The sequence below is a fragment of the Podarcis pityusensis genome, assembly GCF_964106645.2.
Source record: "Podarcis pityusensis genome assembly, chromosome: 6".
In the NCBI taxonomy this organism is placed as follows: domain Eukaryota; kingdom Metazoa; phylum Chordata; class Lepidosauria; order Squamata; family Lacertidae; genus Podarcis; species Podarcis pityusensis.
In genome coordinates, this window is record NC_138030.1 from 19,159,592 (window position 1) to 19,303,770 (window position 144,179).

General features: G+C 43.3%; 2 protein-coding genes across 5 annotated transcripts in view; one reads left to right on the forward strand and one right to left on the reverse strand.

Moving 5' to 3' along the window:
* Positions 1-207: 207 nt before the first annotated feature.
* Positions 208-57,036, reverse strand: SLC9A8 (solute carrier family 9 member A8). Of its 3 annotated transcripts, none has more exons than XM_081011233.1 (16): positions 56,990-57,036; positions 46,773-46,951; positions 42,817-42,897; positions 31,662-31,720; positions 27,975-28,058; positions 26,783-26,884; positions 21,955-21,989; positions 20,542-20,685; positions 19,631-19,769; positions 17,398-17,503; positions 12,650-12,766; positions 9,948-10,030; positions 7,416-7,527; positions 3,547-3,767; positions 1,560-1,706; positions 208-852 (listed from the first exon to the last, which is right to left on the reverse strand). In XM_081011233.1, the coding sequence occupies exons 1-16, from the start codon at positions 57,019-57,021 to the stop codon at positions 745-747; spliced, it is 1,749 nt and encodes a 582-aa protein (XP_080867359.1). In that variant the 5' UTR covers positions 57,022-57,036; the 3' UTR covers positions 208-744. The 3 variants fall into 3 exon arrangements, with proteins under 3 accessions (XP_080867359.1, XP_080867360.1, XP_080867361.1); XM_081011234.1 differs by lacking the exon at positions 56,990-57,036 and adding an exon at positions 56,832-56,950; XM_081011235.1 differs by lacking the exon at positions 12,650-12,766.
* Positions 57,037-94,652: 37,616 nt separating this feature from the next.
* The window catches only part of B4GALT5 (beta-1,4-galactosyltransferase 5), a 51,412-nt gene continuing 1,885 nt past the window's right edge, over positions 94,653-144,179 (forward strand). Inside the window, exons 1-9 of one of the 2 annotated variants that reach the window (XM_081011457.1) lie at positions 94,653-94,683; positions 130,223-130,357; positions 134,047-134,160; positions 135,473-135,597; positions 136,666-136,782; positions 138,570-138,757; positions 138,951-139,073; positions 139,744-139,845; positions 143,044-144,179. The exon at positions 143,044-144,179 is cut by the window's right edge and continues 1,885 nt beyond it. In XM_081011457.1, the coding sequence (XP_080867583.1) occupies positions 94,668-94,683; positions 130,223-130,357; positions 134,047-134,160; positions 135,473-135,597; positions 136,666-136,782; positions 138,570-138,757; positions 138,951-139,073; positions 139,744-139,845; positions 143,044-143,191 (1,068 nt within the window). In that variant the 5' untranslated portion in view covers positions 94,653-94,667 and the 3' untranslated portion in view covers positions 143,192-144,179. Of the gene's footprint in view, positions 94,684-95,758; positions 96,201-130,222; positions 130,358-134,046; positions 134,161-135,472; positions 135,598-136,665; positions 136,783-138,569; positions 138,758-138,950; positions 139,074-139,743; positions 139,846-143,043 lie in introns of those variants that run through there. The other variant, XM_081011456.1, reaches the window with a different exon arrangement.

Here is a 144,179-nt window from a genome sequence, read left to right on the forward strand (position 1 = left end):
CGCCCTAGGACCTTATGGTGAAGAAAGGAAAGGAATGAATAATACACATGTTCTCAAGTTGCTGTTGAGAGAGAGAGAGCTGGGGATTAAATTCAAGCAAAGTTCTACATCACAACTGCAGGGAGGGTGAAGTGTGAGTGAAGTAAAGGAGCAGGGTCAGGCCATTTCAATCTCAGAAATAAGAAAACAGCTCAACATCTTCTGAAATACCAGAGACAATGAGGTTTTAATTAGGTGCTTTTCTTCATGCACAGTAACAGTCTTCTGGTACCATTCTTACGCCACACCCCTACCCCATAATATACTAACAGAGCAAATATAAAGATGGACCTGAAATAATAATTTAACTTGCTCACCCCACTGACAGAAGTTCACAGTATTATTCATCATTCATTCCCACCACGAGTCAGTGTATTTGACAAAGTATAGGATAAAGTGCATTACGGGTTGTTTTTTTTGACACAGTCCTACGAAATCTCTCTAATGTACAATCATAATGGGTACAGCCCATTTTCTCATTATTCCAAAGTAGATGGTGCTTGCTGTTCAAGGATTCGACATAACTCCCAGAGACATTTGGCATTAGAGATCGTCTTTCGTTTCAAACTATGGTGCAACCTTTTCTTGGGAAAGGAGTTTCCGGGTGGCACTCTTACAAAGATGTATACTGAGTACACTCTGCACAGCTCAAGTACTGTCATAAATCTAATTTTTGGTGTCATTGACGCAAGGGACTCCACCCTGTCACAGTAACTCCTGCTCGTCGTCTTCAGAACCGGAGGGCCCTTGTCGCACTTCTTCGTACCATTTGTTGGTGAGGGTTTTCATCTGTATGCGTCCGTGATGTAAGTCCTAAGGCAAAGGAACATTGCAACCGCTTAAGACAGCATTTCTATCTTTCCCTGTGTTGGAAGAACAGCCTGTGGCTGAGAAGTGCGAGTTTTGAACGTGTGGGTTCTGAACAAAGCAGGCACTGAATCTAAACCAATTATGAAAGATTTCTTTGTATGCTACAAAATGTTGCTGTAGCTCATCCAACCACGCTGTGAAAAAGGGAGCGTAGTGGCAACATTCACACAGAATAAAGAAACTTTGCAGGTGGAAGGAGTTTCCCTGCCAGGGTCTGTCTCAGCCTGGGGAATGCCCTTTCTCTCCTGAATCCCACACCTAGCTTCTCTCTCCAGGGAGGCCTGAACGGCACCAATGCTGTCACTGTTTCAGCACCAAGCAAATATAGGTTTGTTTGTTTTTGTTTGGTGCTACCTAGATGCCTAAGAAACAATGATTGAATGTTTTTACACTAATAGTGTTTTTAATAAGTTGGGTGTGTGTTTTTACAGTATCACTATATATTTTTCTTCTAAACTGCTTCAGAACATTGCTGTGCGAAGTGATTCCTAAGAATGTGCTGGATCAGGCCAATGGCTCATCTAGTTCAGCGTTACAGCTGCCAACCAGATGCCAGTGGAAAGCCTGCAAGGTGGACATGAGCTCAACAGCACTCTGCCCACCTGCAATTCCCAGCAAATGGTATTCAGAGGCACAATGGTCAAACCCACCTCTTGTGTGAGCCGCCTAGTGAAGAAAGGATTCAAGTATTTAACATCGAGCCACATAAATCCTTTGAGGTCCTGGCGCTTTAAGTAGTGGGCTTCATACTCTTCCTCGGTGAGTTCGGACAAGTGTTCAGATTCAATGGTGTTACCCTGGAGAGATCAGAGAAGGGAAATGAAACATCAGAATCCCAAACCATTGTTTCCTCGGTCACTTCTTAGCCTTTCCCATTCACATACTTCACTGAAGCCAATCAATACTCCCGACAGAAAGCAGCAATATAAATAATAACGATCGTTTGGGTAATGAAATGCCAATTTCCAGCAGACCATTTCAAGAATGTGGGTTCAGAGGAGGCTAAAATTGCCATGGCATTCGTCAGTCCTGTTCTGATACTGCTGATGGTTATGGCTGTGCCAAACACATGGAGAAGGAAAGCAGCAAGCGCACCTGCTAGGGACCTAGTATAGTATTTATCCAGGAAGGCCGCTTGCCTCTTTCGTGAATGAAGCCTCTAACTGAGCTTTGCCCAGTCTGGATTTGCACGAGTAGTATCAAAGTAGATGGATGGTCAAGAAAGCCACTTCCGCCTGCAGAAGGAGGTGGTGTTGTGGGCTTCACGCCCACACCGTGCGCGCGGCGGCTGGCTCTCAGCCTCCACATGATTGAGGGAATCCCCAGCCGTGTCATCCCCTGAACAGCCAATCAGCTGGCTCAGGGGCGTGGCCTGCCCTATTTAACACAGGCCGGCCGGAGGGCGAAACCCCCTGAGCCTGAGGTCCATGCACATGCCACTAAACTGTGGCTTAGCACAACATGTAAACTAGGCTTTTAAGTGTCTTCGATGGGAGATAATGACGTTGGAGTCACCAGTGTTTTAAGGGCCGTGGGTGCATTCGGATTTTTGAGTGAGTGATGTGGGAGCTACCTGCTATACCTGGTTCTCTCCCCCTGCCCTGGATCAGCTCCCTGCTCCCCCCTGCACACAAGAGAAAGAAAGCATACATGTGCATGTGTGTGTGAGCGCTCTTTCTCACACACTGCTCACTTTTCAACGGATCTGGGTGAAAGTCAGATCAGGTAGAATGAACCTGGGCCTTGAAAAGCACATGGAGATGAAAGAGAAGTGGGGAAAGGACCAGTCTTCCAAATTCCTGCTTCAGTTCTAGGTGCTTTTCAGGGGAGAACAAGGTAAGCATCCTCAAGCACTGCATGATCAAGTGGGGCTGTGAGTTGGAGTGGAAAGGTGAGTTCAGAGGCTTTAGGGGCACTAGAGGAAGACTTCAAGGGCATCTCACCCATGGGAACCACATTGGAATGCCCTGTTTGACACAACACCTGGATATGGTGCAACAGACACGTAAGGCTTTATGTTCCAGTACAACTCATTTTCTCAGTAAAGCACTGGCCTGTTCTGAACACTTTGCTACCTGCTCTGTACATTGCAGAACAACAGCTTGGGTACAGCCAACTGTTTCACAGTACTTCTGGTTTGGCAAGAGAGTGGACGTAAGCAAACTTTACTCTTTGGGGAACTCTCTCTGCCTTTCTCTGAACAGAGCCGTGCATATCCCCATTTTGAACAGCTTGCCAGTGATTTACAGCTGCCGCTTAATGGCGGAGAGGAACACCACTGTCTCCCTGAGTGATGTGTGACTCACTATCTATGTGTTATTATCATCCACTTATATGTGACTCAGTCCACCCAGTGCTATCATGACTGCATTTCAGCAGAAATGCTATTTCACTTAAAGGAAATAACTTGCCATTAAACTTCAAGTTGTGAGTGGTATTACAAACTGGAAAAGGGCTCTGTCAAGCCCAGGATTAAAGGGCAGAGATGTTCCATGCAGAACATTCAGGAGGCCATCAACTCCTTGGCCTGAAGGTCTGGCCTTTCCTTTAATTCGCATACAGTGACAGAAGCGGTCAGAGAGTTTGGCGAAAGTGAAGGATCCGCCCCGCTTAAGCCTGGAAGGAAAAGGAGCTCACCATTTTTTCTGTCTTGCTGAGGTTAATGTCCTTCTTGTTCTTTCGCCGGGCTTTGGAGTCTTCAATGTCGATCAGTCTGATTAAGGGCATGGTCCCTCCTCCCAGTAACAAGATGGTGAACAGCACAATGATGATTGTCGTGGTGCCAATGAGCTGCCGCTTCTCTATCGGCTCCAAGCCCAAATGGAGGCTCAAGGCATATGGGATGGCCCCACGCAAGCCTAGATGAGCAGAGGGAAAGCCCGCAAAATAAGGAATGCAATTTCTTTACCAATAGGCAGGCTTCTTAAGCTACACAAACAATTTGGTTGTTTTGCTTGTCGCTTTTAGATTGGGCACATCCCATGCCCGGCACCCTGGTTTCATCTACTGCAGCCCACAGACTTTTGACAAGGCTGCATTTGTCATCCCTTGTTACCCTTCACCCTGTTGGGGAAAAGGTTGCAGCTCAGTGGTAACATGTTTTTGCATGCAGGAGGTCTCGGGTTCAATCCCAGGCATCTCCAGACAGGCCTAGGAGGACCCCTGGCTGAAGCCCTGAGGAGCTGCTGCGAGTCAGTGCAGACATAACTGATTTACATGGACCATTGGTATAGGACAGCTTGCTATGTTCCTAGTGTCTCCTTCACAAAATGTTGGACATTTGAGTTGCCTTATGCTAAGGTCACTGGCACATCCAGCCCAGTATTGCCTACTCTGACTGGCAGTAACGCTGCCCGGAGGTCTCTGTTGGGTTTGGAACTTAACAGGTTAAGAAGTTCCCATGATGCCTCAACATTCTGACGTCAGCTTTAGAAGCTGGGAGGAGTCTGGGAGGAGTTTCGTTTACTCTGTTCCTCTCTGGTTCTCTGAGGGAAGAGGTCGCAGTTCGTCATGGCTGCGGTGAGCCCAGGAGATTCCTGGGGAATGTCGGAATAAAGAACTGAAATGGACAAACCTGGTCTCTGTGTGTGTTTGTCTGAAGCTAAGTGAAGCTACGTGACAGTTTTCGCTGCTGTGTTCAACTCTGCTGAGGCGTGACTGGAGAGCTACTGGAGACGGAGCTGAGTGGCGCAGCTCGGAGGAAGCGCGCCGGGCATAAAGAGCTAATTGGGGACCGTAAATCAATTAGCGGGGTCACGCCAATAAATCAATCCAACAGGTTATGGGTGCTTAATCACCGATCGTAAAAACTGTCACAGGAACGCTTTGAGGCTGCCGGAATGCGTTTGAAGTCTGCGGTCTGAAGCAGAGACGCTGGCAGGAGTTTTTGCCTGTTGCTAAGAGGCAAAAGGAGGAGCTGCGGAGCTGAAGAGCAGCTGGAAAATCGTTTCCCGACGGATGGGTGCCGGAGGAGCTTGTAATCTGTGAGTACAGCTTGGGGCCCCTTGGGAGAACGGAAGACAATGGCAGGCAGCCAGGTCTTGGAGGACATTGCGTTTGAAATGCTCACTCTAAGAAGTTGGGCAAGGGCGTAAAGTCAGCAAGGGCTGCCTGGGATGTGCTGTGAAGCTTCAGCAGGAGGCCAGAGCCCTGGAGAAAGTATTGAGAAAAGCCTAGAGATGGCTGCAGCCCCTGTTCCTGATGTTTTAGCCTCAAGGAGTGCTAGTGAGCAGATCGGGGGGGCGAAGGATTCCAAAGGCAAGTGTAAAGGCTTGTCCACTGTGCGTGCTGGAGTGGAATGTCAACAAAGCAGGTTCCCAGAAAGCCGCAGTGGGAGCCAGGCCAGAGGGGGCGGAGCTGGCAAGGAGTGCTTTTCCGGAAGAAGGAGAAGGAGGCCGGCTGGGAGGAGCCCCGGGCAGTGTTTTTCCACTGGAGTTCGTCGTTGCTGCCCATGGAGAGCGGAGACAGCTGGGCAGGAAGGTCCCAAGGTCAACCAGCTGAGTTCCCATGGGAATCAGTCTCGGAGAGGAGGCCAGCGTGGGAACGCAAGGGAAAGACGTGGCTCAGACGCTGGGGAGGGTTGTTTTCTTATCACTGCTTCTATGGCAACTGTGAAGAACAACTCCAGCCAGGACACGGTGACGCGCTGGGTTTTGAATACTGCTGTTGGTCAGCACCTGCTAAGCGAGCCTGCTGGCGAAATGCGGAACTGCAGGGCTGTTTCAACAGGACACAACTGTGATGTTAGCAGACGGAATGAGAAAGTCGGTTTCTGCTGTGGCTAACATGTCTTTTTCTCCTTTACAGGAGGAGCAAGAGGTCTACGTTGTGCCGGGACTGAATTGTTGTTTGTTATCTGTATCAGCTCTAATGAAGCAGGGATACAAAATTAGCTTTGAAAATGACACCTGTTCCATTTTCAGAGGGGGGAAACAAGTGGCCAACGTGAAAAGGGGGCAGAACAATCTCTTTGTTCTGGAGTCACCTCTGGAGGGTGGTGGGAATGCTGGAAAAGCACAGGCGCAGTGTGCTAAGGTTCCCAGTCATGTGCAAAAGCTGCACAGGTGCACAAAAGGGTACAAACTCCGGAAATGTGGGAGGTCCCTAGGGTGCAGGGCATGCAAGGGTGCACAGGTACATGGTTTTCCCGGGTTTGGGAGGGTAGCCAAAGAGCCCTTTGAGCTCTTTGAGGCAGGTGGTCCAAAGGTTCAGGAAATGATCTTCTGTGGATATGATCCTGCAACCAATGGGTGGAAGTTTGCATACCCAGAGGGTGATCAAACCAAGCTGCTGGTCAGTAAGCAGGCTGAGTTCTGTGAACAGGATGGGTGTTCAAGACTCAGGGATAGTCCTGATTTTCTCTCAGAATGTCTGTCTGATTCTGAGGAGGAAAGGGAGGCAGGGTTCAGAACCCGGTGATGGGGACCAGGTCCAAGATCAGGGTTCAGGGCAGGTCTGGGCATCTCCAAAGGTTGTGAAAGGAGTGTCCAGGTGTGAGGCTTCATCTCCGGTTAGCGTAATGGAGAAAGCTCACAAACAGGGTGTCAAGTCAGAGGGGGAAGGATCTGACGGAGAAGACACAACTGCTGGCCCAAATGGGTCAGTAGGGTATCAGGTCACAAGTGCGTGGAAAAGTGTCGCACAGTGTGATTCTGGGAGTGTTGAAGGGGTTCAACAGGTGCCTGGGAAAGATGCCGGGAAGGGGCACAAGGCAAAGGGAAAGGTGTTGAACTCAAAAAGGTCTTGTCAGAATGGTTCGGCAAGAGGGGGTGTTGGGTTTGGAACTTAACAGGTTAAGAAGTTCCCATGATGCCTCAACATTCTGACGTCAGCTTTAGAAGCTGGGAGGAGTCTGGGAGGAGTTTCGTTTACTCTGTTCCTCTCTGGTTCTCTGAGGGAAGAGGTCGCAGTTCGTCATGGCTGCGGTGAGCCCAGGAGATTCCTGGGGAATGTCGGAATAAAGAACTGAAATGGACAAACCTGGTCTCTGTGTGTGTTTGTCTGAAGCTAAGTGAAGCTACGTGACAGTTTTCGCTGCTGTGTTCAACTCTGCTGAGGCGTGACTGGAGAGCTACTGGAGACGGAGCTGAGTGGCGCAGCTCGGAGGAAGCGCGCCGGGCATAAAGAGCTAATTGGGGACCGTAAATCAATTAGCGGGGTCACGCCAATAAATCAATCCAACAGTCTCCACCTGGAGGTTTTTCCCCATCACCTCCTACCTGGCTCCATAAACACAGTATCCACACAGCAACCTTCTACCTGGCCATTCCACTGGAGATGCCTCAGCCAGAGAACTTCGGCATGCAAAACTTGTGCTTTGCTGCAGGCTGATGCAGGGCAGTTAAATTAGTAGCATACAAAAATAAATAAATGGAAACTGTAAACTCCTCAGGGCAGGGACCTGTCTTTTTGCTTGCATTGCTCCATAAACGTTGATCAGTAGTACAATATGAAGAAATAACTAGGATTTTTTTTAAAAAAAGTATCAAGTAAGCCAAAATACTTACCACTAAACCACATGATGAACATCATTTTTGGGGTGATCTTGTGATCGCGGAAGAAATTGAGCAGGTAGGAGAGGGGGAAAATATTGACAGCTCTGCCAAAAAGCACAAGCACCTGTCAAAAGGCAAGCAAATTAGCCACTGGGCAAGGGGAAGCATTCTTTCAGGCACATCAGAGCAGTCCAAATTGTAAGTGGCTAGTGAGGACGCTCCTCAGATCAGCTGATAATCAAGAGTCACAAATAAGTCACTATACACCAGCTCTTCTGCCAGGGGTTAGTATCCAAGGAAGTGATTCCACCGGAAAAAGGATTTCTATTTTGCACAACTCCCCCTTCCTCTCCTGTCCCTGCGTATGCCCCATGCCCTCCCCAAATCTGCTCAAAAGGGTCAGGGGGAAACACAGAACAGATTTAGGGGCTGTGCGGGAAGAGGAAGAATTGCATCCATGGAAATAAGAAGCTCACTGCCCCAAATAAAGGGATAATGAAAACTATTCCTTTAAAAAGGGGAGTGGGGTGTAGCTCATGATATAGGTTACAATAATGTGTGTGACGTATGTAAAATATTAGATGTATTTTTTTTTATTTCTCAGTTATACCCCATCAAAAGACAACCTTCCCATATGGTCCTAAAAGTAGGTATATATATTCTTGTGTATTTGCGCGCGTACACACACAAACTTATCTGTGGAACGGTCTCCCTTGGGAGGTGGTGGACTCTCCTTCCTTGGAGGTTTTTAAGCAGAGTTTGGATGGCCATCTGTCATGGATGCTTTAGCTGAGATTCCTGCATGGCAGGGGGTTAGACTAGATGACCCCGGGGTCCCTTCCAACTCTACAATTCGAAGATCATTCATATGCTCCTCCCCCTGGCAATTCCCTGTTCAACAGTGACAGAATAACACTCCCTGCTAGCAGCAGTCCCTGCTGTAGACTATTCTCTTTAGACTGCCCACTGAAAGCGGGGAGGGGAATCCATCATTCTGACACTCTTAACTATTTCTGACTATGAGACAGTGCAAGCAGCCAATAATCTCCACGTTTACTTGGAAATAAAGCAGCTCTAAATAAAGAGAGACACTTCCAAGGAAATATGCAAGGGAGCAGAGTGCATATTAAGTAATCACGACTATATATTGTCAGAGCTTAGGCAAGAGCTATGGGTTTTTTGCACAACCACTGCATAACAACATGTCGTGTTCTGAGATGTGCACCTTTTGTTTCGAAAGAGAAGCAAATGCCTAGCTCCCAAGGCCTCCAGAGAGCGAAATGGGCAGAGGCAGTACCTCTCCAAGGTAGCCATCACTGCTTTGTCGTGCTTGTGAGCTTATTATGGAGGCACCCAGCAGGCCAATGCTGGAAACAAGATGCGGGACTGGACAAGTCACAATGTCTTGCCCTTGCTGGGTGCCTGATTGCAGGGGATTTGTGCAAGGCAGGAATGTCCAAGGCTGTTCCAAGGTCCAATTCCAGGCAAGTTATTTGCTCCAATAAGGGCTCGGGGGGAAAAGCAAACCAAGGGGCAGCGCAAGGTCCATGCCCCAGGAAGCCGAGGGTCAATGAAGGGCTCAGGAAAAAGGCAAACTGAGGGGCTGTTCAGGTAAGCAGTGCGTCAAGATCAGGGACAAGATATAGTGCTAGTAGCAATGTGCTGTTCACGCTGCTCTCCCAGCCTCGTAGTGAGGCTCTTAACCCAGAGCCCCACCCTGGCTCCTGCTGCAGCCTCTTAGAGGTTGGTAAAAGAGCAGCGGCGTGTGGTGAATTTTTCCGTAGGGGAACAGTTAGGGCCAGAGGTATCAGCTTGTGAGGGTAGAAGACATAGCTCCATCCAAATCCTCCCCCCTCCCCGAAGAGTAAATTGCAGGTTTCTGTTAGTCTGCTAAATTCTATTCTGACAAATAGCAGTTCCATAAACTGAGGGGCCTTCAGATTATGGAACTCCCGCTCCACGGAAGTGAGGGCGGCCTCGACCAAACAAACCTTTAAGCGGACTTCAAAAACCTGTTCGTCAATCTGATCTATTCACAGAGCTCTGCTAACTCAAGAGCACAGCCACTAAAAGTCGATGAGATTTCATTAGGGCGGACATTTCTAAATTATAAGAAAATCCCACAACTCCAGAGTGTGATTGTTAGTTTACTTAACTTTCTCAATCACCCCGTTCTTGAGACCTGCATTTCTGAACTTTTCACATATACCCAGATAAATATACTACAAAGAGAATATATGCCAAAATCACAGACCCTTGAGAATTTTGACCAAGATAGAACTTTTGAAAAGCTCTGTCTCAGGCTTTTGACATGGTGCCCCTAAGTGCAGTCACCAAGAATGCTTTGCCATTATTCCTATTTTGCAAAAGAGAACCTTTTTTAAAAAACCAAAACAAAACACAATGGCTATTCAGTGGGTTCATAACTCATCAGAAAATAGAACCATTAAAATTTGGGGGTTCTTTGAAACAGCACCAAAGGAGCTCAACACAACACCTCTCTTAAAAAAAGTATGACTGTTTATCCCTTAAGAAAGTACTTACTATGCACCAGATGACAAAGGACATTTCAAACTTGTGAGGGAAGCTAAATATTGATAGGCCTAGAAATGCAAAAACGCATGTTTCTGAAAGAGAAAAAACAGAGATGAACAGTCAACCAGGCTGGATAATGCAAAACCACATGCATGACCCTTTGATGCTGCAGTTTATTAGTAGCACTGAATTACTGTGGCCTGAACGGTGTGGGGAATTCTTAAAAGGACAACTTAATACGTATGCAGCTGCATAAATGAACAGGCAGCTGGAATAGTGTTGTAAAGAGAAATGGAAAGAAGCATTCATGACACCCTGATATTTTCTATTTTCTTCTTAAAGGCTAGTGCCTTCCTAGAAGAGGAAACAGGGAGTAGGAGTTTCCTCTTCTGCTTCCTTTGCAGAAAGCTCTAAAATTGGGCTGTATCTCCTTTTATGTTCTTAAGTTGGGGGAGCATACATTGAACTGGTGAACAAAAGCAACAGCAACCCACCCCACCTAATAATTAAAGACCTTGTATGTGTATGCTACCTGTATGAAAACCGTGAGAGAGAGCAGGGACACAGCAGAGAAACAGATGAGAGCAAATGGATTATACTTTGGATGCACAAAGAGCCTTACATTAACCTAGCAGTTCGAAATCACGTCAAAGTGCAAGTAGATAAATAGGTACCACTCCGGCGGGAAGGTAAACGGCATTTCCGTACGCTGCTCTGGTTCGTCAGAAGCGGCTTAGTCATGCTGGCCACATGACCCGGAAGCTGTACGCCGGCTCCCTCGGCCAGTAAAGCGAGATAAGCGCCGCAACCCCAGAGTCGGCCACGACTGGACCTAATGGTCAGGGGTCCCTTTACCTTTAACTAGTTTATCAGGAGTAGACAACTGCATGTGCTTAGAATTAATTAATGTGTTTAGCAATTAACAATGTTGGACTAGGACCAGTGAGAAGAGGGCTCAGCCATGAAGCTCACTAGTTGACCTCAGGCCAATCATTTGTCTCTCAGACTAACCTACCTCGCAGGGTTATTGTGAGGATAAAATAAGGAGCAGGAGGAGAACAGTGTGCACCACCCAGAGCTCCTTGGATGAAAAGTATGACATAAATGTGATGGTGATAATAACAATAATGTAATCCCCACTTAAAATGACAGACAAAAATAGCTAAAATAAGGCAATATCAGAAAGGATGGGCTATGCAGAGAATACTTTTTTAGTCACTTTATATTCTTTTGTATTCATTTGTTACCAGGTCCCCCCCCCAAAAAAAAGTTTCTTTATATCCAAAAGCTTTTAACAGCAATGTAGGCATGTTGCATCTCCTAAATCTAAAAATAGCCTAGAGGGGGAAAGGAGTCAAAGAGATCTATTTTGTTATCAATCTTGTGGCAAGTCTTAGCCAGAGCCCGGAGGATGAGGGAGAGAAAAAGATTTACTGCACATTTTATCTTGTTTGGCAGTAAAGGTGACTTTAGACTGCTTGGCAGACTCCGTATTAGTAAGTCGGAAATGTGTGGAAGAGATACTCCCCTGGCTACAGGAACATTTCTCTCTCTGCCTATAATTCATGTCTCTGAATGGCTTTAAACGGTGGTTAGATGAATTCAGATGTGATCGTTCTGGCAGCGGCTGCTACCCAAGGTATCTTAAGTGTCCAGGTTCACAGGCAGGGGAGGCTGAGGGACAACAGCAGAGGCGAGACATCACCTCCATGCTGGCTTTCCCAGAAACATCTGGATATCCAGTGATGTCCAAGACATTGAACTAGATCAGGGATGGAGAATCTGTGACTCTTCAGATGTTACTGGACTCTGACTCCCATCATTCCTAGTCATGCTGGTGGGGGCTGATGGGAGTTGGAGTCCAACAACATCTGGAGGGCCGCAGGTTCACATCCCTTAGATCCAGTGAGACTCTTATGATAACTTGAAACCACTGCTACTTGCTCAAGGTGGGGCACAGGGTTTTCTTCCTTGCCATTTGATCCTAACAACAAGCCTGTGAGGTAGGTTAGGATGAGAGACTGTGAGTGACTTGTTCAAGGCCACCCCTTGAGCTTCATGGCTGAGTGTGGATTTGAACCCTGGCCTCTCGAGTCCTAGTCCAGCACTCCACCCACTAGGCCACACTGCCTCTCACGCATCATGCTGTGCAGAATAACTCCTAACCACACTGCCCTGAGCTCCATGGCAGGATACAAATGTGAGAAACAATTCCCTGGTCAGGGTTTTTTAATGTCTGATGCTCTATTGAGTTTCAGTTTGTTGGAAGCTGTCCAGTGGCTGGGGCAACTCAGTCAGATGGGCAGCATATAAATGATTAATAATAATAATAATAATAATACAGTCATACCTTGGATCCCAAACGCTTTGGTACTCAGACGTTTTGGCTTCCGAACGCCGCAAACCCGGAAGTGAGTGCTCTGGTTTGTGAACGTTCTTTGGAAGCCAAACGTCTGAAGGGGCTTCCGTGGCTTCCGAATGGCTGCAGGAGCTTCCTGCAGCCAATGAGAAGCCACGCTTTGGTTTCCGAACATTTTGGAAGTCAAACGGACTTCCAGAATGGATTCCATTTGACTTCCAATGCACGACTGTAATAATAATGGCAAGCCAGTCTATAGCTACATGAGAGCTACATGAGTGTCTGGATAATCAGGAATTGTTTGAATAGCTGAAGTTCAGATTAAGGAGACCAAGAAGAAGACAGCATATACCACACATGAAAGCAACGGTCCTCAGTGTCTGCTGCATTAGGATCTGTGTAACCGGCGAGAGGTTATGGTGAGTGTAGTGAGACATCACGATGCCAGAGAACAAGATAGCCATGATACCTGGAGAAACAACAGCACAAATCAGATAAATATTATTTCACGTATCAATGCATAACCTTACAAATCTCCCTCAGCTCTTGCTCATCCCAGACCAATTAGCAAAACATCAACACTGCTCTGTGATGCAGAAAACGGAATGGGGAAAATAAATCAGGAAGTGAGCCCTACTCCACCTTTGGGTGTAAGTTGTTGCATCGACATTGTACAATTAGTTTGGCCAGCTGCCAAAGGCGCCTCAATCATCTGGTTCAACCTGGGCAAACATAGCCAAACTTGTCACTGTCAGGCTTAAAGGACATTTTTATGAGCTCTAAAAGCACAGAAGCTCCTATATATGCAAGGGCTTCCTTATTCTTTTCAAAACTGGAGACAGCTCGGAGGATGGATGCTGATGTTTAGGCATCTTTGAGATTAATGGGAGGCAGTCCCTGCTTATGACGGAGCCTCAGGTTTGTGCTGAAGCTCCTAAAGCACTTTGGATCGGGCTACCGAGCTGCATCACCGTATGAGAGGCTGAATCCACATGTTTTCTGCCTTAGGGTTAGAAGAGCTATAAATCAAAACATCTACAGGCCAGGAAACAGCACCATCTGTCCTTCCACAGCATGCGCTGCCCAGATTTCAGGGGGGGAAGCTTACAAGAAACCAAGAAGGAAATAAAATATTTTCTGGGATAGCAGATAACACTGGACTACATACAGTCTGTGAATATACTGCTTTCATCATCAACAATATTCTCACCCTTCAATGCAGTTAGTAAGCCAGCTCAGGGGGTGGGAGGGGCGGAATCTGAAGTGGTCCCTTCAAGATGAGCACATTTATTGTGGCACAAGGTTTCCTGGGTGAAAGCCCACTGAAACTCAGAAAGCACTATTAACTTGGTACTTTCTTTAGCAAAAGCAGTTTAAAGGACTGGTGAGGTTTGGCTACAAGTTGGTTGAGCTGGAATGGAAAAGAATATGGCTCAGAGCAAGTTACTTTGAGCATTATAGCCTTGCCGGTCAGCAAAATTGGTTAGAGCATGGGGCTGATAATGCCAAGGTCACAGGTTTGATCCCCATATGGGTGCATTTTCTGGCATTGCAGGGGGTTGGACTAGATGATCCATAGGGTCCCTTCCAGCTCTGATTCTATGTACGTATATATGTATGTAGTTTGGGACTTTGAGTCAAGGTTGGAGTCTACTATAATTACAGAAGCCCAAATTTTTTTGAGTTGATGCTTCTTAGTAACTTAGTTTTGAGAGACTATTTTTTTTAATATTTCAATTTTTAAAACAAAATTTATATAAGATTTACTGCATAACTTGTGATTTATCAAACTAAAGGCATCTTGCCAACTATTCAGCAGGTGAGCTCATTCAAGCTTCTACGGAACTGATTTTTTAAATTTATTTTTTCAAGCAGACAGAAAAGTGGGTTGAACGTAGCTAAAGCCATGATTCTTTGGCATCCCCCCCCCAACTGTGACTGTGGTCTCAGAGGCCATCTGAAAGTACACCGAAGATCCTGAACTATGGTTTTAAAGCTAAGCCCATTGATTCAAAGTCCCTGTGTACTTTCTATGTATTCACAGAGCTGGAAGAAGCAGGCTGAGATATTTTCCAGTAGGGAAATCACCGCATGTACCATCCACAAAAGTGAGATCACACATGACACGTCACCAAACTCCACCTAGACAGCATTTGCCCAGGTCTGAGGAATTTCACTCAGATGTGCAAGTGCTTGCACAAAGGAAATGAAAAACTTCCTATGCAATCAGGACTGGGCTACAGGCACAAAAAGGGGCCAAGCCCCTGCAGCATTAGAACACAGATAGTGATCTGATAGTAGCTGACAGGCTCAGTAAACCTCAGTGTTTCCATAATCCCTTGGCTGATTTTTTTAAAATGCTCAGTTACGTAATAACTCAATTTGCCCAATGTAATTCCTAACACTTCATTAAGTGTTTATTAAATCGCTGAATGGGCTCCAAATTTCTAATTATTAATAGTTCCACGGTTTCCCAGATTTCATCTGGGATGCACTGCTACAGAAGGGTAAACATGGGATCATCGGGGTCGCCTTAGGATGGGGAGGTTTTTAAAGAAGGCTGATCGCCGAAGAATTGATGCTTCTGAATTATGGTGCTGGAGGAGACTCTTGAGAGTCCCATGGACTGCAAGAAGATCAAAACTATCCATTCGGAAGGAAATCAGCCCTGAGTGCTCACTGGAAGGACAGATTATGAAGCTTAGGCTCCAGTACTTTGGCCACCTCATGAGAAGAGAAGACTCCCTGGAAAAGACCCTGATGTTGAGAAAGATGGAGGGCACAAGGAGAAGGGTACGACAGAGGATGAGATGGTTGGACAGTGTTCTTGAAGCTACCAGCATGAGTTTGACCAAACTGCGGGAGGCAGTGGAAGACAGGAGTGCCTGGCGTGCTCTGGTCCATGGGGTCACGAAGAGTCAGACACGACTAAATGACTAAACAACAACAACAGAATGGGGAAGAGCTTGAAAATCCACTCTACATTCTATGTGCCAATACACAAGTGTTGCCATCGTAAGTGAAATGGAAGTGGCCATCAAAAGAGCTGCTTCATGTCTGCCTTAGATGAATTAGATTCACTGTGTAAGCTGTTAGCAGTCGTCCATCATGCCTCCTATGGAATCATAAAGGAACAACCAGAAAGGGAAGGAATAGGGCACCTCTTACATGTAAAGCAAGATGGATTTCAAGCTCTGATGCTTGAGATGAATGGCAGGCAGGCTTAGATGGAACAGACACATCAGAGAGCCACCATGGTGCAGAGGTTAGAGCGTTAGACTAGGATGTGGGCAACCGGGGTTCGAATCCCCACTCAGACATGAAGCTCCCTGGGTGAGCCTGGGCCAGTCATTGTCTCTCAGCCTAGCCTACCTCACAGGGCTGTTGAGAGGACAGAACAGAGAAAGAATTGTATGTGCCATCTTTGAGCTTCTTGGAGGAAAGATGGAAAGAAATGTAATAATAAGAACTATAAAACTTGTGGCAAATCAAATGGGAGTTTTCTTAAGTATTTGCAGAAAGAATGAGGGAGAATGTTTCAAATTCTGTATGCAGAAACCACCACTATTTGACTGTAATCTTTCATACCCACCCACCTGTGAATATAATAAATGCAAATGGACTTATGTCAAGTCACAACCCCCCAGATGCTTTAGAGGAGCACTTAGGCTCCTTACATTACGTTTCATGGTGATTAAACATGCATTTCCTTCCAAGTCTTAATTCAAGATCCCTTATTTGGTGGCGGGGGTAGGGGTGGGGAGGAGAGTAGGAATGATGTTAAAAACAGGAGATTGTGTTCCAAGTTCCATTATATCAGACTCTGGAAAGGGACCTGGGTTTCCTGAAGCACCCTTGTTGGTGCTAATGTAGCATTAGCCTTGGGACTAATGTAACCACACGGGTTACATTATGAGCAAAAAGTGTTGGAACTGACTACAAAGCAGGCTTAGATCCATCAATAAGGAGGGAACTTCCTCTTCTCTTCCTATAGACATGACTAAGTTCAACCAATAACTTTATTTATACAGTGGTACCTCAGGTTAAGTACTTAATTCATTCCGGAGGTCCGTTCTTAACCTGAAACTGTTCTTAACCTGAAGCACCACTTTAGCTAATGGGGCCTCCTGCTGCCGCTGCGCCGCTGGAGCACGATTTCTGTTCTCATCCTGAAGCAAAGTTCTTAACCTGAAGCACTATTTCTGGGTTAACGGAGTCTGTAACCTGAAGTGTATGTAACCTGAAGCGTATGTAAGCTGAGGTACCACTGTACAGTGGTACCTCGGGATGCAAACGGGATCCGTTCTGGAGCCCTGTTCGCATCCAGAAGCAAACCTAACTAGCGACAGCACGTCTGCGCACGCGCGTGTCGCTTTTCACCGCTTCTGCGCATGACGTCACTTTGAGCATCTGCGCATGTGGCGAAACCCGGAAGTAACGCGCTCCGTTACTTCTGGGTTGCCACGCAGCACAACTCAAACACGCTCAACATGAAGCATATTCAACCCAAGGTATGACTGTACTACCTGAGTATCAACTTCATACGACGCATGGCTCTTGTACAGCTGTTCTTTCTTCTACCTAGAATGTACAGCCTGAGTACACATCCCACCTTGTTCCTTCCCCTGGGTAAAAGTAACTCAGACCAACACCAGGTTTATATGCATTGGGGATTTAAACCCACTATCCATCCCCTCTCTTTCAGTCTCAGACTGGAGGTTGGGTTCCAGGATACAAATAAACCAAGCATTAGTTTTGGTTAGGTAATACCTTCTACCCTGAGCTACTGGGGTAGAACAAAAGCATGCACTGATCTGAAACAGTGCATTTCCCACATTGTGGAGTTTCTCTACAAAATGTACTAGAGCTCAAGCAACCTCCAGAAGTAGCAGAAGAGCTTTTTATTTGGATGCAACATAGCGGACGCAGAGTCTACTGAAGACTCTGTAGCACAAATTTGGCGCATGAGCTCTACAGCCTTTGCAGAAAATTGTGGACAAGAAATATGTCAAAGAAGCAGAAAGTTCTGACGATCCCAACAGACTGTATATCTTTTTGACAATCTGAAGAGGCCTTGGGCTTATTCGTTTTGCAATTTACCTGAGAGAGAAATGCCTTCTGCAAGTCCGTAGGGAAGATAAGCAAAGATGATCATCATTCCAAACTCCAGGGAAGGAGTTTTCCGTAAATCAATATGCTTCAGCACGTTAATATCAAAGAGTTAAGCAAAATAAAAGAAAGATACGGGAGCAGGAAAATTGGATAAATACAAAAACAGTTCTTTTTTGACCAGAGGAGAACAAGAGGGCTGGTGGTGGAGGTCCCATAGTGAACCAATATATAGGAACCATGAGATATACCCTGTGCAAAGCAGAGGTCTGGTATTCTTCTCTGCATGCTGTATAGTGCAGCGGCAGGCAATGTTGTACACTCCAGATATCCAAGTCCCATCAGCCCCAGCAAACATGACCAATGATCATGGATGGTGGGAGTTGTAATCCAACACCATCTGGAGGGCACCACATAGGCTATGCCTGATATAGTTTCAAGTAGAACAATAGATGGTGTTTTCCTGCCATGTGGTGATGCTCTGTCGGAAGAATCGAATTTTAAAGGCTCCAACAAGCAGGGCAGGCCCACTCTGCATACAAATGCCTGGTTTGCACAACACACTAGGCCAAATCATGGTCTATCAACGTTGCAGAACTGTCCTGGCTCCTGGAGTGGAGCTTGCAGCCACTTTGCTCCTCACTGGTCCTTTTTGATGCCACGTGGCACTAAGCCAAGGTTTGCCCTAGCATGTTGTCCAAACTGGGACAAGTGGCTGGCTAAGCTCTCTCCTCATTCGCCACAAGGTGAAAGCAAGGATTTGTCCATTAATTTCAGTGGATCTACTGTGAATATGACTTAGTAGGATATCCCCCTGTATTTTTCACCTTGCAAACTACACTGGAATCAGTTTAGGGAAGGACAGTATAATAAATGCTTTACCTAAATAAATAAAATTATTAGAAAGCCTGTGACCCAGAAACATGCATTTTTCATCCAAATCATTCAGCTGTATGATGGTAACAAATAATGTAAGTTGCCTTTTGCCTTAACACATTATTATGCTCCAGAGCTAAGGTTCTACTTTTTTGAAATGGAAAAATTTAATAGAAGGGAAACTGAACTACTCGCCTCCTCATTTTTGTTCTTCAGTTCTCAGCTGTCAATGATCAAAAGATGAAAAGGTCATCTTCCCACCAACCCAGCTCAACCACAAAGGTTCAATTTAACAAAATAACCCCATTCAGTGTTTGCATTAGGAATGACATGAAAAAGACCATTTGGCTAAAGTTTGCTTTTTTATTAAAAAAAATCTATTATTTACATTAAAAATATACTCTGCCTTTGAAATATACATGCACTGCACTATTTTGAAATCGCCAGCTTGTTTTCCATTTTTTTTCCTCCAGAAATCTTTTGAAGCTGCTTAACTGGTGTTGAATTACATACCACCTGCACTTCCCTGACTTTGCAAGATGAAGTCAGTTGGAGATGAAGTCAAGCACCATTAAAAACGCAAGACTATGTCAGCACAAAGGAGACACAATCTCTGCAACCCTAGATGCGGCTCTAGTGGAGGGACTCTGGAGTTCAAGCTAGTATGGAAAGCCAATTCAGTTTTACATAAATCCTTAATGAATGAGAATGATGGCCCAACAAGCGGTATATACGTTTGGGGCTATGATGCACAATTAATCTTTCTCTTTTTCTTCCCCTCCCCCCTCCTCCTCCCCCCTCCCCAAGAGTTGAAGGACAACTTACTAAGCATTGAATCATATGAAGCTATAGTGGGAGGGGAGGAATTTCCCCAAATTGGGCAGAAGAATTTCCCCAAATTGGGCAGAAGTCGGGCAGAATCCCTAATCTGCTTATGGGATGTTTTATACATATGAAAACTGGAGCATATGCTAACAAAAATGACCCATTACTGAAAATGGAATTACTGCATTAGGACTAGCACAGCAAACAATCAGCATATTTATACCCCTCTATTAGTATGTGTGATGAGCTATTATACAGTAGCTTATGCCTTAATGAGAGCTGCATAGAAATGCAACGGTTTAATGCGATCCAAAATCACTGCCCACTGGCACTGCTACAATTAAAAACGAAATGGAAGAGAGGGAACAGAATGCCAACAAAAAGGCTTTTGAGGTTTTTGGGTTTTGTTTTGTTTTTTAAAAAAAGATAATCTCCGTATGAAACATGACCGAGGGTCATTATTAAAATGGAAAGGCATTCTGCTTTATGCATCTGCTTTACTTTACCTAAAAGCAAAGGATATTACTGCAGAAATAAGGCCGGTTAGAGTTCCCAGCGCTGCGGAACCAAAGAACATCTTCAGAAAGTAACCCAAGGCCTGCAGAAAAGTTTGCCATCCACTCACATCTGACGTATGTTCTCTTGTCAAGCCTTCTGCTGTGCTGGGAACAATTAAAAAAAAAAGGACAAGGAAAGAGGCTACATATTTGAATCTTATGACTTGCAAGCTCCGCACCATTAAAAAAAAACCTCATCAACCTCTATTTCTTTGTTGAAACTGCTCTTAAAATGCTTTTACTGTGATATAACAAGTAGAATGTCAAGAGGCATTAAATCAAGTGCTGATGCAATCCCCCCCAGGGGGAAACGCAACTCTACTGAAAAAACAACAATAATCTGGAAGTCTAGCTTCGCTTTGTGTGATGCTCTTAAGCAATGGTACAAAATAAGCCAGGAAGATGCCTGCTGCAGCAAAATAGATGGGAATATGTCTAAGCAAAGAGGAGATGCACTTTTTAAGACTAAACCCACCAGCAGAAGGCCCAGACACACACACACTCTCTCTCTTTCTGTGTGTGTGTGTGTTACAATGCTGGATAGATCCTGCCTCCTTGGAAAATATTATCTACGAAAAAAGAAGGTGCTCTTTCCTTTGATCAACAAGGCAGGTGAGAATGTGGGAGGGAAGCATTCTGTGTGTAAGCAGGGATCAAAGGGAAAAGGCAGATCAGGACATTGGAGGTGAATAAAACTGGAAGGCTGAGACCCTTGGGATTATAAACAAAGCATCAGGTCATAAAGCTAAGTACACTTAGGGAATAGGGCTATTTCATATGTTATCTGGAGGCAAAGGGGGGGTCTGACAGCAAAATGCTGCAGCCAAAAATCACAACTCCCTGACAAGCAAAGAGGAACATTATGGCATGTACTTACTTTGTTAACACAATTGAGACAGCATCGTTGAGAATACTTTCCCCAAAGACCAACATGTTAAGCACAGGATCCACATTGAGAGCATTAAAGATAGCAATGGTAGCTACTGGATCGACAGCGGAGATCAGGGAGCCAAAAGCAAAGCTGTACAAAAAGGAAAAAACAAAAGTGTTAGCATTGTTTTCAAACTATTTAACGCTACTGTACATGTAATAATAAGCATCGCTGAGCAGTCCTGGGATGCATCAATGGATTAAAAAAAAAAAAATCAGTTTTAACAGGAGTGACTTTTCACACTGGAAGACAACAGCTACCAAAAACTATGTGGCAATATCCTTTTCAAAATCCTTTTGATCAATCTGTTAAGTGAAATAAACTATTACCAAATCAAATGTGTGTGTCTGTGTGTCACTTTGAACTGATTCCCACCATGCTACTAATTCAAAATGAAGGTTGTGAGCATCCTGGAGCAACCCAGTCAGATGGGTGGGGTACTACTACTACTACTACTACTACTAATAATGTTTAAGTTTTAAAGAACAGGGCACTGTTAACAAAGAAAGAAGCAGCTGGGAAAGTTCTGCTACCCATTAACTGGCCAACTCTGAGTGAAAACCAGCAGGCATTATCTCGCCAGTGATCATCATAAGCTGAGAAATCATTTACACCTGCTTTTCAGATTTCTCAGCAGTTGCACTTCTGCTTTTGCAAGTACATATTTTTGATCAAACGTCCGTCATATTTAGCAGTAGTGGCTTGTACCCCCGGGAGGGTAGGGCAGAAGGCAAGGAGACCAACAGCAGGTGCAGCCTGAGGCAATGGCAGGCATAGCCAACTAATTCTAGTTTTGTCTCCACCCTCCTCTCTACTGAGATCTACAAGCATAACACAGAGTTTAAGAAGGAAGAAGTTGATAGGCAGTCCTGCTCCTTGGATTGGTTGTAGGTATGAAGGCATGCAAGTGGGGGCTGGTTGAGGGTAGATCCCCCTTTCCCTAAGGGAGCAGTATTTGCAATGGTTACCCATGCCATTTCTCTTTAGACACAAAGCATCACTATTAAGTGATGCTTAATAACAAGCCAACTGAAACGTTATAATTAATACAGAACAAAGTGGTGCAGATGAAACTAAGGTGACTTCTTATCCACAATTAATAGACTGGAAGGGCTCGGTACAGAATTGTGTCCTCCTTCTCCTGCATCTCCTGCCCTCCCTGGCACAAATTTCCACATTAGCCATAGCTGAGAACTGAATCAGCATGGAATGAGCTGTGGTTGCAGGCAGTTGGGTTCCCACCTTTCGAGGATCTGCCAACCACTCTTCAAATAAGTACCAATTTCATCAAGAGGTATCATTTTGGAGAATCTCTTGCACAAATAATAGATAATGACACAGATTCTGCCAAAAACTTACCTGTCAGTCATGTTGAGCTTATAAATAACGTCAGCCTAGAGGGGGGAAAGCAACGAAAACAGAAAAAAGACTTTTAAAAAATTAACTTTTGTGCTTTTAAAAAACTTGTATTTTTGTGCCATGAAAGAAGCATGCGTCCTAGAAAATTCTGACAAATGAGAACACTTACAGTTGCAGCTCATACATCCTAATTAATTTATATACTGCCATAGTGTGAAAAGCAGATTCTGTAAAAGACTGAGAACACTGAAGACTAGATAACTATTTGGCATTACAGGTTATCAGAATCTTAATTTACTGTTCAGAGAAGCATAAGGAAGCAGCACAGCTTGCTACAGCAATTTTGTTTAAAAAATGAACCAAAACAGGATCAGGTATAGTATTAGACAGTACAGTAATCCCACAACATGCGTCTATAGCTAAAATCGTCAAAACACACTGGGTTTAATAGCAGGTGGGATTGACAAAGTCCCTTTTCCTGGACACCTGCCTCCTTTCCGCCCTGTTTAATTTTTAATTTTTTCCAATGCATAAAAGTTAAATGCTAATGAATGTGTCATGGGCTGGTTGGATTCAGAGGAATTGTGGGGGGAACCAGCTAGGGAATCCCCAAGGGAAGAAGACTCAGAGCCTGGGGTGTGGTGGTGGGATGAAGACAAGTGGTCAGAGGGAGAAGAGGGAGAAGCCTGGGGGGAGGAGGTGTCGGAAGATGAACAGGTAACAGGGCTTAGTGAACAGGAAGAGTGTGTGGCAGAGAGAAATCCAGAATCATAAGCTGAAGCAGGAGAGGAGGAAGGCCAAGATGTAGAGATGAGTCAGGCTAGTGAGGAAGCGTGGGGGTCTCTTCCTCTTGCTGTGATCAGCTCTGCTTCCCATTGATCCCCCAGGACCAGTAGAGGCATGAAGTGAGAAGAGCAAAGATAGGCATGCCGGCACAGTCTCAGATTGCCTGGGGACAACCCTGGAGAGGAGACTTAGGCAGCTGTGGGAAGATGGGGACCTTTAGTCTCTGCAACTGCTTCAGAAGAGCAAGGCCTACTGAAGGGACTTGCTGTGCTCATTAGACCTGGCACTGCTGTGTCGATCCTATTTTTCTAATAAAGAGTTAACTTCACCTACTCTGTGTGATTTACAGCTGGTTCGCTTCTGGCAAAGTGTTATTTTGACACCTAGAGAAGGGTTGGTGGAACATTTCCAACTTAAAAGCTATATTTCCTCTTGGCTAACCTTCTGAAGAAGGATGCAGATGGTGCTGTGGGTTAAACCACAGAGCCTAGGACTTGCCGATCAGAAGGTCAGCAGTTTGAATCCCCGTGATGGGGTGAGCTCCCATTGCTCGGCCCCTGCTCCTGCCAACCTAGCAGTTCGAAAGCACGTCAAAGTGCAAGTAGATAAATAGGTACCGCTCCAGTGGGAAGGTAAACGACATTTCCGTGCGCTGCTATGGTTCGCCAGAACTATAGTCATGCTGGCCACATGACCCAGAAGCTGTACGCCGGCTCCCTCAGCCAATAAAGCGAGATGAGCACTGCAACCCCAGAGTCAGCCACAACTGGACCTAATGGTCAGGGGTCCCTTTACCTTCACCTTTAAGCTTCTGAGGGCTGCATGCCTATGGTGGGAGGATCCAGAGGCAAGAAGTGGGTGGAGCCAAGGGTGTGACAGAAGTTAACCATGAAAGTGCCGGGGGGGGGGGGGGAGGAGAAGACAGGCAGACAAACCCTCCATCTAGGCAAACAGGAGAATTATGCAACATTCAAGTACACATTATTGAGGTGGACACAGAGCAGGGCCAAGGGGGCCTGGCATGAGTAGAGTCCAAAGAGCTGGATACAGAAGCCTGGAAGGATGCATTTGGCCCCTGGGCCTGAGGTTTCCCATCCCTTCCCTAGAGCACATTGCACAAAATAAGAGGGCCACAGAAGGCTATATACTGCCATCATGCTTAACAGAAAATAGAATAAAATGTAGTATGACACAGAATCATAGAACTGTAGAGTTGGAAGGGATCCCAAGGGTCATCTAGTCCAAGCCCCTGCATTGCAGGAATCACAGCTAACATAAAATGCACCAGAGTGGGACGCTAACAGAAATAAATGGATCATAGAAGCCTATGGAGAATGAGACGGTCAAGAGATGCTTTACTGAGGTGAATCAGAAGACCACAGAAGGACTGACCCCCCGCTGACTACAACGAATGATAAATTGCAGGGTGCGGAAATGGGCGCTGGTGGTTTTCTTGGCACATTTGGAATCAAACTGGGCAAGACATAAGAAATCTATTAATAGATATCCTGGTATTTCCTTAAAAGGGAAGAGGAGTAGCAGCTACTGAGGGCAGGAGGGAGATTAGGGTAATAGCACTGAGGGAAGGGGCTGAAGCGTTTTGTCTACACAGTTTTCCTAAAATAAATCCTCTCTCCTGAAACTGCTATTTGCCCCATTGGGAAACATGTCTGGGTAAATGCAAGACTTAAACTTGGTATGGGACAATGAATGCGACAATGCTGTGATTGGTGAAGGGGCTCAAATGAGGAGACTAAGCTATCCACTTAGGTTACACAACACTTTTAATGAGGGACGGGGGAAGATCCGAATTAATTAAAATATATCTGCAAGGCAACAGTAAAGAGCACATTAGCTTGCAGAAGCATGAGTCGTAAGCAGAACAAGCAAATTACTTGCTCATACTTTGCAATGTTCATAATATAAGCAAGCTCTTATACAAGAAACAGATCTGAAGGGCAAAAGCAAGGAAGATGTATGACCACTTGAAAAAGCTGAGACAATGGCCTGGTTCTCCTGCAATATTAAATCGTGGTTAAAATAAGCTATGCCACTGAAATCACAAGCACTATGCTCCTTCTCCACTCCTACTGGGAAAGAAGTCGTGGTCTGGCTTGTGTTACCCGAACCTTGTTTCACTCAAACTACGAGTGCTAAGTGGCTTCCCTTGTGGTCTGTTTGGGATGAAACAAACCATAATCAGAAAAAAGAATAAGCCAGATCATGCAGAGGCAGATTTAGGGGAGTGCAAAACCCGTTCAGTCGCACTGGGTGCAAAGCCTCAGGGGCACCGCAACTATGAGTTAGATTGGAGCATGAGAGGAGAGGCAGAGGGCGCTGAATTTTGTACAGCTGGTTCTTCCTGCATAAGTGCATAACCTTGCATCAGTCCCAACTGAAATTTATTTTGTTAGCTTTGGCTTACAATTGTAAATTTATAGTCATTTCATTGCAATGATTGGTTTTATTCAAGGTGTAAAATACCACATTTTTATCTTTACGGTTGTAACAGTATTTTATACATTGCCCTGGGTGCCGAAATGGCAGAAACGATATTATGATTATTATTTTTTGGCAAACACAACATGAAAGTGATATGAAAAGTTGACTTACAATGGCTCCCTTGCAAAGACTGCTGGACACATTGCAAAGTCTCTCTCTTTCTCCTCTGTGAACAATGGCCCTCTGGGATACCGTAGTCTAGGGCAGGGTTGACTTAACCATGATGCTAGGTAAGAATTCAGTCCCTGCTGCGGTGTAATTAATTACCAGGAGTTCCCCGTGTGAAAAATTTGCTTTCTTTCCCCTTGCACTGGGATTTATTAAAAGTCTCTGCAGTTCAGAATACAGTAGCTGCTTAAAGTAGCATAAGGCAAAGGAGCAACAACTGGGTGGTATACAACATTAGTCATACTCAGTGAAATCAATAGACTTAGGTCCACTGATTTCAGTGGGCCTACTCTGAGTATAACTATCATCAGTTATCACCAGCTGTTTCTTCCTCATGTAAAATACCAACATGGTCAGCATGAAAAGCTGAATACAGTGGTACCTCGGGTTACAAACTTAATTCGTTCCATAAGTCCATTCTTAACCCAAAGCGTTCTTAACCTGAGGCACACATTCCCTACATAGGCCTCCTGCGGCCCTGGAAGTGGATTGCATTCGTATCCCGGGGCAAAGTTCGCAACCCGGGACACCTACTCCCAGGTTTGTTGAGTTCATAACCCGAAGCGTTCGTAAGCAAGACTGTTCGTAACCCGAGGTACCACTGTACCTGTAATGTGTAAGATGGAGATGATAACTTGTTGAGGGTGCTTCTGATCAGTCAGTAGAGCATGAAACTCTTCATCTCGGGGTTGTGGGTTCGAGTCCCACATTGGGCAAAAGATTCCTGCATTACAGGGGGTTGGACTAGATGACTCTCATGGTCCCTTCCAATTCTATAATCCTATAATTCTATGAATGCCCAGGTGGGGGGTGGGGTTTGAGAGGAAAAGGAAGGGAATATTCTAATATGCCATCAAGTTACTCTAAAATTTCTGTATGCACACACCTATGAAATTTATCTTTAAAAAAAGAATTTTTTTAAAAAAAGAATTTCCTCAGCACTTCTGGATATTTCTCCCTTGCTTTTTGCCCCGGTGGGAAGGTAGTTCTCTCGTTTCTGAATCCCTCATGTCATTCAGCTTGGCCCTATTCCTAGATCAACATCACCAAAGACACTTTGATCCTGGTACGATGCAACATTCAGTCCAAGAGGGAATGTGGATTTCTGAAGGTTGCGTCTGACATTACACTGTTCTGCTTGACAAATCAGCCAGAGTAACAGCCCAACCCTGCACCCCGAATGTCATCACAGCCAAACACTATGCTGACCCAAGTCTGCTTGCTAGTTGTGTGTCTGAGATGCCAATCTTTCCAGCGCCACAAAGTCTCGTGTCTTCAGGCATTTCTTTCCACAATCCTGTATGTGGATTGCCCTTAGCAGAGGCCCAATATTTCACACCACAACAAACAGCATACACTCAGGCAACCTCACCTGACCCAAGAAGTAAATTCCTCCACCGACAATGAAAGCCGAAATTGCTGTCCCAATCACAGAAAACAGTGTGATGGAGCCGATGTTCTGAAAGAAGTTGCCCTAAAAACAGGTGGAGGGGAGGAACAAACAATAGTGAGTTTAGAGAGGACTTAAATCTGGGTGAGGAATCATCTGGGTTCAGATCCGGAACCTGGAAGCTCAGCCTCTGAACGCATGAAGTAATCATAAAGAATAATGTACTGGAGAAGCACAGAATGTGTTTGCCCATGAGTAAGTAAACAGAGCTCAGCCATGCATGGCTAGGGTTAGCAGACAGGGCTTTCAGAACCTGGGGCGCTGACTTCTAGGAAGGCCTAGCATCTCATGTTCTTAGAAGCTAATTGCAAAGTGCAGACATTTTTTCATTCTATTAGAGCAAACAAAGAACCAAGTGCTTTCACAGCTGTTTGGTTTTAAAGCTGCTGGGGCACTTACATGCCCCACCCTGATGAGAGCAATCAGTGTGCAGAAACAAGGCTTTCTCCAAGATGAAATAGATCACTGGCTGGCGGAACAGATTGTTGCCACCCACCTCGCCCAACAAACTGCCTGTGTAGCTGATGGAAGGAGGTACAATCTTGGCGCTTCCCTTCCTCAGATCAGTACTGATATGATTATTAAATGCATTTGAGCCAGATGAACCAAGACTAAGGTACTCTCTTTCCCCTACTTCAGGAAGCACTCTGGAATTCTGCCCTGTTGGAATCTTTCTTTAGTGGATCTAGTGGAATCTTGTGGACCGCAATGCTGGTATTGGGCATGGAGATAGTCAGGCCTTGCAACAAAGGACTGAACTAGAACGCTCTTTGGTTTTGACTTTTTTTTATCAAGGCATAAGTAATGAAGGCATGGTAATGAAAGATACAAGCCTCAATATTAGGATCACCCAAGTTCTTCTCTTAAGGGCTGGTTCAAACATGTATGAATGGCCCATCACATCATTGAGGTACCATGATGAGAAATTAACATTCTGCCTTTCCCAAGAGTTTCCAGCACTTTAGTAGCTAAGTGATGTGTGAGCCAACCCTCAGATACACTTGACATAAAATGATGACATTTTAGTGAATATCTCCTGTCAACTCCAATGTAGCTGTAATCACAGCACTGCCCAAAACACAAACATAGCTACAAAGGATCTACGATTTCTCACCTTGTGTAATGAATACCCAGATTCAAATATAATTGGTGGAAGTAAAAGAAGAAAAAACATATTTGGGCGAAACATTTCTTCTTCCTGTAAAATACAGTAGACAAAAAAGATATATGAGAAGGAAATTTCAAAATTTGTAATTAAAAGGATAGCACATCTGGAACAAACAAACCCAACTCCAGCTTTTTTGAAGCGTCTACCAAAATGGGAATATTTTAAGAAACAAATACACTAGGAAAGGAATTTTATATTAATCTACCTCAAAACCCACCGTAAAGGGGGCTTTAGGACAGCAAACATCCTCAGGATTACCTTTAAATTGCCTTTCATTCATCTGCTGAAAAAAGGAAGCACAATTTGAATTGCTACATCCAAATAAATAGCGAGGGAAAGCGAGCCTACTGTGCCGCAAAAAACTACATTTCACTATAGGAAATACTGAAGCATTCTTATCTTTGGCTTTCAGAATCAGAAATGCAATCAGTAATAAGTGGAACTTTAATATGGATGTGGAACTGTGATGGGTTCTATCACTGATTGTCACAGATGCACGCTATCTACATTGACAAAGGTGGCTTCCATACTATGGAAAGTCCTCCTTCCACAGTGTGGAGGCCACAACAGGTGCAGAAATTCCAGGCAGAGATGAGATACAGGAAATACATTGTTCTTGTAGCTCAGCATCTGCACTGGTTCCTTATAGATAGTAAGCATGTTTCAAAAGGCTTGCTTTGACCAAGAAGTCTTAAATGCCACGTTTTACAATCCACAGGTACCACCCCTTTCCTAAAGCCCAGTCATGACACATACCATCAGCTGGGAATACTCTTAATGGCATTTTATTGGTGAACTATAATGGACTATAAAGCAGCATGGTCACTTCTTGGTCCAGAGCTAAGAGATTTCCCTTTCTCTGACAAACACTAAAGAAAGAGTGTACATTCTGACCCGTTAGATTATATCTGATCTTTACTGAGCATCTGTTTGTGGGGATATTATGTAACAATGAACGTTCATCCTGATTTGCTTGCAGGGTGTTCATATGTCTTCCCTTTCATCATCCATTCATCCCACACTGTTCAAAATTTCTCCATCACCTTCCTAACCGCAAAAAGTCGATTTCTTATCTCAAGTGGATTTGTAGTGCTAGAGTGACAGAGTACTTTAATCCACTTTAATTGTTCCAGCTTTATGTGCCTGAACCACCACCCGCCACACAAAATAGCGGAGGCACCCTAAACAACTCTCTGAGGCTGCATGACCCAAGCAACAGATTCACACTCATTCTTCAGGGGCCATAGAGGTCAGTTAGTAGCAATAGATACTTCCCAGGCTGCTTCCCCTTTTTCTGCCCAAACCCACTAAGGGAAACAGCTACATAAAACACACAATTCAGTCCTCAAGTGTTTTCAGCGTTGGCTCACTAGCCCAAACAGGTAACCTAGGCACAGGTGGAGATCCCATCAGGGAGAAAGGCAATAGCAAAGGAACTAGTCAATAGAGAGGGGTCAAAAAGGAAGTCAAGAACAAGAGTCAGGTAGATACTCCATAGCTAAAATGAAGGACAAGATAGTGGCTCTAGGGCAGAGTGGGGAATCAGGGAGGGTGTAGTAAGATGTTTTGAAACTCAGAATTGTGGCTCCAGGTCAAATCCTCAAATACTAAGTTATTCAGTGATCCACAAAGCTACACAGGAAGGACTAACAGCTGCTTTTTCCTCCAAATATTGCAAATCTCTGATATTAATATAATTGATGGAGCTTAAAAGCTCACATATTGTGGGTGTTGGGGAAAAAGCTTAACTCAGACAAATTGGTTTTAAACAGTCATTTGCCACACTTTTTGTTTTTTAAATGCTGCAAGCTGACATCAGCAAAACCATTTTGTCAATTTCTCATGGCTTTCTCCTGCATTTTATATTTACAAGTACAACATTTGTACTGGAAATTACATAGGGCTGCAGATTTTTTAAGTGCTGACTTTTAAAGTCCGTCATTCCAATTGAATATCAGGCTTGTAAAGTGCTGATAACCCTTTTTTAAAAAAGAGCTGAACACATTTCGTGATTTGAAGTAGACCACATTTTTTATTATGATTCTTAAAAAAGAAATCTAAGCAACTAGGTATTGTTATATAACCATTACAGGTGGGATGGGGAATTGAATCAAATGGATGGAAAAGGGGGGTATATAAAAAGATATAGTGATATAAAAAGTATAGAGAGAATTATCTCATTGTCTAGACAGATTATTTCCTGTTTCACAGTGAAGAGCTATTTTGCACCAGGGCGGAAGTGAAAGTTGCCCATAAAAATAAACAGAGAAACCCAATACTTTAATATAGCTGGGATTAAGGACCAGGGTGTCCATCCCCACCCTAATGTCAAAAGCTCTATTATAGCACCCACCTTTTGCAATGCCCACCCCCAGGTAATTCATGAGGTGGAGACAGTAATTGCCTTTAAACACCTCTTAATCCCTTCCCAAAACCATAAAAACTGGTGGCCATCCCCACATCCTGCGGCAAGGCAATTCCATAAAGTAATGACATCTGCCGCTCCAAGTACGATCCCCAGCACCTCCAGTTTAAAGGTCTTTCAAGGTAACAGGACCACAAAATATTTCTTGGGAGATTCTGGAGAGCTGCAGTTAGGCAAAGCGGACAACACTTAGATTAGCACTGATCTGTTTGTATGCAAACTTCCTTCCCTAGCTGTTTCTGAAACTAGACAAAAGCGGACTGGGTCAAAGCACTGTGTAACTGCAGCAGCCTGTAGTGGGGAAACGGAAGCCCAACAGATGCTCCCGAGATACAAAAAGTAGTAGTTAAAGGTATAAAAGAGCATAGGGCTGGTTGGGAGCAGGCAGTACTTAAAGCAGGGATGGGGAACATTCAGCCCATGGACAAAACTTGGCCCACCAAGGCAGTTTTCCCCAAACCATGCCCAGTTGCCCCACAACTTATGACTTATGTGGCACCATACATGATGTCATGCGAAGCCGTGGCTGTTGCACAGAGAGTTCAATCCTGCTTGGTTCAGATGCACCAGCCAGTCCCGCTGGTGTGGCTGGTGTGCCCAAAACAGGTAGGGTTGAACCTAAGTGCATATGCCTTAAAGGAACATGCTGGACAGTTTTTAGCTACTGGATTTTATTTTTCATTCACTGATTCGGCTCGTTTTTAGCAGCATTTCCAGGTTGGCTAGAGATGAAGAGTGCCCAGTTAAGCTATGTCGGAACCGTAAGTGACAACTTGTGCTGCCTGCCTCCTATCCTCTCCTGCATCTGGGCAGGAGGGAGGGAGGGAGGGAGGGAGGGAGGGAGAGAGAGGAGACTGTTGAACTGCGGGAAGGAAAATGAGCTGCAACTAGAAAATTATTAGGAATGGGGCACACATCTCTCAGAGTGCTAACATCTGTGTGGCAGGGGTGAGGGTAGGTGCAGGCAACTGTATTCCCCTTTCCGAGTCCCCTGGACTAGCCCAGTGCTTCTTAAATGGTGATGCCCCAGGCAGCTGCTGCTGCTACTGCTTCTTTTGTTGGGCTGGGATGACCAGTGCAAGATTCGTCCTGCTTCAGGGATACAAAGCAAGGAACCCTAAGTGGCACTTCTTTGGCTTGCTCAAATTAAGCGCAGCATAAAAGATATGGTAAAAAAACCCAAGAAGTTTAAAATGTTGTCGGAGTACCTTCCAGTTGGCTAGCTTTTGAGCTTCTATAATTTTTATAAATGCTCCCATGAGGATACCTAAAAGGAGAGAGAGAGAAAAGCACAATATGAAACGTGAAAATCAGAGTGAACTTGACTCATCAGAGTGTTCAGGTGCTCAGTTTTGTGTGAACACAAAGATTTTTTGTGAACACAAAGATTTAGAGTGGTGTCGCCTCACCTAAAGGACAATCCTGTGCACATCGCAACTATGACTCAGCCCACCCCAGCTCCAAAACACAATTCCACAATCCAGGCAATGATAATACATTTCATGCAAATACAGTTGTACCTTGGAAGTCGAACGGAATCCATTCCAGAAGTCTGTTTGACTTCCAAAGCGTTCAGAAACCAAAGCGCTGCTTCTGACTGGCTGCAGGAAGCTCCTGCAGCCAATCAGAAGCTGCAGAAGCCCCGTTGGACGTTCGGCTTCCAGAAATAGTTTGCAAACCAAAACAGTCACTTCTGGGTTTGCGGCTTTCGGGAGCCAAAAGGATCAAGAACAAACTGTTTGAAAACATGACTATAATAGCAAAATATAAATGGCAGCATATTGACACCATGGGGTTATTAAGTCTGCACACATAGCTTATCATCGTCCATTTCATTTAGATACCTATTTAAACTGCTTATATTAATGTATAAACATGATTCATAGACTATTATTGTTAACGTCAGCTGCCAATGGATTTTTGTTGCTGTTGTTGTTTTCAATCGACGTCAGTACAGATTCAGTGAGCTTTGCTCATTCTCCTCCCCTTTCCACCCATTTTCCTTCTCCACCTATGTTTTTAGGCAGAGTACAAAATAGCCAGGGCTCCAGGAGATGCATAGCCTTATGGTATTCCCTGCCACCTCATATCCAGGAAATCCTTGCAACCCAGAAGTAAAAAAGGGAGGCTAAAAGGAGATCTCTTGGCCTCAGTTCCCCTATTGCAAACTTGAAACAACGACCTGGTAGCCTGACTGCAGAAAACAACCTCCTGCTTCAAAACATTTAGCGGAAGAAGAAGTCATTGTTCTACTGGATTGGTAATGCCTTGGTTTCTCTTCCTTAATAGTTCATTCCTTCTTCCTCTAAACTCTCAAGGAAGGAACCTTCTAACTCCTCCTTCTAACTTAGTTGTTCTTAAACTTTTTTCTCTGGGCCACACTTTCAGAATAAAAATTTGCTCGCACCACACCAATTTTTCATTGATAAAAAATGCATTGGAAAACAAAAAGAAACAACTCCTCGCAATGCTTGATTTATAATATAGAACACAACCACTCCATAATATGAACACCCAGAAAATACAAAACAATGCAACTGCATAAGAACATAACTCATTCCCAAAATATAATTATAAATGAGCCTCTTACATGTGTACTTTACGTATGCAGACAAACTCAATGAGAGGTGTGACCTTGTTTGAGAGGTGATCTCATTTATCTTAGGTTTAATTTGAAACAAACTCTCATATCCTCATCAACACAAAGAAGCCTCTCTCGTTTCTGAACTTTCATATTTCTGAACTATGAAAGTTGAAAACTCCTGTTCACCCACAATATGTTGGACAGAATTGCAGAATAGCCAATATTCTTGCTCTAATTTGGAAAAAATATCTATCCATACGCTGTTGTATCTGTCTGTCTGCTTGTCTGTCTAGCTACACAAAACTACACTACACAACACTATTTAAATGTTTCTTTGATTGTCCTTGAATCTTCCCACTACACTTGCCATCCCCTTCTGCCTCACCTTTTGAGAACCACTGTTCTGTGCTCGCTTCGGCAGCACATATACTAGAACCACTGTTCTAACTCAACTGAGATATCTGCAGGTCTGTCTGGCACCTATAGTTTGTACAAGATTCCGCCCTCTCCCCACATAAGTGAAATCACGTAAAGTGGGGGGCACCCTCTAATCACCGTTTTGGCCACTCTATCTCTTCAATCCACACAGAAAATACTGTATCCCCAAATATCCACAACTAGAACTGAAGTTCTGGGGCTGACAGGAGGCTGGAGGATGCAAGGGAAAGCAGCTACTGCTGCTGAGCTACCCCGCACATCAGCTGTCAGTCGTGGAAGCTGAGCAGCATAAACAAAGCCCTGCTGCGCCTCTGGTCTCTCTGGGCTCTGGGGAGGGTCTTCTTGCAAGTCACGAGGTCTCTCTAGCCCTCTCCCACCATTTCCGGGTTTGAATTCAATCATTTATTTATTTCCCGACGCTGCTTGCGCACGAGGCAATCACACATAAGTGTGGGTGGGGGAATGCTTGGATTTACTTCAACACAGAAAAGCATGTGTTAGGATGCAGGAGCAATTCTTTATTCTAACTCTGGAAAATATGGTTTGAGAACTGGAAGTGAGAGTTTGGAAGGGTATTTTTTTAGAAGAGGCAGATGCCACTCTGACCCACAGAAGTGATCAAAAGAGCATCACATGAACTGCTCCTGATGAATGTGTTGTAACGCAATATACTGTGAAAATATGAAGCTTGTTTGTCTTTCAGGGACAACCTTCTAAGTATAGGATGAACCCTTAAAAAATTGCAACGAAGGGAGAGGGGGAGAAGTGCAGCTACAAACCAAAAAGAAAGCAGTGTGTGATGCAACAGAATTTTTCTCTTAATCTTTTAAACACAGGAATAAGAAGAAGCCCAACTTATATTTACTTGTGGAAGGCATTTCTTTTCCAGCAAGCCTTTGGGTAACTGTGTGTTCAAGACTGAGTTGTTGCATTATTTTGTGGATTTTCATTTTAAACAGCATTTTTGTTTTAGCTGCTTATGCTGTTTGTTGTGACCCACCCTAAGATCACATGTGACGAGGCACAGGTCATATAAATCTCACAAATAAAGAAATAGTTGAGAAGCAGAAGCTATGCAGAGCTGACTCCCACTAATTCCAGCAAAGTCATCCTTCCTCCAAGGAACATACAACCAAAACCAGCCAATCAAATGGAACAGCGTCAACTGAGCCTTCTCTAATCTGCCACTTTCCAGATATTCATAGAAACTTGGAGTCAGAAGGGACCCCTGCAATGCAAGAACCTTTTGTCCAGTGTGGGGCTTGACAACTACCCCTTCAGTTCAGAACTGTAGGCAAGCTTTCCAGATACCTTGCAAACTTAAAACAGGTTATGCTTACTTTGTCCTTAAAAACTGTTAACAAGGCTTTGGTCACATTTGCATTTCATAGGCTGGAAGAGAAGACCTACATTTCCAAACTTGGCAGGCCGTGTTGAACAGCTCAATCTATTTCCCACAACCCACAGTGCTGAGAAGAGTTTGCTTTCTTTCTTTTTTAATTAAGAAGTTTTATGAAATCAGAGAGATTCCAACTGAAGAGTTTCCTAAGCGTAGAACATGATGCCCTGCAGGCATTTCCATAGAAAGCTACAAAGGTATGCATGTAAAATGGGACAGGTGAGCTTATTTTGGAATGGGTGGAATCTCCTAGCCAGCAGGAAGGATGTGATAGAAAGCAAATCCACAGGAGAAACCAAGAATATTGCTTAAACAATAAGATTCAGCAACTGATAGGAAGGTATCTGAATACTGGCTGGCAAGCTTTTATCGAGAAACAAAACAAGAGACAACTTGTTCCAAACTATGCTTGATGTGTCACTTCTGCACTGAGTGAACTGTGGGAAATGTCATAACATAGCTGATTGCTTGAAATCTCAAGAGTGACACATTTTCCGTAACTGTTCATAATTAATGCTTTCGTTCCCCATACACATTTTACTTTAATCTCTTATGTATTACACATTCATCTGTCGAAGAATAGAACCTGCTACATTAAGCCTGTTCAACCAATTTTCAAACCTGCTGCTAAACACACACACTTCAACATACCAGCTGTTATGATACCAACTTCTTTTGTAAGCTTTTCAAAATGCTCCAAAACACATTTAGCCTGGGACAGACCAGGATGTGGATAGGAGACCAAGTGCAAATCCAACATAGGTTACCACAAATTCTGCCTCAGGCAAACATAAAAACCAGCCAATTTTTTAAAAAACCAGTAAAATCAATTAAATACTTTCCATCAACCACATAAAAGTGGTTGTTGCTTTTTCAGAAAGAGAGACCAGCAAAATTCACAAGGCAAAGGTTCAGAAACAAGATCTGAGTGCTTAACAATGCTCATCACAAAGGAAAGAATTAGAAGGCCCTCAGTTCTTCTCCAGCTCAGATTGGAAGCCAAATTAGAGAAGAGTTCTCAGTTTACCTCCCCATTCAGTCCCAAAATAGCTGGTGCGGAGCAAGTAGTGGTTACTGCTGAGTAACTTCTTGCCTCAAGGAGTCTACAAACATAGGAAGCTGCCTTTTGCCCATCAAACCCAGTGTTTGTACTCCTGGGATCTCAAGCAGGATTCTGATCCATCACTTAATATCTGACCCTTTTAACTGGGTTTTAAGTGGCTGAAACTGGGACCCTCTGTATGCAATGCATGTGCTCTAGGATGGAGTTAAGGTCGCCCAGCTATCCCATCCCCCCAGCTACATTCAAAGCTGCAGTCTCTTTCAAATATCCCCATTGATTTCAACGGGCCTTTGGACTGGCTCGTAAATAGGCTCAGCAATTTACAAATTCTGAGGGAAGCGGCTGGTTTTATTTCTGTGCTAACCCAATGTGGTCCATGAGGAACCATTCCTAGTAATATTCAGTAGTAACTGCACCATTACAGAGCACTAGAAAAATTTGCACACACAGAGGCTTAAGAGGGCAGAAGCACAGGAGACTAATGGGATTAGCACTTCCACCACTTTGACTAGAATAGAGATCTTCAATGGTCGCCTTCTGCAATACTGCAATGGGATATCTTGAATGCAGGGGGAAAGTGTATCCAGTTGAACCAGGGCAAGCCCAAGACTATTTGCTGCCTGTGGAAAAGGACAGCGTACCACTACAGCCCCAGTCCACTTACAGAAGGCAACCGGACTAGCAACCAGCACCAGCCCATGTGGTGGGAACTGTTTTTCCAACACTAGCTTTGCTGCTGCATACATGGATGGGGCTGGGTGGTGGCGAGGCTGGGGCTGTGTGCATGCCCCAACAGATCCAATCTCACACTCCTGCCAGTGTAACTATGCAACTCCAGCTACACCCAGCTCAGGTATGTAGTGGCGACGGTGGTGTTGGGATGGTGGCTCTGCCCCCAGCACGTGCACCACTAGTGCTGCCAGCTGAAACTTAATGCAACCTCCAAAATGGGATAGCATCCTCCAGCACACCTAAGGCAGCGTGCTAATTATGGTGACCAAGGATAGACCATGTGGATACACCAAGAACCTGCCCCCTGAGGCAGTCACCTCCTTCTGCCTAATGCTAGGCTGACCCTAAACTGGACCTCTTAGGATGATGGCAAAATTATAACCAGATTACCTTGCAATGTTACCAACGGTAAGGAGTTTGGGAGGAAGAAACTACAGTAGTACAAAGAAATAATAACAATAAAAAACTGGTTCTAAAACAAGCTCTTAAATCACAATGAATTTTATCCCTCGAAGGTCATGCAAATAACTTGAGAGTAGAACGTAAGCGTTCCTGGCATGCAAATTTGGATCTCTTTGGCAGAGGGAGTTCGTAACAACCCTTATTGTGAAACAGTGGTTGGACCCGGAAGCCAAATTTCCAGTAAAGAGTTGGGAGGGAAAAGAAAAACTCATACCCTGCTTATTCAACAAGTAAACTGCTTTGAAGTCAGGATCCTGTTGATACAACACTAAAAATGTTACAACATACAGGATTCCTGAGGAAACTGAGAGGAGAACTTGCCCGAAACGTAATCCTTGCATTCCTCCCTCCAAATGAGATTGCAATCAGTATGAACATAAGACTCCTACTGAAGGAACTTCCAGGAAAATTCGTGCAAATAAAAGTTAATAAGAAAAAGGAGAACTTGATGCTCTCACACTAAGGGAATTAAACAAAATGCTCCTTTGTTTAGAATTAAAAGTTGCTTACATCCCGTCTTCCATATAACTGTCTATCAAGATAGTAAACTCAGCAGAATATGTCACGTCTGTTCTATAACCACTAGATGCAAGATTCAGGTAGGTAGCCGTGTTGGTCTGATGCAGTCAAAATAAAAAAATAAAATTAAAAAATTGTCCAGTAGCACCTTAGAGGCCAACTAAGTTTGTTCTGGCTATAAGCTTTCGTGTGCGTGCAAAATTTATACCCAGAACAAACTTAGTTTGTCTCTAAGGTGCTACTGGACAATTTTTAATTTTTTTAAATTTATTTCCACTAGATGCAAATTCAGTCTTCTGTTCTTGTTTACGGGATATGCATACTGAATTTGCAGTGCTGAATTCCTAAATTGTGCTTTTATTAACAGATGCTCTTGAGTTGTATCTCATTGTATGTTTTTTTATATATATTGCGATCCACCCTGTGACCACATGGCAGGATAAAAAAACTCCCAAATAAATAAATAAAATTACAATGGCACACGTTCTCACGCTTTGGAGGCATAGTCTCTCAGAAATCAGGAATGCTACACCAGCATGTCAAACCAATGGGTAAGCAGAATCCAGCTGCTGAACTTTTCAAACATATTCGCAAATGCCTCAGAGTTTGATCTGGATTTAAGATGACAATCTCTTACTCTCCAAGTGACAGAAATAGCCCTCATTACGCTACAGTGAAGATGCTTCATAATCTTGCAGTAGCTGTAAGATTTTAAGATACAAAGATTAGGTTCTCAGAGCAAGCTCAGTAGCACACACCCTTAAGGAAGAACTTCTGTATCTCGTTCCAATACCAACTACCCCAGAGTAAAATATAGTTGTGGCACCCAAGATTGACCAAGATTAAGGTGCCCCTCCTCCCCAGCTCCTAGGCACATCTCAGTTTTGTAATAAACAATTAGAGAAGTCAGCCTGAACCATTTCAGAGGTAGATTAGTAAAGCTTTAATGGACAGGTCTGGTTTCTTTAATTTTGTGCCAAATATGATCCGAAACAAGCTCTTTCATTTTGAGTCCAAAGTTAGCAGGTACATTGCATGTCATAGTGAAAGCACTTCTGCTAACCACTTCTGCTTTTCCATTTAGCAATAAAAACTGGAACAAAAACATTTCTGACCATTCGTCTATCTGGCTCAGTACTATCTACATCAAGGGCGGGCAGGAAGCAGATAAGAGATCTATTGGTAGATCTCTGGGTGATTTCCTATAGGATTTATGACTTCCAGTTTTTTAAAAAACAACAACAAATAAATCTGCCCCACCCCCCAAAAATACTTTTTTTGCTGCAGAAAGAAAGAAAGAAAGAAAGAAAGAAAGAAAGAAGAGGATGACAGCCAGGGGGCAGTAACCATATTTTTTTTATGATGAAGGACGACAAGCTCAGCTCAGTTCTGGTACTCACAGCAAATTCATGGGCTCAGAATCCCTTAATTCTAGGTACATGTCTTTTGTACCTGCTCCCAGTTGGTAGATCTCAGGGCTTACATCCTGCAAGTCTAAATGCTGCCCACCTTGGTTCACACTGACTGGCAATGGCTCTCCAAGGTTTCACAAAGGAATCTTTCATGGCCCTATCTGAAGATACCAGGGATTGAATCTTTTTGGATTCAGCCCATGTGCTCTACCAACTGAGCTACATCCCTCCCCCTTGAGGACAGCTCCTGGAGGATAATATGGCTGGTGATATCATATGCCAATGAGAGGTTCAGCAGAACCAACAGGCATGTGCTTCCCCGTCCAGTTCCTGCATAGTTCATCCACCTGGTCGGTCCTAAACAAACCAGAATCAGGCCTGAACTCATATAGGAAAGAATTCAGATAGTGAGCTTCATCCAAGAAAGGCAAGAGGTTGTTTGCCACGTTCCAGGACCTTAATCAAGAATAGAACAGTGGACACAGTCTGAGAATTATCTAGGGCAATGGGATCCAATAATGCCTTTTTCAACAGTGGTCTCACCACAGCCTTCACACCTCTAGGCTTTACCATCACAAGTGAACTAACTCTTCTACCCGCTGCAGTATTTTATGGTCTCCTTGCTTGTACTTTCTGTCTCTCTCTCTTTCTGTTCGTACTTTAATGGCATTTCCAAAACAGCACTCCCTTATATTATTGCTCTTTCCTAAGTGTCTCATGGCTCGTCCACAGACACTGCTAAAGTCCTATTTATCCTAAGGCTTTTGTCATTTGTTCCAGGGCCAACTCAGCATCTAATCTCCCTCTTCTTCAGACAATGTCTCGAACGTGTTCCTCAGTTCAACTTGGATGTGCTTCACAGGACATATTGTTCCCCTAGTCAGCTTCTGTGTTTCTTTGCTCCTTTCTTGTGGCATTTTTATTCTCAGTTTGGCGTTGTCTTGATGGCAGCTCCTCAATAGCATGCAATGTTTTAGTAGCATCATGATAATTAATACATGGCCTTTATGTAGTACTTAATTCCAAAGGGCTCAAAGCTTATCAAAATTACTTACATACTAATAAGAAGCAGCACTACGACCTTGATTATTTATAAAGAGCTTAAAACTATACTGGGCCCTGTAGAATAGCTCCGTGAAAAAGCATTCCTTGCCAAAGGCTTACAACTTAACAATGCAACATAAGAACAGGGAGAGAAAAGAGCAATCTTAAGAAGAACAGCTAATAATTGCAGTTAAAAGAAGGGCTAGTTGTTTAGTGACTATTTATCTACATTAGCTCAGCAATACTTAACAACAAGCCTTAAGGCAGACTAGTGTTAACATAGCTATTTTACCCATGCTAAGGATGGAAATGAGCTGCTGCTGAAAGGTAGGCAATAGAACCATCCCCAACCCTGTATCCTTCAAATGATTTGGATGCAAACTCCTATCATCTTCAGCCAGCATGGCCAATGGTCAGGGATGATGAGAGCTGCAATACAACATCACCTGATGGTTGGAGACTCCTGCACTAAGGACCACAACCGGTGAGTTCATGACTGGTGTACGATGCAACGGATGTAAGGGACTTGCAGAGCACAGTTCATGCTTTTAGCTACCAGATTTCCCTAAAAATAGCTTTCCACCTTGGATAAATCTTCCAACTTTCAGCTTGGGTAAATCATAGAATTGTAGACTTGGAAGGGACCCTGGGGATCCTTTAGTCCAACCCCCTGCAATGCAGGAAACCCAGCTAAAGCATCCATGACAGATGGCCATCCAACCACTGCTTTAAAACCTCCCAAGAAGAAAAGCCCACAACCTCCCAAGGTAGTCTGTTCCACTGTTGAAGAGCTCTTATTGTCAGAAAATTCTTTCTGATGTTTCGTTGGAATCTCCTTTCTTGTAACTTGAAGCCATGGGTATGGGTCCTACCCTCCAGGAGAAAACAAGCTTGCTCCATCTTTCATGTGACAGCCCTTTGGATATTTGACAATGGCTACCCTATCGCCTCTCAGTCTCATTTTATCCAGGCTAAACATATCCAACTCCCTCAATTGTTCCTCACAAGACTTGAAGGAAAAGCCATCGCTCTCTTCTCTTTTCAGTTGACAATGTAAACAAAACTTGACTTCCTCATGCAACATAAAATCCACTATAGCCTCATTTGGACAAAATGCAAAACACCTGAACAGACCTCAAGGTGAAGCACTCCCACTTCCTTTTCCACCCCTTCAAGACACTCACGATGGGGAGATAGCTATTATGTGATAACCCGACCAAACTGTGACCTGTGTTAACTATAGTTAAGGGATCAAATTGTGGTTTATGATCCTGTCTTCTTTGGTTAAGCCATAGCTAAGATCAAGCACAATCTGGAGACTGTCATAAAAATAAACCAAAGTTAGTTGAAACTAAGTGGAGGCTTTTGATCTCCTCTTCACAATTGTACCGGAGGAGTGAGGACACGAGTCCAAGGCTCATTCATGTAAAACTAAACCATAGTTTAGTGTTACACATCCATACCAGATCTATGTCTATTATTCCCAATCTCTTTTCCCTGCAGGACTCCTTCTCGTGTTCTGTTACGATAGCCTACTTTCCTATTGCCTATCATTTATCGTCTTTTGCTAACTGTCAGTCACACGTTTGGAGACAGCTGCAGAACACTTCTTCGATTCCATACCTCTTCCAAGACCTTCAGCTGAGCAATATTTTGTATACACTAACAAGTCAAGCATAACCTCCATGCATCTGCCTACAGAGAACTGTGAAATCTGGGGAGCTACACACAGTGTATCTGCTTCTGAAAGCGAGAGAGAAGCAATGGCTATATCTAGGCCAACTCCTGCCACAGGACACTATTAAACTGGGGGTGAAAGTTCTCTCTAAAATCAAGGAAACCTAAAAAATAAAAAAGCAAGCAAAAAAGCCCCTTATGAGCTCTTCACACCATAAATTCTTAACTTTATGATACTGGGTCTTGTTTATAAGAACTCTGTGCCCCTGCCTGTAAATTCTGCCTTCTCTGCTTTTGTGTATTTTTTAATAATGATCTAATTCATCAGACCTCACACACAACCCGGTTGGTGCCTCTGAATTTTCTCCAGCTGCTCACATCCTTATGATAAGCATCTCCCTGGCTGTTGACACAGAGTCCATGAGAAAAGCAGATGGCTGCATGCCTGCTGCTATGGCTGCCGTTAGGAACATGGAAACTGATTTATATCAGGTCAGACTATTGGTCCTTCTAGCTCAGTATTGTCTGGCAGGTGCTCTCCATGGTTTCAGGCAAAACTCTCTCCTAGGCCAACCTGGAGATGCCGGGGATTGAACCCAAGACCTTCTGCATGCAAAGCAAATGCTCTCCCACCAAGCCACATAAAGCTTGCTGAGTGACCTTGGGCCAGTCACTGCCTCTCAGCCTAACCTACCTCACAGGGTTGTGTGGAGATTAAAGGAGGGGGGAGAACCATGTGCGCAACCTTGAGCTCCTTAGAGACAAATGGTGAGATATAAATGCAATAAACAATAAATAAACAAATTTCCCCAAGCACAGCAATGGTTGGGTCTGGAGAGAACAGATCCCCCTGCGAACTAGATTAGCTCTCAGACAAGACCTGGTTCGTTCTCTGCAAAACAGCCTGCACTGTCCCTTCTCCCTCCTTCACTGAATCAGAATGAGCACTGGAAAGAAAGGGTGTATTTTATCTGAACAATTAATAAGTACACAAGAATACAGTTCCTTTTCCCCATTGTTATGAGGTACTCACCTAAAGAAACAACAGCAACACTCTCTGGCATGAAATGCAGCCTGAATCTTATCAATAAATGCACCAATATGATGCAGATACCTGGCAGGGAAACAAAACAACATTTAGGTACAGGATGAACAGCAGCTACACAGCACAATTCAAACAAATTGTGTGATTCCCTTTGGAAATTAAAAAAAAATGCAAAGCCAAAAAAAGATGTAGTAGCGATGGAGTTGAGAAATATCAAATACTGCCAGAACAGGGACAAGTGCATTAAAAGATGAAATAGTAGGTTTTACAGTGTTGTGCGGGTTTTTTTTATTTTTAAGAAAATCTCCTTCAGTATCCCCCAGGTGGATAGAATCATTCTTGATGACTTGATTACAAAGAACCATGCATGACAGTGCCTCCGTAACAGGGCTTTCGAGACTCAAGTGCCCTAAAAAGTCCTGATCCTAAACACATTGGCACAAATCTTAAGATAAATGAAGAAGCTTACAGAAGGCACATTTCTCTTCTCCTCTTGAAGCAACCTATGTGCCCCCAAAAGCCTCACTGGAGAGTCAGGAGAGCTCCACTAAACAATTTGGAATAAGGTGAGGGAGCTCTTTGGGGAGATGGGAAAAGGAAATATTCCTTCTATGAACTTCCTTCAGTTAACTTTTCTTAGGAGCCAGCCCGATTTTGGCCAATTATCTTCATCTCACATTGCTTAGGAAGACATCCCAACTCTCCCAAGATTGGTGACTGCAGGGGAATCAGGGGGTAGAAAACTTTCCTTTCCACTGTCTTCTGTAAAATAACTTACCTTAGGATACCAGCTGTTTACATGGCCATTAATCCAATGGATTTCAGTAGAACTTACCTTACAGGTAAAACATACTCAGATATTAAACTGATAAGAACAGATGCAACACTTGATCTTAGCCAAAAGGCCAAGAACCTCTTGATACTATCCCTATCAGTGCCGCAGAAGTGCCATTGCTGTGGTGGACTGTCCAAATCTGGTATCTGGCATTTACAAACTGGACAAGGATAACTGGCCCACTAGTGCATTGGTCTGCAAATGGTAGTTCAGAACCCATAACCAGGTCACAGGTAGATGGATAGAAACAAAGCATTAAAAATGGCTCCCCAAATACAGATTTGGGCTGAAAGGGGTCCCATGGCTGAAAATATTGAAGACTACTACTCTGATAAGTGGGGTACATGGGAGTGCTCAGATCCGTTCCCCCAAATCTCTCAGTTGTGATTTGGAGCAGTTATTAGGAGGAGCAGTCTTGTCCTGGCAGAACAAGAGGCTCTTGCTGCTTCTTAACGTCTTCATACCTCAGTGCAAATGAAAGTCTCTCTGCTAGTCCCTCTGTCCACTTCAAGGGGATTCTGTGAAGAGCAGAAGGCTGCTGGCAACCATAAAAAAAATGGCTGGCTAATCCACCAAGCCAGCCTTTGCGGACTCCCCAGCCCACGTGTTTATTTTGTGCCAGCTAGTTATAGTTCTGTTGTTACGGTTGTAGTAGCTGGACAGTTAATGGCACAAAACCACTACTTGGGGTAGGGGTGGGTAGTAGCAGGTAGATGGCACTCGCAGTACTGGCTGCTTCCAGGACAGTTTTTAATACAGTCCAGATCTTAGTTTATATTAGTATATTTTGCTAGAAAAGGGAGGGAAAGAATCTTCCATCACTCCAAAGCAACCTTTTAAATTCTTTGTGATGTTTAGACTTTGAGTTGCATTATCTTCTGCCCTTTCCTTTGGCTTGGAACTTTCATTTTTATGACTACTTAAACATCAAGTTAGCCTTGGATGCAAGGCAGATGCTGGTTTCCTCTAAAGACAAAGGGCTGTTTTGCACAAACAAGGAATGTTCGTTTATTTGGAATAAAAACTATCTCAATTTTATTGCCTTCTTTTGCTTTGTTTAAAGTCTCTTGGCACTTTATCATAGGATCTGCCTCCCTGTGCTTATACAAAATGTCTATGGTATTGCAAACAAGCCTGTACTTTCTCACACGAAGTGAATATTCTTATTACAGCAGACGTCTAAAAGATCACAGAAAACTGTCCAACGTTTGTGTTTTTCTGGAGAGGACATGCACACACACGCACACTTGCAATTAATAAAGAACAACCTGAAGTTGACACGGCTCTGTTTCAGAGTGGCGTTCCCGGCAGAATGCACACACCAGGTGCCAACCTTTCCCGGTCTCCAACCAGCACACAAGGTGGAGCGCACAGGACCATCTCCACAGGTACGCTATGTAAGAACACAAGAGTCCTGAAGAATCAGCTCATCTAGTCCAACATCCCGGCCAACAAGGTAACTCCAGGAAGCTCACAAGCAAAGTATGAAGGCAGCAGTCCCTGACGCCCCAATATTCCCACCAAGTGACAGGTGTTTAGCAGGAAACTATCTTTGCGCATGGGAGCTGCATAAAGCAGGGGTGGGGAACGTCTGTCCCATGGGCTAAATGTGGCCTTGCAACTCCTCTGTCTGTGGCCGGGTGTCCACACACTTATCAGCAAGGGTCTTCAAAGGCAACCCTTGCCCTAAGAGATCACAACTCAGTGGCAGAACACATGGTGTGCATGCAGAAAGCCCCACATTCAGCCCTTTCTATCTCTAGTTAAAAAGATCGGGTAGCAGGTGTTGTGCTCAAGTTCAGCCAGATACCCTAGAGAACCATTGCCAAAGTAGACAATACTAGGTGTGATGGATGGCCTACGGCAGGTTCCTCTAGCCTAGTACAAATATGTTATCACCATCAATACAGAAAGGTACATGACTTTGGAGAGCGGAAAATGCCAGTTGGGCAATACTATCTCAATCTATTGCAATTAAATTTGCCAAACGCCTTCTGCATGCCCTGCAGATGTTGCAGGACTCCAACTCTCATTAGCCCTACCAGCAGGGCCAATGATCAGCGACACTGGGAGATGTAGTCCAACAACATCTGGAGGGCCTTGGGTTCTCTTTTCCCTGCTTTAGGGCAGCAGCATCTTGTCCAGCCCTCCCACTCCCTTCTGCTTAGCACAAACCTGAAGAAGAGCTCTCCAGAACTCAAAAGATTTGCTCACTACTTTGTGAGACATTTGTTGGTGCTAACAGAGCTATTCTTCTTCTGCGATGGCATGAATACTAGTGAACAAATGACTGTGGGCCCTGCAGTACCCAGAAAAGCATGACAGCGAGGATGCAATGGAAGCAGCAAAGTGTGTCTTCTTCACTGCCACTGAGCAGGCTCAATAGTGAGCATTCACTGTCATTCTATCCCAGTCTTCTGGAGTTTTCCTCACATGAATTCAAGCAGAATCCCAGTTTGTTTCATTGCCGTCAACACTGGTATATACCAACACGTCCCCCACCAAGTGGGATAGGGGCATCCATATATTCCACAGATCAACCAGGGCTTCAGCAAGACAGCCAGTCATATTATCTGGAAAAATTTCCCAAAGCCATTTGGAAACTAAACGAACCTATCAGCCTCTGAGGGCTGATCATCCTAACAGGTCCCTAATATCTCATGGGCTTGTGTAAATACAACAATCCACACAGAGAATCGCCCAGTAAATAAATAAAGCATGCAAACAAAAACCATGCAAAAACTCAAAGGAACAAAAAAGTTTACTAATGCTCCACACTGAAATAAAGCTAGTGATTGGGATGGGGAGGAGAAAAGAAAGTACTATGAGATATTTTCTCAACTATTATTTGACTTCAGACCCTCAGAAGCAGACTAGTTTGCTTGCTTTCTAAGGATCAGAAACATAATACCAGGGACCAATTCTTGACTGGAATAGCAAACATGGAAATGAATTCTAAGTGAGGGTGGCCTGTGAACAGTGAAACAGGGGACTTGGGTAACAGAGACGTTTAGGCTACCCATGTTCCTATGTTTCCACTTGTCCACCTGCATTTGCTCCGGCGAGCAGCCAAGAGTAACTGATCAGAAAGTCTTGGATGCACATTCACCTAATACAAGAAGACTAAAGAATATAGTCATGCCGCTTGACTGCTCCTCTTGTTGAGCTTGCACCCCAGTTTGCACTGGAAGGATAGGCTTGGCAGGTGTAGGAAGCACCAGCTTCGTGGTGAGCGCCAGCGTGGTGTGGAGGGTGGCATTGAGCACTTCGTGGGTAGCGTTTGAGAACCTGTAAGATAAAACACACCCAGGTCAGACTGAGGAGACACTCAGCTGGTTTTCCTCCAGCAGGAATCATTACTGAATGACTCACTGAAAGCTAAAAACTCATTTTCAAGTTATGCTTTCAGTTCAGCCATCCTTGATATAATAAACATGGCAAAATGGTGTTAATCCTGGTCCACATACTGAACTACCTACACTCAGCTGCACGCACTAAAAACAAGGTTAGGAACATGCGATGTTGCCTAAGACCACAGACCAGTATTCTTCAACCATGAGTCCACCATATGTTGCCGGGCTGCGACTTCCATCATCCTGGACCACTGGCACAGCTGGATCAGATTTGTAGTCCAGTAACACCCAAGGAGCCAAGGTTGAAGAACACTGATATAGACCAGGCATAGACAAACTCTGCCCTCCAGATGTTTTGGGACTACAACTCCCATCATCCCTGGCTAACAGGACCAATGGTCAGGGATGATGGGAGTTGTAGTCCCAAAGCATCTGGCGGGCCAAGTTTGCCTATGCCTGATATAGACAATTTGTCGATTTAGTCCACTGCTGAAGTTTCAGAGGAGGAGCAGACCTCCGAGTTTTCAGGAAAAGGTCATTCCCCGTCCGCTGCAGACACCTGAACCTTTTAACTAGACATGCCAGAGACTGAACCTGGGATGTTATACATGCAAAGCACTATCTCTGAATTACTCTCACCCCCACCAATGATTTAGTACACAGTAAATGTTCACTGGATAAAGTTTTTTTCCCCCATTATCCCCCCCAAAATTGTGAAAATGTGGGCACCTGTCAGAGACCCTAGTGTCCTGCACTTCTGCTCTGAATGAACATGTGTCAGATGCCACAATAGAGTATTCAGTAAGAAGCTACACTGAAATTAAGTGCTCATTAAGTACATGTTCCTATATACGTGTATGTTGCCTCGGGTATGCGAGGTGACATGTTTTGCTGCTTTAAATTTTCTGCTGTGCAGCACTGAGCCTGCCTAGACAAAAAACAAATTAAAGATGCCAAAGGAAGACAGGGTGTGTGGATGTGGGTGTTTGTGGGTGGGCTCTCTGCTCATGAATAGTCAGCAGCTTTCAAGGATTGGCTAGTGTTCCCTGCAGGATCAGGTCCCTTTGGACAAAGAGGAGGAGGAGCTGGATCTTCACAGGAGTGGGGAGGTGATTTGGGGAAAGCTGCTGATGGAGATAGAATGTATTTCAGCAAGGTATATGGTCAGTTCTAGAAAGGCAGCCACAAAAGGAGGTAAGTGCAGAAAGAAAAGGAGTTAGCAGGGTTTGTGAAAGTGAGATATCAGGAAAGGGCCAGCTGAGGCAAGATGCAAAGCAAAACATAACAAGAACAGGCAAAAGCCAGGAGAGAGGCTACAGTAAATGCTTTGCTGCACAGAGCAAAGGCTGCCAAGAGGAAGTTTATACAGGGACAAAAAAGGGCATTCACAAATCAAAGAGGGGAGTGGTGGAACTGGGCAAAGAGCCAGCAGAAGTAGCTGGGCCCCAGGAGGCCTGTGATTTTCCAGAGATTCAGTGCCTTATGGAGCAAGGCTTAAGCCCAACTGCACAAGGTCCAGCAACTGAGGACCATGACAGCATTTAGGGAGGAAAAGCAGGAAAGACGTTAAAAAACACAATAAACCCTGTAGCTGAGGTTATATCTGCCAGCCTTGGATGTAAAACTTCCCAGTGTGGTGCAAAAAAAACACCCACTCACAATTTGCAGAAAGCAGGTTACAGCAGAAAGCAAGCAGGAGCATTGGTGGTTGGGATGTCCCAGAATGCTTCAATTACATGGCAGTATTGTGATGAATGAGCAGCTATGCACTTTGCTTGGCACCCTTGTTCTACTTCTTTGAGAGGGAAGAGACAACCATGTTGATCCTTGGACTTAAACCTCGTAAGAGAGGGTAGATGCCTTAGGGTACCTTCACGCAACCAGTATCTTAAATGGCTCAGGACCACAATACATCAAAGACCACCTCTCCCCGTATAAACCAGCTCAGACTCTGTGATCATCCTCTAAGGCCCTTCTTCGTGTTCCTCCTCCATGGGAGGACAGGAGGCTGGCAACACAAGAACGGGCCACAAGACCATGAGAACGGGCCTTTTCTGAAATGGCTCCCTGCTTGGGGAATGCCTCCCCAAGGATGCTTATCTGGCTTCTTCATTACACATCTTTAGGTGCCAGGCAAAAGCCTTCCTCTTCAACCAGGCCTTTGGCTGATTAAAAGGGGGGGAGGTTATTGGCTTGTTTTGTTTTTATTATATACTCTGTGGTTTTCTTCTGTATTTTTATGCTGTGAACCACCCTGAGATCTTTATTATTATTTCCTGGGGTAAATCCCTCAACAACATTTAACCCTAAAAAAACTCAACAACTTCAATCCTAAAAAAAGCTCAACAACTTAACTTTGGTTGGCTCTTTGGCTGGCCCTCACGGCCCTTCACTTCATCAAATCTGGCCCTCTTTGAAAAAAGTTTGGACACCACTGAGCTAGGCCAAGTTGGTGAGAAATTGAGAACATGACAGTCTTGGATGACGAGGCAGGAGGGGGCGCGGAGGTGGATCATGCACTTTGTGATAATGATGACTGGGAGGGAAGGGTGGTCTTGTGCTACCTAAACAACACAGAAAGACCCCAAGGGAACCTGAGGTCTTCTCAAAAAAGCAGAAGATAAAGGAGGTAAGAAGACATATACTTGCCAAGATGGAAATAATAGGCAATTATTGCTTGACACAATGGGCTCCTCAAAACATCCTTTTTATGCTACATCAATGTTGTTTTGTGTTTATGATGGTATTGGGGAGGTTATATATGAGTCCTCTTTCAATACTGCTTTGGGCCAGCAAATGTTTTGGGGTGGACATTCTGCTTTGTTTCCAATCAATGCATGCTCCATACTTTCCTGTTGAAATCCTGTAACTTTTTGTTCCACTTTTATTGCACTATATATAGTACAATAATGCCCCTCCAAATGGCAATAACATAACCTTGGGGAATTATTGCAGAACAAGCAATAAGGTAGAATGGTTTGTGGACAGTCGAGTGTAAATCTATCACTAATGCAATATTATTAAATCGGTGGCATGTTGCAGAATATACCTGCAAAAACCCATCAGTCTGAAGGGGGAAAATACATGTTGAATTATTATGGTGCAGTCATATATTCAAGTATTCAACAAGACAGGAGTATTTGGTATATTGTCATGAACATGGCAAAAACAAATAGTAGCACATGATGACAAATGGACTCTAGCATTAGGTACTGGATTAACAGAGGACATTGACTGCAGGATATCATAAACTTTTATCTATAAAAGGTGAAAATAAATGGGATCTGAAATAAAATGTTGCAGTACATTGCACTCCTGTACAAAGTGCCAGCCAGTCAAACATGCCTTTTCCAGTATATGCCATTTCACTCTTCTTCTCCCACCTGTTTCTCATTACAATCTATCCAACAGTTAATCAGCATTCTGTGCCGACTGTAGTGGAGTAGGGATGGGCAAAGTGCAAAGTGAATTTATTTCACAACAGGAATTATGGTGTCATATATTGAGCCACTATATGCAAAACCTCAGCATGTCACAAGCTTTTCTCAGAGAGAAACCCACCAAAAAAGCTAAGGAAACGAAGAAGTAGGTTTAGGTTGCACAGCATGCTTGCCTAAGAGTTAAACTGCCACTTTTAGTATAAAAAATGCCCAAGTCTTTTTTTTGGGGGGGGGGGGTGGCTTATAGGTATTTTTAAAATAGTTTGTGCTTCTGCAAGCTTAGGGAGGCGTTCCCCAAAGCCTGCTGATACCTCCTTTCATGTGTTTTGTGCTGTTTGGGTAATATAAGGGCCCACGCTCAAAGGAGGATAACTGGTAAAGGTAAAGGTAAAGGACCCCTGACAGTTAAGTCCAGTCGCGAACGACTCTGGGGTTGCGGTGCTCATCTCACTTTACTGGCTGAGGGAGCCGTTTGTCCACAGACAGTTTTTCCAGGTCATGTGGCCAGCATGACTAAGCCGCTTCTGGAGAAACCAGAGCAGCACACGGAAACGCCGTTTACCTTCCTGCCGCAGTGGTACCTATTTATCTACTTGCACTTGACGTGCTTTCAAACTGCTAGGTTGGCAGGAGCAGGGACTGAGCAACGGGAGATCACCCCATCGCAGGGATTCGAACCGCCGACCTTCTGATCGGCAAGCCCTAAGCTCAGTGGTTTAGACCACAGTGCCATCCGTGTCCCTGAGGATACATGACTCATGTTTAAATGTTTTTAATTCTTTTGATACTGTTTGCATTGCTTTTGTTTTGTATTGTCTGCTGCTCTGGGCTTCTCTGGGAAGAAAGTCAGGATAAACATAAGAGAAAATAAAATAAACCATAAATAATAAGCAAAGAAAGCTGCTGTTCCCTTTTTTATTATCTCTACAGTTTGAAAGCCTGCTTCTGAAGACTGGGAACTCTGGACTACTCTTGCTATTTCAGGCTATTTTGCTATATTTACAAAGAATACTCATGTTTAATAAAATACATGTAGTGCTGTTTTTTGAAGAATACTAATAAAAAGATGACCTGCTTCAAATGCTGCAGTGAGGTGCTGCTGTTCAGATTCTAGCCGCTCTGTTCCATTTCTCCTTCCCCACCACTGCTTTTCCAGGGCATTTTACCGCCAATAGTCAGTCAGAATTTTAGCACACCTAAAACTCACTGGGGTATCTTGGAGGTTCCCCCCTTTATAATTTCTCTTCCTTTAAAAGAAATGTACTTCAGCTCACTTTGGGGTTCCTCCAAACCCTCTTGTGCAGGCGTGCTGCTGCTTTGGCTACTTAAACAACAATACTCACAATCTGAACATCAGAAAAAAGAGGAAATGATAATGCAATGTCATTAAGCAATGGCTCAACGGTGACTGTAAAACTAAGGGATCAATCTTAGAGGAAGAGGCACCAAGATGAGTGGGGTTAGGACAGAGTAAAAAAATGTACAAAAGAGGATCAAATTTATGTTGGAAATGTTGAGATACAGAGGGCTCCTTAATTCACATGTGGTGGCAATGCAAATTTGTGGGGGGGAAATTACGGGAAATTATATACTGTATAACAAACTAAAAAAGATGTTTAAGTGCCCCCAACACCCAGAAGCATTCCTGTTAGCAATAGTAGGTGAGGAAATACCAAACGAAGTTAAAAACTTATTTCTTTATGCAACAGCAGCCACAAGACTACTGTACGCAAAAATGTGGAACGAGAAGGCTATCCCAACAAAAGATCAATGGCTGCTTAAACTAATAGAATATGTCGAGCTAGAAAGTATGATGGACAAAATAAGAACTATAGATGGAAAGATAGTGACAAGCGAGTGGGAACAATTTGAAGGGTATTTAAAATGAAGTGGTACTACGATAAATCTACAAGCAGGGATAAATCTGTGATCAGCAGCAGGCAAAATAAAGGATCATGAATGGAAGGAGAAAAGAACAGATAACCCATGGAGATGTGGCAAACTAATGAATCTGTAATAGGATGTCAATGAAAGATAGGTTGGGAAGTCTATTAGATCTGATAGGATGGGGAAAGGTATGTATAATGTATGCTGGAAAATGCATAACTAAAAATAAATTTAAAAAACTGATCTCACACAAGACTTCTCTGAGGTTTGCAAGCAGAGCCCTGAGGCATCCCTAGGCCCACATTCAAAGAAAATTGAGAATGATTTATGGTGCCCACATCACATCAGGTGAAGCATTATCCTGGCAGCTTGGTGAAGCTTTGCTGGAGTGGTGGGGGACGGGCACATGCTGAGGGTGGCATGTGGGGCAGGGAGAATCTTCCAAAGCTTGGCATACATTCAAATCCTACATTTGTACCTTTCTGCTAAACTATCAAGCCTGTAATCTGCCGCTTCTTCCTCTTTTTCCTGCCCAAACTCATATGCCAACCTGCCATTTGCCAACAAACTTATGAGATGTCCACACTTTCCCCAAAGACTCTTAGTAATGGCTTTGCTCACCCCTCCAGCCACAACCCGAAGGACACAACTTTGGGATGATGATTCTCTGGTCTCTTTCTTTTTCTACACTTATGTAAATCGTATCATTTATATAAAATCCTTACTGCTGTTTGATATTTGACAGCTATTTACCTAAGTCCTTTGCTGTGAATACCTTCAGAGACCCTTAATAAAAAAAGTTACAAACCATATTTTAAAAATAAAAGTTATATTTTCTTTTTCTTTCTTAAACTTGCACATTAAATGCAAAGGAACCTCTAATGTAAAAATGAGAGAGGAGGGATAGAGTGGATTTCTGGACTACGCCACCTTAATTTACCTATCCCAGCTCAGCTGGGATCCAGTTTGCTGAGCCATGGCTGAAAAAGAAGTACTGCTTGGGAATGTGGCACGGGTGGCACCAAAGAGGGGTGACAGGCTGAATCCTATGCCTGTTTAATTTAGTCACATGACATGGCAACCCAGCGCCCAGTTAAGCCAGAAACCCAGTTAAGCCAACAAAAAGAGTGGAGTAAACTCAAACACTATTTTATAGGCTTGTTTTCCATCTGCCAGACTTAGGCCAGCTGAGCCAGCAACAGCCCTGCTCCTGAAAAGAGCTTGGATCTGGTGTACAGTGGTACCTCTGGTTACGAACTTAATTCATTCTGGAGGTCTGTTCTTAAGCTGAAACTGTTCTTATCCTGAAGCACGCTTTCGCTAATGGGGACTCCTGCTGCGCATGCGCCTCTGGCGTGCGATTTCCATTCGCATCCTGGGGCAAAGTTCACAACCAGGAGCAGCTACTTCCGGGTTAGCGGAGCTCGTAACCTGAAGCATTTGTAACCTGAAGTGTTCGTAACCAGAGGTACCACTGTACTTTATGCCGGCTCAATTTATACCACCAGCTGTATACAGGATTGTTCCCTTAACCACTGCTTTGTGAAACAGTTGTGAAGTGCATCAGTGTGTGAACTAGGTCCACAAGTCGTTGTCCCTCATCCTAACTAACCTCAAAAACCTCTAGCAAAAAGTGTGTCAACATAAAGAAATTCAAGTGGGGAGCAGCAATATTTTGCTGGGGGGGGGGGGAGGAGAGAGGAAAAACAAGTCAACTTGCTATCCCCCTTCACTTTTCTTACAGCTACTTGGCACAAGATGTACTGGTGACCATCAGTTTGGATTACTTTGAAGGATTACACAAATTAACGGAGGACAAGGCTATCAAGCCACAATGGCTAAGTTCTTTCTCTAATGTTGAAGGCAGTACACCTCTGACTATTACTTGCTAGGAATCACTGTGAGTAGAGGATGTTCGATTATAATAAGGCTTTGGCCTGATCCACCAGGGCTTTTCTTATGTTTTGATAGATTCTCTGGCTCCATATTCCTTCAGTCAGCAGCCAGTTCTCACTGTAAATGTGTTGGGCCATCCTGCAATTTACCTAATGTGCCCATCCCTTTGAGCAGATGATTTGATTAAATAGGAAGGAAGGAAGCAAACATCCTCTCCCTTCCAGTCTAAGATAGCCCCAAACCAATTCTAGGGGCTTTGCTGAGGCTGAAAAGAAGAATACAGCAAGGCAGTACAGTAGTACCTCGGGTTACATACGCTTCGGGTTACATACGCTTCAGGTTACAGACTCTGCTAACCCAGAAATATTGCTTCAGGTTAAGAACTTTGCTTCAGGATGAAAACAGAAATCGTGCTCCAGCGGTGCGGCAGCAGCGGGAGGGCCCATTAGCTAAAGTGGTGCTTCAGGTTAAGAACAATTTCAGGTTAAGTACGGACCTCCGGAACGAATTAAGTACTTAACCCGAGGTACCACTGTAATAGCTCTTTTTCAGCCTAGCAACTTGGCACGTACTGCCTACTGGTAGACATGCCATGTGCTGATCATCTTCAGGGGCTGCAGCTGACTGCATGCAGCACAACCAACTCTGATTTCTAAAATTCTGTAGGTGGTTTGATCTGTTGGGAAGGGAGAAGTGACAGGCATCCACACTTAATTATCTCGCTTAATCACCCCAATTCTCACATACTTGCAAATCTTAGCTGAAAGCAAAGTGCTGACTGGCAGTGGTTAGCTTTATGATTTGCACCCACCCTGAGATACTAAGCTATTATAGAAAAGAACTCCAGATAAATCCATACACAGGAGGAAGTGAAGAGGAGAAACATGTCCTTGATTGCGGATCAGCTTATCTGGCATAAGTGATTTGATTTCTCAAATGACATGTACCAGCATCTGGAACTTGAGCTGGTAATACCCCCAGGGCCCCTATATGCTGACTCAGGTGTGTATTCACATGCAACACTTAAAAGCACTTTTATGAGCTATTTGTGTGCAAGCATTCAGGTTGTCAACAGAAGAATAAAAGGCGTCTCCTAAATGCATGGGAGCATGCTGCCCAAGGTAGATTTTACATTTGGACAACAGGTAAAGGGAGAGGAGGACTTTATATGCTGCCATAAATTCCAAAGGATGGGATAGCAACCTAATGTTGATTTATTTTACATTTTTATCGCCAAGGTGCTCAATGTGGCATGTACAATTCTCCCTTACATCCCCAATTTTCCATCCCCAGAACACCTCTGTAAAGTAGACTAGGCTGATACTATAAACTGGTTCAGATATAACCCTAGGCCAAACCATGTTTTCACACAAATAAGCAGGTTCCTGCAGTCAAAATCCAGGCCCTGCTTCTCCTCTGGTTCTACTGCTGCTGAGCTACTCAGGACTAAACCATGATGCGGCTTAGGTATATGTCTGAACCTTGCCTTGTTTGTCTCACTCCAGACAAATCACAAGCTGTAACCAAAGGCAGTTCTCAGCGTACTATGCATGGTTTGTCTGAGAGATACAAATCATAAGCCTGAGTTCAGGATGCAACACTATGCCAAACCATGGTTTAGCCTTGCATAGTGTGGCCACAGAATGTCCAGCAGCCACAATCTTCACCCTGGTAACCCACATGAGTTCACACCAAACCACAGCATCCACACTTCTGTTTCTGCCATAATTTCTAGGCATAGGTCAGCGCTTTGTAGGCACGGGTCCAAATGGTGGTTCTGTTTTTGTCCTATTGCTTTCCTCATAAAAAACTGAGGATGACCGTTTCTTCCTGTTCTGTGGTATGGAGCAGGTTTTCTCACGCACCGAGTCAAAAAACAAAACAAAAAAGCACTCAACATACGGCTCTTTAAAGCTGGCCCGTGTCTAGAAACACAGCACAAAAGGAAGTCTGGATAAGCCCTGAGTTTGCCTAGAGAAAGTGGAGAGTCAAGAAAAGAAACCCACTCTGACCCCATGCCTACAAGCTGTGCTTAGAAACTGCGGCACGAACAGCAGTCCGGATGATCCCCCAGTTAGGGCAAATGGCCTATGTGTGAACTGGGCCAGGGATTGGCCCCAGGTCACCCAATGTATTTTTCAGACCAACGATTTGAACCCTGGCTTCCTGATTTGAACCCCAACATCCTCATTCTAACTGGAAAACGCGGCTGGTTCAGGACAGGGGGCTGAGGCAGACGAAAACAAGGGTGCGACCCGCACGTCCCCCGGGGTGGGGGGAAATTTTGACCCCCAAGGCGCTCTGCACATGCTCAGAGGCGCGTGCCCCTGGGGCGAGCAGGTCTATGAGGGCACCCGCTGAGGGGCAGGGCAGCGCCTGCCGTGGCTCTTTTCCCCTCTGCCCCGTTCAGCGCCTGCCTCGCCCGGCCCGGCCTCGCCTTCCCACGTTCCCTCTCGCCCGCATCGCCCTGGCAACCGGGGCCTCCATTCCTCCCGCCTCAGGCCTGCCGGGGATTTCCCCGCGGACGCGCCTGCCAGTCCCTCTCACGGGGCGCGCTTTCCCCCTCCCCCTCCGCAAGGAGAACCCACTCACTCCATTTCCGCCATTTCCTCGCTTTCTTCTCCCTCCCGGATCTTAACTGGGGAGGGAAAACTATTACCTCACCGCACACCCCCACCCCCACCCCCACCCCGCCACCATAGAGAGCCGGGGCTAAACCGGCCGCGGCACACTTCCGGGTTCTCGCTTACGCCTCACTGGGCTTCGGACGAGGCGTTTCCATGGCAAAAGGGCGGGGTGAGTATCGAGCGAGTGAGGCGCGCGGGTTTCCTGGCAGCGGCGTCACCGTAGCGTGGTCGGCGCTCGACGTCACAGCCGCCCTTCCGAAACGTGTCGCCCTGTTCCGCTGCGCTCGGAAAGGATGACGAGAGAAGGAGCTGCATGTGGATTCCCAGGAATGGGTGGCGCGGACATTCCTTGTCCCGCCCTGGTCCCTTCTCCTTTCGTATCGCTTCTGTTCAGCTTATCAGCTGGGACTGCGATCCCCTAAAAATATATATTAAAAAATTCCTAGCTACGCCCACGACTGCGTTGCATACATGCAGTGCATACAATACATTTTCATGATAGGAAAAAGTAGCCCTTTCCATCTTCGTCAGAATGACTTATGACACGTGACTGTCCTCTTGAGAAGTAGAGCACAGCCACCCTAAAGGAGCCAAAAAATGGCACTCTCTCCCCATCAATCCATACATCTTTTCCAATGGCATTCAAATTATTTTGGGGCATAAGACGATAAAATATCTCATGGGCCTCATCTAAGGACCTCACGCTTCCCTGACAGTGAAAAAATACATTAATAATAAGTACAATCGCTAAACAGCATCGTCCATGTTATCCTGAAGCAGCTGTCTGAGGGAGGCATGTCACTAGCTGGATCACTGTCTTAGGTTGCATTTAGCCATGTATCTGTACTTCCTAGGTACCCTGTTGTACCTTGTAACCTGTGCCTTGCCTGCTGTGCACCAATCAGATTTATGCCTTTGGCTGAAACAGAGCTGGGAATTTGAGTTCTTTGCCCAGCAGTGAGAGCCAGGAAGACCCTTGCAAACCTAGTAAGACACCCAGGCTTCACAGCCCTGCTCTCTCTGTATATGATGACTGAACAAGTAATCGTTGGATATGGCGGTTATTCTGTATTTTGAAAACTGGTTTGCAATGGAGCCTGTGGCTTGTCAGGGCCCCCTTCTTCATGCTAAAAAAGACATTGCTTCACTCCATGTGGTTTTGTGGTGATGTGCTTGAGACATGACTTTCTCACAGGTTTTGCTAGCAGCAAAAATTTGGTTAAGTCAGTAGAGCTGATTCGGGGACACAGGTCTCGCTGGTAACTTCCCCTCTCCTTGTATGTAGAAGCATATTGGATATTTCCTCATTTTTCAAAACCCACGCTGCAGGTATTTGATCAGCTGGCCATAAATTTTTATTTGATGGTAGCAAACTACAGAAAAAGCAGGAGATTCTTTTGGGTGTTTCTGTAAGTTTCTAATGAGCCTGGTTATAGGACATTTGATTTGAACCTTGATTTGAAAGACTTAACAGGGTGCATTTTCAAAAGTGGTGAGCACCCATATTTTTAGGCGCAGGCTAAGGAAGTTGCATGTGCTGTCTGTGTCCCAGATCTCTGTTAACCCCCTTTACAAGGGAAAGTCTTTGCATGCAAGATGCTGGTTTTCAAGCATGTCACCATGTCACCACAAAGTGTGAAGGAACAACTTTCTGGAATGAACAGGAAGCCCGACAAGCCACAAACAGAACCCAACATGGCCTTCTCTAAAAGCTATAGAATAAAAGACTCATCGATTTTTTGTAAATGATATACAAGGCTTCTATCCTGCATTTAGTTGCAGTAAGCCCCATTTTTATATAACGGGAGTTACTTCTGGGTAGACAGGTATAGGATTGTGCTGTATACCAGCCTTTACAGGTTGCTCTGAGGAGCTCACTACATGCTGCTGCAGACAGATGTAACTGAGCCCTGGTGCTACCTTGGGAGGGAGGAATTTAAAGCAGGGAAGCAGAAAGAGATGAAAGAGTAAGGCAGCCCCTCCACTCTAAATTTACACCTCCTTAAAGAACTGAGGTTTGGTGACATACATTTGCTTGTGATGTACATTATATAGCTGGTCTCCTGTAGGACAGAGGTGGTCAATTTCGTGCCCTCCAGATATCGTTAGACTACAACTCCCAACATCCCCAATGTTCTCACTCCAGCTTCTGCCCTTTTTGCACAGACTGTAGCCTTATGAGGCTTTGCCCTCAGGTGGGAAAAATATTGCGCCTGGGAAAGGGAAGTGGGAGTCAACAGACACTCAAGGAATAGTTCGGAGAAAAGGCTTTTATTTCTACCATCCATGAACTGGTAGAAGTAGCAAGTGTGATAAGTCACATAAAGTATGCACGAGTTCACAATCATGTGCACAAGCATATATACCCCTTTCCAGTTCCCTCCCCCTTTCTCCTCCCTCAGGAGTTCCTCTGAGCATGAACAGAAAGCTGTCTTGGGACTATTGTGGACTCTTAGCACCCTTCCCAGGAAAGGGGGGGGGTGAGAAGCCAAGGAGTTTTCAGCATGTTCAGATATGTTTCAATCTCTTGTTCTGGCATGGTTCCCAGACAGAAAGTAAGTTGCAATGTGGTTCTTTAGCAAGGCCAGAAGACATGAGAAAGGCCTGAGAAACAATGGACTGTTCTCTACCTTTGTTACAGCAGAGGGGAATGTTTCTGATGCTTAGCTGCTGAGAAAATGATTTTGAGAAGCTTTGAGCCTGCTTTGGTGGGGGGGTGACTTCGGGCCTCACCTGTCCTCACCTTCCTTCAAGACAAAACCAGCATCGTGGGAATTGTTCTCATGTAGTACAATCCCCCGCCTTGAGATGGTGTGAATTTTCCAGCTACGTGGGTGGGAACAACTGCATATATCTTTTCCATCCATTCAGCAACCTCCCTTCAGGCATCACACCAATCAGGTCAGAGAAAGTCACATAAGTTCCCAAGTGACTTGAATATTCTACTGAACAAGATAATCCTCTAGACTAGTTTAAGGAGCCATAGCTCAGTGGTAGAACATTGGTTTTGCATACATGATGTCTCAGGTTCAATTCCCAGCATCTCCAGGTAGGGCTGCCAGTCAGTGTAGACAACCTGGTTTTGGACTACAATTCCCATCATCACTGACCCTTGGTCCTGCTAGCTAGGGATGCTAGGGATGATGGGAGTTGTAGTCCAGAAACTGCTGGAGACCCAGTTTGGGTAACCCTGGTGTAGACAATACTGAGCAAGGTGATCTGACTTGTTATAAGGCAGGTTATTATGTTCCCATGAGATTGTAATCAGCCAGTTCTGAGTGGACGCACACTCAGATTTGTGGATTTGCAGATTTGTGGTGGTCCTGGACCATAGCTGTCAAGCGTCCCTTATTTGAAGGGACAGTCCCTTATTCCAGCGCCATGTCCCTCTGCTGTCCCTTATTGATGGATGTCCCTTAAATGTCCCTTAAATGATATCCCTTAAATTTCAAAGGAAGCAGCTCCTCTCCCTCCCTCCCTGCTGGCCAGGGAGGACGGAGGCTCCATCTGTGTTGCTTGGCTGTGTTGCTCACCCAATAAGAAGTCTAAGAACGACTGGGGGGTGGAACTCGCATGCCTTGTGCCGATCAAATCGGCCGCGTTGCCTGGGGACTCGCCTTTGCTCAGTGCTTCCCAGCGGAGAGATGACGGTGGTTTTCCTTGAGGCTTTGTTTGGCTGCTGGCTGGGCTTTCTGCCTTTGGCTCAGAGGGGCTCAGAAGTTGAACATACCTGTGCTGAGTGCTCGGATCGGAATCGGATGGATACGTCATCAACGGCCCACTCACCCTTGCCGGCGAAAAGGTCTGTCTGGAGCGGGGGCACATGGTGGGGGAAAAGGAAAGGAGATCTTGTGGAAGGGGGGGCTTTTGAATTTGTTTTGGAGGCTCCTTCGATTGGTTTATGGGTGGGGAAAAGGAGCTGGTTGACTAAAATGGTGGGTGACTGACGATCTCGTGGCGAGGCGGGGAGGCTGTGTGTGTGTGGCTAGTTAATGCAAGCTGAGGGGGTTTTTGAATGCTGGACGCCATTGTGTTGCACGTGCTGCTGCAAACTTTGCAGTGCAAAGCCAGGCCGGGGAGCCATCTTAAGTTGAGGCTGCATATGCCTTGTGGTGCATGTGATTCAGATTCTATTCAGTTGAACCTCTGGTTACAAAGTTGTTTGGACAGTGTTCTCGAAGCAACCAGCATGAGTTTGACCAGACTGCAGGAGGACAGGAAGACTGGAGTGCCTGGAACAGGTGAGGCTGCAGGTCCCTTATTTTGGCTGCTGATCCCTTAATTTCAAGGCTGCTGGTCCCTTATTTTCAAATCTGTAAATTGACAGCTATGTCCTGGACCCTCCTTTGTCTTTTTGGGCCCAAGAGACTTTAAGAGTGGAGAATGCTTTTCATTGACTTTGGCTGCTATACCAGCTGCAACCTCATCTGAACCAAGAGTCTGGCTGTGTAACAGCCTCTCAAGATAAGTGCAATGAGGTCTATATGTGGTTGCCCCTGGGGAGGAAAACAGATGCCGCAATCTGTGCAGGATGCACGAGACAGAGTTGACTGGCACTGCTGATTCAAATGCCATCTCACCGGTCTTAAAAGACCTCCACTGGATGCCTGTTTCTTTTCCTGATCCAATTTGAAGTGTTGGTGCTTACCTTGAACGCAGGGTTGCCATGTGCCTTACTTTACACAGACCTCTCTTTTGAAGTCCTCCGTTTGGAGGTGTTCTCTGTTTAAAGGGACCGCCCAGTCCAAATCTGGTTTAAAGGTAAGGAACCCTACCAAGGGAGAGGCCTTGACGTTGCCCATCAACAGCTAGGTCAGTGAGAAAGGAAGCAAATCCCGAATGCCAGTGAAGTTAACTCTTTATTCAAGGAAACAGAATACAACTCAGCCTAGTGGTCTCAGTAACCCTTCCCAGTAGGTCTCACTCATATGGAACAGTTGCCAGGATGGAAGGTCCCTGCCTTCTGCCACCCTTAAGGCCCCCTCCAGGACCTTTCCCAAGCAGTCTCAAACTGTGTCTGCGCACCTCCGGCCTCCTCATTATCCTGCGTAGTCTTGGAGACTGGGGGGGGGGGAGCTTTTTGCAGCAGGAGGGGAAGACTCCCTGGATTCTTCAGCAGTCTTTGACACCCCCGCTCTTCTGCTTCAGCCTCAGAATCTGAACTCTTCCCTGTCACAGGCTCTTCCTGCTCACTAAACTCTGCTGCCCCTTCAGCTTCCAACACCTCCTCCTGCCAATCTCTTCCCTTTGACCAATCCTCTGTCTCCCACCGCCAGTCCCCTGGTTCTGAGCCTTCCTCCTCTGGGGTTTCCCTTGGGGTTTCCCTAGCTGGTGCCTCTCACTACTCCTCTTCATCCTGCCAGTCCTTGACAGGTGATGTGCACTGGAGCTATATTTAAATTATAGTAACTATTTTTAAATTTGCGGCTATGCATATAAATTACTCTTTGCAAATTTGTGTCATATTTTGGAGGGGAATGCAAAGCCTCTTTATTGGCAATGCATAAGTGGCCACCCTACCTTAAAGCCCTAAATGACACAGGACCCAAATATTTGAAAGTGATCTCCTCCCCTTCCAGCCTTCTTGCTAAAATCATCAGCCAGTGTCCGTCTCCAAATACCACCTTCATCTGCAAGAGCGGGGGGGCTTTGTCAGGAATGGTGTCCAAGCTATGGAATCCCACCCCCCACCCCCCAGGAGATACACATGTGGCATGTCTCAAGCACCAGGCAAACTTTAAAAAAAAAAAAATCATGCTGGCATTTAAAAACATTTCTACTCCATTGTATTTTGAAATCTTCTGGCTATTAATGGCTCTTTTCACCTGCTCTTTTACCCATGGGGCAGTATTCAACAAACTCATACCATCAGTGTTAAGGACTTATGACTGTACAATGGAAATTCCTCCCCAACAACCGTGCAGAGCAGATTTTGGGGCCTGGGGTTCACACTTGTTGGGGGGGCGGGATAAAGAATTGCTTATTATAGGTGGGGGGAGGAGATGAGGGGGAAAGTTCCATTGTGCAAGTGGAAATCTTTGCACTAACAGAACAAGAATGTTGGATGCCGCCCTGTATCACTTTTGCAAGTGCACCTTTGACATCCTTGATAAAAGACTATAACAGAGATAAGAGGATGAACAAAATATTCTGCTGAAGAGGGTGGGCTCGCATTGCAGAGGAATGGCATGGTTGGGGGGGGGAAGTGGGGGAAGAGAAAGAAAGAGAGGCAGGGATGCACAGGAAATCTGACATTTTAAAATGGTTTTTGCTGGTTAAGTCGTGCAAAGGAAGAGAACCCAAAACTTACTTTTGCTTGCACTGGAGAAGAATGCAAATAGAGCCAACCTGGTATCAGCCAAACTCTTCAGAGCCCACACGCTGCTGTGGCACAAAAGGATTTTTTTTTTTTCATTTTTCAAAAAGAGCCATCTGCAAAGCTTTCATTTGTGGTTGTCTGCTTGCATGGTTAATAAGCATCTGTTAGTAAATGTTGGCTTGACTCCTTCCTTGAATGTGCACAGGAATTTTATTATTGTTTGAGACTCTCCCCCCCCCCCCATCTCACCCAAAATGATACGGCACTAAATTATCCTGTGTTTAGCCTTAATTGCTGGATGTTACGGGGCAGTCTAAACATTATCTGTCATGATATAGTTGGAATCAATACAACAGATGTCCAGAAAAATGTGTAATGTTTTAAGTCTACATATAGATATGTGTATGTGTTGTTAATCTACATGTATCTATTTAAAGACATAAGCTTTAGAGATGGAACTCCAAACAACACAGGTGCATATGTCTGGGCACTACGATGTCACTGTATTTCTTCAAAGAAAGTTCTTCCCCTGCAAAGACAAAATAATAGCTGCTATATTCTTTGTCTTAAATGAGTTGGGGATAGGCACTTATTTTCTTAACCCATAGTCCAAGAGTGGAAATTAAAATTAAAATAACCCACAGCCTTAAAAAAAAAAGTTGTTGTGGAAATATGCTTGGTTTTGCAATTCAAGTTGCAAAACCAACGAGTATTCAAAGAGTTGCCTTGCTAGTGGGAAGTAACCAAATGAAATCTAGATTTTTGCTACAATTTTTTTGGGGTACAGTATGTCTCAAACAGTAAACTGCTTGCACTTCCTACTGGGATAGTATTTCAGTAGTATTTTCTGTGACACTGATGACTGATGTTATGGAACAGGAAACAAAGAGTAGAAAAAAATGGACAATTTTATATAAACAGTTTAGAGATTTATTTTAACTATTAAGCCGTATATGAAGCTTGCAAAATAAATGGATATTCTCTCCCAATGGAGGAAGTGGAATCCCCCAAAGATCAGTAAAGGTAAAGGGACCCCTGACCATTAGGTCCAGTCGTGGCCGACTCTGGGGTTGTGGCGCTAATCTCACTTTATTGGCTGAGGGAGCCGGCGTACAGCTTCCGGGTCATGTGGCCAGCATGACTAAGCTGCTTCTGGCGAAACCAGAGCAGCACACAGAAACGCCATTTACCTTCCCGCCGGAGTGGTACCTATTTATCTACTTGCACTTTGACGTGCTTTCGAACTGCTAGGTTGGCAGGAGCAGGGACCGAGCAACGGGAGCTCATCCAGTCACGGGGATTCGAACCACTGACCTTCTGATCGGCAAGTCCTAGGCTCTGTGGTTTAACCCACAGCGCCACCTGCGTCCCTCCAAAGATCAGTACAGGGGCTTAATAAAATCCCCACTTGTTCATAAATGACTGTTGGGATGAACAGTGTGGTAGCCACATTGACTGATGGCACCAAATTGCTCAGGGTTGTTAAAAATAAAAAGGGATTGTGAGTAGGATCTCTCCAAATTGGGCAAACGGGCATTAAAGTGGCAAATGAGATCCAGTGCAAACTAGTGCAAAATGATGCACACTGCGCCAGAACATCCTAACTTACAAAGCAATATTTAAGTGCCTTAATGACCGGTTACCAAAATTTTAGTTTGCATATGTTTTCATTCATAATTTGCTTTCCATATTTTTGACCATATTTTGTTTTCCATGCTTACTCAGAAGTAAGTTCCGCCAAGTTCAGTGGAACTTGCTCCCAAATAAGTATGCATAAGATTGCATATCTGCCAACATTTTGGTGACCAAGGCAGGACTGCTGCTTTTATGCACCATTCTGCACTGAAAAGGGCTTTTCCCGAAATTCCATACATTGCATTCTGTAATTACTGTACCTTCCTTGCACTGGCTGCTGAAACAGGATGTGTTAACTGAGCATAACCATTTACTTTAGCTTAGGAATGTTTAATATCATAATAGTTATATGACTGTACTTATTACAGAATAGCTGCACCTTAAACTTCTTAGCTGATTCCATTATCTGGATAAGCAAATATGGAAGGGGGAGCAAGGCCTGGACATTTTGTGCTCCATGCATATGCCTTTATATTTGCATGTGTACAAGAGCAAAGATTAATCTGCCACGACCTCAGACACATGAAGATTTAATGTCTATCGATGGAGGGGAGCCTGAATGGGAGAAAGGGAGATAGCATTATCTGCTGTTCAAAGGAACAGCCTTGCACTGAAATCTGAGCAAACATCTGAGAGGAGATTAAACATGGGATAGTTAATCTACCTTGGTAACGTATTAGCAAACACAATGACTGTTATTTTACTCAGCAAACCACTGTGTCATACTGCTTCCGGAAAACATAAATTGCATAGTAAATTGGGGGATCAGTACAATGGTACTCATATGCATAGCTTCCTGGGAGTAAGTTTCATGGACCTCTGTGGTTCTTGCTGCTGACTGCAGAGGTTCAGCCTGTGAAACACATTGAAATTTAACAGAAGGTGTTCAGTCAGCTGAAACGCAACGTTTAGCTTTGAATTAGAAATGCAAGCAATCTTGCAAAGAAGCGTTGCCTCTTAAACGTTTAGTATGAAGTAAGGGCCTCTGTCAAAAAGAATAGGTGCATGGTGCAAACTCATTGGCTGTCATGGACTGGCTGGACACAGAGGAGTGGTGGGAGGCACCAGCTGGGGAACCCCCAAGGGACAAAGGCTCAGAACCCGGGGATTGGTGGTGGAAGGACGAAGAGTGGACAGGGGAGAAGGGGGAGCCTGGGAGGAGGAGATGTTGGGAGCTGAAAAGATAAGATGGTTTAGTGAGCAGGGAGAGGCTGTGTCAGAGGAAAGTCCAGAATCAGAAGCTGAAGCAAGAGAAGGAGGAGACCAAGAGGCAGAGATGAGTCAGGCTGGTGAAAAGCCAGGGTGTCTCCCCCTCCTGCTGCAAGAAGCTTCTCTCCCCGCTGGTCTCCCAGGTCCAGAAGAACTATGAAGAGGGAGAGGCGCGTCGGCATAGTCTGAGATTGCTTGGGAAGGACCTGGGGGAGGAGGAGCCTCTGCAACTGCCTCATAGGGACAAGACCTACCAAGAAGAGTTGCTGTGCTCCTTACGCCTGTCTCCCCTGAGCAGGCCTTGTTTCTGCTAATAAAGTATTAACGCCACGTACTCTGTGTGATTTATTGCTGGGTGGCTGCCTGACATTGGCAGAGCTTATCCAATGCTCCTGTTGGTGCACTTGCACTGGATCAACCATCTCACCCCTCACCCTGTCCTCAGAAAGCAGCAGCATCCCACTTGCAGAAGAAGCTAATGTTAACAGTTTTGCCCTACCCAGCAAGCTGCTTCTGCTTATTATTGTTTCCTGTTGACGCAATATGCCACAGCGGCTTATCTATGTAGCTCTAGGTTGATAAAACAGCCTGCTTCCAATTTATCATGCATCTAATGGAACCTTTGCTGATAAAGCCACCTCTTGTCAATGCAAGGAACTCAAATCACCTCCAGTATAATATATGGGGCCTATATCTTGGGGTGACGTTGCTCTGAGAACAGTGGGGTGGGGTGGGGAGAGAAATGAGTAAGAGCAGGTTAATATGACAGTTTTGGTCCTTTAGTGGTCAGGGGAAGGGAAGGTGGAAAGGAAGTATTTGGCAGGTGGAACTGGCTAGGAGCAAAAGGGGAATCTAGAAGAATGAGAGGGAGGTGTTCAGTGAGCTTTGCTGTCATGTAAGTGGGTGCACGATTTGAATCTTCGTTTACTCTATGTTAAATAATAGGTCATAATGCAGCCACCATTTAAGCATCATGATGCTTTTGAATTATGGTGCTGGAGGAGACTCTTGAGAGTCCCATGGACTGCAAGAAGAACAAACCTATCCATTCTTAAGGAAATCAGCCCAGAGTGCTCACTGGAAGGACAGATCCTGAAGCTGAGGCTCCAATACTTTGACCACCTCACGAGAAGAGAAGACTCCCTGGAAAAGACCCTTGTGTTGGGAAAGATGGAGGGCACAAGGAGAAGGGGACGACAGAGGACGAGATGGTTAGACAGCGTTCTCGAAGCTGCAAACATGAGTTTGACCAAACTGCGGGAGGCAGTGGAAGACAGAAGTGCCTGGCGTGCTCTGGTCCATGGGGTCACGAAGAGTCGGACACGACTAAACGACTAAACAACTAAACAACAACAACAATGCAGCCACCATTTAAGCACTTTGAAAATCCACAGTCTTCAGTGATAAAAGCTGTTATGTACTTAATTCCACTGAAAACAAGGAAACTTCAAAACAAAGGTGGACCTTCAGATGTTGCTGAACTACAGCTCCCATAATTCCTGATTGTAGCTGGTGGGGCTCAAGGAAGTGAAGCATATAAGACAGAAATAAAGTTGGGAAGGTGAAAGTGAGACCTAGCGGTTGCATGGGGTGGAAAGGAAGAAGGTCTAAGGTCTTATCTCTGGGGCAGGTGGAGACAGTGGCAAGCAGGGAGGCAGAACCCTCTAGTTTTAAGCATCTTGCACAATCTGCATGGCTTTCTTCGCCCTACATAAAAAGAAACCAGGATGTAGCCAGAACAGTTGATTTAAGGGACATTCCAACAAAAGCCAATTAATGAACCGCAGGTCTAGCTTTCAATAATGAGAGAAACATTTGATGAAACGAAGTGTGGGTGCTTGGCCCCAAACCACACATGCATTTTTGTTCATTTAGGATATTAATGAATCACGCTTCCTCCAAAAGAAGCTTGGAGCAATACACAACAAGCACAAAATCAAAACACACCAAGCATCATTAAGCACGTATACCAGCTGAACATTAAATAACAAAATCATTAAAACACAGGCTCGCCCATTGCTGCTAAGGATTAAGCTTCTCAATTTGAAAGTAAATAAGATTTGTCGTCATTAAACTGTGAAAAACCCTGAGCAAATTAAAATTATCCTCAAATGACACCTATTTATCCAATAACATGGGAGACAGGTGTAAGTCCAGGGGGAGTTGATCCCAAAATCCGACCCCCACTACAGGGAAGATTATTCTACATATCCCCTCACTATGAATCCTAGCAGGGACTGTGAGCAGAGCTGCTTCCATTAAGGATCAAAATGACTGGTATTGGAGGAGGCACTCCTTGCAGATATTTAGGGCCCAAGGAGGTCAGGAGTGGAGTTAACTGGGTCTGCCAGGGTTCCCCATTTTGCCCATGAGGCCCACCTACATACACCTGCCCTACAACTGCTGCCATATATGATGTCAAACATGGAGCAGGTAAAGGTGTTGGCTGAGAGTTCCTGCAAAGCCCATTTTGCTCCATCAACTGAACAGCAGTGCCTACAAAGCTCTGTGCAAGTGCCCTTCCCAGGTGCCAACAATCAGCTGATTGCCGTGTCAAGGAATTGTGAAGCTTTTTGTGACATCTCTGGAATTACAATATTCTTGTGATCTAAATAGCATCTTTGGGTGTCACATCTCAAATGCAAATAGACATTAAATGTGCCTCATCTCTCTAGCAAATCGGTTAAGAAAACATTACAGTAATTAACAAATATCAGGCTTAAAAGTTTGTAACCAGTAGCACCTGTTTTGGACTAACATCCTTTTTAATGTGGCACAAGCTTTTGTGTGGTCTCCTGTGTCCTGTTTTCTGCATCCTGTTTCTTCAAATGCCAAAGTGTAATAGCTGGCAGAGTCATCACAATGTGGTTAGTGGAATGTTTGCTCTCAACAACCATTCATATATATATAATACTACAAACATCAAAGGAAAGGAAAGTCTTTATAAATGAAAGACGAGGCCATAGTCCAAGGATGGGGAAACTTTGGTCCTCCAGATGTTGTTGGAATACAATTCGCATCAGCCCCAGCCAGCTTGACAATGGTCAGGGTGGTGGGAGTTTTGATCCAACAACATCTAGAGGGCCAAAGGTGCCCCATCGCTGCCATATGTTTCTATTTGTGCCCTGGGTTGTACAATCACCCCCCCCCCCTCTTTACAGTACAGTCATACCTCGGGTTGAAGTAGCTTCGGGTTAAGCATTTTCAGGTTGTGCTCTGCGGCGACCCAGAAGTAACGGAGTGCATTACTTCTGGGTTTCGCTGCTTGCACATGCGCAGATGCTCAAAATGACGTCACGCGCATGCACAGAAGCAGCAAATCGCAACCCGTGCTTGCGCAGACGCACAGACATGGGTTGTGTTCGCTTCAGGATGCAAACGGGGCTCCGGAACGGATCCCATTCACATCCAGAGGTACCACTGTAGTGGACTTTGGGCTCAAATTTCAGTGGTGCTATGCACAACACGAAAATTTTGGGGAAGGCGCCTTTCGTGCTCTATTCTACAGCATTGTTGTGGCTTCCACTGCAGCATGGTGCCCAGTGAGGCTGGGCTAGTCACTCTACCCTAAAGCCACCTCTGTTTTTTAATTCACGTTTTCCCACCCCATATACCCGCCAGAATGGGTTTTCTTGAGAACAGTCACTCAGAGGTCTTTTATGACATCCCTGAATAGGTTGAACTGCTCATTCATGTGTTTTAATTGACTGATGACATCAGAGTTTGGTCTGTCTGTGTATTTCTCCAAGGAGGATGGCCAACATCCAGTCGCTTCTCTATGTTCACTGGTGTTGGACAGAAGTTTTCATGTTTAATACAAATCTGGAATATCTGCAGTGCTTGAAAGATTCAGGCAGAAGTGCTGCTTATTGCTGTATCCTTGAGAAGCGGACAGTTTGGAACAGCTTACAGACTATAGGGCGACTCTCCATTTATCTGCACGAGTGACTGCTGCAAGGCAAGGCTATTTTGTTTTTTCAAGGTAATGTGTCTGATGGCTTCCAGGCTTCAGTGTAGCTCACAGCTCCAAGTGCAAATCGGTGTTGCATGAGGATGTGAAACTCCACTGCATAAATGCTGCAAGCTGTGAGATGGTGGGCGGTAGCTTTTATTATGAAATAAGTCCTGAAATATTGCCCTTGATGGGAAATAGAGTGAGTCTGCTCTGAGATCTTTTAAGCTTTCACCTCATGCTTTTAACTGCAACAACAATGCTGGGCTTGTTATCTTGGCCACATTCTCTATTATTCTTGTCGTTGTTGTTATTTTGCTTAGAAGTTTCCACTCAGCTTTTATACCAAGGATTTATCCAGGAATCAAAGTGGTTTGCATAGATCTGTTTACTTCCAAAAATTTAAAGAAGTTCTAGAGCAGCGTTAGGGAACTAGTGTAGGCCTCCAGTGTTGCTGGACTCCAGCTCCCATCAGTCCCAGCTAGTATGGTCAATGTCCAAGGATGATGGGAGTTGTAGTCCAACAACATGGAGGTGGGGGATCCTTGATCTGGGATGGCTGGAAACAAAAAGATGCAGGGCTCCGGTACCATTTAAGAGTTGTTGAAGGAATTATTCATAGGTAAAGCTTGTCAGGAAGGGACGCGGGTGGCACTATGGGTTAAACCACAGAGCCTAGGGCTTGCCGATCAGAATGTTGGCAGTTCGAATCCCTGCAACGGGGTGAGCTCCCGTTGCTCAGTCCCTGCTCCTGCCAACCTAGCAGTTCGAAAGCACGTCAAAGTGCAAGAAGATAAATAGGTACCGCTCCGGCGGGAAGGTAAACGGCATTTCCGTGCGCTGCTCTGGTTTGCCAGAAGCGGCTTAGTCATGCTGGCCACATGACCCGGAAGCTGTACACCGGCTCCCTCGGCCAATAAAGCGAGATGAGCGCCGCAACCCCAGAGTCGGCCACGACTGGACCTAATGGTCAGGGGTCCCTTTACCTTTAAAGCTTGTCAGGAACCGCTCATCTGCGAGGGTCTAACCTAAGATGGGCATGTACACATTGCCATTGCTTGGAGACCTTCAAGTGCAGTGATAAACAGCTATTTTGAGCACTGCTGATATTCCAGATCTGTATTAAATATGAAAACTTCTATCCGACCTTCGAGTGACGAGCATATATTAGGCAAAATTGCACATATAAGTGTGAATAGAATGTGAAATTTGCACTAAAATGCTGACTGATATTCAAGGGGACTTAAAAACAAACAAACCACAAACTGATGTGGAAATTAAGACTAGAAAAATGAGAAACTAAGAAAAGCCAAAAGTGACAGATCCCTACTGACAGCTTCCCTGTTTCTCCTTATGCCAGCTGTCAGTAGAATTTTGCATGAGTAGCTTTAGAAACTGGCACAACCCAACCCACCACAAAAGCAAGGTGGGATATTGCAGAATGGATGGATAATAATAATAATAATAATAATAATAATTTATTTATACCCCGCCCATCTGGCTGAGTCTCCTTTAGCTACTCTGGGCTGCTCCCAGTCAAGTGTTAAAAACAGTACAGCGTTACATATTAAAAACGTCCCTGAACAGGGCCGCCTTAAGATGTCTTCTGAATGTCTGGTAGTTGTTTATCTCTTTGACATCTGATGGGAGGGCGTTCCACAGGGCGGGCGCCACTACCGAGAAGGCCCTCCGTCTGGTTCCCTGTAGCCTCACTTCTCGCAATGAGGGAACTGCCAGAAGGCCCTCGGAGCTGGATCTCAGTGTCCGGGCTGAACGATGGGGGTGGAGACTCTCCTTCAGGTATACTGGGCCGAGGCCGTTTAGGGCTTTAAAGGTCAGCACCAACACTTTGAATCGTGCTCGGAAACATACTGGGAGCCAATGCAGACATCTCAGAACTGGTGTTATGTGGTCCCGGCAGCCACTCCCAGTCATTGAACAAATAAATAAATCCGCTAACTGCCTTGTAAATAAAGGCTCATTTACGCCAGTCTCACGACATGAACCATTGGTTTAACTCCTCTATCTATCTATCTATCTTTTTAATGCATATTTTTATTTAGAATGTAGAGCCTTGTGCATGTTAATTTGAATGTAAGTCCTAACTATGTGGTCACACCTGCTGCTCCTACATAATGATTGTGACCTGTTACTTCTACCTAGTCTGTTTGGGAATGGAAGAAGTCAACTCACTCTGCTTTGCATCCCAAGTCAAAAGCATTGTGTCGTGGCACATTGATTCCCATGGAGTTTGCCTCCAAAAAAACATCCTCAGTCAGAAGCTTTTATCTGAGAGATTAACGGGTGGCCCTTTTCTTGATCCTGTCTCCCTCACAGGCGTGCTTAGTAGTGACCTTTGTGGTAGCTGCTCCCAGAATTTGGAACTCCTTCCCTCAAGAAATTAGGCTGCCTTTATTCTTGTTGTCCTTCTGCCGGCAAGCAAAGACCATAGGATCATAGAATTGTAGAGTTGGAAGGGACCGACGAGGATCATCTTGTCCAACCCCCTGCGATGCAGGAATCTTTCGCCCAATGTGGGGCTTGAACTCATGAACCTGACATTTAAGATTCTCATTCCAAGAGGGAGTGAGTAAGGTTGCACCTAAAGCAGGAGTGGAGAAGTTGTGGCCCACCTAGATATTGAGGTACAGTGGTGCCCCGCAAGACGAATGCCTCGCAAGACAAAAAACTCGCTAGACGAAAGGGTTTTTTGAGCTGCTTCGCAAGACGATTTTCGCTATGGGCTTGCTTCGCAAGACGGAAACGTCTTGCAAGTTTGTTTCCTTTTTCTTAACACCGTTAATACAGTTGCGACTTGACTTCGAGGAGCAACTCATAGAACGCGGTGTGGTAGCCTTTTTTGAGGTTTTTAAAGACTTTGGTGATTTTTGAAGCTTTTCCAAAACTTTCCCGACACCGTGCTTCGCAAGACGAAAAAAATCGCAAGACGACAAAACTCGCGGAACGAATTAATTTCGTCTTGCGAGGCACCACTGTACTACAATTCCCATCATCCCTGCATTGGCCATGCTGGCTGGCACTGATGGGAACTGGAGCCAAAGACATCTGGGCAGAGTGGCCGGCGACACATGAAAAAAAGAGGATGGAAGAGCTCACAGATTTGCGTAAAATGTGCATGCGCGCAGATGCAAAGTTGCTATAATTGAAATAGAAGTGCAATACATCTTGCCATAGTGAAGATACTTGTGACCACATGACCTCTGTTTCTTCTCAGGCTGGTGTCCAGATGCAAACTGTTGATAGGCAGCTTCAAGACACCTCATCTCCCTGTTTTCTTTAAGGTGAACATGCACCAGGCAGCCATTCTAATCTCTAGCCACCTTACCTCTGAATTCTGGAAGACCACAAGTTAGGGAACCTGTGAAATGGAGTCTTGTCTTCCAAAACGTACCATTCTTCTGTGTTTAATGCCTGTTCCTCCTCCACTCCCTTCTCACTGCTAGTGAACCAGGCCCACCTATCACTGGCTGAGAGAGAGAGAGAGAGAAAATAAAACAGGTCTGAATCTTTGGTATAGTATACTGGTCTGCCCTGTGTATTGATATCTAAATGAAAGGTAAAGGTAAAGGACCCCTGACAGTTAAGTCCAGTCGTGAACGATTCTGGGGTTGTGGCGCTCATCTCGCTTTACAGGCGGAGGGAGCCGGCGTTTGTCCGCTCCGCAGACAGTTTTTCCGGGTCATGTGGCCAGCATGACTAAGCCGGTTCTGGTGCAACAGAACACCGAAACCAGGGCAGTGCACAAAAACACCGTTTACCTTCCTACTGGAGCACTTTTTGGGGTGCTTTCGAGCTGCTAGATTGGCAGGAGCTGGGACTAAGCAACGGGAGCTTACCCAGTCGCAGGGATTCAAACCACCGACCTCCTGATCGGCAAGCCCAAGAGGCTCTGTGGTTTAGACCACAGCGCCAGTGAATTCATTCTCCCAAGCATGGATCCTTGACGAGGATGATTGACATTTGTTAGTTGCCCATAGCAAAAACAATTCAAACCAGCGCATTTTAAATGTTTGCTGCAAAATGGCTAAAATGCTCATCTAATGTTGACAAAATGGCAGAAGGTATTTGTTGACAAGGCGGAGGTATCTGCAGCAGTCATGGAAGCAGCTGGCGGTGGTGGTGGTAGTGGTAGTGGAATTGCTGGGCCCAAAACACATTGGGGAAGGGGTATGGCGAAGAGTTGAGGGAGAGCTGGTTCCTGCAGCAGCAGTGGAAGATTCTCCCATGGAAGGTGCAATTCTTCTGGCTGCACAGGTCTGCTTTGCCATCATGTTCTGCACAAGGAATGTGCTGCCAAAGTGGCACGCAGCAGGACTGAACCCTGCTCCCTGGAGCGCAGTCCTATAGAGTTTTTTAAAAACCAAATTAAACATTAACCCTGCCCCCAAATTGATTGGGGGTAGGATCAGAGTGGGGAGTTAGTGAGGGTTGTTTTTTTTTGGGGGGGGGGTTACATAGCCCTAAAGCAAACACATTACACTATCCATTTCTAAATTATCAGTGTTTTTTAGTTTCTCAGAAATCCTATGCAACACCCAACATTTTCTTCTAGTGAATAAAGTGCACATGAAAAACACACATCTTAGTAAAAAAATAATGTAGAAAAATGCATTACCTTAGAAAAGTATTGCTTTGCAAAAGTATGCATATCAGGAGAAACTTGCAGCACAATGCTGATGAATTTTCATGAGAACTTAAAGAAAAGCTACACACTGATGTGGAGAATCAAAGATCTGAAAAAATGAGAGACTGAAATGGCCCATTCCTAGTGAGGTCCATCTAACTGCATTGCTACATTGGCTACGCATTTTTGTTTCATTACATCTCAGGACTTCCATCTGTTAATTTTTTGAGCCTTAATGTGAAGCTGAGGGATCTGCCAAAACAGCATCAATCTGCCTAAGTGTAGACTCATGGAGAGAATTGCTTGTTTTATTGTCTTGAAAATGTATGCAAATAGCTTTCCGAAAACATTGTCATCACCATCCACATTAAAAGCAATTAACTTTCTTTCCTGTTAACATGTCTCTGCAAAGACTGCCCTTGCCAAAACCCAAGTGCAGCCAAATAAATCATTAGCAGCATTAAATTGTTCTTCTCCAGATGAGGCATAAATCACAGGCAATGGAAGCGAAGCGGCTGCAGCAGCAGCAGCAGCAGCTGTGTCCAGCAAAACAAAGCACTGTAGGACAAGGGTGGTTTTTTTGTTTTTGTTTTATACCTTTCCTTTCATTGCATGCTTATTCCTAATTGTTCATGTACAGCTTTTGTAGTCTCAGATTTATAAAAGGCTGCAATCCTCTGCACAATTTGGAATAAGCCCCACTGAACGCAATGTGTCAGGAGTGCATGCAGGAGCCAGGTCCTGTGACCAGTAGGGCTTCGCAGGACTGGGGCCTTCCTAAGTTTGTTCTGGAGAGGCAAGGTGCAGCCGCACAGGTGAGGCCGCTTGGTAACTCACTGCACCTGGTGGGAAGAGCTGGGAAGGGATATAAAGTCAGCATTTCCCTTCAGCTCTTCGCCACAGCAACATGTTTCCTGCCTTGCTGTGTTTGGCTTCTTGCTTCCTGATCCTTGGACCCTTGACTTTGTGACTTCCTGCTTCCTGACCCTCAGACCCCTGACTTCTGGACTCTTGTTCCTGCTCCCACCCCACCATCTTGCCCCCGGTCCCGACGTCCTCACCCGACTTCCTCAGCCGGGTCTTCGATTGCCTGTAGACCTGACCGTGACACAATGGGTCTAATTTGGCTATAAAACCAATGTTTGTTTGCTTGCTTTAAATTAGACAATGCATAGATTGGCTCATGCTGCCAGACTCTGCCCCATTCACACCATCACCTCCTGTGTAGTAGACCAGGAACTTGAATTGCAGCCCAGATTGGGAGTAGTCAATGTGGTGTCCTCCAGATGTTTTTGTAGGACTTCAAATCTCATCAGTCCCAGCCATTGTGGTCAATGGGCAAAGGATGATGGGAGTTATAGTCCAGTGTCAGGATGCTGTCGACGGCTCCTGGCTAATTGCCTAGGAAATCAGAGAGGCAGAGAGATAGCTTTTCCGTTCTTTTATTTTTACAGGAGCTCAAAGAAACATACCTACTCTGAACCAATGTTGCTTCGAGTAAAGCTCCTCCCTGTCAGTCAGAGTCCTCCAGCTGCTTACGGTGGCTGCTAAGGGCAAACTTCCTTTGGGCTCTTTTTTCAGCTGTTTGCATCAAACGTCTGGTTTTTGGAGAAGGTGGGGGCTCTGGTAGACTCTCCAGAGACAGCATGTCATTTTGCTGCAGTACAGACTCTGTCTGTTCAATGCTACCTTGTTCCTGCTCTTCATCACCCATTATTTCCCAACTCCTATCTTCTTCTACTGGGGTGTGCCCAGTCTCAAACCATGCTTGTAGGTCAATACTCTCTGCCCCTTCCTCGTTTCTGGATGGTTCCTGGGGAGACGGTCTCCACCAGTCCTCCTCATCTGCCCAGTTCCTGACACCCAGTGTGTTTGGAGTGCATCACATTGGCTACCACCAAGTTCATTGATGTTTTCGTTCCCCATCCTGGGATTTAACTTCTGGAGCCCATGGAGCAAAAGCTGAACTCTGAAGAATGACAGTAACAACTCAAACTATCATACCCTTCAATATTTTTCTGATGAAAATAGGGATGTCCTATTCCATAATAATAATAATAATATTTATACCCCACCCATCTAACTGGGTTGTCCTACCCACTCTGGGCAGTTTCCAACATATATAAAAACATAAAAAAATTAACATAAAAAACCTTCCTTATACAGGGCTGCCTTCAGATGGCTTCTAAAAGTTGTATAGTTACTTAGCTCCTTAGCTTAGGGGTTGCATAACTCCATACTCTCCAACATTTCTCTGGTGAAAATAGGGATGTCCTAAGGAAAAGCAGGACATTCTGGGATCAAATCAGAAACCAGGATGGCTTCTGTAAATCCAGGACTGTCCCTGGAAAATAGGACACTTGGAGGGTTTGCACTAAACACAGTAACAGCCCATTGGCAAAAGGGGGGATAAGGATAGCGAAGGACTGGGAACCAACACCAAAAAATATTCTATCCCCGGTAAATGGGACAAATGGGACAACATGAAACTGGTATTGCTGTCCCAAGACGAACTTTACAGGTTTTGCAATAAGAGCAACGGGGTGTGTTCTTGATTCATTAACACAAGTTGGTGGCAATAGGAGCTTAAGACCAAAGATATGGGTTACTAGTAAAGCTGGTTTCTGTTTTATTCCAAGCTACTACACCACAAGCACAATAGCTCTGTCAGCATGAGACTCTTAATCCCAGAGTCATGGATTCAAGCCCCATTCTGGGTAAAAGATTCCTTTATTGCGGAGGGTTGGATTGGATGACCCTCATGGTCCCTTCCAACTCGCTGATTCTATGATCAGGAGCAGGGGCAGACTTTGGTAATATGGTGCCCTGAGCAAGGACAACATTTTGCACCCTCTCCCTAAATATTTATTCTTTTCACAATAATTCTTCTTATTTTGCTCACCCTTGGCTCAGCGCCCTGTGCTGGGGAACCGCCTGCACCACCCTAAATCTGACACCGTCTGGAGATAACATATAGTATGTGACTCCAGTGGAAGAAGCTAAGTAGAAGAGCTACTTTCAATAACACATGTGGAATGTTTTATATGCAGGAAGAATTGGGGTGGAACGCAGAATTCTAGAGAATTCCTTTCGTGGGGAGAGTTCTAGTCGGGGTTCTGGTTCTTGATTCTGTTAAACTAACCCATCTCCCATCACAGTGTTACTATTACCTCTCGCACTGCTTCACTTACGACTCCCTTCTGCATCTCCATACCCCATATAAATCAAGGAAGATCCTACCTCCATGGATCTGAACGATCCAATTTAAAATCCATTGAAGTTGATGGTCATGACTTTGTCTCACAGCAGTGGAGTCTACGGTTAAACTAAGCACTTTGTTTGGAAGTGCATAATTCTCTTGTTAAGGTATTAGCGTGAATTGCAAGGGTTTGTCATTCTTCAGTGTTTAACTCTATCCCTGGGATCTCCAGAATGTCACTTAAAATGCTGGGTGGGTGGATGCATCTCATCCCTAGTGCACATGTTAAGTATGTGCATGAACACTAATCAGGGTTCCACATATTTTTGGCTTGGCTGACTTGCAAGACATTATTTATGTTGGCCATCAATCTACTAAGATCACCAGTGTCAAAGCAATGATCATTCAACATCAACTTCATTGAACTGGCCATGTGGTTTGGATGCCTGATTATTGTCTTCCAAAGCAGCTACTCTGTTCCCAACTTAAGAATGGAAAGCAAAATGCTGGTGGACAACGAAAGAGGTTTAAAGACACTCTCAAGTCAAAACTTTTTAATGCAGTATAATCATGAATAATAAGGAAACACTGGCCTGCGAGTGCTCTGATTGGAGAATAGCCTTACCAAAGGCATCATGGTCTTTGAAGAAGCACAAACTCAGGAAGAAAGGGAGAAACATGCTAAGAGGAAGGCACGTTTGGAAATCCTCACCGTGATCAACCCCTGCCCAGAAACCTATGTCCCCACTGTGGAAGGACGTGTGGATCCAGAATTGGCCTCCACAGTCACTTACAGACACACTGTTAAGACCATATTCATGGAAGACAATCTCACCAGCTACGAGTGATCGCCAAAGAAGAAGACCCCATATTCTTTGTCATGCATGGAGGGCTTCAAGAGAGAGGCAAGGTCTTCTCTCTTTGTGTCTATGTATTTCAATGGGTCAACACTTCGTTGGCTTAAAGCCCAGTTCTATCCCAGGCACCCTCTTTGCTTTGAGATCAATGGAGGCTGAACTATTCAGGAGGTCGCGAGAAGGGTTCCACTGGGCTGTCCTCCAAGCAAGCTTACCATTTGCAAGGCATGGCAGGTTGTGGGAAGGAGTGGGAACAGACATTGGTGCAGCTCCAGCTGGCCAGTGCTCCCTGATCCTGGCACTAGGCAGAGAGGTGGCAGGTGAGTGCTGCTGCAATCTTCATTTCCACAGAATCCCTCTGGGCCTGATGTCAGGTACAATCCTGCCAATGCTGCCAAGACGCAGATACACTGAGAGCAATGCAAATGGAAGTTGCTGTACTCACCTCACCTGAAACTTTGTTTTCTTGTTGCTAAAGTCTATTTAAAAATAAATAAAAATTAAAGGTTGCTTTAATCAGCTTTGGTTGAAAAGGGCATAAAGAGAAGGAGGAAAAACACAAGTAGGACAACACCAGGAAGTCAGAAGTCAATGGAAATAACTGTGCATCAATATTTATGGCTTTAAAAATCTCCTGATTTCACACAATCCCTTTTAGATGAAGGTATGTTTAGTATTTTCTGCTCTTCCTTTTTTGATCAAGTCACAAGGAAAGATAACCGAGAAATTGAAATGCTTTAAAAGGAGCTTCCTGTCCCCTCTCAGAAGTAGCTTGTGGCTGAAAGGCATATTCAATTATTAAGAGTTTGTGAGTTGTCCCCCCACCCCACCCTCAAAGACTAAGACCAACTCTGCTTTCCTGAGAGTCATCCTCTTTCTGTTCTGTCCATTTCCCCTCTGTCAGAGTGGACATCTCCTGGACTCAGCCGAAAAACAGCAGCAAATGTCTTGGAGGGACAGCTAATTCTCTTTGCCACAGCAGGCACCATATGGCAGGTACTGTCCTTTCCTGAAATTTCCCAGGGGAGGAGAAAGCTTCTTGGGGCATCTAAGAAAAAGATAAAAGGAGAATAGCAGAGATTATTGATTTGGCCTTTCCCAAAGCCATATTTGCACTTGCCTTTTGTCAGAGCCCTTTTCAGGAAGCAATTAAGGAAAGTAAATAAGTAAGGCTAGCAGCATACGTATCATGGATTGGTCAGTGGTTAAGCTAGGGAAAAGGTGGGGAGGCAGTTTAAAAGATCAGGGGATTGAGCAGACCTGCTCCTTTATAGTGGTGCTATCAGGGCAAGGCCTTCTCAACCGAATGAGCAGGAGGGTCCCCAAACACAGCATATTACACATTTTGAAGTAATCTGCCATCTAGAATCGGGGTAGCCAACATGGTGCCCTTCATATGTCGGACTACAACTCCCATCATGCCTTAACATTAGCTGTGCTGGCTGGGCCTGATGGGCCTTGTTGTTCAATAACATCTGGAGGGCACCACACTGACTACCCTTGCTCTAAAGAGTAAGACCAGGCATCCCCAACCTTTGGCCCTCCAGGTGTTTTGGACTACAGTTCCCACCATCCCTGACCACTGGCCCTGTTAGCTAGGGATCATGGGAGTTGTAGGCCAAAACATCTGGAGGACGGCAGGTTAGGGATGCCTGAGTAAGACCATTCAGATCAGAGTTGAGGAGAGAGAGACTCTGGGTTTGCCATCAGGGGGCCGGTTGTTTCCATCTGCCTTGCTCTACCCTCCAGCCCCCAGAGTTTTCATAAGGGAACTGCTTCCAGATAAAATAGTTTTATCAATAGCAAATATAAGAGAGTTTTAATTTCTCAACAAGGAGGAGACAATGGTCACTGAAGACACTTATGATTTTGTAGCCCATTTCATGAATGGATTTTGAGCCTGTTGTGCACATCGTTCTGTCCACTGCGCTGTTCCAGTCTCTCTGAGACTGTTATTCCTTGTCTGCCATTTGTACTAGAGGACATGAATTCTGAGATCAACACAGTACATCTGATCTCTGTAACTGGCATGATAACAATATGCTTCCAACCATAGATGGCCAGCCTTTGGCCCTTCATGTTGTTGGACTCCAACTCACATCAGCTCCAACCATGGTTAGGGTTAGGGATGTAGTCCAACAAAATCTGGACCCAAGGTCGAAGAATACTGTTTACAACACCCCAATCTGTTATTGTCAATGTGTTATTGCATGATCAGTTGTTCTTGGTCGTTGAGTCTACATGAGTGTAAAGGGAAACATTGTTAACAGTGGGGTCAAGTGGGAATTAAATGCAAAGAAGTACAGTGGTACCTCGGGTTAAGAACTTAATTCGTTCTGGAGGTCCGTTCTTAACCTGAGGTACCAATTTAGCTAATGGGGCATCTCGCTGCTTAACTTAGCATTGCTAAAGAGTCAACCGCAAGACTGATGAGTATGAATAACTAGGAGTGCTTACTAAACCAGAAGTGATTACTAAGGAAGAATGCCATAATCAAGTAAGGATAACATTGTTAGCAGAAAAGTTATCCCCAAAACTTCTTTTAGGCAGAGGCCAAATAAAAGAAGACTCCTTTCTGAGTGAGTGGCAAGACTTTATTCTATATTATTCTATATATGAATATAAACAGAAATGGCAATATGATTCCAGCACAATACCCAAGTATCTGCAATTCTCGGATTCCAGCCAAATGTAAGGATGCTAGAATAATGAATGTGAGAAACCCCCAGTTGCTTGCCAAAAAAAAGGGGGGGGGATTTAGTCCTTCAAAATTATTCTAGTCACAAATGCACACCCTCATAGATACTAGAAATTATCCTTCACCATTTTAGGTTTTGTTTTTTTAAAAAATCCATTTTATTTTGAGTGTCCTTTGTAATATAGGAAATATTGTTTAAATAGGTGCATGCGTCCCAGGGAGGTCACTTTTGGCGCACTCCATTGTGACAGATGCCAAAAACGTGTGTATGAGAGGAATGTAAATTTTGTATGTAACAGGTGTTTATTTTTTTTTAAAAAAAAATGAAGATAAAAAAAAAAAAAAATTGGGTGTTGAATTTGAAGCCAAATGGTAGAGCCAAGCAGGATTTTTCAGAAGAAAGTTATATAAACATGGACTGTTTGGTAGATTCAGAACACTAATACAAGGCATACTAAAAGGAAAATGTGCCATTATGGTGCATTAATATCCCTAGAGCAGCATTCTCCTGCGATCTTTTCCATTATGTTTTGTTCCTGTTTATTCCCCACAGACTTTACTCATTCAATTTGTTCCCTTTAACCTTCCGCAGCTTACATCCTCACAGTCACTTGAAGCCTAAGAAACGGGTAATGTATTACAGATGGGTGTTATCCCTGTCAAAGCCATTCCCCTCCTCCCCATTTGCTTGATTTTAAATAAAAGCAACAGCAGCTCATATCACATGCGTATGAGCATTTGTTTGTGCAAACCTGCTCCTGTTGCATCAGCCATTGCCAGCCGCGATAAGTGCTGGAACAAAAAAAAATAAAAATGAAAATGGAATCATGCAGTTCAGCAATATTGCTAATTACCAGGGCAAAGTTGCTGCACCAGGGCAAAGTAGCGCAACTGACTGGCGCATGTGTCTGAGTACATAAAGCCAGCAGTTTAATAAGGAAAAAAATGCCACCCCTGAAAGGACAGCACTTTTCTCCATTTACAGTGGTACCTCAGGTTAAGAACTTAATTCGTTCCTGAGGTCCGTTCTTAACCTGAAACTGTTCTTAACCTGAAGCACCACTTTAGCTAATGGGGCCTCCTGCTGCCACCGCGCCACCGCCGCATGATTTCTGTTCTCATCCTGAAGCAAAGTTCTTAACCTGAGGTACTATTTCTGGGTCAGCGGAGTCTGTAACCTGAAGCGTCTGTAACCTAAAGCGTCTGTAACCCGAGGTTTCATTGTATCATTCCTTTTTGCTCTTTGGGTGCAGCCCTAAACGGCCTTGGTCCAGTATACCTGAAGGAGCATCTCCACCTCCATTGTTCTGCCTGGACACTGAGGTCCAGTGCCGAGGGCCTTCTGGCGGTTCCCTCGCTGTGAGAAGCCTAGTTACAGGGAACCAGGCAGAGGGCCTTCTTGGTAGTGGCACCCCCCCACCCGTTTAATAGGTTATTGTATTTTAGTGTTTTGTTGGAAGCCGCCCAGAGTGGCTGGGGAAACCCAGCCAGATGGGCGGGGTATAAATAATAAATTACACTGGGCAACAATTTTTTTACTTTTTGAATGTTGTCTAGATTTCTACAACTGATTTAGGGTATTTTTGCACTGCTGAATCAGGAAATGGCATCCGTTTCTCTCTGTCAGGTCAGGTTTTTGTGCTATGTTAATTTGAAAAAAAATCAGATCTTGTGACAAAATCGATTACATTTTTGTGGCATTATCAGCTGATTTTTGTCAACCTAAATATGTTTTTAAGAGAAAAAATGTTTTTCCAACAACATATATTGATTACCTGATAGAAACATCAATTACTGTAAACTGAATGGTGGGCATTGATAAAAGCAAGTACACGTAAATTGCATGTTGCTTCACCATTTTTCAAACTACAGGGCTTGAACTTCAGTTTCTTGGAAATCCTGGAATGCTCAGGGGCAGGGAGGTCTCTCTTCAGAGTCCAACAGTAGTCAGCCATCATGACTGCGTCCCAGCGACCCTGATACCTGGTCTCCATCTCTTTCATGTCCTGATGGAATCTCTCCCCCTGCTCGTCACTCATTGGTGTACAGCGGTGGGAAGAGTATTCTGTCTCTGTCTACCAGAGGGTCATTGATGACGTTCCTTTCTTTGCAAGGCACCAATTCCTCCCGCACAGGCCAGTCCTTCTTCGTGTAATGCTGAGCACGGTCCCTACTATCCGACATGCACAGAAAACATGGGTACTTGGTGAAGCCAGACTGTTGTCCCAACAAAAAGTTCACCATCTTCAGGTCAACACAAATAAACCACTTATGCTGATCATAACCAATTTTCTCCAGCACATACTTCACCGCTTCATAGTTCTCCTTCAGTGTAGTCGAGTGAGCCAGGGGTATAGAGGCAAACTGGTTGCCGTTGTGTAGCAGAACACATTTCAGTGATTGCTTGCTGCTGTCAATGAACAGTCTCCAATCTTTGGGTTCGTACTGTGGCACTCCAGGCTTGAGTAGAAGCTGCGCAATATCTGCACAGTACACCAAGTCCTTCTCTTCCGAGAAAAAACAGAGGTACTCTTGATGCCTGTTGCAGAAGAAGCTGATGCGAGCACTATCAGAGAGGAGGTTTTTTTCCTTCAATCTGGATGTCAACAGTTCGGCAGAGTCCTTTGACAATTCTTTGTGGGGCGGCTGCCCCATTAACTTAGTTTTCACCCCCCAACTTTATGCTTTGCCGCACCAATTTATGGAAGAGTTTGAGGTTTTATGACTTCAAACTGATCCCTTTTCGACATAATCACCCAGAACTATCGGACCTGAAAACTTTTTGTTATTAAAATAATCATTTCCAATCAAAACAATTATTCGACATGGCATTTTACCCCCACCAACTTCTTCTGAAATGCTCCACACAAGCGTACATGTGAACAAAAACGTAAAAAAAGACATGTGGCCATAGCTCAAAAACTTGACCTGACTGAGCAAAACCAATGTGATTTTTGGATTCAGCGCATCAGATTCGTTCTAAATCAGCTGAAAAAATGCAGACAACAAATTTGTTGTTGACCAGTGTTGTTGTTGTTGTTGTGGTTGTTGTTGTTCTTCTTCTTCTTCTTCTTCTTCTTCTTCTTCTTCTTCTTCTTCTTCTTCCTACTACAGTGGTACCTCAGGTTACATACGCTTCAGGTTACACACTCCGCTAACCCAGAAATAGTGCTTCACGTTAAGAACTTTGCTTCAGGATGAGAACAGAAATCGTGCTCTGGCAGCGTGGTGGCAGCAGGAGGCCCTATTAGCTAAAGTGGTGCTTCAGGTTAAGAACAGCTTCAGGTTAAGTACGGACCTCCGGAACGAATTAAGTACTTAACCTGAGGTACCACTGTATTATTATGCTGTGGAGTCTCTCAGCCCACTCAGGCTTCCATCCCAGACTCTGCTGTCAAATCGTTCACTTTCCTTTGTTGCTCTGAACGTGTGATTCCCCACTCTGGAGTCAGAACAAACTCTGTGTCCTTATCTTCAAAGCTCTCTGTTGCCCTTCTCCTGCCTTTATTACACCACACTTGTATCCCCAGACAGCGACCTTTGCTTCTCCAGAACCTTCAGCCAACTGAAGATCTCTTCGTTCACTCAGCTGACTCTGCCACTTCTCCCTTCCTTGCTCCATATGTCCAGAAAGATCTAACAAGTGTGAGGCAATCTGTCTTCCTTAAATTCCCTCCTCAACTCCCTTCTTATCGCCTACTCCACCTGAGCCTAAGCATGCACAGATATATAGGTGTATGATCCACCTCTGTTTACCTCTGCATTCATCTTCTTCTTCCCCTTCCACTGATGTCTTGTCCTGCTATTGTGAGCTGCATTTATTCATCACAAAAGTGCCTCACAGCAACTTACATTTCTCGTCAGGGCAGGACCTGGTCTCTTGTACTTTGTACACACATTGATAGCAGAATTTCACCTTCAATTACGTATCTTGCATTTCTGCTGTTTTAGCAGCTGGTTGTCCTAACAAAAATGCAGATGTGTTTTAAATGTTGTAACCTTACCCTGGGCAAATCATATTCATATTTGTAATCATAATAAAAATCAAGCCAAGGATGGGGAATCTGTGGCCCTGCAAGATGTTATTGGTGGTCCAGTGGTAGGAGCTGATGAGAGTTGTAGTCCAACAACATTCTGGAGGGCCACTGGTTAGCCACCCTTCTTTTAAACTATAGACAGGCCCAATGAGATTTGCCACTTACAGGTGTGCATAAGTGGCCATTTTCCCCATAGCTCAAATTATGTCAGACATTTAAAGACTTGTGCTCAGCATTTGCTCGATTAATGCTTCTCATTAAAGCTGTCTGTTTAACAAGGCAGCAGAATGCATTAAATATTTGTTCAGGTCTGTTAATACTGAGCCAGTACTACCTTCACTCACATGCAGTAAAAGGTGCACAATAAAACAAGGATATTAAGCAGGAATGCTACTGCGTTTGATAAGTGACAGGAGTACCTCTTTTTTCTGCTTTTTACAGACATCAGTTCCAAGGAAGATGTCAAGGCTATCCAGGCAGCACACATAACACAACAGAAAGCATGCATGTAGCATAAGAGGTACAGCCCATTTTCCCCCACAGATTGTTTTTAAAAGTTAAGTGTGCTTGCAAGCCTTTCTCACAAATGTCCAGCAGCCAGGAGCTGGGTAGTTGTATGGGTAGGTGTTTTGCACATGCTCAGAACATCCAGTTATGGAAAAGAACACTGAACTGTCTTGTTTTCAAGCAGAGATGTGTCCCTTTCTTCATCCATTGCAAGAACCACAGTACAGTCATACCTTGGGTTGAATGTGCTTCAGGTTGAATGCTTTTGGGTTGCGCTCCGTGGCAACCCGGAAGTAACGGAGCACGTTACTTCTGGGTTTCACCGCTCGCGCATGCGCAGACGCTAAAAATGATGTCATGCGCATGCGCAGAAGCGGCAAAACGCGCCCCGCGCACTCACAGATGCACCAGAATGGATCCCGTTCGCATCCTGAGGTACCAAGATCTGGTTGAATTTTTTTCGCCCCAAGTACAGTGGTACCTCGTGTTACATATGCTTCAGGTTACAGACTCTGCTAACCCAGAAATAGTTCATCGGGTTCAGAACTTTGCTTCAGGATGAGAACAGAAATTGTGCAGCGGCGGCGCAGCAGCAGCAGCAGGAGGCCGCATTAACTAAAGTGGTGCTTCAGGTTAAGAACAGTTTCAGGTTAAGAAAGGACCTCCGGAACGAATTAAGTATGTAACCAGAGGTACCACTGTAGAACATGACAAGACTGCATCTAACAAGTTGATCAGTGGTGGGAGATAATCTTAGAGGCCATAAGGAATTCCCTGGGTAGGAATGCTTCCATATAATTCCTTGGTTATCTTCAGGTACTCTAGCTCCTGTGTGAAGCAATACAGCTGCAAGATCTTACCAAGCAGCCCCAGCATTTTTATTTTTCAGTATTGCTTATGCTGAGAAGTTGATCCCCTACGTGTACTGCGTGAACATCTGCTGGCAGGGGAGCCGACTTGCGCCCAAGATTGAGGGCGTCCAGCACATCCCCTGCGTGTGACATCATGAGCACGGTGCATGCACAACATCGCATCATCAGGAGGGGCCGAGTGTGGAGCTCTATGGGTTCTATGGCCGGCGGCTCCTCCTCTCGTGCTCAGGAGGAGCTGACCAGGGGCGTAGGAAAGGGGGGAGGCTGCCCCCGGTGCCATCATGGAGAGGGGGTGACAAATTATCAAGGAACAATTACTGCTCTATTAGGGCGGTTCATAAAAAACTTTTTTTTGAAAATGCCAGCTCCGAAGGTCTTATCTTACTACACGAGGGATTATATAGCTATATATGAAATTGCATGCATATCAGTTAATATCCTGACCCTCTTCCATGAAAATAGCTGTTTACTTGGCCATTTTCCTATGTTGTGAAGGCTGAAATTTCAATTCAGTGGAGCAGGGTCAAGATATTAACTGATATGCATGAAATTTCAGATATAGCTATATAATCCCTAGTTTAGTAAGGTAAGACCTGTGGAGCAGGCATTTATATTTTTTTTAAAAAAGTTTTTTTTTATGAACCACCCTTCTGCCTTACCCTCCGCTGGGCTTCCCGGGTCCTGGAAAGTCAGCCTATGTGAAGAAAATGAGACTAGGCCAAGTAGCCTTGCCTTGTCTTCACCCAGCCCCTTGTACGCAGCTGATTTTTCTTGATTTTACTGCTGTGGTGGTTTTTTGTTTTGGTAAACCACTTTGCAGGTTTTTAAAGAGAAATTTTATTAAATAAATAAACAATAAATATAAATAAAATAACACAAGCCAAAACACAATCCATCCTGTAGATTTAAGTATCTGTCCATAGTCGCCTACTTGTTATCAGAGGCCCAGAATCCACATTCCTTTGTAAGAAAATATGAAATAACATAAAACCAGGCAAAAAAAAGAAAAACAATGTGGGGGTGCGGTGGTGAAAGAAAATTTTCCGCACCGGGTACCACCTGACCTTCCTACACCTCTGGAGCTGATCACTGAAGCCATGCCACACTTGGATCTGCATTTGGTCTCCTCTGCCCTCTCAACAATGAGGGACCCAAACCCTCCCAATAGATATTGGGGGGGGGGGGCAAAGGATGCCAGGGTGAGGGGCTTTGGGGCACACACAACATTAGAGGGAGGGTGATTCAGCTCACGCTTGCTCCTCTCTCCTGTGTTGCTCTATATGGGAGATAAAAACCTCATGTCTCATCTATGTGTTACCTTTTTGGGGGTACACCTAAAAGATAATGTGTGAAATGGAAGAGATGAGCAAAGAATGTCCGCATTGCACCAAAAAAATCCAAATATTTCCTAAAATATTCCCTCCTTTGGAGCAACAAACTAGATGTGATATTAAATGCCTATTTGCATTTAACATAGAGGTTTTAAAAAGTGCAAATACAATCCAGAGTGGGTTATTGAGTTTGCAGCAAGCATGAGAGGGGAACATAACAATCTCCTCTTCTGCTTCAGTCCTGAGGAAAATCCCTCCCTTGAAGCTGCTACTGGCACTGAAGGGGGATCTCCTCCCAGTGTAAATGCCATCTGCAGGAGAGGGATTTTCTTCAAGGACCAAAACAAAGGAAGAAAAGGTCAAATTGCTCTCCTGTGCCTGCTGTGATCCTGATAATTATTATCGCCTCCCTCCCTCGATGATGCAAGTGACATTTAAAAAACAACCTGTGCATTGTGAAATGCAAAGATGCATTTAACATCGCATCTAGTTTGGCTCTGAGATGTTAGTCAAAGGCCAGTGGGTGGTTTTCCTAGCTAATAATGTGAAAGGGAACTCTACTGACGTACAAGGCAAATGGTGTAGAGTGCAGGAAAATGGGTTCACAGTGCAGAAGAAATTGAATCAGAGCAATAGCATGTCGAATGAAAAGGAAGCAGGAGTGACAGAAAAAGGCAGTGGTCTCTGGCTGCATTAATATTCACCACTTGCTTCTTCTCTGTAAAAAAACAACAACCCCACAAGACTTTTCCTGCCTTTCTGTTTCTCTGTTCTCATTGACTGTCTGCCTTCTCACCTCTACACTCACCCAGCTGTTATATACACAAAAACAGAGCATATTGCATTAATACTAAACTTTCTCTTATCCACAGTCCTGTCCACCCCAACCCACTTTTTCCTCTAGGAATATTCTCTGTATCACTGCTATTGCCTGGGGAATTGATTTAAAGATGCCCTCACAAACTAGGGATGGGAGATGCATAATTTGTTTGTTTATTGCATTTATATTCAAATTTTCACCCCAAGGAAGTTAAGGTGCCATACATGGTTCTCCTTCTTGTCCTGTGATCTCTGTGAGAGAGGTTAGACTGAGAGGCAGTAACTGGCCCAAGGTCATCCACTGAGGGGGGATTTGAACCCTGCACTCCCAGGTCCTAGTCCAACACTCTAACCACTACATCCCTAAATTTCTGGACCCAGCTGTAGTAATGCTGCATCAGCCTTGAAAGTGATAGTGCTGTGAATCTAGCACAGGCTGCTGTGTGCTTTGCTTCTGCACCCCAGTCATCATACCTGCTCAGTTATAAAACTATGAAACAGGTATTACCTCCAAAAGGAGGAATCTTTCCTGTAAATTTGTCCTGCAGCTCTCTGCTGCTGGAGAGAACTACAGAGTGTGAAACTACCAGTATATATTGCAGGCTGGACATTTGGGGAAGTTAGATAACCCCACCTAGAGAAGCACTTCCTTAAAAAATGCCTACATCATGTAGGGCACATTTATCACTAGACAAACTGATTATATCAAAGGGCTCTACTGCTACACATCTGGACAGAAGATTTCCCTGCCACATGAATTTAGCTAAGAATTACTTTTCATCTTCTCAACACTGTTGTTTTATACCTTCATGTTCCTTTTGAAGTCAGCCTACAATCTCAGAAGCCCTTGGTTGCACAAGGTCAAAGTGAACCCGGTACGAAAACGATGCCCTTGTAGTTGTTGTTTAGTCGTTTAGTCGTGTCCGACTCTTCATGACCCCATGGACCAGAGCACGCCAGGCACTTCTGTCTTCCACTGCCTCCCGCAGTTTGGTCAAATTCCTGCTGGTAGCTTCGAGAACACCATCCAACCATCTCATCCTCTGTCGTCCCCTTCTCCTTGTGCCCTCCATCTTTCCCAACATCAGGGTCTTTTCCAGGGAGTCTTCTCTTCTCATGAGGTGGCCAAAGTATTGGAGCCTCAGCTTCACGATCTGTCCTTCCAATGAGCACTCAGGGCTGATTTCCTTAAGAATGGATACGTTTGATCTTCTTGCAGTCCATGGGACTCTCAAGAGTCTCCTCCAGCACCATAATTCAAAAGCATCAATTCTTCAGCCTTCTTTATGGTCCAGCTCTCACTTCCATACATCACTACTGGGAAAACCATGGCTTTAACTATACGGACCTTTGTTGGCAAGGTGATGTCTCTGCTTTTTAAGATGCTGTCTAGGTTTGTCATTGCTTTTCTCCCAAGAAGCAGGCGTCTTTTAATTTCACAACTGCTGTCACCATCTGCAGTGATCATGGAGCCCAAGAAAGTAAAATTTCTTACTGCCTCCATTTCTTCCCCTTCTATTTGCCAGGAGGTGATGGGACAGGTGGCCATGATCTTCGTTTTTTTGATGTTGAGCTTCAGACCATATTTTGCGCTCTCCTCTTTCACCCTCAATAAAAGTTTCTTTAATTCCTCCTCACTTTCTGCCATCAAGGTTGTGTCATCTGCATATCTGAGGTTGTTGATATTTCTTCCGGCATTCTTAATTCCGGTGCCCTAGTGATTCACTATTTGGAAATCCAAGTCAAAAGAGGAACACAATGTAAAGTAGCAATTAAGTCTCTGCTTGCCTTTAATTCCACCTGAGTGCCCATGTGTATATGTTCCTCTAACCACCGTACTGCACCTCTATGAATCATGTTGCCGGGGCCAGACAATGCTCTTGGCAACAGGCAGCCAGCTCAGGCTTGGCAGCATCCAAACCCAGACACCACACAGGGGGCCGGACTTGGATTTCTGGGCATGTGTGATCCCAGTGCGAGTCCTCACTCAGACATGAAACTCAGTGGGTGACATTGACAGGTCACGATTACTCAGCCTAACCTACCTCACCAGGTTGTTATGGGGATAACAGGAGGGTGATGCAGACACTGCCCTGTGCATCTTAGAGGAAATGCAGGGGAAAATGTAATTGATAAATAAACGCTGAAGTAAACAGCACCTCCCAGCAGTTCCACAGGCAGCAGTTTCAGAACTGAGTTGCTGGCAAAGCCAGCCCTTTCCTTCAGATATGTGCGTGCACGCAAAATAGATAGACTATTTAAGATATATGATCATACTGTGGTGGGTATTCAGATAAGGATTTCTCCCCCTTCCTGTTCCCATGCTGCTTTCCACTGTAAATCTCTTCCCACACCCCGGCAGCTGCTATTTTGCCCCGTAGGAAATACCTATGGCTTATGTTTATGCTTATTCAGTCAGATTTGGTTCCACGGAAGTTTACAAAATTTGATTCCAGAGCAGAGTACATTAAAACATTGTTTTCCAATAGAATGTGAGTGGAGGGAGACTCTGCTTGAACACAATCAAACAACTGCTGAGGGTTCTTCATCGAACTACCTAGTGGCAGTGAAGGCAGCAAAAGTAAGGTTGCCATATTTCAACAAGTAAAAACCAGGACACCCCAAAAATTGTTGAGCTTGCACTCTGGACCCTTGCATGTTTTAGCTGATAAAAGCTAGCAAGGAAGGGACAGCTGGCTGGGACAGGGGTGGTCCCTGCCTGCTTGAAGGAAGCAGTGGTAGAACCACTCCTTAAGAAACCCTCCCTGGACTTGGAAAATCTAACAAACTATTGGTCAGTTGCTTTCCCCCTTTTGGGGCAAGATTCTTGAGTGGGGGGCGGGGGAGGGAGATCAGATCCAGGCAGTCTTGGATGAAACTGATTTTCTAGCTCCATTTCAATTGGGGTTAGGCCAGTTTTGGCACAGAAACTGTTTTAGTTGCCCTGCATAATGACCTCTGTCAAGAGCGAGACAGGGGAAATGTGTCCTTGTTAATTCTCCTCAGCCTATCAGCTGCTTTCAATACCATCAACCACAGTATCCTTCTGGAGCAGCTGTCTGAGTTAGGGGTGGGTGGCATTGCTTTGCTGTGGTTCCAGTGCTACTTAGATGATTGTTTCAAGAGGGTGATGCTTGGAGAGTGCTCTTCAGCCCCATGGAACCTTCAATGTGGGGTTGGATTCCATCTGTGGAATCTTCTCCCCGAGGAGGTTTGGGGGGACACTTTCAAGTACAGTGGTACCTCTGGTTAAGAACTTAATTTGTTCCGGAGGTCTGTTCTTAACCTGAAACTGTTATTAACCTGAGGTACCACTTTAGCTAATGCGGCCTCACGCTGCTGCTGCTGCGCCGCCGGAGCACGATTTCTGTTCTCATCCTGAAGCAAAGTTCTTAACCCGAGGTACTATTTCTGGGTTAGCAGAGTCTGTAATCTGAAGCGTCTGTAACCTGAAGCGTCTGTAACCCGAGGTACCACTGTATACACCTTTAAGTGCCAGGTGAAATCATTCCTCTTCAACCAAGCCTTTGGCTGGTTAACATCTATATCAGGGCAGCCCAACTGTTCTGCACACACACCCCAATCAGATATTTAGTGATAGCAAATCTGTGTATTAGTAGTAGGTAGAAGGAATAACAATGCTGCCCCTTTCAGAAAAGATAGTGCCTTTCCCCCTTTTTGGACCCCAAGGCAGGTTGGGAAATGTAGGCACAGCAATAGCCTACTTTCTATTGCCTCTGCCAGAGAGTGGGAAAATATCTCCCTTCTAGAGCGGGAAGAAACATCCCTTCCTCCTTTGTAATCTAGTGGCAGTCTAGTTATCGCAAACCCAAGATGAAGGGCGAATTCACTTCATCCTTACAGAGCTCCACAGAGAACTTCACAGAAAGCTTTTAACCATCTTCATTCAGAGCCACAGAACAGCCTATTGGAATGTGGATAATATTTCTACATGTGCCTTGATTATCTTCAATGAATCTATGTACGAGAGCTTTGGGGAGTCTTGTTAATACTATCCAGAAAGAGAGCAAAATCTCCAGATGGTACAGTAAGGACAGTCTCTCTAACAAGAATTTGCATGTGTAAAGAAGAAAGTGGTTTACAAATCAGCCTTCCTTTTGTACATGTGAAACTAGCCCTGTTGGTCTCCCAGAGCAATTTACAAATGCAAACAATGTTTTAAAGTCTAAATCAGCAAGAAAAGTGCATCCTGCTTTTCCTAGCAAATTTATGCAACTCTGTAACTCTCCACACCCAGGAAGTCTTCTCCATTGCAATTCCATGGAAGTGCTAATTCCCCATTGCAAAGCTCACATACCTTCTCAAGCAGCTAAACTGGAAGATTACAGGAATAAAACTCTAGAGAAAAAGGCACAGCTAAAAGCAGGGGTTAAAAAAAAAGCAAACTTCTTAAGGAAGATATTCCTATCCTTTCTGCCACAGCTAAGAGAGTCAAGGACTTTCGGCAGCAGTGTTACCATGTGGCTCAAAACTGCTATTGCGGTTTTAATATTCTAAATTCTGCAAGCCTTCTGAGAGGAGGAACTGACCCTTTTGACCACATGGCTAGGGCCTGCTTCCTCAGATCAGGCAAGATGCATCCATGCAGCTCTAGTGGATGAACAAAAACTAGCACTCCAGCAAGTTTAGGAGCGCCATGACTTCAATCTTTTCCAAAATTGACTATGAGGGATCAAACTGTGGGACTTGGCAGACATACTATTCAGGCTGGCAGCAGCTAAAAGAAATCAACAGCTACCTGGCCTTGCGTGTCTTGATCAACACATGTCCCAGAAAGAAATCACAGCTAAGCTTCTGCTATCTCTACACGAAAGGTGGGGTACAGAGGTCACCACCTACAAGGAAAAGCATGGTGGTGCCTATCCCCCTTTCACAACCATTTTTCCATTTGTCACACAGATCATGAAAGAAAGAAGTGACCCACAAACTGACTTGGCTGGATTCTATGGAGATTCTTAAAGGTAAAGGTAAAGGGACCCCTGACCATTAGGTCCAGTCGTGACTGTCTCTGGGGTTGCGACGCTCATCTCTCTTTATTGGCCAAGGGAGCCAGCGTACAGCTTCAGGGTCATGTGGCCAGCATGACTAAGCTGCTTCTGGCAAACCAGAGCAGCGCATGGAAATGCCGTTTACCTTCCCGCTGGAAGGTATTTATCTACTTGCACTTTGATGTGCTTTCGAACTGCTAGGTGGGCAGGAGCAGGGACCGAGCAACGGGAGCTCACCCCCTTGCGGGGATTCGAACCGCTGACCTTCTGATTGGCAAGTCCTGGGCTCTGTGGTTTAACCCACAGCACCAACCGCGTCCCTCTATGGAGATTCTTACAAAGAGAATAAATCCACTAGGGACATCACACCCGAAGTAGTGCTTTCAGTGCGGAAGACAGACGTGTTAGACGATGCCAGCAAGCCCAAGATGGAGAAGTCGACGGAGTCAGCCTGTCCATTGCACAAGAAACCACACCCTTTGAACAAATGCAGAGAGTTCAGAGAGGAGCCACTGGGAGAGCGGTAAGCCTTGCTAAAGGACCAAGGACCACATGGCAAAGGACCGTCTGACCAAGGTCAGGTGTCGTGAATGTAGCAGGGAGAAGCACCCAAATGACTTACACCCAAATAGCTCTCCTCCGGCACACTCTTCAGGTTCTTCAGCTGAAGCAGCTCCAGCGGCAGTGGAAAGGACGCCAAAACCAGCTGCGAATGAGCCAGGACAGAGGTGGGTGTCCGCTGCACTCAGGTTTGTGGTGTGGAAAACGGTGGCCAGTCTTGCAATCAGGTAAGCCTAGCCAAGGTTTTCACTGCAGGGCATCCGGAGCAGGCTGTGAAGATGTATGTTGTATTGGATGGGCAAAGCAACCGAACCCTGGCTAGACCAGAGTTCTTTGACCTCTTCAGCTTGGGTGGGAAACAGATACAGTTCACTCTCAATATGTGCACTGGTGTCCAGAGCCAGGACTGACCTGCTGGGAGCCTGAAGGGCCCTGCCCTGCTTCTCTCCACCTGGCTTGGGGCGGGGCCTGACAGGCTCCATAAAGGAGTGCTTCTACGGCTGCTGGGCAGAGAGGGCTCCGTTTTTGTTTTTAAATTGCTTTTATTTTTTCTCTTTGTCATTTTAAATTGTGATTTCCGAGCACAATTCAAAGTGTTGGTGCTGACCTTTAAAGCCCTAAACGGCCTCGGTCCTGTATACCTGAAGGAGCGTCTCCACCCCCATCATTCAGCCCGGACGCTGAGATCCAGTGCCGAGGGCCTTCTGGTGGTTCCCTCATTGCGAGAAGTGAGGTTACAGGGAACCAGACAGAGGGCCTTCTTGGTAGTGGCGCCCACCCCTTTCAACTCCTTAAAAAATTTAGACACAACTCCATATAAACAAGAACACAGAATGAGCCACTGAAAGATTCGGATACCAGGACAGTTAGCAGTGATAAACAAAGAGAGGCCAACTTATCTCTTCCAACTCTATGATTCTATGACGCTTGTGACAGGTTGTACCTTAATAGATTGTATAATTAAATTTGATTTTGAGGGAAGAAAAAAAAAATGTCTGAGGGAGGTCAAAAGCTACCGGTGTAACACCAGGGCTCAGCTTGCGCGAAGGGAGAGCGAGAGAGCGGCGACGCCTCCGCCTCCGCCTCCGGGCTCCTCCGTTTTGGGCCGTGAGGTGAGGCGCTCTCGGTGAGGGCCTGGCTCCGCCTCCCGCTGGCGCCTCCCACTCCCCGCCCCTTACAGCCTCTCTCCGCCGCCGGCTCCAGCCTCGGCCGCGACCACAGAGGAGAAGGAGAAAAGGGGAGGTGAGGGAGGAGGACAAGAAAGAGGAGGAAGCGGGGGAGGGAAAGGAGGGTGTTTATGAGGCGCCCTCGGAGGCCGGCTCTTCATTCATGCGGCGGCGGCGTCGGAGCCGAGGAGAGGCGCGCACGGAGCGAGAGAGAGGCGACTGAGGGAAAGGGAGGAGGAGCCGCCGCCGCCGCCGCAGCTCCACAGCCAGCAGCAGCAGCAGGAGCAGCCTCAGTGCGCCGCCGCCTGCCTCAGCCCTCCCGCTCCTCCTCAGCCGGGCTGCCCTCCTCCTCCTCCTCCCGCGAACGGCGGCGGGGGCGCGGCGGGGCCGGACCATGCGGTGGCAGCGGAGCCCTCGGAGGCCCTGGAGGCTCCCTCGGCGCTCGCTGCTGGCCGCCCTCTTCTTCTTCTCGCTCTCCTCTTCCTTCCTCTACTTCGTCTATGTGGCGCCCGGCATCGGTGAGGAGAAGGGCGAGGGAGAATCCGTGAGGGAAACGAGGGTGGTGGTGGTGGGGAGCGCGCGCGGGCGCGTTCTCGAGGGCCGCCCTCCCGGCCAGTCGCCTCAGGACCTGAAAGTGACCGTGTGTGGAGGGGGGGGGCGGATAAAATGGGGTGGCGGCTGCTTCATATATGTGGGGGGGGGGGAGCCCCAAGATGGAGAGCCTCCCCTGCCTCCTTCCTGTGAGGAGAAGCATTGTGGGGGGAGTCGCCTCTTCATCCCCCCCCTCGCCTTTTTTTTTTTTTTTTTTTTTTGAGGAAAGGCGAGGAGGGTTCTCCCCCCTCCCACAACCACTTCCCTCCTAACGGTCGGGAAAGGGGAGGGGGCGAGCCGGATGTTTAGGGGTGCTGCTGCTGCTGCCGGGTGGGAGGTGATGTGGAGCGAACAGTCCCCCCCCCCATGCTGCTCAGGCCCGGCTGACAAGCTGCGTGGTCTCGACTGCCGCAGCCTTGGGGCGGGATCTCAGGCATCCCCCCCCCGCCCCCACAGCCATATCTCGCCCCCTCCCCTCCAAAGGTGCCTTGAGATTTGTGTATAAAACAGCACATTTTCGTAGCCTACAGCCCCACCCCACAATATTATATGCAAATACAGAAACTTCGAGAGGATACCCCCCCCCCACACACAGACCCCCCACCCCGCCGCCTGGCTTGGGCCTGGCTAGTTTCCCCCGTCTCCAGTACACCTCGCCGTCCGCTTTTCCCGCCCTCGCCTCTCGCCTTCCCCGGTTCCGTTCTAAGAATCCGAGGCATTCATTCCCTCTCCTTTGCTCCCGCATAGGAAAAGGGGGGGGGGGGTTGAGGTATACTTTGCGTTGTTGTAGCGTGTCTCTGGTGTGGATCTATATTGCAGCATGTCCACAGTGTTATTCCTCTTTATAAAACATAAAGTCCGTGCGTTTTGGTAGGCAAGACACTCTTGCAAGTTTTTTTTTTTAGGCTTTTCGTTAATTTGTGGGTTCGGTATATCCCTGTGTGTGCTTTAAGAATAGTCTTTTGACACCAGTTCCTCCCTCCTGGCAATGAATTATCTCTTCCTTCATCTGTGTTCTCTCTCCCTCTCCGCCCCCCCCCCCTTTGTATCCTGACCTTGACTAATTCACCATTTTATCCTCTCCCCTTCTACATACAAACAGAAGGAAGATGTTAGGTATATTTTCATGGGAGGTTGTGAAGAGTGATTGACTGTAGATTTCCTCTTCCTTTCCTCCTGTATTCTGGGCATTGGTGCCTCTTTTAAAAAGGCATAATGGAGGGAATTGGTCTGGTTGGCTAGGATCTCCGCCTGAGTAATTCCCAAATGGATATGTTAAAAAGCATAGGTAAAACTTGCAGGTTGGGCCTTCCAGGTAGAGATTTGGCAGCAGGTTCAAATGCTTGGTGGTGATAGTAAAAAGCATTGAATGAATAATTAGTGATGTTGGTTGCCTCACTCCTAAATACCATAAGGTACTGCTGTTTATGTAGTTAAGCTCATATTCTGCTGGTTGTTAAATACCTATTATTAAACATCTATTATGAGGGACATTTTTCTGTTCACTTAAGCAAAAATTACTGCAGTTCATCTAATTGCTATCTCCTTGCAGATTTTACTTTCTGTGCTGTCATGTTTGTGGTCTTTTTATGTCTGGTGAGAGTGAAACAAAGTTTTATTATACTTTCGATCACCTGCCACATTGCTACTGTTACTGTCTAATGGAGTTTGGGATCAGATCATTCCTCTTGAGAATAACAGTATTTATTTAGGTCTTGGCTGTGTTTGAATTTACATACAATTAGGAAATTTGAGGGATACTTTGGATGGTTTTGCAGTAAGAATGTATTCATTTAATGCTAAATAGCAATTTCTTTTATATCACAGAAATGGTTCGCTGAGTATGTGAATGTTCCTGTATACAAGCTTTAGGACAGAATTTTGGTATTATTTCAGTTAGATTCCATGATCTGACCCGTTTAAATTGGTGTTTCCCAAAGTGGTTGATGGTACTGTGCAGGGGATGAATAAAGATCTAGGGGCTGAAAAAGGCTCTTTGGGTGGGAAAGAAATTCACAACATAGTTTGAAAAAAATAGTTAGGAACTATGAGCTTCAGAAGTAAAGGGCATGGGAATATATACAGAGTGCCCTTCCCTTGCCAGTGAGGAGTCTCAGCATTTAATAAGGTGGTTCCAGATTATAATAATATTCCTTATAGTGTACATTTTATGCTTCCTAATAGTGGTGATTGATTAAAAGGTGTTTGCTTACTGATATTTCTTGACCTGATTTCATTTATATTAAGATTTTTGGTTGGGGTCAATGACAATTTTATATGCTCATAAATGGGTCAGTGAACTCAGAAGTTTGGGAAATACAGATGTAAATAAACAGTTACCTCAAGGCAGTAACAGCCTAGAAATCCATATGTTAGTATCCTGATAGGACATATCTGGACACATGGAGAAGAAATGGCTTCTACCTCATGATCAAATTCTTTAAAAACATTTCTTTATTACTGTAGTGCTTTCCAAGGAATTTGCAGGTTTATGTTCCCCTTATAATGTTGGGTGCAAACTTTAGTAATATTTAATTTCTAATGTGATTGAATACTGATTTCGGTACCTTCCCTGCAGTATGAAGCCTGTCATTTGTAACATGTAATATTCATTTATTGTACAATGAGGCACCTGACCCTTAAAACAATGTAATAAACCTAGCTTTTTGAACCTAAAGGCTTCAGTATTGTGGTGCAATCCTAACCCTCAGATTTGCTAGCTGGGAGATGTTAGGATGTGGCACTTCTCTCCCCCTTGCTCTCTTGCCCCTATTCAGCAACATAAATAACTTGTCCTGGCATATCTACTTCCCATGAGGAGAAACCCTCTGGCAAAAGTTATGCTGGTGTAAAGAGTGGGGAATGGGCATGTTACAGGTGAGGGGAGGGATAAACAAAGTTACATGTCGTCCTAAATTCACTCTCTGGTCCCAAGCGCTTCACCAAAAATGCCAACATAAATTAAACACCCAATTGAAGGCATTGGAAAGGTAAAAAATGGTGAACACTGCCTCCCACACTCCTACAACCCCAACCCCTGGCCAGCAACAGTTAGGATATAGCTTCACCTATAGAGGAGATGGCAGGCATATCTGCTAGTTTAATGTCACACAGAGTAGCTAGCTTAAATATCAATTGATACTGAATGCATTAGTCATTGGTAACTTTAAGTAAACTAGTGATACTGCAGTTGCAGAAACCTAAGAATGAATTTATTGCTTGTTAAGAGTAGTTTGAAAACAATCTGAATCACTGTGCCTTGCACTCAGTAAAGTGTTAGAGCCACTGAAACTTGATGGCAAGCAGTTCAATTTAGCAAGGTTGTGATTTTTCTTCCCAGTTTGCATAGGCCATGTAAGTTATCAGTTTGCGTAACTATCAGGAAATTGTTTTTTATTAATGTGCACTGAAAATAATTAGTTTTTTAAAAATAAAAAACACCTTTTTACAGCAATCTAATAATAAACACTTCATAATAGTCATACTTGGCAAAGGAAATAACCAAACAGTCTAATATCTCCTATAAAACCAACACTTTTAACAACAACACACCTGCCTAACTATATCTATTTTAAAAAATATATTGGCACTTTTAAAATGTCCCTGGTGTAGATCTCAGATGGCAAGACATTCTGTAAGCATAGTACCAACACTGTAAAGTCTTTATTATATGGTAAAGGCAATCTTATCCCAGAGAGGCAACACCAGGAAGACTTGATTGTTAGCATTGCCTCACATATTGTGCTAAATGAACATTAAGTCCTGTATGCATTATTTTTTCAGTACATATTTGCATTTGGGAGTAAACATTGAATACACTGGAACTTTTGGAAAAGCATACATAGGACTGGGCTATTAATCTTGTTCTTATAGCTTTAAAAATGTAATGTGAGATGTGTTCAACAGTCCACACTATTGAATTCACCAACTTGCCACTGTTCAGTGCATTAGTGAGATCACCTACCATTCTCATGAGTGTGAAGAAGAATGGGGTAATCTTGTTTACCTCAGAAATAGTCTCAGGGGGTCTGGGAAGGCAATATGTCCCCCAATCAACTTGGATTGTAGGTGGATATCCTACCCCATAGCTGCACAGGTCCTTGGAAGCTCTCCACTGAAGACATCAACATTTTCTAGGGAGAGGGTTGGGGCAGTGCTGAATTCTAATTTGGGTTGACTATCAATGGTGTCCAAATTATAGACTTATCTGTTACATATATGGAAGAGCAATTCCTTTCATAGTAACTACATTTTCCTACAGTATCATAAGATAGTTCAACTCTCTGTCCCATGGTTTTATTTTAGATGTGTTGTCCTTAGAGACGCTCCTATTCATTAAAAGTTTTGACTTGCTTTTCTTAATATAATTCTCAATATTGATGCTGCTGCTGGCAGTGAGCTTTGGCTTCCTCAGGCTATGTACTTTGAGGCAAAGTCAGTTCTAGTAGGGGAAATATATCACAGGGATATTTCCACAGTCACAAACAAAATGTGATGCATGGAGTCTGTAAGCTTGTTTTTAAAATACCACAAAATGTTGTTCTTACTGCAGTAGAGTAATATGGTTACACTCTGGAATTAGTGCTGCAGTAGACATTTCAGAGTCCTGAAATGGATAAGCAAAATAATTCATGATGGCAAAATAACTTAAGTTTAATAGCTAACTCACATCATGTGTTTTCCAAAGTTTACATCTAGAATTGGAGCTTGAAGGGAGCTGGAGGGGATTCTCCCCCATTAAAAAGAATATGATGTGTTTAAAGCAGGACTATACAATGTATGAATTGCAAGCCAAATGCTGCCCATGAACCATATATTGTGGCTTGCATGTCTGCATTTTCTGCAAAGCAGGTTTGTATTTATAGGTTTAATGGTGTACTGTGCTTAGCAACTTGGTAAAGCACAAAGTCTTCTTTTAATGAGAATGTCTTGCGACTGAGATCCTTAAGAGCAGGCAGCGCAAGACAGTATTGGGCAAGGAGTAGACGGCATTGGGCTAGATAGACCAATTGTTTAAGGTCGTTTCCTATGTTCAGGGTAGCTTAAAATGTTATTGAAAAATGCCAACCCAAGCCTTGAGAGCTGCGGGGGGAGCCCTTCTCATAGTCCAGTTAATTAGTGTAGCACACTGGCAGTAATTTGGAACAGCGAGTTCTCTGTATAGTGGTACCTCAGGTTAAGAACTTAATTCGTTCTGGAGGTCCGTTCTTAACCTGAAACTGTTCTTAACCTGAGGTACCACTTTAGCTAATGGGGCCTCCCGCTGCTGCCGCAGCGCCATTTCTGTTCTCATCCTGAAGCAAAGTTCTTAACCTGAGGTACTATTTCTGGGTTAGCGGAGTCTGTAACCTGAAGTGTTTGTAACCTGAAGCATCTGTAACCTGAGGTACCACTGTAGTAGTACCCTGGTTGTGGAATTCCTGCCCAAAAGAAATGCATTTGTCCCCTACATTGACAGGTTTCTGGTGCCAAATGTTGCTCTCTCCTTCAAACTTTTGGGAGTTAAATATATTTTTAGAGTGCAGCCATTGGCATGTTGTCATTGCTGCACTGAATTTGTTTATGATAGTAAATTGCTTTCATATGATCTTTTGTTAGTAATTTTTGTATGACAGATGCATCTTTGAGGAAGTATTTTATCACCCATCCAAATGGATGAAAAGTAGGTTAAATTGCAACCAATAACTACTTTCTTCACATGTACCCACTTAACAATGAATTTTCTTTTTTTTTATATACATTTTTTAGATGTCTTAAATATGTTTTTAAAATTGTTTTATTGCTTATTTGCTGCCCTGGGCTCCTTTGAGTAAGTAAGTGGGTGCCCTTCTTTGTGTGTTCCTGCCAGGTTAGGTACAGGTGGTTATGAGTAAAAAGACCTTTTCAATTTTGGCACCCCAGAACAGAATGGCCTCCATAGGGAGCTCACAGTGCCTACTTTCAATGTACTTGTGCCCTAGGTGGTCAAATTATTTCCCCATGCCTTCTAAAGGCAATAGATTAAAAAAAATAAATTATTTTCTACCCTGCACTTCATGTTTGTTTTTTAAAAGCTCCATCATGTTTTTATTGCCCAGTGCATGTTTTTACTTTAGTCTCATTCTGCAAGCTCTAACAACTTTGTGAAATATTGAAAATAAATAAAAAGCACCAGACTCTCCCCCCCCCCCCCGCCGCCCACTTGTGATCATTTAGTGGATCAGGGAAGAGGGTCTTGTCTTCAAGCTGGGGATTGGCCTAATTAGCTGGGTTTTCTCTTGGACCCTAATCCTTTCTTACAAATTATTTCAAGCTTGCAATCCTCCTTGAACTGTGTTAATGTGAACTGAATACAGTTCATGCAATTGCTGACTGGGAATGTGTAATGCAAACTATTTTCCTAGCTTGATACCTAGATTTCAGAAAGAGAGAGAACTCACTTGTAGTTAGGAAACCTTTGGCTGGCTTTGAGAAATATCATAGTCTTAGTAGGCTACAAAGCACACTGTTATAAACATTAGCTCCTAACAGGTATACTTCTCAGGGTCTCACTAGACAAACAGTTGTCAGTTGTTTACACTAATTTTCTACCAAAGTTTGGACTAGTTAAAATTTATCTTAAGAGAACAAACTTGTTCCATTGCTCCCTTGTCTTTCTCTCAGTCTAAAGCCAAGCCTGGTTTCTGTACTCAGGTGGTATTGGCAGTACATAAGGGCTACAGCTATTTCATATACAGTCATACCTCCTGTTATGTTTGCTTCATGTTACATTCTTTCAGGTTGCGTCCCGCGGCGACCCGGAAGTACCTGAAAGGGTTACTTCCGGGTTTCGCCGCTTGCGCATGCGCAGTAGCTGCTAAGCTGCAGGTTTTTTTACATGCTGGTCATTGTTTGACAGTATTCTGGTTATCAGAAAATCTTACTAAGTGAATTAGAAAAAGTTTTTCACGTGGACCACATCTTCCTTTTCTTATCGCATGTATTTAGATTCCCAGTGGAATACCTGGCATGGCACTTTGAGGATAAAGTCATTCAGCTTTGTAGTTCCTTAGGCTTAGATAACACTGTTGTGGCAACTCCAGTTGAAGTTTCCAATGCAGCTCCTCCCCAGTGGGATAAATTTCAGTTCATGCAGCCTTGTGATACTGATAGCACTCCCAAAATGATGTAACCAGATTCTTGCTCTCTTGACCCTTGCCTCAGTTGGGTTGGGTTGACTTAATGGGTCTAGGGTGTGCTGAATGCATGTTTACATGATAGAGTTGTCCCTCCTGCACCCACTCAGAAGCACACCTTGAATCCTGTGGGCTACAACAGCTCCTGCATTCTACATACAGGCAGCAGGGTGGCTGCCTGTGTCTGTTTCAGGAAATGGTGAACATCTACCAGGCCAGCCAGTATGCATGGTGACCATTTTGCATGAACATGGGAAATGCCAGATGGACTGGTTTACACATTTCACTTTTGTAAGCAAGTGCAGCTAATTTTTCACCACTTGAGCTATATAACACTGCTGCTGTTTTCATTTCCTGACTTACAGGGACATATGAAAAATTGTCTTTCACTAGTTGACTCCGGTGCTGTTTCCCAGCAGGGTTCTATCCCACAATTTGAAAAGAGTCAGCTCTTCAAAAGCTTGGGCTGCAGTTTATCATAAGCAAAAAACCTGGGGCTCATTCTTATCTCTATGAAGAATAATGTGTTTTAAAAAATGGAAATACATATGTATGCAGCTACAGAATGCATGAAAATGTATCTGTAATCATGACCTGATGTCATATTCATGCAAATTGTATCTTTGTACATTATGCAAACTGGCTGCAGACTTTTGTATATTTTACTCGGGTAGTGAGTGATAGGCAGATCTATAAATATAAGATCTTTCTGAGCTGTGTTTCTGATCTTGCAGTGTTTTTGGACTAGCTTCTTGCCTGTGAGGAGGGGATCCTTCCTGGATCGGATCAAGAAATATTGATAGTTAGGCCTTCCTTATTTTAAGACAAACCTATTATTATTAATAGCATTTATTCATCACTTATACATAAAATGTCTCATAGCAACTTGTAATTCAAAACCCATACATTATACAAAAATTTAAAATTATAAAAATTTAAAAGGAGATAAGACTAAAAGTGCTTATCCTGCAATAACATAAAAAGGATGATGAACACCAGTATAGGCTTGGGTATCATTATACTGTATAACCCCAATTAAGAGCCAAATGTATGGAAGAACAGGGATATCCTTGCCTGGCACCTCGAAGTTGATGATGAGGGTGCCAAGCAAATCTCTCTGGGGAGAATATTCCACAACTGGGGAGGCACCACTGAAAAGCCTGTCCTTAGGTTGCCACTTTCAACACCCATCTGAGGGGGCACACAAAGAAGAGCCTAAATTGACAATTTCAGGGTCTAGGTAGGTTCATGTAGGGCAGGCATGTCCTAAGTCTGTCTTGGGGGCCTAATCCGGCCTGCTAGCTGGCCCCCATAGCAGGATATGTCTTGGGGTAAAATCCTAAAAAAAGCTTAGCAACTGCAATCCTAAAAAAAGCTCATCAACTTTGGTTGGCCCTTTCACATGTTCACTTCATCAAATCTGGCCCTCTTTGAAAAAAGTTTGGGCACCCCTGACATTGTAGGGAGAGGAGATCCCTATGGTATTGTGATCCAGAGCTGTATAAATGAGTAAAAATCAGCGCTTTGAATTGAGGCAGAAAACTACAGTCGTACCTTGGTTTTCGAACAGAATGCGTTCTGGAAGTCCGTTCGACTTCTGAAACATTCGGAAACCAAGACGCAGCTTCCAAATGACTGCAGGAGCATTCTGCAGCCGAGCAGAAGCCGCGCCGGATGTTCGGCTTCAGAGTCAAAGTTCACAAACCTATTTCCGGGTTTGCAACATTCGAGTTCCAAGTTGTTCGTGAACTAAGCTGTTCAAAAACCAAGGTACGACTGTAATCAGAAGCTGATGCTTTCAGGCCAAGATTGGTCTTATAAAATTAGCCCTCCTGTTCCCAGTCAGCAGTCCGGCTGCTGAAGGCTGTACTAGCTATCATTTCCATCTTCAAAGGCAGCTTGGCATATAATGCAATGTAGTATTGGAAAACAATTGGAAATTGAAGTCCTTGCTGATCTCCAGCAAAACGTTTAGATCTACAAGTAGATCCCAATTTTCTTTCTGCCTGTGCCTCATTATGCTACCAAATTTAACAAATAGTTTTATACTTAATATCTTCAATACAGTGGATCCACATTGCAGTGGTTAAAAATGCAGTTTACTATAAGGCCTTTAATTTACCATGTCAATTTTCCTTAAAATCCCAAGTGTAGAGCATTCAAGTTTGAATGAAGGTGATCAATCCTCTAATATACACCCCTTCCACATGGTGGAAGTGACCTTATATACTGTTGCTGACTGGACTTTGTATTCTTGGCTGCTGAATAGTGCATGATCTGCAAATCGTAGGGTCAGTCTTTAAATGGAATATTGCTTGGCTCCATAACTCCTCAGCTTTAATGGGTTTATTGCTCAAAGCAATGGGGCAGTGATAACATGTCATTCTGTTTAGAGCTTTGCTTCCAGATTAGTCTCTGTACGAAAGGAGTGGCTCTGGTGGTATTCATAAGGTTGAGGGAATAGTTCGCCTTTTCTGCTACTAAGCAAAGTTTGATAGAAGATCACCAAACCATGCAATATGTTTTCATTACAGTAACACTTAATAAACAACACGCCGTGTTTGCCTCCTCTTTGGGTGCAAACAAGTATTGTAGTGATCAGAATAGTTTGTTGCTAGGAGTAGTGCTAGTGTCAGCAACACAGAAGTTGGAGAGGTCCTCTTTTATGAAAGAGGTTTGTTTGCTTATTCTATATATGAGAGACTGGTAAACATGCATCTCTCTCTCTAAAAAAAGCCTTTTGCTGCTACTGGAAAAACCATACTGATACTATACTGATACCAGTAACAGCTTTGACATTTTAACAGGTGGAGCTATTTGCATCATTTAAATACAGAGAGAGGCCATATCTAGAGGTTGTACGTGCTCTTTCCTTTCTTCTGTTGCTCTGAATTTGACTTATATCCTGAGACATTTCTTCCCCTTCGGGTGGTGCAATGGGTCATTGTGTCTGGCTGTTAACCAGAAGATTGGTGGTTTAAGTCCAACCAGGGATAGCTGTGGGCAGGATTTCTGCATTGCAGAGGGTTGGACTAGATGACCTTTCTGGTCCCTTCCAACTCTTCAATTCTATGATTCTATGATTCCCCCTTCCATGTTATCTGAATAGGCTGCCTGATCTATGAACTGGACTTCTGACTGTATTCCTTGCATATTGGCTACTATGAGGCTAATCAAGATGTAACTGTTTGAACATTTGGACATTAATCCTGACTGAAAACAAATCAAGCAAGGATCTCAGAGGGCAATAAAGCCTTGCTTGCGTGTGAATCTTTTTTATACTGGATATGTTTCTCTCTTATTTCAGTTTGACCCATAGCATCATTGAATTATTGAGTTTGAAGGGATCCTGAAGGTCAAGTCCACCCCCCTGCAATGCATTAATTGCTGCACAGCGTTAATATTACAATATATTACCTGCCCTTCACCCTAAGGTTCCAGAGGAAGTTACAACAATTAAAACACAGTATCAAAAACAGTTTATAACAATTTTACATTTATGGAAGTAAAATGAGTCCTAAACGTATGCATCTCAGGTATGAAAAGCTGTTATAAAGAGGTGTGCCACACCTCTGTGGAGAGGGAGTTCCATAACTTAGGGAGCCCCATAACTTAGGAAGTGCCACAGAGAATGCCCTTTCTATAGTTAACAAAGCCCTTAAAAATGATAGTATTGAATGGAGAACTATGTTTGGAATCTCACAAAAATCTATGCAATGGGGCATTTTAATATGGTTTGTGTGTCTTTATATTATATGCAACTAGAGCAATAAGTAACCAGTCACTGCTTCTTATGCATACAGATCTTGATGGGTGCAACTGTACATTCAGTTTTCTGAACACCTGGTCCTTTAAGTCTTGCTTGGATTCCTTGCAGTGGTAATTTTTAAGTGCTCTCTGTCAGTTCAGTCTGTTCTGATCAGATTTAAATGAGACAGTGGTGAAAACATCTCTTGAAAATGCAAGGCTTGTAAATATTCTTTGGAAAATATGAGATTGAGCTATCACGTCGAACCTTCAGTTTTGACACAACCTGATATAATGGATCAATTTTATACATCCTTGGTGCTATTTCAACCTGTCACTGCCAGTTTGCTTGTTAACAGTGATTTTCTTCCTTGCTGCTGAATGGTGGCCATTTTGATGATAATATTGAATGTGGTTCATATCTTCTTTCTTATAGCCGAGTAAGATTGTCTTCCATGAATGTGGTCAAACATGTTGGAGCAGTGGTAGTAAAGGTGTTCAGAAATTTGTATTAAACATGAAGAAAGTCTAGTCCCTCACACCCAAACAATATATTACATTAAGAATATATTGCATTCATTAGGCCAGTTACAGTTAATGTTTTATGCTTTTCATTCTTTGCAAAATCACACAACTTGTGTGGGTCACCCTCCCCCCCGAACTGGAAGTTTGTATGTTTGTTCTGCAGCGGGTGCCCAGGGGATTTCAAACACTGTTTATGGCATTAATAATGTTTAAAGACCACCTTGGATCCATCAGTTAAAGCAATAGAGACAGATTATATGAATCCGACACTGTGAGACTGAGGTTGAAATGGGAAATGAGAGTCTGAAATTCATTTGTAATTTGAGGTACCTTTCTCCTTGGGAGGTAATTCAACATGTAAAGCAGGATGGTCCACTGTATGGCTCAAGGACCACATGCAACCTGCAGTGCCTTTTTTGGTGTGACTCAGCACCATTTGATGCCCCCTCAATCCTTGCACCACCTTCCCAAAGCTGGGTAAGCAAGGCATTGGGCTTTGGGAAGGAGGTGTGAGTGCTCTGATAGGGTCCCAGAGTCCTCTGACTTCCTTCCCAAAGCCTAGTTACCATTTCCCCCCAGCTTTGGGGAGGAGATGGGAGGGTTCTAGGACCGTGCCAAAGCTTCATGCCTCCTTTCCGAAGCCCGCTGACCCTGCTTTCAGAAAGTAGCATGAGGATGGGGAGGAGGCATCAGATGTTGGTCTTGTTCACTCCCTCTTGCCTCATGTGACAAGGCAGTGGGCAGCCTGCAGGTTCTGTGTCAAAGTACTCTTGCAGTCAACTTGGTATGAAAAGTTGGCCACCCTAATATAAAGAGCATGCATTAAATTGATTATCAGCTTCAACAGAGAATTGGAAATCTAACTTGAAGCCAAACTAAATGTTACATGGGATATATGTGATTTTATTGCTAAACTGTTTTTGAAACATCCATGAAGTGCTCTGAATTTGACCAGACATTGGCATCAGAGGATGGTGTGCTTTTCCCTACCTCTGGCTAAGCTAACATCAGTTTTGAGGGAAAGGGTTTAGACTAGGGGGAAATGATATGGTGGGAAGTCTTAGATGTCCCCTCTCCCAGTGATGTGATTAAATTCTGACTTCCCCTCTGGTTCCCTTTAAAGTAAAAACAAAACAATGTCTCCTGCAAACATGTAGTTTAGTCTTCAATATAATAAGGCAGTATATTAAAGATAAACAAGTTGATAAAATTATTTTTTGTAACCTGTGGAAATACTATATTAAGAGAAAGGAATGAGTTTCTCCAGCAGTCCAAACACTGCTGTTTGCTTGTTGCCTTTTTCAGAAAGAAGGAATTTGGGTTTTTTAATCGATTTTTATTTGGAAGTTGTTCAGTGGTTGTCAGGGGATGCGTCAAGTTGGGTAAAGTGATAAAGCATGATGTTGCTAAGCTATATGTGTTTCTTTGGCATTCCCAAAAGTCTTTGACAATCCTGAAAAGAAAAGAAAAGCAACTTTTGATAATACTTCTAACCTGGTTAGCAAAGGTTTACGTAGGCAAAACACTAGACTTCTCAGTCTAGAATTATTCTTCAAATGGAACACAGTACTCAAGAGTAGTGCCTTCTACATCAATCTGATTGTTTGTGTCCTGAAAGACTTTGTGCAATATGTCTTAGAACCGCATTGATCACCTATAGCTGTATCACATTGATGTTCATAACCCAAAGATGTCTGTTTCCTTTACATCCTCTTCTGACAGATCAGCTTCCTGTTGATGGCAAAAATGTTTCGTTATCTCCCTGAGTTCATTTTTAAAATCTTTAATCACATTTTTTTTCCACCTTATGAGTTCATAAGGCCATCCAGTTCATTCTACACAGGCTTCCTGCTCCTCCTTTTCATATAGACAATGCTGCCAGAGTTGATGCCATCAGCATTTTCCTGCTTTCTTTCCCAAGGTCACTGAATCCCGGAGTCCATATAGGAAGGCCACTTGCTATTTAACTCTGAAAGCTTTCTTTTTAGCACAGCTTTTCATAATCTCTTAGTATGTACGGTACATCTTACATTTTTCTTGAACTTAATTCATTTTTGTCATAGCATTAAATCACACATAAGTTCCGGATGTGAGTTTCTGGCCACTTAATATGCTGCTGTAGCATAAAAGGCCATCTCTTCCACATGTTCCTCTGTTGTACAGCCATAAGTAGCAAAAGGAAATCATGTCAAGGCATTGGTAACTCTTACTTCAGCCATTTTCTACAATGGGATCTGAATACTGGTTTCCTGCTAGGTTTGTTTAGTTGCATATGATGTTGTCTCCTTGTACACAAGAGACTTCAACTAATCTCAGAGTTGCATAAAGGGCTGATTGTTTATCCAAACAACACAGACATCATGTATGCAAGTTTTGACGTTGTGGAAACCAAAGGTAAAAAGATAGGGAATAAGAAGGCATGCATGGTGTCTATGTGATGTAACACTTTACATTCTATTCTAAAAAATTTCCATCAATTCATAAAAATAGAGTTATGAAACTTCATTGAGCTCATTTCATGCTTGTAAATGGTCACTTGCTTAATTGGTTCTAGGCAACTAAGCAGGGAAGCTTTACTAAAGCAGTTATTCTTTACTTTAGGCCACAAGTTATCAAGATAGGTATGTGGGCAGGTGGACTACTGAAAACCTTCATAAGCTGGAAAATTTAGGATTTTATCCAGCTAAGTTCTACTTAGAGTTGACTCATTTAAATTAAGAGGACTAAATCAGCATTAGTTTCAGTGGGTTTACCTTGGGGATTATTAATATTGAATAGAAACTGAAGTCTTTATTTGCAATACTGTGTTAATTGGGTTTGTGTCAGGAAAGTGACATTCTGCCTTGTTTTGTGCCACAACACTCTGTTTGGGAAGCAAATGTTAAGTTCTTCAAATATGATTAGTGCCACTATTTTTTTTTAAATGGTGGTTCTGAATCTCAGATAAAATGGTGCATCAGATAAATCATCATTTTCAATTATTATTGCTCCCTCCTGGAACTGGTGTTGCTTTTGAGAAAAAGCTATACTATACATCTCTCTCTAGATTTATCTTCCCATCAGAGGTGTCTCTGGAGAAATGTACTCAAGATCCTTTTTTTACTGGCACAGTCCCAGGAGCAATTAAAGGCTTCCCTATACAGCAGACTCCCAACAGGAGAGAGCTCTGGAGTGTTTAGATACTGTAGTTATAGCAGAGAGCAAAATAACATATCCTCTTGTAAGTAGAGGAAACCCAGGCATGACTATTGTGTTTTGAGTTGTCCATATAAAAAAATCCTTCCTGCCTTTCACTCATGAAATGAAGCTTCAGTATCCTGCCGAGCAGGGAATAAGATATGGAGTATACCTTGAATAGAATCCCATGAGACTTGATGTTTTGTTTAAGACAGCCATGCTTAACAGCTTGCCTGGTAGCCATAGGCAACCAGGAATTCCATGCATACAAGTATGTGGAATTCATTGCAGGCGACTAAGCAGGTGGAGGAGGGTCAAATCTCTCTATCCCTCCTCTTGTCAGTTCACGTAATTGCTGTGCTAGCTATGCTAGCTTAGCTGCAGAGGAATGAAATCCCATTTCTCTATGGCCATCATATTAACCAAGCAGGTTTGCAGTGGATTGGCAGAGGAGGTATCTGCTTGAGATAAGGCTTTTTTACTAGCCTTCTTGAGAGACAAGTAGCCTGTGTTTACATGCTGGCTGTGGAGGAGTGAGATTCCTTTATACTTCAGCCAACATTGAAATACAGCCTGTTAGGCTACTAAACATGTTTTGCATGTTTTTAATTTTGTGGGTTTATTTAAAGTCTAGTTTAAAAGCTTACAGCCCACATAGTGAACAGGCTGATGGTTTGTTAAAAATATGTTAGTTGCTGGCTACATGACCTGGAAAGCTGTCTGTGGACGAACGTCAGCTCCCTTGGCCTGAAGCGAGATGAGCACCGCACCCCATAGTCACATTTGACTGGACTTAATCAACCAGCTGTTATTTACCTTACCCTTACCTTTTACTAGTTGAAAGTATGAATGGGGGCTGCAATAGTCAGTGGGCTAGCTCTTGGCAAAACTCTCGTCCACTTTCCATGGCCTCTTATTCCTTATCTACCTGTCATTTCCATATGGAAACATAACTTTCCAACTTGGTATAGGCAAGCTTTATTCACCCCACCCACTCAAAAGGTAGATAGCAAAATGTACAATATGAATTCACCAGGGTTGCCATAGCCAGGATGCCTAGCTGCACCCCAGATCCTCCTGTTTGAGTTATTGTCACTCTGTGCTTTAGAAAAGTCAAAAACAGTGCAAGCAAAACCTATCCCAAAGGGAGAGCACTTGGAGAGAGGTTAGTAGGAGTATCATTGTGCTGAACATTGGCATACTGGGCAGAAACAATATGAGGTTCCCAAAAGCCCAGCACAATGCAAGATACTAACAACTTAATTTTTTTATTATAGAACATTTATAGTCTGCCTTTTTACATACTTAAAACAAAATAATAATATAGCATGAAAAAAATTACTGCCTTTTTTGGCGATCACTTATAGCCGAGAAAGATTATGTTCCATGAACATGGTATAACATAGTATATACATGAACATGTAGTATAACTGAACATCTGTAGATAGAAATCAGCTAAAGTATTAGGTCTAACTTTTAAAAAATCTAACCACGCAAATTGATAACATATCTGTTTTTTTAATTTCTTAACTAGATGGCAGAAAAAGGGAAGGGGAAAGGAAAGCGATGTCAGAGTTTGGGACATGGTCAGAGAATGCTCTGTGGATTCAGGGAAGGGTAGTGGTGACCACAAATAATGGCTGATAACTGAGCCAAAACCAAAATGTGTAGAGTCTTCAGCAGCATCTTGAAAATATGTGTAATTTAGCTTTGGAGGGTTTCCAGTTGCACCTTTCAGTATACACTAGACAGCTATTTTTAGATTCCAGAATTCTTGGCACCATGTATAGAGGGGAAGATTTGGCCAGTTGTCACTGACATCAGAAGGGACCAAAACTGGAAGAATTTTCTTAACTGATGTACAGCCTCTCAATGAAAAGTTTAGTGGAAAAAGCTAGGGCTGAATTCATGAGGATTTACTTAGTTGATTTATTTTCTCTCTCTAAACAAGTTGTAGACAAGCGGAGTCACTTAACGTGTGTGTTATGAAAACTTGATGTCAAATGTAAGAGGTCCTAAAACTGTTTAAATGCCTTTTGCCAAGGTTTCATGCTTGTAAGGAGCACAATTGTAGACTTTGGGCCACATCGCCATTTACAAAGCTGCTGATGGGTCTAGAAATGCATCATAAATACATTCCAAAGGTGGTGTTTGCAGTGTTAAATTGCCCTGTATCATAGTACACCTGTCCTTGGCTCCTTGTTGCACATGCAGTGGCTTGCACGCTGTTGATTGTTCATTCCTCGTTGAAGCTGATTACCAGCACTGAGTCTTCCTTTGAAACGGTATATAAAATGTAGTCTAAGTACATGTCAATAGCTAATCACTAAGATCTTTAGGGCAAGGAAGTCATAGCACTACAACAAGAGAGGAAAGATCACTAGTTCAAGTTTCACCGTCACCATAAATTAATTATGGCCTTAGGCAAGCCACTTACTGTTAGAGTTTCAGACCCCTTCTCCTAATATGTAACTTGGTTATACTCACAATAGTTTGCAGGGTCTAATAATAGATTACTTGAAGTATGTCTGTAAACCCAATTCCAGGAACCATGGAGATTTCATGATGTAAAAACAATCAATACTAAGTTAGGCTACAATGAAACCACCTTTAGATCATTTCCCTGACAGGAACAAGTTAGAAGTGTAGTTTTCGATCTGGGAAGCTGTCTACACACCTACTCCTCCATCAGGGAATAAACATGCAAGTACTAAATACCAACTCTAAGCAGACTTCAGTGTGCGTTAACACATTCCTTTAGCCAGAAATGTAATAATGGCTTGTCAAGTAAGACTGGGAGGGTAGTGAGAAATCCAGAGCTGAAGGCAATTCTTTAGATAGAGTAGTATATTGGGAAACACAATTTCAGTGTCCCAGCTACATTTGAGTTTAAGCATAAACAGCATAAACAAGAAGTCCCTGACCAGCAATATATTGAAAACAATGCGTTTTCACTGTTACTCAGATAAAGAAGCTCTGTTGGATGCTTTAGGAATTGGGTTTCATGTCCCACAGCCATAGTAAAGATGGTGTGCACTGAGAGAAGTGAAAAGACCCTCTGAAGCACATGGAGAAGGGAGAAGCCCCATTTAAGGGTTCTGAGTGCTCTTTTCCCCTGAAGTTTTTCCACCATCTCCCCCACACCTTTGGCCAATTATTGAGATAGAAATGTGAAGTACAGCCAGAATCCAAATGGGAAATGTAAACAGAATGGTGTGAAATGCTTAACTAGGCAAAGGCCTTGCTGCCTCTCTGTCCACAGTCCTGTGTTTCTCAGTGTTTTTCTGACTCATGGCCTACTGCCAGAGTCCACATTAATAATGTACGGCTTTTTTATGTCGCTGCCTTCCCAGCATCCCCTTCAGCTGCTGAGTCAGAGAAGATTGTTACAGCAGCAGCCTCCAGAGCAGCAGAAAGCAATGAAATCCTCCTGCAGTGCTGTTGTGCTGTCATCTGTTATGCACATCTGCTCTGCAGGAAAGTCTTTGCTAAAGATGTCCTGGTTTGAAAAGCCAAACAAGAATGGGATTGTTTCACCAGTTTGTAACTGAAGAATGTATTGTACATCTAGAGTGGATGATCTTAGTTTAAGATTTCCATCTAGTATATGCCTGAAGAGGGGAATGAGTTTATCTGCAGATTGCTGCTTTCTTAAGAAATATTTGAAGCATAACTGTATATGCCATCAACTACATTCTTTTTCCTCTGTCTGGTTCATTCAAGGTGATAAGAGATTATAGATATCACTTTGCTGTTGAAAATGACTAAGTGATTAAAAATTTTAAGGAACCCAAAGAGTAGCTGATAGTATATATGGGTTAGAATCATGGAATCATAGAGTTGGAAGAGACCACAAGGGCCATCGAGTCCAACCCCCTGCCAAGCAGGAAACACCATCAGAGCACTCCTGACATATGGTTGTCAAGCCTCTGCTTAAAGACCTCCAAAGAAGGAGACTCCACGACACTCCTTGGCAGCAAATTCCACTGTCGAACAGCTCTTACTGTCAGGAAGTTCTTCCTAATGTTTAGGTGGAATCTTCTTTCTTGTAGTTTGGATCCATTGCTCTGTGTCCGCTTCTCTGCAGCAGCAGAAAACAACCTTTCTCCCTCCTCTATATGACATCCTTTTATATATTTGAACATGGCTATCATATCACTCCTTAACCTCCTCTTCTCCAGGCTAAACATGCCCAGCTCCCTTAGCCGTTCCTCATAAGGCATCGTTTCCAGGCCTTTGACCATTTTGGTTGCCCTCCTCTGGACACGTTCCAGTTTGTCAGTGTCCTTCTTGAACTGTGGTGCCCAGAACTGGACACAGTACTCCAGGTGAGGTCTGACCAGAGCAGAATACAGTGGCACTATTACTTCCCTTGATCTAGATGCTATACTCCTATTGATGCAGCCCAGAATTGCATTGGCTTTTTTAGCTGCCGCGTCACACTAAAAAAGCCAATGTAATTCTGGGCTGCAGGGTTAAACTGTGTTATGAAGGCTAGTTGTGTTAACTCTGTTGCAGCAAAAACAGCAGTGTCTTGTGACACTTTAAATTTATTATGGCCAGGGGTTAAACAATGTGTGACTGGCCAGCTGCTTCAAAGAGTGTGTTTGCCAATTGTTTTAAGACAATCCCTGCACTCCCATCTGAATGCAGGGACTGTGTTAAAATGCTTAGGAAAACACTCTTGAAGCAGCCTCTTCTCCTTTAAATACCACTCATGCAATGTTAAAGGGAGGGAGGGGTGGGTGCTTCTTTAAAGAGTGCTTTTGCAAAAGGATTTCAGACAGCCCCTGCTTGATGCTCTGGAGGCTCACATAAGAATGCTGAGGCCATCTTTAAACTGCTTACAAACAGTGAAGGGGCTTTGAAGGCATTGCAGGTTCTCAAGTGTCCGACTGCCAGCTGGCTGCCTGGTGTCTGAAAACTTTGCATAAAGGATTGTGAGGTGTGTGTTGCTCTGCCCACATCTCAGATTTGATCCACAAGGCTGATCCTGCCAAGGATCTGGCTCATGGAGCCAAGAGGTTCCCCACCTCCATTTTAAAGTATTCTTCATTTTATACCATTTTAAAAAAATCTGTTTTATCTGCAATAATATAAAACCAATGCATTAATATCCTGTCTATTATTTGTACTTCAGCCTTATCTGATGAGTTCTGGTAGAAACTGCACATATACCGTATTTTTCGCTCTATAGGACGCACTTTTTCCCCTCCAAAAATTAAGGGGAAATGTGTGCGTCCTATAGAGTGAATGCAGGCTGCGCGGCTAAGCCCAAAGCCAGAACAGGGAGACGGAGCACTGCGGAGCACTCCGTCTCGCTGTTCTAGCTTGGGGATGCCTGCACGCAAAGCCTCTGCAGGGCAGTGGGGTGCCTTCACCCCGCTGCCCTGCAAAGGCTGTTCCCAAGCCAGAACAGCGAGATGGAGGGTGAGACGGAGAACTCCTGCTGCGCTCCGGAGGCTTTGGGTGAATGCACCTCGAACGCACCTTGTTTTAGAGGGGGAGAACAAGAAAAAAATGTTTTTCCCCTGTTCTCCCCCTCCTATGGTCCGGTGCGTCCTATAGAGCGAAAAATACGGTATATCAAATAGCATATCAATACTAAACCAACATGATTGACTAATTATATTTCTTTTATTGTGCCAGTAGTTGTTGACTAGGTTTAAGTGTTATATGCTTGTGTGAATTCCGTACTGGTAGTAAAGATTACTTGGCTTACAAAACAGCTGTCATGCATGGTTAAAAGAAACAAACATTTTTGGCACAATGGCTACTCAAAGAGGGGAAAAACTGGTCTATATAGCAAAGGAAAAAACTTTAACTGAGGGCAGTGAGCAGTGACAATAAGCTCTCTAAATCATAAGAATGCAAGTTATAGAGATCTACTTAAGCCCCATGATATGTTGTTGTCTTTGCTTGTCTCATATGTGAATGTACAGTGGTATCTCAGTTCTTGAACATAATTGGTTCCAGAAGACCGTTAGGCTTCCGAGATGCTTGAAAACCAAGGTACCACTGTACCAGAAGAGAATAGGTAGATTCCTGCTCTTATCAGCATTGATAAAATTACTTTCTCCTAGTTTTCATCCTGGTGTTGCTGATTGAAAAGTTCATTCTTGAGTGAGTGAATTGTCAACTACTGTAGAAGTGCTAATATACTCTGTTGATTTGCAAGAGGAAGTTCCATATGACCATCCTATGCAAAAGACAAAGCTATCTAGTTAGGAAAAGTGTCTTTACCCTCATTCTGAGCCTTTTCTCACCAACACTTGCAAGGATCTACGTATGTGCTTGCTAGTTTGTTTCTGGGAAGTACACTTTTTATTTGGCAAGAGCACAGAATCTAGGGTGGTTCCCACCCTTGTGTGCCTTGGAAATCATGAGGACTCTTCACAATGCCCGGCTAAGTTCAGAAGCATTGAAGTATGGGAAGAGCTCTCCTGGATGTTGCTTTAAGCCTCAGTGGCACTTGGAAAACTGAGAGACTTCTTGCTCCTTTCTCAGACCTGAAGCTTACTGGATAGGTGACAAGTTCCCATGCCTCTCCTAGCTAAGACTCACCCTGCTCAATTTTGCTAGGTCTCAAGTTTAGAGTAATGTCAGAAGATCCTGTCCTCTCCTTCTGGCAAGAATAAATTTTGTATGCTACCAAAGTGAAATGAGATTGTTAGCTCCTGCAATATGTCTGGGACAATATGACCAACATAAAACTTAAGCATTTTGCAAAGTTTATTTAATTTATCTAATATATTTATATGCCACCCTTTGGTATAAACCTCCCAAGGCACTTTAGAATAAAATGTGTATGTTCAAAATAAATTAATTTGATCATGTTCCCTTACATTGTGTTGTCTTCTTCTTTGGTGATCACTCCTAGCTGAGTAAGATTGTCTTCCATGAACACGGTCTTAACAGTGAGTCTGTAAGTGACACTGGAGGCCAATTATGGAACCACACATCTTTCACAGGGACATACGTTTCTGGGCAGGAGTTGATCATGGTGAGAGTTTGTCAAACGTGCCTTCCTCTTAGCTCATTTCTCCCTTTTGTTCTGAGTTTGAGCGTCTTCAAAGTCCATGACACCTTTGGTAAATGCTCTAATTGGAGCGCTCACTGGCCAGTGTTTCCCAATTGTTGTTTATACTACATTTTTAAAGATTTGCCTTGAGAGAGTCTTTAAACCTCTTCCGTTGTCCACCAGCATTATGTTTTCCATGTTGTAAGTTCGGAATAGAGTAGTTGCTTTGGAAGACGATAATCAGGCATCTGAAAAACATGACCAGTCCAACGAACTTTATGTTGAAGAATCATTGCTTGGACATTTGTGATCTTTTCTTCCTCCAGTACACTGACATTAGTTCACCTATCTTCCCAGGTGATATGTGCATTTTTTCAGAGACACTGTTGAGGGAATCTTTCGAGGAGTTGGAGATGTTCCCATGTTTCACAAGCATACAGTAAGGCTGGTAGTACAATAGCTTTGTAATCAAGCATTTTGGTTTCCCTGCAAATATCCTAGTCCTCAAACACACTGCACTTCAATCGGGAGAAAGCTGCTCTCACCAAGTTCAGGTGATGTTGGATTTTGCCATCAATGTTGGCCCTTGTGGAAAGGTAACTGCCCCGGTAGGAGAAGTGATTGACACTTTCCAATGTTACACCATTGAATTGGATTTGTGGCGCTGCAGAGGGGTTGTTTTGTGTTTGTTGGTACAGCACTTTGGTTTTTTTGGATGTTGAGCGATAGGCCAAGCTTTTTGTAAGCTTCTGCGAAGATATTTAGGATGGTTTGGAGGTCATCCTCTGAGTGTGCACACACTACATTGTCATCAGCATATTGAAGCTCTATGATGGAAGTTACGGTAACCTTACGCTTTGCTTTCAGCCTACTCAAGTTAAAAGAGCTTTTCATCTGTTTGATATATGATTTCTACCCTGGTGGGGAGTTTCCCTTTGACAATGTGTAGGATTATGGCAATGAAAATAATAAATAGAGTTGTGGCGATAACACAACCCTGTTTAACACCTGATCCCCGCTGTGAATGGTTCACTTTGAGAGCCATTGTTATCTGTAATAGTTTCTGTCATATTATCATGGAGGAGCTGAAGGATTGTGTTCCAAGTTGTTGGCATATAGTTTTGGGAACTCTGCCAATACTAAGTCTGTGCTGTATACCTTTTTCTTAAATATCTCTGCAATCATTGCTTGTTTTAGTAAGAACATAGTATCTTTTTGGTCTTGACTGTTGTATTTTATACATCCAATTTACAGCTTCAGGTCTCTAAAAGAAACCACAGTCAGATGCTCTAATCAATATTAGCTTACCCTGTTGCACTTAAGTTGAATATTTTATCCTATTTCCTATTATTAGAATTTTTGTTCGTGATAATAGTTTGTCTGCTCAGCCCTTTCTCTTTTGTGCCAATATACAGATAGCTTTCTCAGCTGTGGTTTTAGACAAAAAAATTATCTGTGATTTTTTTTTCTTCATACCAGCAAAATACGAGTTGGTGTAGTTATACACCTATAAGCGTATAAGTCAAGGGACTTAGTTGCGATCTAACAAGATTTAGGTGGATTAAGCTCTGAATTTAATCAAAGGATAAGCTCGCAGCTTTACTTGAAATGAATCAACCTTCCTTACCATTCAAAAATAGCTTTCAGATAGTTGCCATGTGATGGCACGACTATGTTTTAATAAAGGAGGTAGGAAGGAAGGAGATGGCTTTGGGATTTAAAAATAATCTCAGTGGGTCAGTTTTCAAATAAAGGAACAAAGCACTGAGTGAAATCAGTGGTCTGCCTTGCTTAGTAGTGGCTACCTTTTCTGGCCAATATGTTGTAAGTAAAGTCTAACATGCTATTTGTGTGTATATGTGCTTCTGGAACAAGAGTGCACACTTATTATTGCCCTTGCTTAACTGAAACTGGTATAAGTTTCAGTGGCTTCCTGTACATAGGATTGCTATGTTAGTCAGGCAAAGGCTGCAGATAGGTTCATAGCCTTCAGGTATTTGAACTTTAGTTGTGTGTCTTGGTGAATGCTGTATTCTAACCCTGTTCAAGGATTGTGGAGGTCCTTTGTTTAAATACACCTAGAGGTACTAGCATTGTAATTGGTTTGAAACCTGACACAGGCACACCTGGCCACTAAGGAGGTGGCTGTATGTAAATGGCAATCCCTTGAGAAAACAAGAGAGTTGAAAGCAATTAAAGCAGCCCCAAGCAAATAAAATGAAATAAAGGTTCACTAACAGCTAGACAAATTAAAGTGTGTACTTCATGCAGAAAAAACTGAATCTAGGTAGGGAAGGGATTTAAATAATGCAGAGTAAAATACTAAATGCACCTTCCTAGACTGAACACAACAACAGTAAATTTGTCACTAATGTCTGAGCTCATTTTCTTATATAAGCAGTACAGCAGGTTCTGGTCCAGTAATAAAGCAAATCTCATTTTCCAATGCGACTAGTGTTCAGAGGCAGATGGAAATAGCAGTTTTGAGAATCTTAATCCAGATTAAGATCCTGAGTTCATTCTTCCAAGCCCTGAGTGAGGACTTGCAACCATGAACATACTAGAATTTTTCTGGAGGCTATGTGTACTACGTATGAAGATTTTGTTCTGTTTTGATTTCAGTAAGGTTTTTTTTTTTTATAATAAAGGCAAAGCACTACTGCTAACATGAATTCTTCAGATAGCTTGTACTATATATATATATTTGTTTCCTTGCACCTATTTACTTAAATATTTTTAATGACTTTGTGTTTAAAAACCTTACAAGAAAGCAGATAATTATTAAAAAGACAATCATTATGTGGATGTCATCTTCTTGACCAGATGTGGGATGAATATTCAGAACAGTAGAATTGGGTGCTATGTTTAGATTTATGTGATACTTGTCTGAGCGCAGCAGTTAATAGACTGTAACTTTTGGTTACATTTCCTTTTTAAATGTCATTTAAGCTGTGAACTATTTCTTGGGTAATGTGCTTTTAGGAAGGGGCTCCTGGCAAGTTTGGAATTTATTTTTCTGCGTCTTAAATATACTGCAAGATGCCTTGAGAAATTTGGTTATACAAAAGGAGTAAAAGTACCCCAAAACAAATAAATGAGTGAATGAATGAATGAGTGACTAGGGAAGACCAAATAAGTATACAATGTTTCTCTAGTGTTCATGTTCCAGTGTTAATATGTTGGGAATCTTCCAGTCAGCAACATTAAGGGCCTCTACTTTAACAGCTAGCTCCCAAATATTTGCAGACCAAAGATTTATTTAAAATAAAGTTTTGTCTATAGAAATGATATCCAAGATGTTGTAGTGCATGTCTGATCCTTGTCAATGAACTTCCAAGGTTTTGGCCACATGTGTTCCTTTTAAGAGAAAAGTGGGATTTCCAAGACACTTGGAAATTTCTAGAATTTACAGGCACTCTGTGCTTGGTGATTATTGTGAGTGAAACATTTTACTTTTGCTGTGTCCATTCCTGCTACCCTCCTACCACTGACCACCGCCTGTTTTATAAATTCGTATTTTGGATAGGATGAGAGAAATGAAAAGGATAACGTGTGCAATCCTTGGTAGCAGATCTAGAAATAGAAACTTTGTTGAGTCATTTCAAGGATTTTCAGGAATATATATGTATGTTGCAATTGCATTCTGTTTACAGCAAATCCTCTTTTGATTCCTGAGACATGTTTTTCCCCCCACCCTGGATACTAGTGATATTAACTCTCTGCTGGGTGAAAATCTCCAGCCTCAATTCTAGGTGCTTTAGGACACAATTTTACCAGAAGCCAAACTTTTGTGCCCCCCTTGTCATTGGTGCTCAAACTGATTTTGTCCGTGAAGCATCCTTATTATGAGTCCTTTCTGTCTGTATTTAATCAAAGGGATCTTTTCCTCACGACAAATGTAGATTTTTAAATTTTCACTTAAGTATCTTAGGAATCTTTCTGAAACACCACATCTTTCCTTGGATCAGCATCAGGTGGTTTAATCTTACTTGTAGTGTAATGAGGCTCTTTTCCTGTGACTTTGGCAGAGAGGTATGTGCCAAGTATGTGCCCTTGTACCCATGCAGTGTCAGGCGGTTCTCTCTCAGAGCTTGCACAACCTTACAAACAAGATAAGGTCTTATGCTTTATATTAACTCAGTGAACCTTCCCACTTGCTTCGCAGAGCTTTGGTGTGCTTGTCTCCAAGGCTGCTAATGAGGAAAGTTTACTTTCAGGCATGGAATGGAAGCAGTCAGAATGGTCAAAAGCTGGTTACCAGATCTAAAGGTCCTTAAAATGTCTGCAGTATTCAGTGACTTACACTGTTACCTACGGACATAGTCAAATGACTTGCCTTATTGTTTGGCCCTTGACATTTCTTGAATTTTGTATTAACCATTTATTCAAAGAATTGCTAAAATGCCATCTGAAATGGCGCTTTTAAGATTCAAGGAAGCAAAAATCAGGCAATATGTTATTGAGTGAGATTTCTAATGGAGTGCTAATTACTTCCACTTCAAGCTCTTATGAAGATGCCTAGAAGCTAAAGAACAATATTCTCTTCAGGTCCATTACATCAGTTTCTGCAGTCTGTATTAACTGTACAGTCTGCTCCATTATAAGGGACAGGTCTACACAACCTTTATATAAGTTTTGTTACATGTGTACTGTAACTTCTCAGTGGAGGAATATCCAAGCATCTCAGCTGAAGTAATATGATGCAGTGTGACATGGCTAGTGATGTTAAATTCTCAAGAATAATATTTTGGAGGATATTCTCGATTAATGAGAATATTAAAGAATTTTCATTTAAAATAGAATATTCATTTTAATGCATTGAAAATGATATAACTTTAATAATAATATTAATATATTTCAGTATGTCAATCTCTGGTAAATGGCACCTTGTACCATTGAATGGCACTGCAAAAACCAGTTACTGGCACTAAATAAAAATACAGAAAGGTCAACTGTTTAAATCAAGGCCACCTTACATGCTGTTACACATAATTGTATAGGCCTAGGTACTTTAAGTGAACAAAGCATTAAAGCTACTCTCTCTCTCTCTCTCTCTCTCTCTCTCTCTCTTGCGTGTGTGTGTATATGTATGTGTATCTATGTGTATATATGTGTGTGTGTGTGTGTGTGTGTGTATAAACTGTATGGCCAACGGTATAGAATTGCTAAGAATAAGGTCACACCAAAATAGAAAAAAGCCTATTACATATAGTTGAAATACATATGAATTAAAATGTTCATAAAATTAAATGAATAGCATTTTTAAAACTAAAAACTAAAAAAAAGTTTTCTGTAGCTCACGTTTCAGAACTGCCAGTGGTGAATGGCACAATGCCCAGTAATGTAACTGGATCAAAAAAATCATTATTCATTACTTACACTAGCAATAGCACAGCTTGACTTATTATTTACTAGATTTTTTAAATGTGCATTGTAAAACTGGTTCTTACATTAGAATTTACAGTTTGTGGAGAATATTCTCCAGAAAATTTTCTAGCAGAGAATATTCTCATCTCACCTCACTAGGCATGGCTATCTCTGCTGAATGGCAAAATACAAACTGAATTTCAAATTACAGAATTTGACTTCAGATGATATCATTTGGTCCAATTCTAAAAACAGAAGAAAATATCTTGTCTATCTATTGGCTCCGTGCCATTAAACCCATTCTGTAGTTGCTCAGCCACACAACAAGCAGAATCAAGCCTGTTCATGCACCATGCAAAGTTAGAAAGTTCTGAGTACTTCAGAGTTCATACAATGTACAGGGAAGGAGCATAGCTCAGTGATACAGCACATGCTTTTCATGCACAGGCTCCCAGGTTCAGCCCCCAATATCTCCACATAGGGCTTGGAAAGACCACTGGCTAAAACCCTGGAAAGCCACTGACAATCGGCATTCTGGACAACATTGAGCTTGATGGGTCATTGGTTTGAATCTGTAAATGGTAGCTTCCTATGTTCCAAAAGAGAATGAAACACTTACCTATAACACTATAATTTCCACATACATTTTGCAGTGTATTTTGCACTACAGTTTTTTTCATATATGGTGTCTAATCTGTGTATATAAAGATGCTTTGAGACTCGCTCCCCACTGCCAGGCATGTTATGAAGTTAATTTGGCAACATCTAGAAAGTTGAAATTTGTTGTGTGTATCCATCACAAGTTGGAAAAATGTGACATTGTTATGGCTTCAGTCTGAATTTCATGTCATAAGTGGACCTCAGAATAAGTGTACTGAGAAAGCAAGCCAATTTTATTAATTTGTTCCAAATTCTTTCTACTGCATTTGCAGCATTCAGGGTGATTTACAAGAGTTGGATTTCTATAAGGAAGTTAATTTACAATCAACAACCATAATAAACAGCAGTACAGTTGGACGTGGAATGGAGTAGGAGTTTCCCCTTCTGCAATTGAAGTTTCCTCTGTGAGGAATGGGATTTGTTGTGGCATGGGGCAGAGCAGTCTTCACGGCCTAGGACCCTCATACCTACAGGACCGCCTCTCCTGGTATGCCCCACGGAGAGCCTCAAGGTCCATAAATAACAACACCCTAGTGGTCCCAGGCCCTAAGGAAGTTAGATTGGCTTCAACCAGAGCCAGGGCCTTTTCAAGTCTGGCTCCGGCCTGGTGGAACGCTCTGCCTCATGAGACCAGGGCCCTGCAGGATCTGATTTCTTTCCGCAGGGCCTGTAAGACAGAGTTGTTCCGCCTGGCCTTTGGCTTGGAGCCAATTTGATTCCCTCCCTCCCTCTCTTTCTTTTTTCTTTTCCTTCTCCTCCTGCGATGAGGCTACATTTTAATATTTTAATGTTCCATTATTTTAATGTTGTATTTTATTTTTGTTTTTAAGTTGTAATCATTCATCTTGTTTTTATTATTGCTTGTAAGCCGCTCTGAGCCCGGCCTTGGCTGGGGAGGGCGGGGTATAAATAAAAAATTATTATTATTATTATTATTATTATTATTATTATTATTACCACCTCTAGTTGCTGGAGGCGGTTTGGATGGGGGGTCCATCTGCCCAGCCCCACTTACACATCAATGTGCCTTCCTAAATGGCAGGCAGGAAGGAACTGCTACCAACAGCATGCATAGCTGTAATAGGCAGTGGAAACCACCTAAATAGGGTATTTGTGGGGCAAAGTTAGCCCAGGATCTACTGGATCCTGCACTGACCCTGCTGCTGTCACATGATGACAGCAGGCCTGATACAAGCCTCTTCCTTGCATCAGTAAGAGCTGGTGGAGCAAATGGTTATTTCTCCCAACTTCTGCCCCAGTTGGCATGAGTGCTTTGGGCTGCTGAAATAGCAGTGACTACACTGCCTATCAAGCCTTGCAGTTGCCAGTCTGAGAGTCTGGTTGATCCCAAAGTCTGAAAATGGGACAAGTAACATGCACGTATGCATCTGCTTTATGCACAATTATACCAAAGGTCCATCTAGCACAGTACTTTCTATTTTGGGCAGTATCTCATTGTGGTTTTTGATTTTGCCCTCCCTTCTGAGATTCGTTTTAAACGGAGAAAGCAGAGAATAAACCAGGGGCTTCATAGGAAAACACATTATCTACCACAGAGCAACAATGTCTTCTTCCTGTGGCAGACAGGACTACAGTGATACATTCTTGCAGCATGCAGTATTGTACAGTACATATTCAAGCAAGTGACTGACGTAACCACCAGTTTCTAAATATTTTGTGTGCAAAACCTAATTGGATTGTGCTTCTTAGTTGCTGAGAGTTTATCAGAACTTGAGACAAGCTGCCATCTGATGACTGACTAGGAAGAAATATGGGTGCCATCAGAACCATTTCTAAAGACTGTGCACAAGTGTTTTATGTTTTGCATTTTTGTCAGCAACTATTTGTGTATGGAGTTGTAAAGATTTTTGTTTGTCAGCAGCTGGCAATCTATTGGCACTCAGCAGGCTAATCTTCTGCCTTTAGGTCTTCAGGGGCTCAGATGTCAAAATTTGCCACCACGCTAAAATTGGATTGGATCTCATATTTACCCTTTTCAAAAATCCACCAGGCTAGATAAACCCATTAATCTGCATAATAATAATTTGTAATCTGTAGATAATCTCATTTATCAACTAGAGTATTTTCAAACTGTATGACATATGTGGAAATTATTCTGCTGAGTGCTTTTTGGAGGTAGCTGTTGCAAACCATTACATTCTGATGCATAAATGTGCAGTGGGCAAAACAACCCAGACCAGAAAAAAATATTTTGCACATCCCATTTGCTATGATAATGTGGATATGCAGATTATTTTTGGAACTAAATATTTACATATTGGGTTTTGCTTCCCTTCCTTGTATGCATTTGCTGCACCCATCAGCTTAAACAAATATGAGAGTTATATGTAATTGTCTCTTGTCCTGACTCCTGAGAGGTACCAAGATTTGTGTGCTTCTTCAGGTTTGGACCCTTGTCCTGATATTTAAGCTATGATTATTTGAAAAAAAGAAGAAGTCTGTAATAGAAAAGTTTTTGTTGAGCCTTTTAGGAGCAGAAGTCCATACCCCTTAATGTACAGGTGCTTTAAAAAACAAACAAACTTGTCTGAGCCTTTGAGAGAGTACAAATATTTTATAGATACCTAAATGGAATTGCTCTTTTTGGCTCTTGCTTATACATCATTAGATGGGACATGGGTGGTGCTGTGGGTTAAACCACAGAGCCTAGGGCTTGCCCATCAGAAGGTCGGCGGTTTGAATCCCTGCGACGGGGTGAGCTCCCGTTGCTCGGTCTCAGCTCCTGCCAACCTAGCAGTTTGAAAGCACGTCAAAGTAGATAAATACGTACCGCTCTGGCGGGAATGTAAATGGCATTTCCGTGCACTGCTCTGGTTCGACAGAAGCAGCTTAGTCATGCTGGCCACATGACCCGGAAGCTGTATGCCTGCTCCCTTGGCCCATAAAGCAAGATGAGTGCCGCAACCCCAAAGTCGTCTGCGACTGGACCTAATGGTCAGGGGTCCCTTTACCTTTACCTATACATCATTGCACCTGTACGGTATATCCTTCCTGACAGACTCTCTTGGATGTTAGGAGCATCAGAGGAGGTCCTCTAGGTAGCTCTACTGCCCTCCGAAGTTGGGGGGTGGGGTTGATGCAGTAGAGGGAATTCTCTGTGGTATCTCCTAAGCTGTAAAACTCTTAAGTGACTTCTTTCCCCCTCTCTGGTTTAGTGGTGAATAATTTTATTATGAAAATGAAATATATCATATAAGTGCCTCTAGGAAAATAACCTGCAAATTTTCAGAAGGATGTGGGTAGGGCTAGAGAGTTCAGGTCACCTTTAGGCCCTCTAAAGCAGACGAATGTTTACCATGGATCTCATCTCATAGAAAGCTGCTTTATAGAAGTATCTGATGAGCCAGTGTGGTGTAGTGGTTAGGAGCGGTAGTCTTGTAATCTGGGGAACCGGGTTCGCGTCTCCGCTCCTCCACATGCAGCTGCTGGGTGACCTTGGGCCAGTCACACTTCTTTGAAGTCTCTCAGCCCCACTCACCTCACAGAGTGTTTGTTGTGGGGGAGGAAGGGAAAGGAGAATGTTAGCCGCTTTGAGACTCCTGAAGGGGAGTGAAAGGCGGGATATCAAATCCAAACTCTTCTTCTTCTTCTTCTGATCAAATTGAGCTGAACATTATGAAGTCCTGCTTTCTTTAACTCAACCAATCTAATGTGGCAGCTCTGAGTGAAAACCCTTTATTTACTTAGAGCATCTATACTGTAATTTTTAGCCAAGGTAAGGCTATAAATAACACAGCATGGAATCATTTTGATTAATATAATTAAGTGGAAATGCTATTGTGAAAGAAGTACTGGTAGCTTGGTAAAGTTTATTCCTTGAAAAAATAAAAATAACTCTAGTGTCTGTATTCTGCTTAAGTGGAATGCTGTACTTTCACCCCTGCTACGTAGCATTTTAATGGGACTGAGTTTGTTTCTAAATACTTGAATATTTGTGCTTGGGCATTCCTTGTTGCCAGGATGCCACTACCACTCTTTGTGTACTTTATACCATAATGCTAATTGTTGATTCAATTTATTTATAGTTACCATATTCATGTGTTAGAGGAGTCCTTCTTCCCCCTTGATTTACATGACTATAAAAACTACCCTGCAAGGTCTAAAAGATTTTAATAAGAAATGCAATTTTACTAAATTTCCACCATGGCTACCAGTGGCATTGTAAAAATGCATTAAAAGCATGACAGATATCTGTGAGTTGGCCATTAAAAGCAAACTCAAATATTCTCGCAAAAGTCTGATGAAGGATAATGTCTGATTAAACAGAATATTCAAATATAGTTATTAAGAATATTTTGTGAACAAGCCCTGAATGCCTCCAGGAGCCCACCCAGTAATTTAGATTCATTATCTTCAACTTAAAGGAAGTTTTCAGGCAACACTGTTTGGATAATAGCTTGGCATTACTACTGGTTGAAATTTCTAGCAATTTGTTAGGTTTTTTTGTATGACAGCTGTTTTGGTGTATTTATCTGTACATCATCCACTGCCTAGCACAATTATATGTAGATTAGAAGCCCTCCCTCCCTGCTGCTGAAGAGATACTGGGGTAGAGGGTGCATGAGGAATGTTTTGGATCTGCCTTCTCAGAAAAGCATGTTGCAAAAGATTGTAGCAGAATATTTTATCTGGGCTGTACCATGTCAGACTGCTCTCACATTATTGAATCTTCCTCCAAAGCCCACCCACACTCCGTCCATATAAAATTAACTTGTCTGGGAGAAGGCTATGTTAGAACTCTTTCCTTTCACATCTAGTTTTTTTGAACATATGGATATATTTATTTTTGTTCATGGAAGAGCATTCATGTGAGTACCACCCCTTTCCCATATGACCTAGTATGAAAGCCCAGCATAGAATTTTTTTTACCAACCACAAGCCTGCAACCTATGTGGGTGTTATGTGGGGATTGCATCTAAAGCCAAAAGTGTGCATAGTCAAAACACTTTGGGTTCAAATGGCAGGTGAGATTGCCAAAGTATTTTTTTCTTGGATGGCCCCCTTTTAATTTTTTTGCCAAGTACATAAAGCTGAATCGGCACAAGTTAAATGTGTATAAGTTGTGGGCTTACTGTAGTTTGGAAAACTGTAGGCCTCTTGCACAGGATGGTTGACAAGAATCTTCCTGAGAAAGTGACTCCCTGCTTTCATCTGATGAGCCATGGCACAACCAAATGAATTTATTTTCTATGAGCTTCCTCAGATCTAACTTGATGCAGTCTTTTCTTGCTGACTAACGATCTAGAGTCTAGCCCTTTGTGTGTTACTCTCTGATGTATGTGTTTAAGGCCAACATTGTGTTTCTTTTTATTTGCAGGCCAACTTTTTAGTACTGCATCAAGTAAAAATCAAGGGCAGTTGATACAGTTGATACAGTTTTCATACATTAGTATCTGAAATACATGGTTCATTTTGTGTGTGTTGCATTAAATAACCCCAGTGTCAGAATAAGTATTGATCAGGGCTTTCACCCCACTGGACTTTTCCAACATGCAATAATTAGAACAATTTCTTCACACATTCTCCTCTGTAGTGTAAACTTGCAAGGGGCCTTTGTTTTTAAATAGGAGAGCCCTTCACTGAATAAAAACTTGGTGTTTTTTGTCAACTTGCATTGACATTGCACATTCTGCCTGGATGGAATTTATTTTCCACTTCTGTCAAAATAAAAGCAATGGCCTGGAGTTAACAAACTCTGTGCTTGAACACATCTGAAAAAATTCCAGTACTACTTATCTCCCTGCCTGCATAGCCTGTGGCAAAATGCGCATCTAGTCTTCACAGTTCACTACATAGCATGATTGCCAAGCATACCTAATGGCTGTCTTTGGTGCCCTGTGTAGCATATGTGTGCTACCTTATTTCTCACTTCATGGTCCTTCTTGGTAGTAGCACCCCCACCCTACAAAACTTCCTGCCCAGGGAGGCATGTCTAGCTAGTTTTGCTCATTTTCTAAAGGGTGAGAAGAGATGGGCCTTCCTGCAGAGTACTGGCATTGCAGGTTGGCCCTTGTGGTCTCTTCCTGCTTTCACTAATTTTATTAAATTTCTTCACCTCAAAGCACACAAACCTGTTCCAGTGGATGTGAGTTTAAGCAAAAACAAAACAAAAACCTGTATATATCATACATCTAAAATACACAGCAATTGAGAAGCAATATACATAAGACACATTCTGTAGTGACCATTGGCAAAGAAATAATTTTAAAAAGATTTTAGAACTTGTCTTCTTTCTGTAAAAAGGCCGTGACTAATTTAACCTTCGTTTTTCTTGCAGTGAACACCTACCTCTTCATGATGCAAGCCCAAGGCATCATGATTCGTGAAAACATGAGAACAATAGGAGCTCAGGTTTATGAACAGGTGGTCCGCAGTGCCTATGCCAAGAGGAACAGCAGTGGGAATGACTCAGGTATGTTTAATAAACCTTTCTCCTAAGGTAAAAAAGACCGTCTCAGGTAGGAGTGGGGAACTTCCCTTTGTCTGACCTTATCCCAAGAATCATTGAACAGCTTTTAGACACAGTAGACTGAAAGCTGTCGCATTGAGATTTCCAGTGGAACCAGTGTATGATAGTGGCATTTATAAGGATACTGAAGTACCTTGTTTTCTGTTTGAATATCTCGGATAGTAATCATCTATGTTCCTGACTTGAATTTTAACCTCATAAGCTTTACTCTGATTCGATTACGGGGCTGTTACTAATATATACTAATAATACACTTTACTTAACTAACACTGTTTCTACTATGACCTGAATAAAATGCCTATTCCCTATGTTTAATGAACTTACATATGGTGCCAGTAGTTCAGCTGCGCATTATAGCTCTCTTCTCAGCTGGGCATCTATTTAATACATTGGATCTGTCAGAGGTCTTTTTTCAAATGTTACGCCTAGGGTACACAGAATGTCCCAGGTTCAATCCCCGGCATCACCAGGCAGGGCTGGCAAAGATTACCTACCTGAAACCCTGGAGAGCTGCTGCCAGTCAATGTAGACAATACTGAGCAAGATGGACCAATAGTCTGGCCTAGTATAAGGCAGCTTCCTGTGTTTCTATGAAAAAACCCCAGAAGTGATTCTGCAGTTTATGCCATCTTCTGGATGGTTACCCAAGTCACTTAGTAGTCTTACCAGTAGCCCACTGCACAGTGATTTTGCCTGCTGATGACACAGTTGACACTCTTCTGTCTCAAATACATAGCCAAATAACATTTTTGATCACTGCTCATTGCTATATGAACAGTTCACACTGAATGAGCTAAAGTGGACAACACATTAGCCTTGTTTGCACATCATACTATGTTATAGTACAGAACAAACATGGTTTTTTATATGAACCAGCCTCATGCTTGTGTATGCAAGTCTAGCTGTGGGAACAAACTCAATAGTTTCTTTTCTGGACCTGGTCTCCATTTGTGGACCCTTAGAAGGATGCCTGTAGTCAGTTAAATAACAGTATCTCAACTTGAGTGCTCATTATCTACAAGAAGGTATAGCCTACCTTACCTTTAGGCCAAAAGGTCATTGGAAACCTGTTAGTTTGACTCATTCTGAAACCTAGGAAAAGCCATCTAGTTTCACTACATTCCCAGAACATTGAGCAAGTATGGGGAGAAGTAGGCTCATTGTTTCTGCACTAAATGATGATGATGATGCAAAAAGCAAAGCAGATATACAACCAGAAAATTCTGTTTACCTTACATGTCTATTTGTTCAAAGTCCTAGGCTGTTCAAATACTCTGAGCTGGAATTAGGTACTGCATTGGTCTTCTCATTGCTGTTAGTGTTATATTGAACCCCAAACCATCAAGCATACATTCATAGAAATTGTCATCATTTTGGGCTGACACACAACCCTTGAATCACAGTTGGTTGCAAAATCAACTTGGTCTCATTTGTTCAGTATTGTTTGGCAATAATAATGTCATTTTAATTTCCATTTAACTACCACACCCAAGAGGTGGAAACTACTGCAGATTTTCTCTTTCTGGGAGGACAAGTGAAGGAGGAGCTCTGTAAGATATGGATTTCCCTATGCATATGGGAAGAAGGAACCTTTAATAACCTTATACATCTGTCACAGTTTTTTAGATTACACAACTAAGCCAGTCATCTTTGTAAATGCCAGTTGTCTCATTTTCCTAATGCTATTTTTAGATGGCTTGAGGAAGTTATGAAACCTGGCATGCAATCCAGGCAATTGGTCCAAGGGTTCTTTGGTACTAGGATGCACTATTGATGTTGTATTTTGGGAGGGACTGTCATTCAGCTACATTTGAATAATCCACATACCTTTCAGTAGTTTTCTCTTTTTACCTGTGGAGAAAAGACAAACAAGCTAAAACTTAGGAGAATGGTAGAATTGCAGTGAGTATGAGTGGAGTGAAGGTTTATCTTATTTATGGAAAGAGCATAAGAACCCTGCCAGATCAGGCCAAAGACCCTGTCTAGTCTAGTATCATGTTCTCACAATGGCCAGTCAGATGTCAATGGGAACCTGGAGGCAGAAGCTGAATGCAGCAGCTCTGTGCAAGATCCCAGTAATTAAATGAAGCTTCTGCTAGTAGTACTACTATTGAACTCTCTAGCATTTTTCAGTGTGTTAGCAGGGAACCCTGTGCTATACTAAAATAGTAACATTCATGAAAAGCATGACGAGTAGAACAAAGCAAGCAGAAATACAACATGTACTTGCCTGATTTTAATAGAAATTTGTTTATTTAAATATGGCAATGACCATAACAAATGGCTCATCCAGATGCTAATAGTGTCCTCTGGATTGTCATTGCTGATTTGCATGTCAGCTTCTGTTGTATTATGTTCCAATACAATAAGCTTTATGACTGCTGACCTTTATGGCATGAGTTGAAATGATGGAGGGGTAATTTTTAATGTTAGACTATAATTGCAATACCTTTTCTGTCTTAACTTTGCAGGCCCTACTGACTCACTTGATAGCTTGGGGCTACTGAATTATTCCCTGAAAATGCAAATAAGCACTTGTGACTTGACATTTCATTTAAAAAAAAATGCTCTGTGAATTCTTCAACTGACTGGGGGGGGGAAGGCATAACTTACAGCCCTTGGACAGAGATGGAGTTAGGGGGAAAAACCAAATAGATGGAGAAGATTAGGCAGAGAGGCACAAGGCTGTACCTGTGCTATTGTCCTATTGTCCCCAGAAGAACCTTGGGACATATTCCTGTTAAACCAAGAATACCATAACTGTGCATAGAATTTGCACAGCTTAAGATTCAGCTGCAGCATCCTGTAAAGCAATTTTTTTGTTTGAGCTAGGTGTCCGTAAGTGTCTTAGTAGATTCTTGTGGTTGAAGGGAACAAGGCAGTTGTAGGAGTCTGGTTTAGGGGAGCAAAGCCTACCTAACCAGATTAGATTTGGGCAAAGGATAACAGCCAGAACAGTTATTACATAGTTGAATTAATTTACTCTGTGCATCACATTTTTTCAAACTAATAATGAAAACTTATCTTTCAAGGCACAGAGGTTGTACAAAATGAGAGATGCAGCATGACAAACCTTAGAATGAGTGGCTGGAATTTTTCAAATGTATTAGAGAACTCTATGGCTTCTCTGGGAAAACACTGTCAGCAGTGCCTTAGTTGCTTTATAGATTTGTAACCCATTAATAACTCCATAGTTTTATTGCTTAATATAGAATTAATGCTAGGAACATGCTTATTTGTGTTGTATAGCACTTGATGGTGAAGCAGCGAAGTACTCTAAATCATGGGTAGGCAAACTAAGTCCCGGGGGCTGGATGTGGCCCAATTGCCTTCTCAATCCAGCCCGCAGATGGTCCAGGAATCAGCATGTTTTTACATGAGTAGAATGCGTGCTTTTATTTAAAATGCATCTCTGGGTTGTTTGTGGGGCATAGGAATTTGTTCATTCCCCCCAAAAAAATATAGTCTGGCCCCCCACAAGGTCTGAGGGTCAGTGGACCGGCCCCCTGCTGAAAAGGTTTGTTCACCCCTGCTCTAAATGTTGTGGTTAGCAGCAGATATTGTTGATGAGTAAAAGAGCCTGCAAAGTTAATAGCATAAATAGCACTCTTTTCTCTCCTCCCACCTCCCAGATTATCCTCTTGATTTGAACCACAGTGAAACATTTCTGCAAACAACAACTTTTCTTCCTGAAGACTTTACATACTTTCCAAACCATACCTGCCCTGAAAGACTCCCTTCTATGAGTAAGTACCGAAGGACTTGCAGAACAATTTGCCTTACTTTCTCATCACTCCTTTCATTTCGTAGCCCCTCATTATCTATGGGCTTAAGAGCCAGTTGGATGAGTAAGTAGGAGGTACTCTTTATTTTTGTGGTGTATTTGAAGTCTTCATTGTTCTTCAAGAATTCTCAATTTTCTAGTAGTAATGAGTGCTTCACTGGTTGAGCGATTGAGAAGATTGTAACACTAATTCAGTCCAAAGATGAGATAGCATGTTCCATGTATTGCTGGTCTTAAAATACTCAGATTCAAACATGAACTCAGATAATTATGTTGAAGGACAAGGCTAGATACCACATTGAACATTTGCTGTGTGAGTCTCTTAAAAACTTTAAATGCAAGCTATTATTATTATTATTATTATTATTATTATTATTATTATCCTACCTTTTTCCCTAATGAGATTCAAGGTGGCTTACAGATAAAAACAAGTACAGCTAAAAACATAGAAAAATATATCATTAAAATACAATTAAACAGAGATAGAATTTAAACTATATACATATATAAAATCTGTTTAAAACATACCAACAAGCCATGAGAGGGATAAGGATTGTAACCATGATAAGTGCAATTTTTTTTACAGCCTCCCATGTTGTTACCCTAAACCTGATGAGACAGTCTATCTGCTTAACACTTTACAGTTGAATTCAATGAAGCTTGAATTCAAAGCATGGGTAGGGAAAGTAAGGCCCAGGGGGCTGGATCCGCCCCAGTCACCTTCTAAATCTGCAGACAGTCCGGGAATCAGAGTGTTTTTACATGTGTAGAAAGTATCCTTTTATTTAAAATGCATCTCTGGGTTATCTGTGGGGCCTGCTTGGTATTTTTACATGAGTAGAATGTGTGCTTTTATTTAAAATGCTTCTCTGGGTTATTTGTGGGGCATAGAAATTCGTTCATCCCCCCCCCCCCCCCCAAAAAAAAAATAGTCCGACCCCCGACAAGGTCTGAGGGACAGTGGACCGGACCCCTGCTGAAAAGGTTTGCTGACCCCTGATTCAAAGTGTTGAACTTCAGCTGCATCATTCCTTTAATATGAGAAGTCAACGTTCTACAAAACATATTGAGCACACCTCAAAATCAATTATAACCCCATATATATATATATATAGAAATCAATTGCTTTTGACATACTGGGAGTTATGAAAATGTAAGAATTGAAATGTGCAGCAATATGATGGGGTAAAGAAATTCAAGAATTGTAAATGCATATTCTCAATCAGAGCTGTACTTGTTTTTTCTCATAACCTGCTTTTTAACTATGTACGCAGAGGGCCCTATTGATGTAAATATGAGTGAAATCAGTATGGAAGAGATCCACCAACTCTTCTCTCAAGATCCTGCTATCAAACTAGGAGGCCACTGGAAGCCTAAAGACTGTTTGCCTCGTTGGAAGGTAATATAAAGACAGGGAAAGCTGAAGCTTATCTTTCCCAAACAATAGTATTATTATACCGTAAGGAAAATAATAGGCTTGCATAGCTAACTTACATCCAATTCCTGCAGAAAATGAAAAATACTTTTCCCTTTGTTTTTTAAAGAAACAAACTTCCAAAGTGCCCTGCATAAAATCCCTCAGATGTATCTGCCCCCAGTTTGGGAGGCTTAATACACTCTGGAGGGACTGTTGAGCTTGCGCATTTAATCCACTTCTGTGAAAAGAAAAAAAGTTGTAGCCATTTTACATTCCCCATTATAGTAACTGGGGATGGGGAAAAGAGCCTCCTTTTTAACACATCTAATTTAGTCCTGAAGAAGAAATCAGTTTAGAAAGGACTGCTTTCCACAGCTATAGATATTCTGGTGGATGCACACCCATACAAACTTTCTCTTCCTCAGGCTATATCAATTGCACAGTCTAGCCTGGTCTATGTTGTTAAGTGTGTACCTGTGGCAGCTGAAGCTTTCAGTGGTTGTGTAAAAGAATTAAATAGGTTCAGACCATCCTGCTCCCTAACATGGAGCTGTCTGGTCATGTCTTTAATATTCTGAAATCCCTGTTTGTAACTCTTGAGTACAGTCATACCTCGGGTTGAATGCGCTTCGGGTTGAGCGCGTTCGAGTTGCGCTCCGAAGCAACCCGAAGCAGAAGCTCAAAATGATGTCATGCGCAGAAGCGGCAAAAAGTGACGCTTGTGTGTGCAGACGTGCCATCGCTAGTTACGTTTGCTTCTGGATGCGAATGGGGCTCCGGAATGGATCCCATTCGTATCCACTGTACATAACAAAAGTTTGAATTGCAGCAGGCTTTAAAACGCTAGAAGGATTCTGAAATCCAGGTTCAAATTCTCAAGGGATGAGGATAGTTTTGCCAGTTGCCCATTCTTGTAGATTTTACTCTGGAAGATTGTATCCATTTGATTTACGTGTCCTTGGTGTTTTGTGCTGGTAGCCTGTGAATTGATAAAGTTTTGGTTGCTTCCAAGATCTAGAAAGAACTAATGGTCATTTTTTTTGTCTCTAGGTGGCAATCCTTATCCCATTCCGCAACCGTTATGAGCATCTGCCAGTCCTCTTTAGACACCTTATTCCAATGCTGCAACACCAACGTTTACAGTTTGCATTTTATGTTATTGAGCAAGTAAGTTAGTTTGTGTGTATTGTTGCCCCCCCATCTAATTTCTCTTCAGAAGAACATACATTGAAATAAGATGACCTAGTAATGGTTTTCTTTCCGAAATACGCGTTGAGAGAAAGACAGTAAACTGTGCTTTCCATAGGGCTCTTGCATACTGTATTAAATCCCTAAAATGTGCCCAGAATGTGCCTGCAGTTAGTGATGCCAAAATGCATGCCATGTTAGCTTTCCCCGTGTGGTAGTGAATGTCCCCTTTCTGTGATCAGCAGTTGGGACCCAAATACTACTTCACTTTATCCTGTAATCAGTCCAGCAGGTTTTTATGAAACCTCTCCAAACATGCACCATTAAACTTAAATTATTTTCTGGTGTCACACTTTGCTCTGAAAGCTGATGTAATCATCCTGTAAGTTCTTTTTAGCGGATATTGCTGATTTTGGCCTTGGTTTTGAAATGAACTTTTCATATTAAATTGCTGTGCAGCAGTGAAATGCTCCTATAACCAAACTCTCTGCAAGTAACTGAGATACCATATTGTAACTATTTTTTATTTGCCATACTGCCCTTAAAGGTGCATGTGAACTCCTCAGGGCTTGGCACTAGTAGTTCTTAGCCAATGCGACTAAAAAAGACAAGTGTGATAAATTGTCCTATGTTTATGTAGCAAGCAGAATTTATTGGGGAGGCAAGAAAAGGAAGAAAATTGTCGAAGTAATTGTCAAGCTGAAGTAAATTGCAGTTACTCTAGTTGTTCATCCAATCTGGGAGGTAATTAACTGTTAGAAAGTCAGTATATATATCTGTAGTGTATCTATGAGACATGTAGAGCTTCTAGCCCCCAGGCTGCGGAAAATGACCAGGCCACAAATCCAAACTGGCCAGTCTGTGTAGTATTGGGCAAATGGGATCTAGAAGAAACCTAACCTGTTCAAGCAGTGTTGCAAGTTAATTCCAAAAGCCCTTACATCTTTTGTATACCTTCTAAATATGTTTCTGCCTTGATTTAGATTGTATTTTTCTTCAGGTCTTTCCTGAAATTAGTTCTAAGCAGTTATTCTATGAAAAAGAGAGACAGTTACTTATCCCTAGTTACTCATTGTGTTTTTCTAACAAAATTTTCTGTCAGCCTGAGCCACATGGTTGGTTTATTTAGCTCAACATTGTCCTAGTGTGCAGCAGATTTCCAGGATCTCAGTCAGAAGTATTTACCAACACCTAGTCCCTGAATTTCTATTGACTGGAGATGATTGGGATTGAACCTGAAACCTTGTAAAGCATGAACTCTGCCAATTAGCTGTAGTCCTCACATTGGCAATTGATGAGATATAGCTGAGTGGTACAACATAGGATTTGCATCCCTAAAGTTCCTGGTAGGGATGGACACATCAGGTTTTTTTCCAGTCAATGTCGATTTCACACATGTACATGTGGAAGACTGTTCAGTTTTTGCATTATCTGTGATTTAAAAAAGAAAAGAAAAATATGTATTTAAAATTGTATTAAATACATAAATATGTATTCTTTTGCAATATATTTAAATATATTTATCTCAATATACACATTTCTAATTTTATCCCAAAACACCCACCTTTTTTTTACATGTTTCATTTTTTTTGAACTGAAAACGGTTGCAAAATTTTGAGAAGTGCAAAATCTGCATTCTGATCCATGCATTATACCAAGTGATATGAATTAGGTTAGCACTTAAATGTGAACCAGAATTCTCCATCTCTAGTGTTGTAAACAAATGAATGAACACATGTAATTAATTGGTTGGGATTCTCTCTCAGGCTGGTAACCAACCCTTTAACCGCGCCATGCTCTTCAATGTTGGCTTTCGGGAAGCAATGAAGGACTTGGACTGGGATTGTTTAATCTTCCATGATGTGGACCATATACCTGAAAATGACCGTAACTATTATGGATGTGGGCAGATGCCAAGACACTTTGCAGCAAAGCTGGATAAATATATGTATCTGTAAGTAACTACAATCATGTGCTTTACTTTTCAAGTTAAAATGGTTAAAGTAAGCAGAGGCAGACACTTCTGTGTCAGTTTGCATCCTAGAAAAGTGCTATTTATGACAGGCAATGAAAAGGAAGCCAAATTTGTTCTTACCTGTATTAAGTTCTGTTCATAGTAACCTTGACTGAAACTTCTTTTTATACAGCCTCCCTTACAATGAGTTCTTTGGAGGAGTGAGTGGCTTAACAGTGGAACAGTTTAAAAAAATCAATGGCTTTCCAAATGCCTTCTGGGGCTGGGGCGGAGAAGATGATGACCTTTGGAACAGGTAAATTGCATGCAAAATAGGTGGGATTGCATTACATGCAAGTTCTAATTGTGTTATGACTCCCCCATAGGCTATCCAATTCCCACTGTGCCAGATGAATAACAAGAATTAGGATATAAAATATTGTGGCATGGGGGTTAGGGCTGGCTTAGCTTTGGAATGATTGAGGATTGGTAACACTTCTTCTGGGACACACACCTATCTTGGCAGTATAAGCTACCCATAGGGATTGCCTATTTCCCTTCTGTGTAATTTGGCCATGTGCCTGTGACTTCCAGTCTTTCAGAGTAACATTTAGACAACTCCCACCCCCCCTCTGCATGACTTTTAAGGAAGATCTTCCACGATATGTAACATTTTTATGTCCTGTGGGATGGGTTTTCTTTACTTAGCAGTTCTGGATGGGGTGGTGGGCTGCTCTGTCTCAGGGTCACATGCTTTCTTCTCCCCCCCCCCCCATTGCCCATTGTATTTCCTAACTAAAGTATGATGTTCAGTTAAGCATTTGACCTACACATGGTATAAATATGATCATTTTGGTTACATAAGATTGTCAGGAGCACTAGCTTACAAACCATATTTTGGGGGTTATTGCTCAGATTGTGCAGTCCTGGCAAATGTTGAAGTCAAAAATGCTAAAAAGTTTTTCTCTTTCCTCTTTCCCCTCCAGAGTGCACTATGCAGGCTACTTGGTGACTCGGCCAGAAGGAGATACAGGGAAATACAAGTCTATTCCACATCATCACAGAGGAGAAGTGCAGTTCTTAGGAAGGCAAGTCAAATTTTATCAGAGAAATACTCATGAGAGTACAGATTTCCTAGCACTTCAGGCATGTGTCTGTTGCTAACCTGTCTGATCTCAAACACTAAAACTCTGCCACCTTAAAAACTAAGGGTGGAGTCAAGTGACTTAAAAGCTTCTAGTGTGATACTTTAAACCATATATGGGGTGTTGTTGCTTACATTCTTCAACATCATTCTCCAGCATCATAGTCAAGCTTGGTATAATCACACTTCTTCAGAAATGTATGTGGCTCTGACGCTTCGTTGTCTGGTGTTACAGATTATATTGGCTTGCACCTCTGTGATTCCTTAGCATTTGAATCCATGCTTGGCCATCCTGAGAGATGCAGATGATTTTAGCATATAGCTGACGTGTTATGTCTATCACAGAAATATATGTAGTGGCACTAGGAACTTCCATTGTGCTGGATCAAACCTACCAACCCAGACATTCATATACAATTACCTTGTGTCTCAATTCCAGAAATCACATTGGTTGCCCAATTAATGTAAATAGAATAAAAATACCTTGCTCAGCCCTTGCCCAAACCTGCCCAATATTTCAATTGGATTACCAAGAGTGAAGATTCTGGATTCTTGTGCAGAGCTCAACCAGCCCTGTAACATCACCAGAAACGTCAGTATGCCAGCTACAATAAAATTAACTTCAGCTGTGCATGTATAAAATGCAACTTCTGATCATGGACAATCCACGTGATTTTTTCCCCACGCCTCACTGAAATATAGCTATGCCATTATTTTGCTATACATATTCATTGCATGGGACTTGGGCAGAAGAAGCTGACACACTAATTTATATTGACTAATTTATATTGAAGGCTAATAGCTCAATGGAGCATCTGATTTGCATGTAGACGTATAATTTTCACTCCCCAGCATCTCCATGTAAGTCTGGGAGACACCCATTGTCTGAAACCCTGGAGAGCTGCTGCCAGTTGGTATAGACAGTATTAAGCTAGATGGACCAATGGTCTGATTCTGTACAAGGCAGCTTCATGGGTACAAACCCAGCAGCCATTGCAATACTTGACAGAGGCTCATATGGTTTTCTCTGCCTTAGCAAGGCTTGGCACAAATGAGGATTTACTAATGCTTTCACTTGGGAAATATGTTTCTCCTATTTTATTCTAAAACATGCTTCTGCTACTTTATTCTGAACCATGACATTCAGAAATCTAAAAGCGATCCAAGCACTTAAATGTAAATAACTTGATGAGTTCAGTATTCTCCACTTGAATGAGGCTTTCCCCACCCCTTTCCACAAACAGGCAGCTAGATATTTTGTACATTTGCTTTAAGAAAAAGATGTTGAGGATGACTTGGCAACTTTGTCAGTAGTGGCTATTCTTGCAGGATAATGCCAATTGCTATTAAATAACAGAAATTGTGATAAAGAAGTAAACAGGAAATTTTTAAGTGTTATACAGTTTGTGTGTGTATAATTTATTTATTTGAATAATAAATGCCAGTTTCCTAACAAAAATTACAATAAAAACACAAATAGCATGTCAATTCAAGGTAAAAACTTCAAGTTCCAAAATAGGAATGACATCTGCCAGACCGTTGGCAAGGAGTTCCAAAGGGCAGAGCCTGCCACACTAAAGGCTCAGTCCCTGGTGAAGGCTGGCTGAACATAAAGATGATGGGGGACAACCAAATGTGTCCTAACAGAAGATCTCTGTGATAGAGATGGAGTGTAAGGGATTGGGAAGTCCTTAAGGTACAGGCAACTCCCCATTGGTGTGCAATTGACACATGTACGACCACTGACACACCCAACGTTTTTGGCAGGGCAGGGGGGCTTACATCCTGCAGAAACGTGTGGTTCCTTGGAATGCAACTCCTGAGTAAATGGGCAGTTGCCTGTACTTGGGGCCTAAGGTTTTTTTGTTTTGTTTTTTTAATGGCTATGTGAATTAACACAAGAATCTTGGCCTGGTAGCAAATAGGCAACTAGTACAGTTCTTTCAGCAAATGAGTGGCATGTTGTTGGTAACCTGCTCCTGTGTGTAGGCGTGTCCATTGTATTCTGCACTTCTTGCAGGTTCCAGACCAGATAAAAGGGCAGCCCTTCATAAAGCACACACACATATTGTATGTGTATTGCAGCATGCTCTCTAAATTAACTGCACACTCAAGCATAGAATGAGTCTGCAGTGCATGTTCTGGGCTGTTTTCCAATCTCTCCTTTGCCTTGATGAGCCATTTGATGCATTATTTCACTTAACTTCCCAGATTTCATTCTGCTGCTGCAGTTGGCAGGCAGAGACTGTGTGTCACATTTAAAAACAGAGTAGCCATGAATTAAACCTGCCTGCAGGTAATGTCCCTCAACTTAGCAGCCTTTCCTCTCTAACTCCAAATATGTGGGACAGAGCTTCACTGAAGTCCAGCTTGATCAGTCCAGAAGCCCATCTAGTTCAAGTTCCTGTTTCTCACCATGATGCCTATGGGAAGCCCATTGGAGAGTGGCCGCTCTGCACATGACTTCAGAGCTAAGCCCTGGCCTTGAAAATAGCCCCAGGCTATATTAAACTCTCATGAGGATTTGCCCCAATTAACAAATCTGCAAAGTGGTTCAAAGAGGTGTTTGGAGGAGCACAGCCAAATCGTTCAGTCACAAGTCCTAGGTGGGGGTGGTCAACATTCTTTCATCTGATTGCTTAACAACAGCGATGAAGTATTTTTACTGTCTTTAGCAATAGTGCTGCCTGCTGAGGTCAAAGCCTTAGAGATGTATCTCTGCACTGTTTTATAACTTTCTTTAGGTATGTCAGATTGACTTACTTTTTCTAAATGAAAGCTAAGAACATAGGGCTCTGGGCCTGGTATTTGTGGCAGCCCTGTACACAATATAGAAAATTGGAAAGCAGTCTTGCAGTTGTGCATAATAATTTTTTTTAGGAGGTGGGGCTTGAAAATAAATTATGTTGCATTTCCTGCCACAGTATGTCTGATGCAAATCTAATTGCAAATTAAAAATATTTCTCAGTGTGCTTTTTGAAATCCCAGTCTCCTACTTATGATCATTACTTTCTGAATGCTTGTAATATGTTTAGGGACAGAAGTCTATCGTACTAAGCATCCTGTTAGTAGAAATACACTAATTTCTCATCTTCAGTTTTGAACATTTACCTTAATGTCTCCCAACTTTTTATTCCAATAGGTATGCACTGCTGAGGAAGTCCAAAGAGAGGCAAGAATTAGATGGCCTCAATAACTTGAACTACTTTCCAAATGTTACATATGACGCCTTGTATAAAAACATAACTGTCAACCTGACGCCAGAGCTGGCTCTGGTGAATGAATACTGAGAAGATGAAAAGAAGAAAACATATTATTTTGTAGGTATCTCTTGGACAAGAAAAATCTTGTGTCTAATGAAGGATCACAGTAATTTTGAAGAATAATACTCCACGCACACAGATCGTCAGATTATAAACTCACTCAAGACTGTGCAGCGAGCTTGGACTTCACTTGCTTTTTGATTTCTCTTTTTAAAGAACAGTGATGTGACCTGCTGCTTTTGTTCCAGCATTCCATCTCCTTAATCTTCAATACCAAACTGTGACTGAATGTGCTTTCCTGTTCATCAAACCAGTTTGGCTAAAAAGGACGCCATTGGCTTCTTGACTTTGGGTGCCAGAAGCTTATCTGGAGGCAATGACCCTAATGGGAGATGAACTGCTACTTAACAATGATATCATTCTTCTACATTTGTGTTTCTATTGGTTTTTTTTAACTGAACTGCTTGAAGACTATATACTGTATATAAATATATATACATACACACACCACAGAATCACTTCTTAAAGAAGTGCAGGTGTAAATAAGCTTGTAGAAATTGCATTTTTTATAACTATTTTATGATCCCGAACTGAAGCTGAAGGTTTACAACATAAGATAATTTATGTAAGCCCCCACCTGTGCAAACACATCAGAACATCAGATTACATTCATGTGAGTAATTTTCTTCAGAGCTACTTACCTGTCTGTTTGCAGGTTTGGGACTCTGCTAGTAGGTTATGAAGCTTAACAAATGGAAGCCATAGCAGTGCTTATTTGGGGGGTGGAATCTGACTTTGGAAATAGGGATTCCATTCATTAATGAACAAAGACCAGTCTCGTGCATTTTGTGGTTGGATAGCCTTTCCAAATTGTATGCTGATTGATCACATTCTGCCATATATTTCATAGTGGAAGCTAAACACAGGAAGAAATACTTCTAAATCAGCTTTGCCTTTGCAAGGGACAGATTCTCCAAAAAGTTGTAGGTCGTCACTCACCCCTCATATCCACACA

Excerpts from the sequence above, each read along its gene's own strand:
- SLC9A8 (XM_081011233.1), bottom strand. The coding sequence starts at position 57,021 with ATGGAAACGCCTCGTCCGAAGCCCAGTGAGGC. Across the intron at positions 3,768-7,415 it reads GTTCATCATGTGGTTTAGTG|GCTTGCGTGGGGCCATCCCA; the intron begins GTAAGTATTTTG and ends CTGCTCATCTAG. Across the intron at positions 853-1,559 it reads CTAGGCGGCTCACACAAGAG|GACTTACATCACGGACGCAT; the intron begins GTGGGTTTGACC and ends CCTTTGCCTTAG.